General features: G+C 43.6%; 3 protein-coding genes and 1 non-coding gene across 14 annotated transcripts in view; 2 read left to right on the forward strand and 2 right to left on the reverse strand.

Annotated features, from left to right (window-relative positions):
* Window positions 1–10,804: 10,804 nt before the first annotated feature.
* On the reverse strand, window positions 10,805–77,984 carry NPHP1 (nephrocystin 1). 9 transcript variants are annotated; one of them, XM_081484806.1, is made up of 20 exons: window positions 77,900–77,984; window positions 74,872–74,945; window positions 71,023–71,083; window positions 69,883–70,007; window positions 62,606–62,834; window positions 62,187–62,288; window positions 59,043–59,140; window positions 57,493–57,535; window positions 56,316–56,400; window positions 54,410–54,504; window positions 54,242–54,313; window positions 38,323–38,397; window positions 35,466–35,576; window positions 33,853–33,935; window positions 31,472–31,548; window positions 27,446–27,545; window positions 16,659–16,771; window positions 14,597–14,670; window positions 13,281–13,325; window positions 10,805–11,257 (listed from the first exon to the last, which is right to left on the reverse strand). In XM_081484806.1, the coding sequence occupies exons 1-20, from the start codon at window positions 77,966–77,968 to the stop codon at window positions 10,985–10,987; spliced, it is 2,004 nt and encodes a 667-aa protein (XP_081340932.1). In that variant the 5' UTR covers window positions 77,969–77,984; the 3' UTR covers window positions 10,805–10,984. The 9 variants fall into 9 exon arrangements, with proteins under 9 accessions (XP_081340932.1, XP_081340929.1, XP_081340928.1 ...); XM_081484803.1 differs by having other exon boundaries at window positions 54,185–54,313; XM_081484802.1 differs by having other exon boundaries at window positions 54,185–54,313; window positions 56,313–56,400.
* On the forward strand, window positions 58,340–58,446 carry LOC145504000 (U6 spliceosomal RNA). The gene has a single exon (XR_014051994.1). It is a non-coding gene; the product is annotated as a U6 spliceosomal RNA (small nuclear RNA).
* Window positions 77,985–82,371: 4,387 nt separating the features above from the next.
* MTLN (mitoregulin) lies at window positions 82,372–83,372 on the reverse strand. The gene is made up of 2 exons (XM_081484820.1): window positions 83,046–83,372; window positions 82,372–82,465 (listed from the first exon to the last, which is right to left on the reverse strand). Exon 1 carries the CDS (start codon window positions 83,352–83,354, stop codon window positions 83,184–83,186), a length of 171 nt encoding a protein of 56 aa, XP_081340946.1. The 5' UTR covers window positions 83,355–83,372; the 3' UTR covers window positions 82,372–82,465; window positions 83,046–83,183.
* A 16,405-nt stretch (window positions 83,373–99,777) lies between these two features.
* Window positions 99,778–144,179, forward strand: part of LOC145503968 (two pore channel protein 2-like) — a 55,383-nt gene continuing 10,981 nt past the window's right edge. The window contains exons 1-16 of one of the 3 annotated variants that reach the window (XM_081484830.1): window positions 99,778–100,223; window positions 108,214–108,302; window positions 109,296–109,410; window positions 111,974–112,102; window positions 119,301–119,417; window positions 119,972–120,090; window positions 120,296–120,397; window positions 122,321–122,447; window positions 127,228–127,429; window positions 134,105–134,249; window positions 136,393–136,578; window positions 137,904–137,965; window positions 139,416–139,503; window positions 140,921–140,990; window positions 142,221–142,440; window positions 142,648–142,738. In XM_081484830.1, coding sequence (XP_081340956.1) covers window positions 100,149–100,223; window positions 108,214–108,302; window positions 109,296–109,410; window positions 111,974–112,102; window positions 119,301–119,417; window positions 119,972–120,090; window positions 120,296–120,397; window positions 122,321–122,447; window positions 127,228–127,429; window positions 134,105–134,249; window positions 136,393–136,578; window positions 137,904–137,965; window positions 139,416–139,503; window positions 140,921–140,990; window positions 142,221–142,440; window positions 142,648–142,738 — 1,937 coding nt within the window. In that variant the 5' untranslated portion in view covers window positions 99,778–100,148. Of the gene's footprint in view, window positions 100,224–108,213; window positions 108,303–109,295; window positions 109,411–111,973; window positions 112,103–119,300; window positions 119,418–119,971; window positions 120,091–120,295; window positions 120,398–122,320; window positions 122,448–127,227; window positions 127,430–134,104; window positions 134,250–136,392; window positions 136,579–137,903; window positions 137,966–139,415; window positions 139,504–140,920; window positions 140,991–142,220; window positions 142,441–142,639; window positions 142,739–144,179 lie in introns of all 3 variants that reach the window. The other 2 variants (XM_081484829.1, XM_081484831.1) reach the window with 2 other exon arrangements.

The following is a 144,179-nucleotide window of genomic DNA, read 5'->3' on the forward strand; positions in this document are numbered from 1 at the left end:
GACTCTGCCCAGTCAAGTCAAGGTCACAGCTTGCCCTGCTTGCCCCTCCTGCATCAGTGAGGACCCCACGCCGGTCCGGCTCCTGCCCGGCCGTGGTGATGTGGCGCTTCCTGCTCTGCCCGCGCTCTTGTCACCGTCCTTCTCCCCTAGTTTTCTCACCCACAGATGGAGGCCTCCGTCTTTGGTATGAATCGACCCCAGTGGGCACCACAGCCCTCCTCCACTCCCTGCCCTGGCCCCCCTCCCCACTGAGCCAGTGCCTGGGAGCCGGGCTTGGAGCCAGGCCAGTTCCTGTCTCCTGCCCTCCTGCCTGCCTCCAGGGCGTGACCCAGCGGCCAAGAGGCTCCTTTCCTGCTAAAGACAGGGCCTGGAGATGTGGGCCCTTTGCCTGTCTGCCTTGGACTCGGCCACCCTGGAGAATGGCCTAGCTCCCCAGAGTCTGATGGGGATGCTCAGGGTCGGGGTGGGGGGTTCCTTCTCACTGGAGGGGAGGGGATGTGAGAGGACCGCCCTGTGTGCTAGGGTCAGGAGATGTCCACCATGAAAGGACAGTTCCTGAGCAAGGACAGTGCCTTCCAGGGTCTGCCTCCCCCCACCTCCCCGGGTTGGGGGAGAGCTGGGAAGGAGCCAGGGAACAGGGGAGATTGGACAAATGAGCCTGCAGCAAAGGCACTGCAAAGAGAGGCAAAGTGTTCACGGAGCAAACGTCAAACCAGTCTGGCTGTGCCCTCCTCCAGGCCGTGGGGATCTAATGAAGGCAGTGAGGCCCTGATCCCACTCGCCTTCCAGCCCCAGCTCATCTGCAGGATGAATGCAGCATGCAGGTGCTGCCTAGGACTCCCACCTCTTGCCACCTCTCCTGACCGTTGTAACTCACCCCTGGCCACTGTCTTGGGCTGTAGGATACCTTGTATTTGGCCACCGACAATGTGGCATTCATGGGAACAGCTCAGAGAAGGCAAGAAGGATATGAATCTTTCTCCGGCTCATTTCTTGTCTACAAAGTGAAGCTAATACCTGAGGCCGGAGCTCCTGAGAGGTTGACAGAGCCTGAGCCGCTTCTACCTTCTGAGACAATTCGTATGTTAAGAAGTGAAGATGTGACAGTGCAAAGTTGTAAAAAAAATTGGCGTATTTTAAATATTGTATAGGGCTTTCCTGGTGGCTCAATGGTAAAGAATCTGCCTGCCAATGTGGCAGACACAGGTTAGATCCTGGGGTCGTGAAGATCCCCTGGAGAAGGAAATGGCAACCCACTCCAGTATTCTTGCCTGGAGAATCCCATGGACAGAGGAACCTGGCAGGCTACAGTCCATGGGGTTGCAAAGAGTCAGACATGACTTAGCGACTAAACCACCACCCACAAACATTTTATATTTAGCCAAGTAATGTTTTATTGTATGCAACAAAGTATGGCATACTCACTGGGATTATATGTATTATAGATGCATATGTTGAAAATCACATCAGATAATGTTATGATTTTTGCTTTCAACCATCATATATGTTTTAAGAGAAAAAAATTAATGTCTTTACCTAGATATTTACCATTTCTGCTGCTGTTCCTTCATTCCAGATGTCCCAGACTTTCCTCTGGTATCTTTTCCTTTCTGCCCAAAGAACTTTATTTATTAATAGCATTTCTTTCAGAGCAAGTCTGTTGACAATAAATTCCCTTAGTTTTCCTTCATCTGAAAATGCCTTTATTCCATCTTTGTTTCCAAACAGTATTATTGTAGAATATAGAATTCTGAGGTGTCAGTTTTATGTTTTCTTTCAGCACTTAAAAAATGTTCTACTACCTTCTGACTTCTGGTTTCTGATGCAAAATTCTCAGTATTTCAAATTGTTGTTCCCTATATCAAAAGCACTGTTTTTCTTTGGTTGCTTTCAAGACTGTTTTTCCTTTGTCTTTCATTTTATGCTTTGATTCTGTTATGGCTGGGCATGGCTTTCTCTGAGTTTATCTTGTTTTGGTGTTCACTAACCTTTTTTAATCCATAACTTAAGTCTTTCACCAAATTTTAAAAGTTTTCAGCCATTATTTCTTCAAAAAATTTTTTTTTCTGCACCACACTCTTTCTGTCCTTCTACCAAGACTCTGGTGATGAGAATGTTAGACCTTTTGGAATTGTCCCACAGATACTTAAAGATCTGTTTATTTTTTCAATCTATTTCCTTTCTTTTGTTCAACTGGACAATTTGTATTGATCTATCTATATTGATTTATGTTGATCTATTGAACTACAAATTTACTGAATTTTTTTTTTATCATCTCCATTCTGTTGTTGAGCCCATCACAATTAATTTTTTCATTTTGGTTTTATTTTTTATTTCTAAAACTTCAGTTTGGTTCTTTTTGTATCACATGTTTCTCCAATGATACTGTCTATCCATCTATTCATTTTGAGGGGTTTTGCTTTGACTTCTTGTAGCACGGTTGTAAATAGCTACTTCAATGTCTCAATTAGACTGTGTCATCTCAGAGTTGTTGTCTCTTACTTTTTGTCTCTTCCCTTTGAAAGATATTGAGATCTTCCTAGGTCTTCAAATATCAAGTCACTGTGGATTGTATCCTGGAAAATTTGAATATTATGTTATGGGATTATGGGTCTTCTTTAAATCCTGTAGGAAATGTTGGGACTTCCCTGGTGGTCCAGTGCTTAAGAGTCCACCTGCCAATGCAGGGGACATGGATTCGATCCCTGGAATGGGAAGATCCCACATGCCACAGGGTGGCTAAGTTCATGAGCCACAGCTTCTGAGCCTGCGCTCCACGAGAAAAGACACTACAATGAGGAGCTCTCGCACGCAACTGGAGCGTGGCCCCCACCCGCCTCAGCTAGAGAGAGCCCGTGAGCATCGATGAAGACCCAGTGCAGCCAAAAATTAACTAATTTTAAATATATTGTTTTGTTTGTTTTAGAGCCAGCGGGCCTGATTAGATGCAGGCTGCAAGTTCCTGCCTACCTTCTCTGGTATGAAATCTCCTGAACAATGTCAGTTCATCTTTTAAAGTTGTGCAGTGCTTTTCAGATCTGTTTGGTGAGTGTGCCAGTCTTGGACCTGGGATCAGTCTGGGACCGTGCTGCTCAGTTATGAAGTCCTCTGGTGTGTTGTTTAGAGGCAGCTATGCTTCCCTGGTTGCTCAGCTGGTAAAGAATTTGCCTGCAATGCAGGCCAAAAAACAACAAGATATATTTATACAGAGAGAAATCGAGAGTGAGAGAAAGAGGGATTTGCCACCATGCTGTTAGGACCGCAGTCCCTTTGGTCAGAGAGAAGGGCTCTCCTCCTCAAAGTTTAGACACTTGTCTGGCTGCCACTGCCCAGTAGATTGCCTAGGACTCAGGGCAGGAGAGAACGTGAAAAAATACAAATAAACAGAGGTTTCCTATACTCTGACCAGTGGTGGTGGTGGTGGTGGTTTAGTGGCTAAGTCATGTCTGAGTCTTTGTCACCCCATGGCTTCTCTGTCCATGGAATTCTCCAGGCAAGAATACTGGAGTGGGTTACCATTTCCTTCTCCAGGAGATCTTCCTGATTCAGGGATCAAACCTGGCTCTCTTGCATTGCAAGCAGATTCTTCACTCATGAGCCATCAGGGAAGCCCCCATCTGACCAGTACAGGCTCTCTTCCTAGTCCTCAGCCCAGAAATGGAGCACTTTTTTGGAGATGTGTTTTGTGTGTGTCTCACGCACATTCTGGACTTCATGTTGCTCTGAGCCCAGGCCTGGAGATACTGAAGGGGGAAAAAATTGAGAAACTCACCACTAGTTTGGTAGTATTTGGAGTTCTGTTTTCCTTCCCAAGTCTTCCCACTTCTACTTATTTTTCAGAGTCCTCAGAAAGCTGTTCCATGCATTGTGTCTAGGACTTCTGTCACATTCAGTAGGAAGAATATGCTGAAATACCCATCTCTATTTGACCAGAACCCAAACTCCACTAACCTCTTTTGATTCTCTGCATAGCCCTTACTCATAAATTTTTTAAAATTTATGCCTTTATTTATTTGACTGCATCGTTGCAGCAAGGAGAATCTAGTTCCCTGATCAGGGATAGAACCCAAGCCGCCTGCATTGGGAGCTCGGAGTCTCAGCCACTGGAAGACCAGGGAAGTCCCACTCCCTCATATTTTTGTTTATTGATTCATTTGCCTATTGCTTATCTCCCACCTCTGCCCCTTCCTAAGATGTTAGCTTCAGAGAAGCTGTGACTTTACTCATATTGAATATTTCTGGGCACAAAGTAAGCACTCAATAAAGGCTTTCAAATGACTGACTCTACCCTCTTGGTCAGAAAGACTTTGAAGACAACTGCTTCTCTCTCTCTTTTTTTGTCTCTTCTTCCTTAAATTGTCTCCTCGTGAGTAAGTTACCTTATACATTTTTCAGAAAAGATTTATTGGTTGCCCAACAGATAAGGGGCAGGTCAGGAGAAAGCCAGAGATGCTCGAGGAAAGAACAGAAATTGTACCCATTCCTCCTACAAATGTTAGAATAACCCATCCTGATTGGTTTTAACAACCAAGGAGACTTATTACCTTGGGTAGGTGAGAAGTTGAGGAAATTCTGGCTTCAGGTGAGGCTTGATCCAGTGGCTAAAGAATGCTACAAAGGACCTAGATCTTCTCTGTTTGTCAACCTGCCTGTTGCTGTCACTACTGTTGGCTTTTTTCTTAACCTCACTCGGCACACCTCCCATGCACACAGCTCTGGGTTTCTGGAAGTGAAATTGCTGCAGAGACACTCCTGTTCCATAGGCTCTGGCCTGTTCACTCAGACACAGTTGCATTGCAGTTACTCTCTTAACCAGTCAAGGTCACTTCAACCTTCAAATGAGAGAGTTAGAATACACACGCCCAAAGGACCAGGCTTGGGAGGAGGCTGTGGTTAATGCTGTGTCTGGGGCCATCTGGTTCCCAGTGTCCTTTTGGTCTGGGCAGGGACAGAATTCTTCAAGGTCAGAGGGCAGCTGGCAGGAAGAGGGCAGACTCATGGGACAATTTTTGGGTCACCCAGAGAGCCCTACCTGGTGAAGGGCTCAGAAAGCCTTGAGTCCTTTTTGTTATCGCCCCAAGTGGCCTCTTCAAAAGGACCAAGTTCTGTAAAGTTAATCTTCGTTGGCAAAGTCAGACGCAAACGAGATCAAAGTTCAGTCTGTCTCCAGAGCATGAGAAATGGGCTGCACATTAGCCATGGTTCCAGCGTCTCCCAGCCGTGATTTCTGATTGCCGCTTCATGCACTGCCTGTGCCCCATGTGCTCTCATTGTCAGCTGCTGAGGCGTAAAATCCAAGGTGTCCATGTTCCTACCTGACCCAGCACAGCCCTTCACTCACCATTCATTTATCGCTTCTCCCACTCCTCCCTGTCCAAATCTGAATGATTACTCAATTATTGCCTTCAAATATCAGAATTTCAGAGGATGAGATGTCTGGATGGCATCACCAATTCAACAGACATGAGTCTAAGCAAACTCAGGGAGAGAGTGAAGGACTGGGAAGCCTGGTGTGCTGCTGTAGTCCATGGGGTCGCAGTCAGATACGACTTAGTGACTGAACAACAACAATCAGAATTTCAGCCAGCAAGTCTGGCTCCTGAGGGAGCCACATGTTATTTAATCCACGTATTCCTGAATTTCAGACAGCGAATGGTGGGAGTTCAGAGAGCAAGGGTTTCATTCAAACTGAGCAGATGGTGGTCCCCAACATGGGATGGTGGTGTTTGGAGAGCGAGACTGCAGTTTAGAAGGATCACATATGCTGACCCTTACTTAGTGCCTGTTGCAGGGCTCTTAATACCACAGCTACAGGATTGTTGGAATTTAAATATGTCAGCAAGAACAGAAAGACAGAGCAGGAGGCCCTTCTGGCAGTCTGTACCCTTCTTCACAGTTCTCATGCATGATTACTTCCACATTGTGCACTGTTAAGTCAGGACAGGGATCCCAGTGGGGGCTGCTCCCACCAGGTCCTCAAAGCCAAATGCTGTGCCTGGAGGGTAGTGTGTGCTTAGTCATTTCAGTCATGTCCAACTCTCTGCAACCCATGCACTGTAGACCCCCCAGGCTCCTCTGTCCATGGGATTCTCCCAGCAAGAATACTGGAGTGGGTTGCCATTCTCTTCTCCAGGGGATCTTCCAGACCCAGAGATCGAACCCAGGTCTCCTGCATTGCAGGCAGCTAGTAGTTGCTCAGCAAACACGGAGTGAATGAATGAATGAACAAATGAACAAATGGGTGATTGTAAACCTCAGACACGAGGTGTCTTGAGTCAGTAGGGTTCTGCCTCAGATTCTCTGCTTTGACGAAACAGAACACAAAGCAGCTAGGTAACAGCCAGCTCTAGTCACCTCCATGCCCCGAATAAACCTCCCCACCTGGAATGCTTCATACCAGAGGAAGTGAGAGAGTCCACAGTGAAGGATGTCCTGTAGCACTGTGAACTGACAAAGCCCTGGGCTGGCAGGTGACACCTCCAGCATCAACCCGTTCCCTCAGGGTTACCCAGATGCTGACTGCACTGGCAAGTCAAACCTGCTCCGTTTGTATGTGGTGTCACGCATTTCAACCAGCCCTTTGTGAGTTGTCCTGGCCTCAATCTTAGACCATAAAACCCACTGGGACTCAGGTGGCACCTGTTCCGAGGTGCCCGACCCATCACTGTGCAGCCCACGCCAGGGAATTGCAGTATTTCCCACCTCCAGCAGATCCGTTGGATGTGACGCTCCATCTATTGTATGAGGCTGGAGGTGGGGGTGGTGGGTCGCATCGTTTACAGCTTAGAACCCTGCTCCCCCACCGCGGTTCTGATGTGGGGACTCCCCTCACAGGGGCACCCTGCACTGGGTGTCTGCCCCCCACTCCCTGACCTGGGTTCACTGTTCAGTCGCTGTGTTGCCAAGTCACACTCCTGGGCACAACCCCCTGCCCCAGGACTCGCTTCCAGGATGTTTTTGGCTCCTTGACAACCTCTTCCTGTTTTGGAAGCTAAAAAGTGGCACTGAAAAGCCAGAGAGGTTTCACTGTTTTGTTTTCTTTTTAAAAATCCTCCACTGACTGAAGCGAGAACTTCAGTCTCTCGCTGGCACAGCCGCCCTCACCCCTGCAGAACCGGCACCTCCGTGCGGGCTGACCACCTGAGTCTCGCTTCTGGGACCAAGCCTCACTGAAACTGTTTGCTCTCTTCTGTTTTTCTTATGTGTTAGAAACACTAAAGTTGGCTACATTCGTCAGTCATGACACATTTCAAATGAACACAGAAGACAGTCTGTGAAAACACTCTCTAGAGAAAGCTCCCTCTCTCTACACTGTGCATTCATTGAAAGGAATTTGCCGGCCATCATTCTTTCATAAAACACCCCACCTTTGACTGGATGCTAAGAATAACCTAAATGATTAGAAAAATGAAAAGGTGGCCATTAGGAATGAAAGATTCTACAGAAAAATGACCTTCAGGTGGGGAGTGACGTGGTTTCATGTTCTCGCATATAATAAAATGGGGGCCTAAGCTGAGACGACTCTGACAGAATGGGAAAACTCTGTACACCACCTCCATTTGCAAAGGTGGGAGCCCCTTCTTGTCACAGGAGCTGGGGAGGGTCATGGTCTCAGAGGGAGGCAGGCATAGCCTAGGGAACTGGAGAGGCAGTTCATTATGTTAGACAAATGAATGGTGCCTGGACACACTCCTTCCCATACATCACTGAGGGTGGGGTTGGGGGATGGAGACATAGTGAAATCTCTTTTCCAAGGCCACATTCTCGTGACATCTGTGCCCCTTTCATATGTGAATGTCTGAGATGAAGGCCCAAATTGTTTCCCTTAAGGGTTTAGCAGAAGCTAACTGAGATGTTAGTTTCCGAAATCACTACAGATGGTGAGTGCAGCCATGAAATTCAAAGACCCTTGCTCCCGGAAGAAAAGCTATGACCAATCTAGACAGCATATTAAAAAGCAGAGGCATTACTTTGCCGACAAAGGTCCATCTAGTCAAAGCTAGTCGTGTATGGATGTGAGAGTTGGACCATAAAGAAAGTTGAGTGCCGAAGAATTGATGCTTTTGAATTGTGGTGTTGGAGAAGACTCTTGAAAGTCCCTTGGACTGCAAGGAGACCAAACCAGTCAACTGTAAAGGAAATCAACCCTGAATATTCATTGGAAGGACTGATGCTGAAGCTGAAGCTCCAGTACTTTGGCCACCTGATGCAAAGTATTGACTCATTGGAAAAGACCCTGAGAAAGACTGGGAAAGACTGAAGGCAGAAGAAGGGGATGACAGAGGATGAGATGGTTGGATGGCCTCACTGACTCGATGGACATGAGTTTGAGCAAGTTCTGGGAGTTGGTGATGGACAGGGAGGCCTGGCGTGCTGCAGTCCATGGGGTCGCAAAGAGTCGAACATGACTGAGCAACTGAACTGAAGTGAGATGCAGCCCAGGAATTTCGTAATACAATGGAGCTCTAAAAGTAACCCCCTCCTAGGACACTTCCCTGGTGGTTCAGTGGTTAAGACTCTGCATTTCCAATGCAGGGGACCTGAATTTGATCCTTGGCCAGGGAACTAAAGTCTCACATGCTGCGTGGTGCAGCCAAATAAAATAAAAAAGTAAATGCCTCCTTTAAGGCTGTACGTTTCAAGACAAGTTCCTCAGTCAGCACTCTGATAATTTAGATTAAACTCTAATTTGATTGTATTTTTCTTCCAACAGACTTCTCATGTTATATTTTCATGTGCAATTTTTAAACGTCTCCACTGAGAAAGGGAATGTCTTCAGTTGTAGAAAGTTATACTTGAAATCTCTATGCAGTGTATTAGCTGTGCCACTTAGGCAAATTACCTCTGACCTTCGGCAAATTACCAAATTTGCTTTGCCTGTTTCTTCAGCAGCAGTATTGATAACGCTGGAAAAACCCAGTGCTGGCCTCCTATAGTACTTGTGAGCGGTAACCTCGTAAATGAGAACGTACACAGCAGGACCCAACAAATGCCAGCTGTACTGTTATCATTAACAGTGAAGGCTTGGGACGATTTACCAGCAGTCACAGGATTATTTGAAAGGCAACAAAATCTTTGTTCTTTGACACAGAGGTAGGTCAACACACTCTCCAAAGCCTGTAAGTTTTTTTTGTTTGTCTGTTCTTTAATGAGCACTTATCATACAGACTTGAAAAAGGAAAACTGGATTTTGTTTTTATATCTAATTAGAATAAACCTGGGTTTCCCAGGTGGCTCAGGGGTAAAGAATCCGCCTGCCAATGCAGGAGATTCGGGTTTGATCCCTGGGTGGAGAAGATCCCCTGAAGGAGGAAATGGCAACCCACTCCAGTATTCTTGACTGAAAAATCTCGTGAACAGAGGTGCCTGGTGGGTTACAGACCAGAGGGTCGCAAAAGAGTGAGCGACTGAGCAAGAGAGACAGCACGTTCAAATATTAGACTGAAGTGAGTGATCAATAACACAGCTTTCTCAAATAGATTTCCTGATTTCCCCTTCATTTCACAACATAAATTTTACTAGCAGAAATCATGCGCGCGTGCTCAGTCACTTCTGTTGTGTCCAACTCTTTGCAACTCCATGGACTGCAGCCTTCCAGGCTCCTCCGTCCATGGGATTTTTCAAGCAAGAATACTGGAGTGAGTTGCCATGCCCTCTTCCGGGGGATCCTCCCAATCCAGGGATCAAACCCGCATCTCCTGCATTGCAGGTGGATTCTTTACCACTGGGCCACTGGGGAATCCCCATTCTGGATCCTAGACACTTATCAGATATATTATTTGTAAATATCTTCTCCTATTCTGTGGATTATATTTTCACTTTCTTGAATAATCATAAATTTGGCTTTTGATAAAATCTTGCTTTTATACAAATGTATAGATATCGTCAACTTAAATGTTAGTTGGTATTACATACAGAAGGGCTTCCCTGCTGGCTCAGTGCTAAAGAATCTGCCTGCCAATGCATGAGATGCAGGTTCAATCCCTGGGTCAGGAAGATCCGCTGGAGAAGGAAATGGCAACCCACTCCAGTTTTCTTGCCTGGGAAATGCCATGGACAGAGGAGCCTGGTGGGTTACAGTCTGTGGGGTCGAAAAAAGTCAAACATGACTTAGTGACTAAATAACAACAAATTACATATAGCATGGATGGACAACAGGTCCTACAGTACAGCACAAGGAACTATATCCAATATCCTATGATAAACTGTAAGGGGAAAGAATATTAAAAAAGAATGTATATATGTATGTGTAACTGAGTCACTTTGCTCTACAGGAGAAATTAGCACAACATTGAAATCAATTATACTTCCATTAAAAAAAAAAGAGGCAGACACAGAGACCAAACTAATGGTTAGCAGTGGGGAGAGGAGAGTGGGGATGGAGAGATAGGGTAGGGACTAAGAGGTAAAACTATGAAGTATAAAATAGATATCGTACAAGGATGTATTGTACAACACAGGGAATATAGCCAGCATTTTATAATAGCTTTAAATAGAACATAATTTTAAAAAATTGTTAATCACTGTGTTGTACACCTGAAACTTTCATATTTCACACCAACCATGTTGCTGTTGTTCAGCCACTAAGTCGTGTTCAACACTTTATGACCCCATGGATGGCAGCACGCCAGGCTTCCCTGTCCTTCACCATCTCCCAGAGTGTGTTCACACTCATGTCCATTCAGTCAGTGATGCTATCTTAACCATCTCATTCTCAATATACTATACTCAACTGTACTCAATTTTTAAAAAGATGTAGCAGTTGTTTATGAAAAAAACAATTTCTCTTTAAACTTATACAATATTACTTATAAAAATGTGTTTTACTGTATTGACACATTCAAATTATCAGATAAATCATTCTTATAGGATGTGGCCTGTACAAAATGATGGGACCATTGGTTCTGGTTCTGCCACGTGATGCAGGCCGTCGTGGAGGGTCTGTCAGACTCAGCGGGAAGCTGAGGGTCAAAGGCCACTGCTGTCAAGCCACGTTCTTCCTTCTCTCATCCAAGAAGTCATAGGTCTGCTCGGAAATGTGGAAAGGCTCATGGACCGCCTCTGGCGACAGCAGAGCCTGGAGGGAGCCCTCATTTTCCTGGTTTTGTTTGAGGAAGTCGGCGATGACCTTCCACCGTGCAGCCTCAGTCTCCTCCTCTGCCCATCTAAACGGGGGCAGGAGTGCAGAGTGCAGCAGGGGGAGCACGCAGTCGTGGTAAACCAGCAGGAACACCGCCTTCAGGAGCTCCTTGTCTCTCTGGGGAAACACCGGCAACAGCAATCACTGTAGTGGACCCATGCTGCTACTTCTCAGGTGTTACCTTCTAGGAACTCTGCTGACTAGAAGCCGTCAAGGGAAGGGGTGGGATGGAGGTGCCAGGAACCAGCCCTTCGGTCAGGACATGGACACAGCAGAGTCACCTCGGGGAGAAACGAGAGGTTCTCTCTGAGGGTCTGAGAGGGACTCCTTGAAGCCAGGGTGCCCACTGAGCTCCACTGAGGGTCTCGCACATTCCATCAAGGAGACTGGTGCGCTGGAGTCTAATTCTGGGGACAAGGGTGTGGTTCCAGGTAAATGGAACTAAGAAGACACAGTGGGAAGCCAGCTGGATCACTGAATTAGCTCAAGGTGTTACAGGAGAAGGGTAGCAAGGGCCCGGCCTGAAATCCAGAGAAAGGAGCCGGAGGAGTAAGGATGTGTTGTCAACCCCGCCTCCCCCAGAACAGGAGCCGAGTGACATCTGCAAGGGCAGGCAGCCCAGCTCCACACCTCAGGTGGGCACTGCAGGGGTGCAGGTGGTTTGCACTGAGATACGACCCCTCCAGGGCGAGCTGGAGAGGCCGCTTCTACAGGCCTGAGGCCCAGCACCGGTCCACTACTGAGCAAGAACAGCATTAAACCTGCCAATTTGGGTTGAACGGAAGCTCAAATAAGGATACAATATATACACTTTTTTTTTCCTTTCAATGTTTAGTGTCTTTCTTTGTTCTCCCATGTTCCTTGAGGATAATGAAAAGTTCAGATTAAAAGTCCAGAAACCATGGACCGTGGGCCCCATGCAGCCCACTACCATCTCTTTTTATAAATAGTCTTATAGTACCAGCCCTACTCAGGTGTTTAATACTGCCTGTAGCTGCCGTGCATTACAAAGGCAGAGCTGGGTATTTGAGACAGAGAGCATGTGGCCCGCAAAGCCAAAAATATTTACTCTTTGGCCCTTTACCAAAAAAGTTTGTCAATCTTGGACTAGAGTAGTCAAGCCACTGCACACTGCTTGCTGCAAGTTCTGTTTGGCAATGACATGCTCTGGGCCATGGATGCACAGTCACGCGTGCTTTCAGTGTAAGGTACAGCTTATGCCAACTTTCTTCTTACTTCTCTGTACTTGATATGGACTTTGAGAGCTAGAGAATTTTTTTTTTTTAATGAGAGAAATTTGATAGGCAGCTGGAACATTTTGGCTTAGAAACGTTCCCTCAATTCAATAAAACTCAGTGGTCTGACTCTCTTGGTAAATGTCACACTGCATTTGAAAATATGTGGGTTATTTTCAAAGATTTTTGATATTGATTTCTAACATAATTCCACAGTTAGAAACACAAGAGAACAGACTCTGTATGATTTTGATACCTTTAGACCATCAAATTTTTGTACTTGTTTTATGTCTCTGGATATGTTCCAGTGTCTCCTATAGTCTATAGGAAGCTGAATAGAATTTGTAGCCTACTGTTTTGTGAAAACTGTATACATCTTAATTATGTTGAATTGGTTCATGGTGTTTTTCAGGTCTACTATATCCTTCTACTTTCCTGCATATTCATCTATTAATTTTTGAGAGCTTGATATTGAAACACCAACTAAAAATCTTAATTTATCTACTTAAAAAAATAACTGTAATATACAGTGGAATTGTATGTAACTTTGCTCTATATTTCCAAGTTTCCTAAAATGTGTTATCATACTTTCATAATTCAAAATATAAAAAAGAAACAGAAAAAAAAATCTCCCCAAGGAACATGGGAGAAAATAAAGACACTAAAAATTGAAAGGAAAAAAAAAGTGTGTCTGAAATGACTGTCTTGATCAAGTGTTTTTTTAAATGCTTAGAATCGATCACCCATACTCTTCTTTGAAGGTGTCTTTGGAACCATAATAACATAGTTGAACTGTCAACAGGGATTATGAGTATGGCTACTTCAGCTAAAGAAGACATGTGATTAGAATGTGTAGCAAACACTGACCACAGAACTGTGGAGTCTGGGGTGGACCGTCACATTACCTTCTCTGATCTTTTTAATGTACTCTCTTTCTCAGCCCAGGAACTCTAAAAAGCAAATAGAAATACTAGATTAATCTGAGTATTTGCAAGTCTTTGCCACATCTCTGCAACTTCACTCTGTAAGTAAACTTATAGACAGGGTTAAAAACCATGTATAGAACTGGCACATGTAAGAAGTGGATCTCTAGTTAGGCATCAAGTTCTAAGGACCCAGAACCAGATGGAGTGGGCAGAATGTATCAGCAAGCAATTCTTTACAAGCTTGATTTTACAAGTCAGAACTAATTTAACAGGTTTCCCTGGTGGCTCAGTGATAAAGAATACGCCTGCCAATACAGGAGTGCAGGAGACATGGGTTCAATCCCTGATCCGGGAAGATCCCATATGCCATGGAGCGACTAAGCCTGTGCTCCACAACTCCTGAGTCTGTGCTCCAGAGCCTGGGAGCCGCAGGTACTGAACCCATGCCCTCTAGAGCCTGTGCACTGCAACAAGAGACGCCCCTGCAATGAGAAGCACAGGTATTAGCTGCTGCTGAGCCTATGCTCCAGAGCCCAGGAGCTGCAACTACTGAGACCCATGCACTCTAGGGCCCGGGAGCAGCAACAAGAGAAGCCACTGCAACGAGAAGCGTAGGTATTAGAGAATACTGCAATTAGAGAATAGCCCCTGCTCACTGTAACTAGAGAAAAGCCCATGCAAGCACCCAGCCCAACCAAAAATAAATAAATACATAAAATAAAAAAAAAAACTAATTTAAGAACAGAATCAGTGAAACACTAACATATCCATACAAAGTGCACCAACATAGCACTTGAACAATAAGATATCATTAAGCTTTTAAGGTAAGACAGTCATGAAAACAGAAAACCCTGCCAAATACCATACTTCTGTACAACTGTATCTGCTGAGGTGAGGACAATGGTCAGGGAGAGACAGAATCAAGTGCAGGCTTCCCTGGTGGCTCAGACAGTAAAGAATCCCCCTGCAATGCAGGAGACTGGGGTTCGATCCCTGGGTCGGGAAGATCCCCTGGAGAAGGGAATGGCTACCCACTCTAGTATTCTTGCCTGGAGAATTCCACGGACAGAGGAGCCTGGCGGGCTACAGTCCATGGGGTCTCAAAGAGTTGGACACGGCTGAGCAACTAACACTTTCACTTTTACTTGCAAGTAAATGTTTCTAATCTGTGCACAAGGTTTCAGAAAAGCTTCTTTAAAGAAATAAAACACCCAGAGTTCAATTAGCCCCACAAAAGTATGAACTGAAGACCTTCTGGGGCCCAGCAGGTCTCTGTCATGACACATACTACCCACCCTGAGTGCATCCATTATGTCCGACTCCTCTAAGAGCTTGGGGAAGGTGGCCAGCATTGGATTACTAATTAAATCTGAAAAAAAAAGAACAGGAAGGATTTTATGTAAGCTTCATCCAACGCAATTTATGGCAATAGACATACAAATATTCATTCAGATTGAAACTACTGTGCCACACAATTTGCTGATTATACACCCTGCCCACTTCAACCTCTTGGAGGGCCTGGAAGCTGTCCCCCTCCCCATCCCCGCCTGTCTCCACATCCACACCCAGGGGGTTCCAAAATGAGTCTGGTATCAAGTAGAGCTTTCAGGATGGGAGTAAGCTGGCTCTGAACAGAGTAAGACTGGAAAATCCTGTTTTTCTTTCTGTGTTTTGTTTCTACCTCCCTTTCCTCCTCATGACTGATGTGTGGTGTGGTAAGAGGAATCTTCTAATTACAAGGCCCCCATGCTCTTGGAAGGCTGAGCAGGAACTGGGAGGCACCAAGGGAAAGGAGGCAGAGGGCGGGCAGGTCAGGCCTGACTCCAGTTCCCCGTTGCTTGGGAAGGACCTCAGCCTGGGGCCAACAGATGGTGGTGGTGATGCTGAAAGGAATCAGGAGATGGCCATGTGCCTACATACTATGTAGGAGAATACTGATATTTCACAATCAATAAGGGCACGTGCAAAGACGCACACCAGGAAGGACACTCCACAAATGGCAAGGGTAGTGACTTCTACAATCTTGTGTTCTCAGTTGAGAAAAATCCTTCCTCTAGGTCTTACTAGGTTTATTCGGATGCTCAGATCCCAATAAAGTCAACAATTTTGAGTAGCCTTCTTACCTATAAAAAAACCTAATAAGCCTTATCCTCTTTAAGGCGTCATGTCTTCATGAAGTTTTTCTAGAGTCACTGAAACAAATTCAAAGGCATGTGATGACTGAAAGGCTTACACTGTGCTTCCTTTAGAGTTATAACTATCCCTTGAGGAATGTTGGTGCTTCTCTGAGTTCCATTTCTAGTTGCCTACCCAGGTAGTGCGTCTCTGGGAGAGAACTCGTGTCTAACCATGAACTCCGCTTGTCCACGAGTGCTGAGCCATCCTGGGGTTCTCTCACTGTACTCTATTCCAGCCACACTGGCCTGCTTTCAATTTCAATTCCTCCAGTGCACTCAGCACTTTCTTGCCTTGGGTCTTCAGACATGCTGGTCCTTCTAGCCAGAAAGGATCCAATCCCATCTATCTCCCCTGTATGTCTCACTCCTGTCTCAGGTCTTGTCTTACATATTTCTTGCTTGGAAAAGCCTTCCTTCATCCTACACATTAATTCAGGTCTTCCTAGTGTACGCTCTTGTTGTGTATTTCCCTTCAGAACATTTAAGGTTAAAAAAAGGATTATTCACATAATTTTGTGTTTGCAGTTTGTGGCTCCACCAGGACAAGGATGACAGTGGCTGTCTCATTCATGACAGGGCACTGGTGTATAGTACCCACTCAATAAAGAATATCCAATAAAACGAAACTTTTTTAGAGGCAATTCTTACAACACATGCCAATCTCTGGCCAAGTTCAATCATGTGTGACAACTCACTGATTTCCTTAAAGTTACTTTTTAACATTTTACTGGGGAAAAGTTTCAAGCTGACAAAAAAGCTGCAATATAGAACCCCTGAATACCTCTCACTTGGTCTCACCAATTTTATTGATGTTTAAACTTCTTGCATTAAAACTAGCTATCTGGGGGTAATTTGTTCTCTTCCCCAAAAGAGGATATGTATACCAAACACCCAGTAAAAACATTATTAAAGAAATTAAGGGAAAATATGACTATATATGAAATTTGGATCTCAGGTCTCCAGAATTTAAGATGTGAACAGTGTACATGGTGAAGAGCAGAACGCACACTAGACTCACAGAGGATGCACACTGAGTGTAAGGCTGTGTGTGTGAAGTCGCTGACGGTCACTGATGCTCTTCTAAATACTTTACTCCAACTGCTACCTTCAGAAGCAGAGGCTGCATTTACTCAGAGCATGGGGCACTGTTACAAGTAACAAAACTACAAAGATGTCTCACCTGTACTGTGCAGGCTCATCCTGTCTTTCAGGAGAACATCTCCAAGAATCTGGCGATAAAATATCAACAAATGAACGCAGCACATGCTTCCGATTAATGTTTCTGGTAGTAGACTATTAAAGAAGAAAGAATACATTGTTTAATATATTCATTAAACAATCCCCTATGATCCAACCTATGATGCTGAAGCTGAAGCTCCAATACTTTGGCCACCTGATGCAAAGAACTGACTCACTGGAAAAGACCCTGATGCTGGGGAAGATTGAAGGCAGGAGGAGAAGGGGATGACAGAGGATGAGACGGTTGGATGGCATCACCAGCTCAATGGACATGAATTTGAGCAGGCTCTCAGAGTTGGTGATGGACAGGGAAGCCTGGTGTGCTGCAGTCCGTGGGGTCACAAAGAGTCAGACATGACTGAGCAACTGAACATGACTAAACTGAACTGATGGTGCTTTTTAAATGTATACTGATCACTCTAATGAAGAGTTCTGAGTTTTGCTTAATTATTGAAAAGAATGTTAAGGAAAATTTCCTTAATGTTAAGTATAAGTCAATGTTACATAAGTTAACTATAACGTTAACTGTAAGTTGGCCATGTTAAACTTCAAAAAACTTTTATTTTTATGTGTATACTTTCAAGTCACAATTTTGAGTTACAATTCCTGTTCCACATTTGCATACACATCCATGTCAAATGTCAAATAAAAAACAGAAGTCATCAATTAGAAAGAATGAACTAGTCAGCAGCAAGTTTTAACAAAGCCATGTTGCCACCCCCACCCGATGTGATGAATGCAGAGGAACCACGAGTTCAAGCTTTTCACAGTGCTGGGTGGAACACGGAGGGTGTGACAGATCAGACTGAATTCTGACTTTGCTACTTCCAAGCTATGTGCTTTGGAGTTAATTTTATCCTTGAGTTTTGGTTTCTTCATTTGTAGAACACAGATAGTCATACGTGCATTTCAGGTTACTAAAAGATTAAAATGAGGTAAATGTGGAAAGCTTAAGGCAATGCCTAGTACATAATAAGTGTTCAAGAATAAAAAAATTTCAATATTGAAGGTAAGTTGATATCAGTTTAAAATAGACAGTAAGAACTTTAGGATATTGTATGTAATTTTCATGGTAACCACAAAGAAAAAAAGCTATACACAAAACGTAATGAAAAGGGAATCAAAATGGATCACTGGGAAAAAGTCAGTTAAAAACAAAAGATGGCAGTAAGGGAGGAAATGACGGACAAGAAAAAAAACTTAAGATGTACAGAAAATGGATAACAAAATATGATTGAGTCCTTCCCCATTAGCAATTACTTTAAATGTAAACGGATTAAACTCCTCAGTCCAAAGACACAGATTGGCAGAATAGATTTTTTAAAAACAGGATCCAACTGTATTCTATCTACAAGAGACCCACTTTAGATGTAAGGACATTCATAGGCTGAAAATAAAAGGATAGTTAAAGATACTCCATGCAAATAGTAAACAAAGAAAGAAGATATACTGCTCAGATGTACTGATAGCAGACAAAACAGACTTTAAAGCCAAAAAGCTGTTACAAGAGACAATGAAAGATGTTATATAATGATAAGAGGGCCAATTCATTAAGAAAACATAACAATTATAAACATATATAATAAACATCATAGCTCCTAGATATATGAAGTGAACACTGACAGAAGTGAAGAGAGAAAAAGATCTACAATCACAGGAGGAGACTTCAGTACTCCACTTTCAATAGGGATAGAACAAGCAGCATGCATGCATGCCACGTTGCTTCAGCCATATCTGACTCTGTGAGACCTTATGGACTGCAGCCTGCCAGGCTTCTCTTGCCTGGAGGACAACCAGACAGATCAGTAAGGAAGGAGAACCTGAACTACACTGCAGACCGACTGTAACTGACAGACACGTACAGAACACTGCCCAGTAGCAGAATGTACATTTTTCTCAAGTGACCAAGGAACGTTCTCCAAGATAGCCATATGCTGGGCACAAAATAAGTCCTAACAATTTAAAAGACGAATTATATAAAGTACGCTTTCTTTTTTTTCCTCCCAAGGTATCTTTTCTGATGACAATGGAATGAAACTAGAAATGAACAGCAGAAGGAAAACTGGAAAATTCACAGCTATGTGGATATTAAACCTGAAACCTGGGACTTCTCTGGTCGTCCAGTGATTGAGAGTCTGTCTTGCAATGTAGGGAATGTGGGTTCAATCCCTGGTCGGAGAACTAAGACCCCACATGCCAAGGAGCAACTCAGCCCATGTGCCACAACTAGAGAGTCCACAAAGATCCCGAGTGACAATGAAGATGCTGCATGCTGCAACCAAGACACGACACAGCCAAAGAAATAATTTAAAAAGCCAGACACCATGTGCACACTAAGCGTTTAGCGGAATCCTGAGCACTGGAGTTAACCTCAGCAGATACTCAAGAAAATGTCCGGATCATGCTAAACATACATTTTCTGAGTGTTATTTTTAGAAACACATGAACTCTGTCACTAAGCATGAAGAATGACCACAGAAGGAATCTCAAAAACCTGGCAAACAATGTACTCTTATCAAAAGGGAAGATGTCTTTGGGCTAAGAAAAACCACCTAATGTTACAAAGGAGATTTTAATTTCAGATATTAATCCTTTATTCTAATTTCTAGGATGAGAATTTTAGAAGGGAAAGTTAATCACCCAGGTAACATCCAGGCTTCCAGCCAGTTGGAGGAGAACAGAATGAATGTGACCCCCACGGGTAGTTTCACATAATATAGATAAGAAACCTTGACCACTCCATAACCCTTGCATTTCTAGAAATGTCAAAAATGCAGGATAGATTCTCTTACCACACTTAAATTCATACCCCACATTTGGCACACAGAGTCGGAAATCATCTTTTTCCAACTCTGCTAAAATTCTGATCTTGTATATACCTGACCTAGATTTCAAGGACTGGCTTCAGAGGAACATGGAAGCTGCCTTGATGCCACAGCATGCCTTCTTGTTTTCACGCTGTGATTCCCAAGGCTTGTCCTACCTCTCACCCTCTGCTCTGTGGCTCACGTGGGCAGTGTTTCAGATGCATGCCCAAACTCATCTCGTGCTGAAAAACAGCCATTAATTCTGCAAGGGGAAGGGGTGGACCCTTCCTTCCATTCTCCCCTCCCCTTCTCTCCCAGACCAGCCTGCTCCATCTGGCAGGCATCGCAGCCAGCCTGTGGGAGAGGCCTTCAGCGCCCACTGTGTGGGCACTCCTTTTCTTTTGGTATCTCACCATAACACAAAGCAATGCTGCTGGCTCTTTATCAGAGTTTCCTTTAGGGAAATTCTTTGATTTTCCCAAACCCAAGATGGCCAGAAAGCTCTAAGCTGAAGAAGTAAAGATATACCTTTCTGACCTCACAGACAGACCAGCAGAAGCACAATAAACATGATAACAGGCCCTGGGCAAGTGACTTCCCGGTGCTTCCCTGATGGCTCAGATGGTAAAGAATCTGCCTGCAATGCAGGAGACCTGGGTTCATCCCTGGGTCAGGAAGATCCCCTGAAAGAGGAAATTGCAATCCACTCCAGTATTCTTGCCTGGAGAATCCCATGGAGAGAGGAGCCTGGCGGGCCACAGTCCCTGGGGTTGCAAAGAATCGGACACGACTGAGCAACTAACAAACACAAGTAAACTACTACTTCCTTTATTTTTAGCAACAATACAATGGAAGTAAAAGAGAAAAAGAGATGAGATACATCAAAAAGGCAAAGGAAAACAAATTCATAGCCAATTTATACCCAGGCATATAGCCTTCTCCCATAGACCAGGGTTTCTCAGGATTCAGAACCCATGCACTGCGAGCCTGGGTCTAAATTTAGGGCTTTCCCTTATCAGGAGTTTAAAAACATGCCTTTGGTTTAGGATTTGGCATGTACACATGGCTATGTTTAAAATGGATAACCAACAAGGACTTACTGTAAAAAAAATAAAATTAAAAAATAATAAAAAAAATTAAAAGTCATAAAGCAGAGAGAGAGAGAAAAAGCATGCATTTGGTCAAATTACATCAAGTTACATCCCATCAAAAAACAGCTCCAAAATCAGAAAGCCAAGTCTTGGTGAAAGGTAAGGATCTATTTGCTCCCTGTTTTGTCTCAACTGAGGGTACACACAATCACAGTTGTCTCTATAAAAGGAGATCCAGGCACAGGATTCCAGTGCTGCTTCTCTGGTCAAGAAGATGAGTCCACTTCTCCGGTGGCTCAGTGGTGAAGAATCCGCCTGCCAATGCAGGTGACATGGGTTCCGGGAGGATCCCACGTGCAGCGGGGCAACTAAGCCTGTACGCCACTACTGAGCCTGTGCTGTAGAGCCCAGGAAGCACATCTGTTGAGCCCATGCCCCAGAGCCCTTGCTCTGCAACAAGAAAAGCCATAGTAATGAGAAGCCCAAGCACTGCAACTAGAGAGTAGCCCCCACTTGCTGCAACTAGAGAAGAGACAGCCCGTGTGCAGCAGCGAAGAGCCAGTGCAGCCAAAAATAAATGCATAAAAAGAAGATGCATCCATGTTGAGTCACCTGCTCCTGACAGCCCAGGAGATACACAGGGAAGACTGCTGGCTTGTGAGAGGGCAGGATGAAGCTGGCCAGCAAGGATACTGGGGAAACTGGGCACTGATGCATATTATAACTGGGCTTCCTGCCCTTGGCTCTACCCACATTGGTGTACGGCCCTTGGCGCAACAAAAAAGAGCCCCTGTCCTTGCTGTTTCAGGCAGAGAAATTTGGCTGAACAAAGATGAAGTTGTTTTTGTTTTTTTGCAGCATGTGGGGCTAGTTTCCTGACCAAAGATCAAACCTGTGCCTCCTGCAGTGGAAGTGTGGTGTCTTAACCACAGGACTGCCAGGGAAGTCTCAAAAGATGAAGTTCTTAAGCACTGGGGAGTGGGGACAGAGGTGGGGTAGACTTTTGGAGCAGAGAAGCAGGAAGGCTATTGGTAGCGTTGTGTGTGTGTGTGTGTGTGCGCGCGCTCAGTCATGTTCGACTCTTTGCAAACCCATGGACTCCGTCAGGCTCCTCTGTTCATGGAATTTTCCAGGCAAGAATACTGGAGTGGGTTGCCAATGCCCTCCTCCAGGGGATCTGCCCGACCCGGGGACAGAATCCGAATCTCCTGCATCTCCCGCATGGCAGGCGGATTCTTTACTGCTGAGCCACTGGGCAAGCCCCATTGGTAGCATTAATGCCTTCCTTTTCCACCCACTATGAGAGGCAGGTCAGGGAGAGGAGACTGAGCAGGGTTACCCTGAAGAGGGAATTCACAGGACCTGGACTCCATCTTAGGCCTGTTTATGCTGATCATGCTCGGCCACCTCTCTAATGGACTCTAAACTCTGTGCTTAGTGCCTATGGAAACGACAATAAAAGGATAAGACCCCCGCCGGACAGGGGAACCTTGAAGATCATATCCAGGTTACTCATTGCCTAAGAGAAAACATACACTTATCACCCCTGTCTTGGGACAGGCCATAAATTTTTCTGTACCTATCGGAGTGTAACCTCGGGCTTATTGATTATTGGCCAATTGTTTAACTGTCTGAACACAAAACACATAAATGATGAGATTATTGTGATTGTATTTACCCTTCCTTTATTTATGTAAGTCTTAAGGAATTTGGGGTGGTGAGTTCGGACATGTACACATGGGGTATAAAAGATTTTCACAAATGCTGGTCGGGGTCCTTGGCTAAGAGAAGACTCTGACTTGGGCCCGCCGGTGTAATAAACTGCAGCCCACTACCTGCATTATCCTTCTGAGTGAGTTTGTTTCCCAAAACGCATGGCTACAACAACCCCACCTCAAGATCTACCTCTAGGGCGCACCTGAACCCAGCCTCTCACCTTGAACCCACAGCACAGCCCTTGCACCATAGCCCATGGCTCTGCAGCAAGGCTCGGGCCTCTGGCTTCTCTGTGCCCACGGTCAGTCTCTGGGACAGCCTGCCTGAGGCCACAGCCCTATTGGCAGGTCCCAAGGCCCACACTGGTCACTACAAGGAGTGCACATTTCTGGATCCTGCAAGTCAGTCAGTCAGTCAGTTGGTTCAGTCGCTCAGTCGTGTCCGACTCTTTGCGACCTCATGGCCTGCAGCACGCCAGGCCTCCCTGTCCTTCACTAACTCCTGGAGTTTACTCAAATTCATGTCCATCGAGTCAGACATGCCATCCAATCATCTCATCCTCTGTCATCCCCTTCTCCTCCTGCCCCAATCCTTCCCAGCATCAGGGTCTTTTCCAATGAGTCAGCTCTTCGAACCAGGTGGCCAAAGTATTGGAGTTTCAGCTTCAACATCAGTCCTTCCAATGAACATTCAGGACTGATTTCCTTTAGGATGGACTGGTTGGATCTCCTTGCAGTCCAAGGGACTCTCAAGAGTCTTCTCCAAAACCACAGTTCAAAAGCAACAATTCTTCGGCACTCAGCTTTCTTTATAGTCTAAGTCTCACATCCATATATGACTACTGGAAAAACCATAGCCTTGACTAGACAGGCCTTTGTTGGCAAAGTAATGTCTCTGCTTTTTAATATGCTGCCTAGGTTTGTCATAACTTTTCTTCCAAGGAGTACGTGTCTTTTCATTTCATGGCTGCAGTCACCATCTGCAGTGATTTTGGAGCCCCCCAAAAGTAAAGTCTGCCACTGTTTCCACTGGTTCTCCATCTATTTGCCTTGAAGTGACGGGACCGGATGCTATTATCTTTGTTTTCTGAATGTTGAGCTTTAAGCCAACTTTTTCACTCTCCTCTTTCACCTTTATCAAGAGGCTCTTTAGTTCTTCTTTGCTTTCTGCCATAAGGGTGGTGTCATCTGCATATCTGAGGTTATTGATATTTCTCCCAGCAATCTTGATTCCAGCTTGTGCTTCCTCCAGCCCAGCCTTTCTCATGATGTACTCTGCATATAAGTTAAATCAGCAGGGTGACAATATACAGCCTTGACATACTCCTTTTCCTATTTGGAACCAGTCTGTTGTTCCATGTCCAGTTCTAACTCTTGCTTTCTGACCCACATACAGGTTTCTCAAGAGACAGGTCAGGTGGTCTGGTATGCCCATCTCTTTCAGAATTTGCCACAGTTTATTGTTGATCCACACAGTCAAAGGCTTTGGCATAGTCAATAAAGCAGAAATGGATGTTATTCTGGAATTCTCTTGCTTTTTCGATGATCCAATGGATGTTGGCAATTTGATCTCTGGTTCCTCTGCGTTTTCTAAAACCAGCTTGAACATCTGGAATTTCACAGTTCACATCCTGTTGAAGCCTGGCTTGGAGAATTTTGAGCATTACTTTACTAGTGTGTGAGATGAGTGCAATTGTGCGGTAGTTTGAGCATTCTTTGGCATTGCCTTTCTTTCGGATTGGGATGAAAACTGACCTTTTTCAGTCCTGTGGCCACTGCTGAGTTTTCCAATTTTGCTGGCATATCGAGTGCAGCACTTTCACAGCATCATCTTTCAGGATTTGAAATAGCTCAACTGGAATTCCATCACCTCCACTAGCTTTGTTCGTAGTGATGCTTCCTAAGGCCCACTTGACTTCACATTCCAGGATGTCTGGCTCTAGGTGAGTGATCACACCATCGTGATTATCTGGGTCATGAAGATCTTTTTTGTACAGTTCTGTGTATTCTTGCCACCTCTTATTGATGTCTTTTTCCTCTGTTAGGCCCATACCGTTTCTGTCCTCTATTGAGCCCATCTTTTCATGAAATGTTCCCTTGGTATCTCTGATCCCTTGGTAACCTTTGGATCCTCACAGTGGAGCACAATTTCACGACGGCCCTCAGGGCTCTCTCTGGGCTCTGGTGGGAGAGTCGCGTGCACACAGAGAGGTGAGGGAGGCCAGGACCACAGGCGGCAGGGCAGAGCTTTACACCAGCAGGAAGATCTCTACCTTGAAATCACTTCACAAACATTTTTCGGGTGCCTACTATGTGCTGTAACCAACAAGGGCCTCTATTTCTGAGGTCGGGGCTGAGGGCTGGGGGCCCTTCTTTGAGAACCCAGTACATAGAAGAACATTCACGACTTTGGGAGAATGGGCCCGTCGATCTGACCACTGCTCACCTAGTCAGATTGATCTCTAGATTGTAAAGCATATCTCCAAGCCAGTATCTGAAGCCAAAGAAACACTATTAAAAGCTGTACTTGAAAGATAATGCTTGGAAGTGGTTTAGACTATGGAAAGCTTATCAACCAGAGAAGCAACAGGTGGTTGAAGAAGTAGGAAGAATGAGGCTGAACAGGATTCTAGCTTTCCTTTTACAGAGACTGCTACTGTGCTTCTTTTTTTTATCTTGAAAAATAAAAATTGTCCAAGAAAAGATTGGCCAAAAGGGGGGAGTTTATAGGCTCTGTGGACATCCAGGGTGGTGGGCAGGGGCCAGGGAGCCAAGAGTGAATACAACCCATGAGTACAAAATTAATGGTTTTTGAAAGATTTAACTGTTAACACTATCATTATAAAACACATTTCAGTACTAGTGATAAGAACAACGGATGTTTAAACTGGGAGCATGATCTCAAATGAGAAAAGCAACCACTCAGAGAGTTCCAAGTCTCCCTGACTGCTGATCATCTGCCAGCAGAAAGCAGGTCTCGGCGGGGCTGGTCCGCTGCCTCCGTGTCTGTTTGCAAGCCACCCCCTCCATCCAGTCTGCTGTGTGCCATGTGTTCTCCACAGCCCCACATCGTCCCATGGCACCTCTTTTTGAATTTCCCTGATCTTACCAGCTACATAGCACATCCTCATTTGAACAAATTTTATGACAGCACTGTTATCTGCTATTATATTTACACTTACCCACACATATGATATTTACATTTATTTACACATATGACAATACTAGGGCTTCCCTGGTGGCTCACACAGTAAAGCAATGCAGGAGACCTGGGTTTGATTCCTGGGTCAGGAAGATCCCCTGGAGAAGGAAATGGCAATCCACTCCAGTATTCTTGCCTGGAGAATCCCATGGACAGAGGAGCCTGACTGGCTATACAGTTCACAGAGTCACAAAGAGTTGGACACGACTGATCCACTGAGTACACATGCACACATATGATAATAATAGTAATAATTGTTGTGATACTTACTGTGTATTACTGTGAGGCATGCACCATAAATACTAGGCAAATGCTTTATATATTTTCATTTCCTTAAACTTCATTAGAGCTTGATGGGGTTGATATTATTATTATGTCCATTTTAAAGACATAGGCCTTGAGACCCTGAGAAAGATGGTAAATGGCCTGTCCAAGAGATTGCTGACTTGGGAATGGATAGACCTGGGAGGCTACCAGTGTAAAAACTCCCTAAAGAAGATGCAAACTAGAACCACCATGAGATACCACTAATCACTTATTAAAATGGGCAAGACAGAAAAAAATCGATCATATCAAATGCTGTCAAGAATACTGGAGTAACTGAACTCTCACTTGTTGCTGGAGAGAGTATAGAACAGCCTGGTCATATTGTAAAACAGTTTGGCAATTTCTTATAAAGCTAAGCAAAGGCCAGATAATCCAGTAATCACACAAGAAAGGAAGACATAAGTCCACACACACACACAAACTCTTACGCAAATATTTAGAGTAGCTTTATTCATGATTGCCCTAACCTAGAAACAACCCAAATATCTCTGAACTGGTGAATAAACACATTGTGTACATCCACCAAACAGAATACTAGTCAGAACAAAAAGGAACAGACCACTAACACACGGGGCTTCCCAGGTGGCTCAGTGGTAAAGAACCCGCCTGTCAATGCAGGAGACACAGGAGACTTGGGTTCGATCCCTGGGTCGTGAAGATCTCCTGGAGAAGGAAATGGCTACCCACTCCAGTATTCTTGCCTGGAGAATCCCATGGACAGAGGAGCCTGGTGGGCTACAGTCCATGGGGTCGCAAAGAGTCGGACACAGCTGAGCGACTGAGCACGCATGCAGGCATACGCTAACACATGCAACTGCATGGATACGTCTCAGTTATGTTATGCTAAACGAAAGAAGCCAGACTCAAAAGGCTACACATGGTGTGATTCCATTTGTAGACCATTCTGGAAAAGGTAGAACTGGGAAAAGAAAACTGATCAACTGTTGCCCGAGACCAGAGCCCGAGATTTGATTACAAAGGGGCACGAGATCACTCTTCAGAGTGACAGAAATATTCTTTATCTTGACTGTGTGGTAGCTACATGACTGTATACATTTGTCAAAACTCAAAGAACTTAAAGTAAAAGGGGTTAATTTTACTTGCGTGTAAATTATACCTCAATAAACCTGACATTTTAAAAAGTTCCCCAGGGAATTTCCTGGCAATCCAGAGGTTAGGACTCTGAGCTCTCACTGCTGAGGTCATGAGTTCAATCCCTGGTCTGGGAACTAAGATCCCACAAGCCATGTGGTGTGGCTAAAAAAAATATTCAGGATGATTTTTAAAAAAAGTTCCCCACAGTTCCCTAAGGGAAGGACCATGAATGGTAAGCCCTGCTTAGTCAAGAGCTTCTATACTACTTTTGACCACATCTATCATTTGTACTAACTGGTAAATTGAAGAGTAAGTTAATCTGAAATGTATTATTATTCCATTTCCCTATAGATCCTTGGCTGAAGAATCAGTGAGGGAAAAAAAAAAACTAACAAATGGTGACTGAGCAGGAAGAGAAACTGGAAGCAGAGAAGGTCCATAAATGCTGAATGAGCCCCAGTTCACCATACAGGTTAACAGCGGGTACTAACCTTAGTGTGTTCCTTGATCTTCTGTTCAAAGATCTCAGTTTTACTAGAAGTTGAGGCTGCCTCCTCATCGTCATCAACTGATGGAAAACACTACCATGTGCTTTTAAAAAAGAAAAAATAAATATCAAAACTCAGTGCTGAGGTAGTGAATGTGATAAAACAGTATTTTACATAAAATTTTATAACAAAAATTAGACACAGTTTTTCAGCACCAGGAGTGCTGAATTGTATGAAAGGCAGCAGCTGCCTCAGTTCAGTTCAGTTCAGTTCAGTCATTCAGTCGTGTCCGACTCTTTGCGACCCCACGAATCGCAGCACGCCAGGCCTCCCTGTCCATCACCAACTCCCGGAGTTTACCCAAACACATGTCCATCGAGTCGGTGATGCCATCCAACCATCTCATCCTTTGTCGTCCCCTTCTCCTCCCGCCCCCAATCCTTCCCAGCATTAGGGTCTTTTCCAATGAGTCAACTCTTCGCATGGGGTGGCCAAAGTATTGGAGTTTCAGCTTCAACATCCGTCCTTCCAATGAACACCCAGGACTGATCTCCTTTAGGATGGACTGGTTGGATCTTCTTTCAGTCCAAGGGACTCTCAAGATTCTTCTCCAACACCACAGTTCAAAAGCATCAATTCCTCGGCGCTCAGCTTTCTTCACCGTCCAACTCTCACATCCATACATGACCACTGGAAAAACGATAGCCTTGACTAGATGGACCTTTGTTAGCAAAGTAATATCTGTGCTTTTAAATATGCTATCTAGGTTGGTCATAACCTTCCTTCCAAGGAGTAGGCGTCTTTTCATTTCATGGCTGCAATCACCATCTGCACTGATTTTGGAGCCCCCAAAAATAAAGTCTGACACTGTTTCCACTGTTTCCCCATCTATTTCCCATGAAGTGATGGGACCAGATGCCATGATCTTAGTTTTCTGAACGTTGAGCTTTAAGCCAACTTCTTCACTCTCCTCTTTCACTTTCATCAAGAGGCTCTTTAGTTCTTCTTCACTTTCTGCCATAAGGGTGGTGTCATCTGCATATCTGAGGTTGTTATATTTCTCCTGGCAATCTTGATTCCAGCTTGTGTTTCTTCCAGCCCAGCGTTTCTCATGATGTACTCTGCATATAAGTTAAATAAGTAGGGTGACAATATACAGCCTTGACGTACTCCTTTTCCTATTTGGAACCAGTCTGTTGTTCCATGTCCAGTTCTAACTGTTGCTTCCTGACCTGCATACAGGTTTCTCAAGAGACAGGTCAGATGGTCTGGTATTACCATCTCTTTCAGAATTTTCCACAGTTTGTTGTGATCCACACAGTCAAAAGCTTTGGCATAGTCAATAACGCAGAAATAGATGTTTTTCTGGAACTCTCTTGCTTTTTCGATGATCCAACAGATGTTGGCAATTTGATCTCTGGTTCCTCTGCCTTTTCTAAAACCAGCTTGAACATCTGGAAGTTCACGGTTCACGTATTGCTGAAGCCTGGCTTGGAGAATTTTGAGCATTACTTTACTAGTGTGTGAGATGAGTGCAATTGTGCAGTAGTTTGAGCATTCTTTGGCATTGTCTTTCTTTGGGATTGGAATGAAAACTGACCTTTTTCAGTCCTGTGGCCACTGCTGAGTTTTCCAATTTTGCTGGCATATCGAGTGCAGCACTTTCACAGCATCATCTTTCAGGATTTGAAATAGCTCAACTGGAATTCCATCACCTCCACTAGCTTTGTTCATAGTGCTGCTTTCTAAGGCCCACTTGACTTCACATTCCAGGATGTCTGGCTCTAGGTGAGTGATCACACCATCGTGATTATCTGGGTCATGAAGATCTTTTTTGTACAGTTCTTCTGTGTATTCTTGCCACCTCTTCTTAATATCTTCTGCTTCTGTTAGGTCCATACCGTTTCTGTCCTTTATTGAGCCCATCTTTGTATGAAATGTTCCCTTGGTATCTCTAATTTTCTTGAAGAGATCTCTAGTCTTTTCCATTCTGTTGTTTTCCTCTATTTCTTTGCATTGATCGCTGAGGAAGGCTTTCTTATCTCTCTTTGCTATTCTTTGGAACTCTGCATTCAGATGGAAATATCTTTCCTTTTCTCCTTTGCTTTTTGCTCCTCTTCTTTTCCCAGCTATTTGTAAAGCCTCCTCAGACAGCCATTTTGCTTTTTTGCATTTCTTTTCCATAGGGATGGTCTTGATCCCTGTCTCCCATAAAACGTCACAAACCTCTGTCCATAGTTCATCAGGCACTCTGTCTATCAGATCTAGTCCCTTAAATCTATTTGTCACTTCCACTGTATAATCATAAGGGATTTGATTTAAGTCATACCTGAATGGTCTAGTGGTTTCCCCTACTTTCTTCAATTTTAGTCTGAATTTGGCAATAAGGAGTTCATGATCTGAGCCACAGCCTGCTCCCAGTCTTGTTTTTGCTGACTGTATTAGAGCTTCTCCATCTTTGGCTGCAAAGAATATAATCAATCTGATTTCGGTGTTGACCATCTGGTGATGTCCATGTGCAGAGTCTTCTCTTGTGTTGTTGGAAGAGGGTGTTTGCTATGACCAATGCGTTCTCTTGGCAAAACTCTATTAGCCTTTGCCCTGCTTCATTCTGTACTCCAAGGCCAAATTTGCCTGTTACTCCAGGTGTTTCCTGACTTCCTACTTTTGCATTCCAGTCCCCTGTAATGAAAAGGACACCTTTTTTGGGTGTTAGTTCTAAAAGGTCTTGTAGGTCTTCATAGAACTGTTCAAGTTCAGCTTCTTCAGTGATACTGATCGGGGCATAGACTTGGATTACCGTGATATTGAATGGTTTGCCTTGCAAATGAACAGAGATCATTCTGTCGTTTTTGAGACTGCATCCAAGTACTGCATTTCGGACTCTTTTGTTGACCATGATGGCTACTCCATTTCTTCTAAGGGATTCCTGCCACAGTAGTAGATATAATGCCTATACACCCTAAATGAATGGATGAAGTATGATATGCCCTAAAGACCTTCAGAGGTCTTCCCTGATAGCTCAATTGGTAAAGAATCCTCCTGCAATGCAGGAGATCCCGGTTCGATTCCTGGGTCAGGAAGATCCCCTGGAGAAGAGATAGGCTACTTACTCCAGTATTCTTGGGTTTCCCTTGTGGCTCAGCTGGTAAAGAATCCGCCTGCAATGCAGGAGACCTGGGTTTGATCCCTGGGTTGGGAAGATCCCCTGGTGAAGGGAAAGGCTACCCACTCCAGTATCTGGCCTGGAGAATTCCATGGACTGTATAGTCCATGGGGTTGCAAAGAGTGGGAAATGACTGAGCAACTTTCACTTTCATTTTCAAAGACCCTCAGAAGGTTCCCAACTGGCCCACCCCTGTAGCTGCCACTACAGCAGATTCTTAGACAGCATCACTGCTGCTAGATTACAGAGGAAAGGCGAGTTTAAAAAGCATCTCTGACTTCAAGTGGCACTAACTGTATCCCAGACCCCAGGTCCTTCCTGGTCCAAGATGGTGGGGCTGGCACTGCTGCGTGTCCTAAATCATGAAACAAGGAAAGGGCTGTCTGAGGAGCCAGAGGGGAATTTCAAATCTGTCAGGCTCTGAGAGCTGAGAGACAAGTACTATAAATATTTGCCTGACTCTCCATGTTCCCATTATCTAGCACAGTGCCTGGCCAATGGACACATCAAAAGCTGCTCATTGTTTCTAGAGCGCAACATGGCATGTATCCTAGTGACCAAGCAATAGGAAATCACTGAATTGGCCTGTTCTATCAGTTCCGGGGCCCTGTGCTCAATGAAAAGGAGCCAATACAGAGTCCTTATGCTTCATAATTTCCTATGTTAAAGTCTCATATGTGCCACCAAGGAAATATTCACTTTGATGAAAATGATTGATTTTAATATCAAATGACACACTTGTAAAAATGTGAATTCAGGTGAAAAGTGTTAGGCTTTTTAGACTATAGGTGTCTTCTTTGATGCATCTTCTGCTTGTTTAATTTTTAAGGAAATAGAAGAAAGCAACAGAAAGAAAGTGGTACCTCTTCTGGATATTGAAGGGTCCACTTCAACACCTTTTTCATATGGGGTGCCTCCATTCAAGAAGAGCTTGTAAGTCCTACAAAAGAAAAGTACAGTGTGACACTGTAACAGTGGAGTAGGCAGTGGAACATTTTTTTAGCACAAGCACATTCACAGACATTATTTATGTCTCATTCATTAGTAAATGAGAATGAAAGTTGTTATCCTTCCCTAGGGTTATCCTCTTAGTAAATTGAGTCTCCTTAACTATGAACTATAGAAAATACATTAACTATGAACTATAGAAAATACATTTTCCACATTAAAGTGAGAAAGATTAACTGATGTTAATATTTTTGTATTTTGAGACTTTAATGACTTGTGCCATTTAAATGTCTTTTTCTCAAGTTTTGAATCATCATTGGAAATAAAGGTGTTATGAATTTATACTACTTTTAAAATGCAAAAGTAACAAGTAGATTGTTGTAAAAACTTCAAATGACATAGAAATGATCAATAAAAACCCGAAAACTCCCTCCCTGTCCTTTCCCCCCAGGTTTGGTAAGCTCCTTGTCCTATCTTTTTCTGTACAATTATTTTGAAACAAATTCATACACACAATAAATCTCAAACTGACACACATTTCCTTTTAAAGCTGTCTCTTTAATCCTGCGGCACTGCCTCCCCAATTCTGCTCCCCAGAGACAACCTCCAGGAAGTTTACACAGGCACACAAGCACAGTCCTCGGTGAAAGAAGGGGAGTCAGCACACACACGATTCTGCAACTTGCTGGTTTCATCTAATAACACACATTGGAGATGTTTTGGTATCAATACACAGGCCTCCATCTCATTTTAAAAAATAGTTTAAGACTTTAAGTAAGATTGGATAGACACACTTTTCCCTCCCAGTAAGCACAGCTAAAAACCCTGAACATTATTAAAAACAAAAAATAAAAACAGAAAAACAAAAACCCACAAGAAGCCTGGGCTTCTACATCTACAGGCAGCATTGAGATGAGGGGGTTAGGGGTGATAAGTGCCCCGTCCCCTCCCACCAGAGTGCCATCAGGAGGACTTTTACCTCTGTTCTGTGGTAAGGTCACGCCCACCCCTGTGGTGTCAGTAGGGGTGGAAGGGGGCAGCATTATCTGAATTAAACCTTTGGGATAGGAACTATTACCATCCCATTTTAAAGATGGGGGAAATTGAGGCTTGGAGACATTAGAGAACCCGTTGACAGTTACACAGACAGAGTCCAGGCTATGGCCCTGAATTCTATCATTCCAAATCTAGAGTCTGCATCATTATCCTACTGACTGCCCATTTGCATCCCTTCTGTGAGCTTCTTGTTTATATCCTAGACTTAGATTTGTGTGTGTGTATCCACTTTCAAATTTGGATTGTCTTCTTCTTAGTTTTTGAGAGCTCTTTTTATATTAAAGATAATAATCTTGTGACTGTTAAGATACTGTATATATTGGAGATACATTACAAACATTTGCTTTTGGTCTTAAGTTTTAAATTTGTTTACAGTGGCTGCCACTATAATTTCCATGCACCACCTATAGAAGAAAGGTGGAGTCACAGAGGACCCTTGGCCTAGCTTTCCCACTCTTCGGTGAGAATTAGGCTCTATTTTGGGCTTCCCTGGTGGCTCAGTGGTAAAGAATTCACCTGCAATGAAGGAGACTTTGGTTCAAACCCTCGCTCGGGAAGAGGCTCTGGAGGAGGGCATGAGTGGGCGACCCACTCCAGTACTCTTGCCTGGAGATTCCATGGACAGAGGAGCCTGGTGGGCCACAGTCCATGCGATTGCATAAAGTTGAACACGACTGAGGTGGACTAAGCACATGCACACACAGGCTCTATTTCAGCCTGAAATGTGCTAATACCACAGGAGATTACTGAAAGAATATCCTTAGCAGATACCTGCTGCAAACATCTTTTAAAATACCTTTGCTATTTGTGTCATTTCTCCCCTGCTAGGATGAGATCATGTATGCTGTTTTCATATACTACCTTAAAAGAGTATTAAAGTGAAACTGAAAGTGCTAGTCGCTCAGTCTTGTCTGACTCTTTTGCAACACCATGGACTATAGCCGGCCAGGCTCCTCTGTCCAGGACACTCAGGCAAGAATCCTGGAGTGGATAGCCATGCCCTCCTCCAGGGGATCTGCCCGACCCAGGGATTGAATCCGGGTCTCCTGCATTGCAGGTAGATTCTTTACCATTTGAGCCACCAGGGAAGCCCCCAAAGAACATTAAAATCAACATTAAAAAGCCCTCTTCCCTCAAGTTACTGAAATGTGAAACCTCTGCAAACCTGAGGTGTCTAGATTCTAAAAAATTAATTTCCACAAAATTACCCACTTGGAAGGAATATATAAACCCAACTTACTTTGCTGGAATAGGAATTCCAGTGGCGTCAAAAAGTTTCAGAAACCCCCAGCCACAGCTCAATTCTCCTCTTTCACCAGTGGACTGGAAAATAAATCTGGGTATGAAAACTTCATGTCTGAATCAGTCAAATCTATAAGCACATACAAAGTTCTTCTAAAAGGAATAAAACTAGTATTTGCCTTTAGAAGTAAAAAGTTCTTCACAAGAAAACAAAGTGAAAGCCAGGGGAGGCGCACTGGACTTGCAGGGCAGATGGTAAACGCAGGATGTCAAGTGAAAATCTTATCTTGTTAAGTCGCTCCTGAAAAACCCTAAGCCTGATGCTATGACAACTGTTGCTGTTGCTTCTTGAGTGATATAAATTTGCTGGGAAATGATCCCAGATCACATCAACACTACACGTGAGCAGGCGGCTTTGGGTCTCAGTGAGAAATGGAATGGGTCAGTTAAGTCATTCGAGGGGCTCCCTGCTCAGAACCTCACGCCCTGCCCCCGTCAACTGTCAGAGGCTAGTGGGCTCACCCAGGGGACCTGCTCCTCTCTCCTGTCCCACACAACAACACACACGGACGGATGTGCCTTAAAGAAATGCAAGGACGGGACTTCCCTGGTGGCACAGTGAGTGAGAACCCGTCTGCCAACGTGGGGACGTGGATCTGATCCCTGCTCTGGGAAGATTCCACATGCCATGGAGCAACGGAGCCCGTGCGCCCCACTGCTGAGCCCATGCGCTACAGCTACTGAGCCCGTGCTCCGCACCAAGAGGAGCCGCTGCACCGCAAAGAAGAGTGGTCCCCGCCTGCCACAACTGCAGAAAGCCCGCCCGCGGCACTAAAGATCCGGCGCGCCCAAAAATAAATAATAGATAAACGATTTTTAAAAAAGAAATGAAAGGACAGTATAATACCATTAATGGAATTTAGCAATCAGCTCTCTGGGTTACCAGGAAGCCAAGCACACACACCACAGCTGTGAAGCTATTATTAAAATATGGAAACATATATTACCGCAGACCCACATCCACTGATTCAAGAGGTTATAGTGAAGTTGCTCAGTCATGTCCGACTCTTTGCGACCCCAGGGACTGTAGCCTAGCAGGCTCCTCAGTCCATGGAATTTTCCAGGCAAGAGTACTGGAGTGGATCGCCATTTCCTTCTCCAAGAGTTTATATGATGTAAGTTAATCCAAGTTTCTGATGTTCCCTTTATAAAAATGACCACTCTGCCAGGTCTCTTCATTAGAACCCCTGTTTACAAGGTTAAGGGCACTCTGACCCTCAAGGACAGAGGTACAGCTCTGTGCTGGAAAGCCACTGAACATCTTCTATCACTTCCTGTAAAGTCCCATCTTTTTCAAATCTTCATTCTTATAAAGCACTGGAGTTCGCTCCAGCTATAAATACAAAGAAAAAGACTTGCTTTAAACGCTGCTGAAAAAGAAGCATCAAAAAAAAAAAAAAAATTAGAATTGCTGCCATTCCCATTCCTCAAGAGGTTAATATTCTATTACACAGAAAAAAATCTGAATTATTGTTACTAAGAACAAACATTTAGAAAAAAACTTCCCTTTCAACTGATACATCAGAAAGCTTTATCTTTCAACTGACATACATTGCGAATATAAGAAATTCCAAGTTCAAATAATATTCCAAGATCTGGAGATGAAGAATTGGATCTGATGAAACAGTCGCCATCAAGCAAGCAGGGCAAGATGCCAGTGACCTGAAACACAGAAAACGAAAGTTACCTGGAAACATGAAGAGCGGAGGGAGGAGAGACAAGGAGGTCCTGCTGCGAGCAAGGGGCCGGAGCCAGCACCCTGCGCTAACCTGCAGTGGGGACGGAGGTAGAGAGACTGAAGACGCACACATAACCTAACCGTTGTGCTGCACAGCAGCAACTGGTACACACTGTAAACCAACACTTCAATAAAATAAACTTTTAAAATGGCAGGACAGTTCAGCTCTATCATCTGCATCATAATAAAGGTCTTTTTAAAGATTTTTTAAAAATGTAGACCACTTTTAAAGTCTTTATTGAATTTGTGACAATATACCTTCTGTTTTATGTTTTGGTTTTCTGGTTGTGAAGTCTGTGGGATCCTAGCTCCCTGACCAGGGATTGAACCCACAGCCCCCAAATTGCAAGGCCAAATCTCAACCACTGGACCATCAGCAAAGTCCTCAAGGTCTTTTACAGGAAACAAAAAGCAGATGGATTGGACTCATCTATACCAATGATTTGAAATTTTAAAATGTAATTTTTGTGCTAAAGAAAACGACCTTTATGTTCACTTACTCTTTGCTCAGAGAAGAAGCTAATTTAAACCAAGCACTGTATTGAGGTCTTCAGAGGTATTACAAACATAGTTTGATATATGATAAGATTTTTTGGAGGGGAGGGGGCATGCTGCATGGTACATGGGGTCTTAGATCCCGACCAGGGATCAAACCTGTGCCACCTTGCAGTGGAAGCTTGGAGTTCTAACCACTGGACCACCAGGCAAGTCCCTGATAAGATATTTACATTAACCACTGTCCTTTGCAGACAGGACTAAAATTATAACCTGCATACACACTTGCCCAGCTTCCCTGAGGCAGGCCTTGGAAATTTTCCTTTCCTTTCACTCTCCCTGGACCACAACGTCCCTCTTCCTTGCCTATAAAATCCCACACATCCTTCAAGACCAGTTTCTCTTCTGTAAAACCTGCTTCTCTATGGTTCCACAGGACCAAGAACCCCACAACCATTATACTCTACCTGTGTCATGGCTGTCAATAGCTCCCACTCCACAGAGTGACTCCAGGGATTCAATGAGAAGATGCCCCTAACGGCCTACCTCAGCGCCCAGCACGTGGTCAGAGCTCCATAAACAGAGCATATTGGTGCTATATATGTATATGTTTCTTCTCTACCAACACACAAGTTCCCACAGTGTCCAGGAAGCATGCCTCATGCCTAATGGATGGAGGTTTAATTTCATTCACCAAGTAACCTATACGTACTAGTTACCCCTCCATCAGTTTATCTTTACATCCAGGAAAACATTGGGAAAGTTGTTGGGCCAAAATGAAAGCAGAAGGATGCTTGAAAGACCGAACTGGAGGACTTCTCTGGTGGTCCAGAGGGCTAAGACTTCACCTTCCAGTGCAGGGGGTGTGGGTTTGATCCTTGGTCGAGGAGCTCAGATCCATGTGCTTCTCGATGAGAAACCAAAACATAAAACAGAAGCAATGTTGTAACAAATTCAATAAAGACTTTGAAAATGGTTCACATAAAAAAAAATGTTAAAAAAAAAAAGATCACAGTGGACTTAGAGGAGTGGTGCTATGGACAAGTGTGCGCATGTGCAGCTCACAGGCGAGGTAGCCGGGCCTCCTCCTCGTGCTGTGCCCGCTGGGTGAGCCTCTATCTTACTGTGAGATCTCCTGATGCAACAGGAGAAGTTTAATGAAGGGTTCTTGGGGGCAGTGACACAAGGGAGTGAACCGTGGGAAGGAAGCAATGAAATTGGAGGTAGAAAAAAGTAAACAGAACTATAGACAACTAACATTATTAAGAGAACATAAAGACATCCTCATCTCCCCTGGCATCTATGTGACACTGACTCAGTGGTTTGAAGCCACTTAACCTCATTCCTGTCTTTGTCTCAATCTTGAAGTCCCTGGATGTCCCTAGGATGTCCCTAGGCGTCACCCATGAGTTTATCTGAAGAAAGCACAGCTCTCCTGAGCACAGCTGGAGACCGCCTTTTTTAGAAAAACAGTTCTTAAGAAATGTTAAGATTCTCTTTTTGTTTTCATTTCCCATCAGACAGAATTTTCTAAAATTGAACCTTGTGACTCATTGAAGGAGATGATTCATAGGCATGGTAACTTTGGTGAGGCAAAAACATGAGTGATTTTTATCAAAGTCCTCAGAGAACATTAAATAATCTAAAGGTTCAAACCTGGCCCCATATATTCTGTGTTAGATAGAAATATGTTATTTCAGGAATTTGTTGTTCTTGTTCAGGCACTCAGTTGTGTCCTACTCTTTGCAACCCCATGAACAGCAGCACACCAGGTTTCCCTGTTTTTCACTATCTCCCAGAGTTTGCTCAAACTCATGTCCATTGAGTCAATGATGCCATACAACCATCTTATCCTCTGTCAACTCCTTCTCCTGCCCTCAGCATCAGGGTCTTTTCCAAAGAGTCAGCTCTTCACATTAGGTGACCAAAGTACTAGAGCTTCAATTTCAGCATCAGTCCTTCCAATGAATATTCAGGGTTGATTTCTTTTAGGATGGACTAGTTTGATCTCCTTGCAGTCCAAGGGACTCTCAAGAGTCTTCTCCAGCAACATCAAATACAACAAAGTGTATTACCAAATACATTTTGATAATCTTAGCTTAGAAACTAATCACATAATACTTAACGGGCAAAAGAAACTCATGTTTCACTCAATTCACTCAGCAGATTCCTTACCTGGGGAGAAAAGGTCCATGTTTTCGGCTTCTTAGGTTGCCACGTGGCCCTGACTGTATGAATGTTGCTCAGAATCTGAAATGAGATTTTCCCATTTGGAATCATACTGTTGAAAGCTCTTTGGAACATCACCACCTCCATGCTCGAAACAGTGAACAGCAGAGCAGAGGAAGAAGGGGGTATCTTTCTTCTTTGGGCAATTCTGTATTTCTTTTTTTTTCTTTTTACATCGACTACCTATATAACTTTTAAAATGATTAACAAAAGGGAACATGTGAATGTTCATGGAATGGGATGGGGTGTGGGTGAGTCCATGGGGCCTTGGGTAACTGGCAAGCTGAAGTGTGGCCCTACTGGCTGTGCCTGAAGTGTCCCATTACTGAGAACATCCCACATCGTCAGGAAAAGGAATATGCTGAGCTAAAGAGCTGGATGAGTGGGCGGGGCAGGGGCCCAATGGAGGGAAACAGGGGAGAAGGATGAGAGACGGTGAGCCTGGCAGGGCTTCCTTGAGGAACAAACTAGTATTAGTCACTCAGTCATGTCTGACTCTTTGCAACCCCATGGACTGTAGCCCAGGAGGCTCCTCTATCTGTGGGATTCTTCAGGCAAGAACACTGGAGTGGGTTGCCATTTCCTTCTCCAGGGCATCTTCCCAACCCAGGGATCGAACCCAGGGCTCCCGCACTGCAGGCGGATTCTTTACCAGCTTACCCACCAGGGAGATCCAAGAATACTGGAGTGGGTAGCCTATCCCTTCTCCAGTGGATCCTCCCAACCCAGGAATCGAACCGGGGTCTCCTGCATTGCAGGCAGATTCTTTACCAGCTGAATGAACTAAGCCAACAGTAGATCATACTCATCCTCCGCACTGATCCTCCTCGTTACGTTAATAGTGCTATTTCAAACGTATCCTTATACATAAACATATATAACAGCCTCGAGAGCGGTCCCCTGTCTGTTCCAAGCTTCACTATAATCCTCAGGCACTTCATTATCCCTTTGAAATACCCATTTGTTTGTTCATGTAACATATAATTGAGATATTTTTGTAAACCAGTACTGTTCTAGGCACTGGAAATATACAGCAGTGAACACAACAGACAAATATCCCTTGTTCATGAAACTGGCAATGAGAAATAACCAAACAGACTCATGAATAAGTGAACAAATGTGTCTGGTGCTGATGAGCACTGTGAAGTAAAAGCTGAGCAGGAGGATAAAAAGTGTGTTCGGGGGTAGGGGAACAATGCTTAACAAAACCAAGTGTTACAGCACTTATAAAACAACAAAAGAACTGGTAAATTAATTCAGACTCAGATCTCCGCACTAATAATAAACTGTACTAAGGGAAACACTTAATATCTGAGAGAGATTAACCAGAAAATTAGGAAAAATTTTAGGTATAACTGACCTTTTAAGAAATATGGCCCACAGGAGCATTTTATGTGCAATGATAACAAGGTGGGGCAGTAGGGAGTTAAAGCGTGTGAGTATCTTGGTGTGTTAAGGCGGAAGATAGAAATATAGAGTGACTTTAGATTTATGAGAATAATCTACAGCTAAGTAGGAAGCCTAGAAATTTACATACTGCAAACTGAGAGGCTTCAAAAGAACTAGGTGACAAGGCCATGGATAGCTATTATTTTTTTTTTCTGCATGTTTCTATGTATTTGAAATAGTTCCTAATTTAACAAATATTGCTAATTTCAATAAAAGTCAGATTGTGGTGTAAAACACATGTAAAAGGAAAAAGAATAAGCAAATTGGAAGATTATAATGTTCAAAGATAAGAGTCTAAATGTGAGATTTAGATTTGTTTTCTATTTCTCTTTTTATTGGCAAAATAGGTATATAGTTTTTTGATGTATTATTTCTCACTGAGTTCTTAAGGCTTTTCAATACTATTTAAGGATGAAACATACAATGATGGTTGATTATAAAATGTGTCAAATATACCAGACAAGTTAAAATAAACTTACAGTACACCCTAAGCTTATCACCTAGACTCTGTCATCAACATTTTACTGTACTTGCTTTATCACATATAGCATCTAGCCATCCATCAATTCATCTTATTTTTTGATACACTACAAACTTGCAGACATAAGTAAACTTTTCTCTAAATACATTAACATGCATAGCATAGAGTTCATTATTTGTTCACAGTTCTTTTTTGATGGAAAATTTAATACAATGAAATTCAGAAACCTTATTTTTATCCTCTTGTAATATCCAGAGTGGGGAAAGGAAAATGGGCTGGCTAGGGATCATAGGTCCTAAGCAATGACACGGCAAGTGCTGTCACCGGAGGCCTAGAGAGGAGCCTGAATCTCATCAGGGTCCCAAAGTAAGGAGACACACCTTTCCCCAGAGGTGTGGGCAGAGGCCAAGTGGGAAAGCGGGACCTCTGTTCTCACCTGGCAGTAACGGCATCAATATGTATGCTACAATAGAAGCAACACTTACTAAGATTCAGACTCCCAACTCTCAAAATGTCTAGGATACAATTAAAAAAAAAAATCATTCATTATACCAAATACCAGGAAAATCTCAACTTAAGTGAGAAAAGACAATCAAAAGATAACAACACTAACTCTGCTCAATACTATGTGGCAGCCTGCAGGGGAGGGGAGTTTGGGGAAGAATGGATACATGTATATGTATGGCTGCATCCCTTTGCTATCCACCTGAAACTATCACAACATTGTTACTCAGCTATATTCCAATATACAGTTAAAAGTTAAAAAAAAAGATACCAACACTAAGATGACAGATGTTGGAATTATTTGAAAAGCATTTTAAAGCAGTCATCTAAAAATGCTCCAATAAACAACTATGGAGATGCTTAAAATAAATTTAAAATATAGAAAGAAATATGGAGTCTCAAGAAAGAAATAAGGAAATTTTAACCAATAAAAGAAAAAGAAAGAGGACCCTAATGGAAATTCTAGAACTGAAAAATATAATGAAAGTGAAAGTGTTAGTCACTCAGTCGTGTTCAACTCTTTGTGACTCCATGGACTATTGCCAGCCAGACTCCTCTGTCCATGGGATTTCCCAGGCAAGAATACTGGAGTGGGTTGCCATTTCCTTTTCCAGGGGATCTTCCTGACCCAGGGATTGAACCTGGGTCTCCTGTATTGCAGGTAGATTCTTTACCGTCTGAGCCACCAGAGAACCCCACGTTTGAAAATAGACACATACACACCCCTACACAAGTCACTGAATAGACTCAACCACAGAATAGAAAAGAAAGAAAAGAATCAGTGAGCTTGAAGACAGGCAAATGGAAATTACACAGTCTGAACAACTGAATAGAATAGATGGAAAGAAAATGGTCACAGCCTCAGGAACCTATGAGATTATAACAAAAGATTTAATGTTCATGCTGAGTCCCAGAAGGGAAGGGAGTTTAGAGTTGGAAAAATATTTGAGAAAATAATGGCTGAAAAATCCCCAAATCTGGCAAAAGATAGAAGCCTACAGTTTAAGAAGCTGAGAAAACCCTAAACAGCATAAACCCAAGAAATCCATGACAAAGTATATAAACTTCTAAAAACTAAACGCAATATCCTGAGAGCAATGAGAGAGAAACACCGCCTAGATTCACCCATAGGGTAAAAGCAATTCCAATGAAGCAGAACAATATTTTTTGAGTGCTTAAACAAAGAACTGCCAACCTAGAGTTCTATATCTAGTGAAAATATCCACCATGAATAAAGGGAAAGCAGGTATTCTCAGATAAAGAAAAACTAAGGGAATCTAAAGCCAGCAGACCTACCCTAAAAGAATGGTTAAAGGAAGTTCTCTAAATAGAAAAGAACATGATAAAAGAAGAAATCTCTGAATATCAGGAAGGAAGGAAGAAAGAACAATGGAAAGAGTAAAAACAATGGTAGGGCTTCCCTTGTGGCTCAGTAGTAAAGAATCCTCCTGCCAATGCAGGAGACATGGGTTCAGTCCCCGATCCTGGAAGATCCCACGTGCCCTGGAGCAGCTAAGCCGTGTGCCCCAACTATCCAGCCTGAGCTTTGGAGGCCAGGGGCCGAGACTGCTGAACCCGTGTGCTGAAAGTGCTGCAGCCCCACGCCCTAGAGTCTGCACTCTGCAGCCAGAGAGGCCGCCGTGGTGAGGGGCCCACACACCGTGGCTAGAGAGTAGCCCCTGCTCGCTGCAACTGGAGAAAGGCTTAATGGCTGAAGCGAAATTATAATACTGTGTGATGTGGTTCTCAATGTATGTAGAGGGAATCCTTAAGATAATTATAAAGCAGTGAGAGGATTAAAGTTTCTACTTGAACTATATACAGGTATAAAATAGTACCTACTTACTTTAGTTCAACTACTAAAAAAGCTGTATGAAGAGAGCCACTCGATAACATGGCAGGAACTTCAGAATGGAGTTCTAAAAAATTGTTCATGTAACACACAGGAAGACAGAAACAAGAAAACAGAGGAATGAAACAGAGGGGGAAGGAAAAGAAAAAATAAAACAGCAGACTCAAGAGTTAAGATTCCCCTCCAGGATCCACCTGCTTTGGGATGCTTGTCAGAGACTTGAGGGAGTGGCTTTTTGTATATTACCCAAAATTTACAGTTGTTATCACTGGGTCAGTTATTTGGACAGGAGCTTATTCAGTCATTATTGGAAGCAGTGTCTTATTAATTAGTTTCAGTAATAATGCTTTCTATTTGTGACTTGGCTTAAATTTACTAAAGAAGTATTAAGTAAATAGACTCTCCAGGCAAGAATACTGAAGTCGGTAGCCATTCCCTTCCCCAGGGGATCTTCCCAACCCAGGGATCAAACTTGGGTCTCCCACACTGGGGGCAAATTCTTTACTGTCTGAGCCGCCAGGGAAGCCCAAATAAATAGAATGAGCATGTAACTATTAAATACGTTCTATAACTCCATGATTTAGAAAATTTGACATAAATTTTCTTCACAAACTAACTTCTATTATTTTTATATAAAATAACTTCTATGATTTCGATATATTATTCAAAATAAAATTCCAATCTTTATTTTATGTTGTCATGTATAAGTATAGCGAGAGATAGAGCAAAAAGTATGGAACCAGATCTTAGGAAGAGGGCAGTTCCTCTCTTCTTGAGCGCTGATGACACCTAGTGGCTCATTCATGGCAGTGGTTTTGTGCGGTTCAGATGAGACAAAGGCACTTTGCTCGTGCTGTGAGTGAGAAGGATTCTCTTAGCCTAGGAGTGTGTGCTCAACCGTGTCTGACTCTTCACAGCCCCTTGGACTGGGGCCCATCAGGCTCCTCTGTCTATGGGATTTCCCAGGTAAGAATACTGGAGTGTGTTGCCATGCCCTACTCCAGGGGATTTTCCACACCGAGGGATCCAACCCACGTCTCGTCTCCCGCATTGACAGGTGGATTTTTTACCACTGCGCTGCCTAGGAAGCCCAATAAATGCTGGAGAGGTGTGGAGAGAAGGGAGCCCTCCTACACAGTTGGTGGGAATGTAAATTGGCACAGCCACTATGGAGAACAGTATAGAGGTTCCTCAAAACTAAAAGCAGAGTTACCATATGACCCTGCAATCCCACCCCTGGGATGTATCCAGAGACAAACATGATCTGAAAACGTACGTGCACCCCACTGTTCACTGCAGCACTGTTTACAATAGCCAGGACGTGGAAGAACCTAAATGTCCATGACACTGCTCAATCTCTAAGTTAGGTCCTACTGTTTGTAACCCCATGGATTGTAGCCCACCAGGCTCCTCTGTCCATAAGATTTTCCTGGGAAGAATACTAGAGTGGGTGGCCATGCCTTCCTCCAGGGGATCTTCCCAGCCCAGGGGTTGAACCCAGTCCTCCTGCATTTCCTGTATTGCAGGCAGATTGTTTACCGCTGAGCCACAGGGAAAGCCCCACCAACAGAGGAATGGATAAAGAAGATGTGATACATATATACAACGGAATATTACTCAACCATCAAAAAGAATGAAATAATGCCATTTGCAGCAACATGGATGGACCTGAGAGTGTTATACTGAGTGAAGTAAGTCAGACAGAGAAGGAGAAATGTTGTATGACATCCATCCTATGTGGAATCTGAAAAGAAATCACACAAATGAACTTACAAAACAGAAACAGGCTCACAGACTTTGAGAACGAGCTATGGTTGCTGGGGGAAGGATGGGGGAGGGGATAGTTAGGGAGTTTGGGATGGACACGTGCACACTGCTGTATTTAAAATGGATAACCAACAAGGACCTACTGTATAGTGCAGGGAACTCCGCTCAATGTTATGTGGCAGCCTGGATGCGAGAGGCATTTGGGGGAGAATGGACACATGTCTATGTATGGCTGAGTCCTTTTGCTGTTCACCTAAAAGTATCACAGCATTGTGTGTTAATTGGCTATATCCCAATACAAAATAAAAAAGTTTTTTTAAAAAAAAAGTATACTCAGCAGGGACAAAGATAAACCCAAGAACTCCTCCACACCTGACCTGCTATCAGTGCTCTCTACCTTATGGCAGATCACCGCCATCCACCCAGATGTGGAAGTCAGAGACCTGGCTTCATGTCTGATGCCCCATGCTCCCACGCTCCCCACATTCAACCCATCACCAACCAAGCCTCCTAACACCCCTCCAGCCACAGCTCTCATCTCCGCTTCTCTCATCTAAGTCGCCATCATCACCTCTCCTCTGGCAATCTCACGATGTTCCGTGGATTGGTGTAAGTGCTTGCTTGTGTTTCGTGTCTGACTCTTTGCGACCCCATGGACTGCAGCACGCCAGGCTTCCCTGTCCTTCACTGTCGCCCAGAGTTTGCTCAGCTTCATGTCCATTGAGTCAGTGATGTTATCTAACCATCTCACCCTCTGCCGTCCCCTTCTTTTGCCTTCAATCTTTCCCAGCATCAGGGTCTTTTCCAATGAGTCAGCTCTTCGCATCAGGTGGCCAAAGTATTGGAGCTTCAGCATCAGTCCTTCCAATGAATATTCAGGGTTGGTTTCCTTTAGGATAGACTGGTTGGATCTCCTTGCAGTCCAAGGGACTCTCAAGAGTCTTCTCCAACACCACACTTCAAAAGCATCAGTTCTTCAGCGCTCAGCTTTCTTTACAGTCCAACTCTCACATCCATACACGACTACTAGAAAAACCCTATCTTTGACTAAACAGACCTTTGTCAGCAAAGTGATGCCTCTGTTTTTCAATATGCTGTCTAGGTTTGTCATAGGTTTTCTTCCAAGGAGCAAGCATCTTAATTTCATGACTGCAGTCACTGTTTCAGTGATTTTGGAGCCCAAGAAAATGAGATCCGCCACTGCTTCCACTTTTTCTCCTTCTATTTGCCATGAAGTGATGGGACCAGATGCCATGATCTTAGTTTTTTAAATGTTGAGTTTTAAGCCAGCTTTTTCATTCTCCTCTTTCACCTCCATCAAGAGCTCTTTATTTCTTCTTCACTTTCTGCCTTTAGAGTGGTATCATGTGTATATCTGAGGTTGTTGATATTTCTCCTGGCAATCTTGATTCTAACCTGTGAGTCAACCAGCCCAGCATTTCACATGATGTACTCTGCATATAAGTTAAATAAGCAAGGTGACAATATACAGCCTTGACATACTCCTTTCCCAATTTGGAACCAGTCCGCTGTTCCATGTCTGGTTCTAACTTTGCTTCTTGACCCGCACACAGGTTTCTCAGGAGAGGTAAGGTGGTCTGGTACTCCCATCTCTTTAAGAATTTTCCACAGTTTGCTGTGATCCACACAATCAAAGGCTTTAGCATAGTCAATGAAGCAGATGTTTTTCTGGAATTCCCTTATTTTCTTTATGATCCAACGAATGTTGGCAATTTGATCTCTGGTTCCTCTGCCTTTTCTAAATCCAGCTTGTACATTTGGAAGTTCTTGATTCATGTACTGCTGAAGCCTACCTTGAAGGACTTTTGAGCATAACCTTGCTAGCACATGAAATGAGTACGATTCTGCAGTAGTTTGAACATTCTTCAGCATTGCCCTTCTTTGGGAATGGAATGAAAGCTGACCTTTTCCAGTTCTGTGGCCACTGCTGAGTTTTCCAAGTGTGCTGACATATTGAGTGCAGTACTTTAAAGGCATCATGTTTTAGGATTTGAAATAGCTCAGCTGGAATTTCATCACCTCTACTAGCTTAGCACTTCACACTCCAGGATGTTGGATGTCTAGCTGTAAGTGCTTTACTTACATTATCTTATCTAGTCTTCACATTGACCCTAAGGAGTGTACATCAGAGAGAGCAAGGTAGAGTCATTTGGTCGGCATCCCATATTCAGCTGGTAGAGCCTGGGTTTAATTCCAGGCAAAATGGCTTCAGATTTCAGATTTCATTTTCTTGGAGGCGTGGATGCTTGCTGCCTTTTGACCACCACATGGTGACACAGCTTCCAAATGGTCTACTTGGGTCCCTCTGGCCACCCCTCTAATCCATCTCCAGGGAACAGCCAGAAATCATCCTCAGATGTACATCTAAGTCACATCACTTTTTTCCAACAGCTTTCCTGTTTTCAGGACAAAGACAAAACCTTACGGCTCACAAGGTCTTACACGGTGTCCCCCACCTCACCCTATCCTGCACTTCCTCTCGCTCCCTCCACTCAGCCACAACAGCTCCCCTTCCCACATCTTTTCCTCTCAAGGCCCTTGCCTGTGCTCCTCAGTCAGTCAGGTACATACTCCCCATCTCCTTATGGACTATTCACCCCTCAGATCTCAAAGCAAGCATCACCCCTTCAAGAGTTTAGATTATGTAAGTGAGAATTCTTTTCTAGTGTGACAAACTTCCCTCTAAGCAATGCTTTTCTTAACTCATTGATTATTTAGAAATATGTTGCATAATTTCCAAGGATTTTTTCTGTTCTCTGTTTCTGGTTTCTAATCCAACTGCATGTGATCAAAACCCTACACTGCCGTGATTTCAAAATCTGTTCAGGACCAGCTATTTTGGTGAATGTTCCATATTCACTAAAAAGAATGCAATTGGGGGCTGAAGTGTTTTACAAATGTTAATTAGATCCAGTTTGTTCATGGTGTTATTCTGTTCTTTTATAATCTTACTAATTTTCTATTTGTTCTACAGTATTGTAGAGAGAAGTATTAAAGTCTGTAATTCTAAGTGTGGCTGTCCCCATTTCTCCCTTCAGTTCTATCCATTTTTACTGCATGTATTTTGAAGCTCTGATGTTGGGTGTATATACATTGAGGACTGTTACATCTTCTTGCTGAGTGGTCCATCCTATCGTGTAATGTTCCACTTTACTCCCAAAAATGTTCCTTGTTCTGAAGTGTACTTTGGCTGATATTAATATCTGTTGAATGGTGTATCTTTCTCCACTCTTCAACTTTTAATCTGCCTGTATTATTATGTTTAAGGTGGTTTCTTAGTCTATAGTTGGATCTCTTTCACTCTGGTTTTCATTTGCATTTCACAAATGACTTATTATGTGCTCAGTATCTTTTTATGTGGCTGTTGGTCTGTCATATTTTCTTTTTTTAAGTGCCTCCTCAAGTCTTTTGTCAATTAAAAAAAACCTAAGCTATCTTCTTATTTCTTGGGTATCTTTGAATCACTACTGACCGTAGCGGATAGTGTTCAGTATTTTACATTAAGTACGATGATACTAGCTTTGCTTTAGTTTTCTCTTGTTGCCCTACAACTCAGATGACCATTATATCTAGGACTGTGGGCAAGAATCCCTTAGAAGAAATGGAGTAGCCCTCATAGTCAAGAAAAGTGTTCAAAATGCAGTACTTGGGAGCTCTCAAAAATGACAGAATGATCTGTGTTCATTTCCAAGGCAAACCATTCAATATCAGAGTAATCCAAGTCTATGCCCCGACTAATAATGCTGAAGAAGCTGAAGTTGAATGGTTCTATGAAGACCTACAAGACCTTCTAGAACTATCACCCCAAAAAGATGTCCTTTTCATTATAGAGGACTGGAATGCAAAAGTAGGAAGTCAAGAAACACCTGGTATAACAGGCAAATTTGGCCTTTGAGTACAGAATGAAGCAGGGCAATGGCTAATAGAGTTTTGCCAAGAGAATGCACTGGTCATAGCAAACACCCTCTTCCAACATCACAAGAGAATACTCTACACATGGACATCACCAGATGGTCAACACCGAAATCAGATTGATTATATTCTTTGCAGCTGAAGATGGAGAAGCTCTATACTGTCAGCAAAAACAAGACCAGGAGCTGACTGTGGCTCAAGATCATGAACTCCTTATTGCCAAGTTCAGACTTAAATTGAAGTAGGGAAAACCACTAGACCATTCAGGTATGACCTAAATCAAATCCCTTATGATTATACAGTAGAAGTGACAAATAGATTCAAGGGATTAGATCTGATAGACAGAGTGCCTGAAGAACTATGGACGGAGGTTCGTGACATTGTACAGGAGGCAGGGATAAAGACCATTCCCAAGAAAAAGAAATGCAAAAAGGCAAAATGGCTGTCTGAGGAGGCCTTACAAATAGCTGAGAAAAGAAAAGAAGTGAAATGCAAAGGAGAAAAGGAAAGATATACCTATTTGAATGCAGAGTTCCAAAGAATAGCAAAGAGATAAGAAAGCCTTCCTCAGTGATCAATGCAAAGAAACAGAGGAAAACAATAGAATGGGGAAGACTAGAGATCTCTTCAAGAAAATTAGATCTCTTCATGAAATACTAAGGGAACATTTCATGCAAAGATGGTCACAATAAAGGACAGAAATGGTATGGACCTAACAGAAGCAGAAGATGTTAAGAAGAGGTGGCAAGAATACACAGAAGAACTGTACAAAAAAAGAACTTCATGACCCAGATAACCATGATGGTGTGATCACTCAACTAGAACCAGACATCCTGGAATGCAGTGTCAAGTGGGCCTTAGGAAGCATCACTACGAACAAAGCTAGTGGAGGTGATGGAATTCCAGCTGAGCTATTTCAAATCCTAAAACATGATGCTGTGAAAGTGCTGCACTCAATATGTCAGCAAATTTGGAAAACTCAGCAGTGGTCACAGGACTGGAAAAGGTCAGTTTTCATCCTAATCCCAAAGAAAGGCAATGCCAAAGGATTTCCAAACTATGCACAACTGCACTCATCTCACATGCTAGCAAAGTAATGCTCAAAATTCTCCAAGCCAGGCTTCAACAGGACATGAACCATGAACTTCCAGACGTTCAAGCTGGATTTAGAAAACGCAGAGGAACCAGAGATCAAATTGCCAATATCCACTGGATCATCAAAAAAGCAAGAGGGTTCCAGAAAAACATCTACTTCTGCTTTACTGACTACGTCAAAGCCTTTGACTGTGTGGATCACAACAAACTGTGGAAAATTCTTAAAGAGATGGGAGTACGAAGCCACTTTACCTGTCTCCTGAAAAATCTGTATGCAGGTCAGGAAGCAATAGTTAAAACTGGACATGGAACAACAGATTGGTTCCAAATATGTATTTGGAAAGGCTGTATATTGTTACCCTGCTTATTTAACCTATATGCAGAGTACATCATAAGAAATGCTGGCCTGGAGGAAGCACAAGCTAGAATCAAGATTGCTGGGAGATGGAGAAGGAAATGGCAACCCACTCCAGTGTTCTTTCCTGGAGAATCTCAGGGACGGAGGAGCCTGGTGGGCTGCCGTCTATGGGGTCGCACAGAGTCGGACACGACTGAAGCAATTTAGCAGCAGCAGCAGCAGAAATAACTAAAAAAGCCAGATAGTTCTTTATGAAGCAAAGAATTCCCTATTATTTACCAAAAAATCTAATACTAATTTTCATATGTATCTTTGGATGTCTCAGTGTCCTAGGTTGAGCCTTTAGAGACTAGATGCAGTGAGCTTCAGTATACAAGTAGAAAGGTTGACCTTGAAACAGTATAAATGGTATGACTGTTAAAACAGGAGAGAACATAGCCAAATGTTCTAGTGGATTTGATAATTTGGGAATGTTTTGAATCAAGAATAAACAGTAACCGCAAAAAAAAAAAAGATTGCCAGGAGAAATATCAATAACCTTAGATATGCAGATGTCACCACTCTTATGGTAGAAAGCAAAGAACAAAAGAGCATCTTGATGAAAGTTAAAGAGGAGAGTGAAAAAGTTGGCTAAAAACTCAACATTCAGAAAACTAAGATATGGCATCCGGTCCCATCACTTCATGGCAAATAGATAGGGAAACAATGGAAACAGTGAGACACTTTGCTTTTTTGGGCTCCAAAATCACTGCAGATGGTGACTGTGGCCATGAAATTAAAAGACCTTTGCTCCTTGGAAGAAAAGCTATGACCAATCTTGACAGCATATTAAAAAGCAGAGACATTACTTTGCCAACAAAGGTCCGTCTAGTCAAGGCTATGGTTTTTCCAGTAGTCATGTGTGGATGTGAGAGTTGAACTACAAAGAAAGCTTAGTGCTGAACAATCGATGCTTTTGAACTGTGGTGTTGGAGAAGACTCTTGAGAGTCCCTTGGACTGCAAGGAGATCCAACCAGTCCATCCTATAGGAAATCAGTCCTGAATATTCATTGACAGGACTGATGCTGAAGCTGAAATTCCAATACTTTGGCCACCTGATGCGAAGAACTGACTCATTTGAAAAGACCCTGAGGCTGGGAAAGATTGAAGGTGGGAGGAGAAGGGGACGACAGAAGATGAGATGGTTGGATGGCATGACTGACTCGATGGACATGAGTTTGAGTAAGCTCTGGGAATTGGTGATGAACAGGGAGGCCTGGTGTGCTGCAGTCCATGGGGTCGCAAAGAGTCAGACACGACTGAGCGACTGAACCCAACTGTTGCCCTTTACCAACCTGAAGTTCCCTTTTGTTCTTAATTTGATGAGAACTTTTTAAAGAATCGTAAACGGGTGTTAATGTTTGTCAAATGCTTTCTCCACGTCTACTGAATGATCACGTGGTTTTTTTCTTCTTTAGTTATGTTAATATGGCAGATTACAGTGATCTATTCTCAAATGTTAAATACTGGCTATACAGGAGGGTACCTTTGATCTCCTGGAATAATACCAATTAATCATGATATCTTGTCCTTTTTTATCTTCCCAGGTGGACAGTGGTTAAGAATCCTCCTGACAATGCAGGAGGTGCAAGAGACGAACGTTCAATCCCTGGGCTGGGAAGATCCCCTGGAGAAAGAAATGGCAACCCATTCCAGTATTCTTGCCTGGAAAATCCCATGGACAGAAAAGCCTGGCAGGCTACAGTCCTTGGGGTTGCTAAGAGTCTCACAAGACTGAGCACGCACGTGCGCCTGTACTTCAAGGGAGAGCTGCATGCTAACAGTGCTAACTAATGTCAACAGAGGAGCAGATAAGTTAAGCGTAGTACAGATTTGAGCTGGATAATAATCAATCAGGTTCAATTCACTCATATTTTGTTTAGGAATTTAGTTCATTATGTTCATGAGAAGTACTGGTCTTGTAATTTTTCTTTTTTGTAATGTCTTGTCTTATTTTGGTAGCATGTTTTTCCTGGCGTCATGAAACGAGATGGGAAGCATTCCCTCTTCATCTGTTCTCTGGAAGGGTTTGTGTACTAGTGGTATTATTTCTTCCTTAAATGTTCGGCAGAAACCACCAGTGAAACCATCTGAGGTCTGGAGTTTTTTCAACTGGAAGAGTTTTAATTTCAGTTTCAATATCTTTAACAGGGGTTACTCAAATTGTTCCAGTTCTTCTCAGGTCAGTTTCATTAAATTATGGTTTTTGAAGAATTTATCTGTTTATCGATGTTATCAAATTTATTGCCATAAAGTTATTTATAATCCCCCTCTCTTCTTTCGGGCTTCCCAGGTGGCACTAGTGGTAAAGAACCCACCTGCCAATGCAGGAGACACAAGAGACATGGGTTCGATCCCTGGGTGGGTAAGATCCCCTGGAAGAGGGCATGACAACCTGCTTCAGTATTCTTGCCTGGAGAATCCCATAGACAGAAGAGTCTGGCGGGCTACAGTCCACGAGCTGGCCACAGCGTGCTCCTTTAACACTATAAGACTTCTCACTACCCCCTCTTCACTACCTCACCTCCAGGGTGGGACACACACTTTTGAGGGCCTTAGCCAGCTGTGGAGCCCTTTACCTGGCAAAGCAATAAAAGCTACTCTTTTCTATGTCACCCAAAACTCTGTCTCTGTGTTTCTGTTCGGCACCAGTGAACTGAGGCTGAGTTTTGGCAACAACCATTTGTTTTCTTTCTTTCTCTCTTTTTAAAGTTAATTTTTTAAATTTATTTATTTATTTATTTATTTTTGGTCCCTCTAGGGCATATGGGATCCTGGTTCCCCAGCTAGGGATCAAACCTGTGCCCCCTACATTGGAAGGCAAAGCCTTAACCAGTGGACCACCAGGGAAGTCTCTCTTTTTAAAATTTCTTGATCAGTCTCACTAGGCATCTCTCAATTCTATTAATCTTTTTAAAGAATAAACTTTGCCTTTTCTGACTTTCTCTTTTGCTTTCTATTTCATTAGTTTCTACTCTTTATTAGTTCCTCCATTCTACTTTCTCTAGGTTTGACTCACTCTTCCTTTTCTAGACTCTTGAGTTCAAGCTTAGATCACTGATTTAAAATCTTTCTTCTTGACTAGTATATTCAATTAAAGTCATAAATTTCCATCTCAGCACTGTTTTAGCTGTATCTCCTAAACATATCAATTAACCAAGAGTCATTCAAATTCTTTGATTGGTAGTGGGTGGGAGATATTCTCTTAGGAATTAGAGAGGGAGGGGATGGAAAAGGACACAAGGAAACTTTGTCAGGTGATGGTAATGCTCCATGGGTTGACTGGAATGTTGGTTACATAGGTGTGTACACCTGTCAAAAATGCAATACTCAGACTTCCCTGGTGGTCCAGTGGTTAAGAATCCACCTGCCACTACAGGGGACACAAATTTGATCCCTGCTCCAGGAAGACTGCATATGCTGCAGAGCAGCTAAGCCCGAGGGCCACAACTACTGAAGCCCTTGGGCTCTAGAGCCCATGCTCTGCAACAAGAGAAGCCACTGCACGGAGGAGCCTGCTCACTACAACTAGAGAGTAGCCCCCACTGGCCGCAACTAGAGAAAGCCCACATTCAGCGACAAAAATCCAGCACAGCCATAAATAAATAAATAAATATTTTTAAATGCAATACTCTATACTTAAAACCCGAACTGTATATAGTACTAGGAGGTAGGCATCAGTACCTTTTTGTAAGTGAAAAATCTACAGTTCACGGGAGCTAACTGTAATATATAAACGTCATACATTTAGCCAGCAAAAGAGTCTGGAGTTAATAAACCTGTGTCATCAAAACCCTTGCTGTTTGCATGCTACCATACATTATTTGGGGCTTCCCCGGTAGCTCAGATGGTAAAGAATCCACCTACAGTGCAGGAGACCTGGATCTGATTCCTGGGTCAGGAAGATCCCCTTTAGAAAGCAATGGCAACACACTCTAATATTCTTGCCTGGGAAATCCCATGGACAGAGGAGCCCGGCAGGCTACAGTCCATGAGGTCGCAAAGAGTCGGACACAACTGAGCGACTAACACTATACATTATTTTGTCTAGATACTTATACACACAGAGAGAGATTGTGAGAGAGAGAAAGAGACAGACAGATCCTATGCAGCATGTGTTTAATATGTGGTTGGTGGGGACGGGGTTTTGGAGGAGAATGGATACATGTATATGTATGGCTGAGTCCCTTCACTGTTCATCTGAAACTATCACAACATTGTTAATCAGCTATATCCTACTACTGAATGTTTTTGGTGTTAAAAAAAAATAAAAATTAACTTTAAAAAATGTATGTGGCAGGAACTAGTTGGACTCCCCAGTAAGCTCACCTCACTGCCGTCAAACAGACAGAGGCGTATGTGTCTGCTCAGAACTTGGATGCTCACCCCTGGAAGAGGAATCACCTTGCAGCTCCAGAGAGTCAGAATCAAGGAGACACGGCTCGGTTTTGACCTGATCTGCAAGAACAATCAGTTATGAGGAAGGTCTTCTTTTATGACTTATGAGACAAATTCACTTTCTGAGCACCTTTTGTCAAGAGTAACCATACTTACAGAGCCGGTTTTCGCATCCCACATTAGATCTCTGAAGGCCAGTTGGGAAGGTGTGAGCTCTGGCTGTAAGAAGTAACTTGCTCGAAATTGATTCCCTGCAAAAATAATTTTTCCTTTATAGTCTTACAAAGAATGAATGAAATGCAAAACCCCAAATCCATGATGTTACGGTATAAACTTAGGAAACAGACGTCGAAAATACCATGCACGCTGTTTGCTAGAAACTTGCTTCCTAAGACAGACATACCAATAGAGATAAGAATAACAGGAGGAAACGTAAACATGGAAGCACATAAGAGCTGATCTTAACGCAGCTTTAGGAAAGAGCTTAAAGACTGTCAGGCCGGTAACATGCCCTGTGATGAAGATGACCCATTCAAACATTTTTGTAAAATGCAGAAAATCTGTAACCACTTTTTGGACATTCTAGAAAAAGTGTATCATCATTAATTTTACTTCTTTACATAAAAGTATTTTAATGCTGTTTTTCCATAATTTAGTCATGAATACTTCTTACAAAATCTATTCCTCAGGGAGTCCCTTAATGGCAAGGAGATCAAACCAGTCCATCCTAAAGGAAATCAACGCTGAATATTCATTGGAAGAACTGATGCTGAAGCTGAAGCCCCAATACATTGGCCAACTGACACGAACAGCTGATTCACTGAAAAGACCCTGATGCTGGGAAAGATTGAAGGCAAGAGAAGGGAGTGACAGAGGATGAGATGGTTGGATAGCATTACCCACCAACTCAATGGACATGAATCTGAACGAATTCCAGGAGATAGTGAAGGGCAGGAGAGCCTTGGCATGCTGTAGTCCAGGGGCTCACAAAGAGTCAGACATGACTTAGTAACCAAACAACAACAACAAATCTGCTATGCTAGGAACTGGAAACACAAACGTGAATCAGAGAAATACATCCCCTGCCCCCATGACCTTACAGCTCAGTGGGCGAAAATAATTAAGAAAAATAAGTAGACGAAAGACTAAATAAAATAATTATAAGCTGATTTAGACCTATAAAGGGTACTCACATGGATGAAAGTAGGAGAACCTACAAGGAAGGTGTCTCTGGGAAGGTGGTATTTTATCGTGAGACAGAAGCATGGGAAGGAGGAGGGTATTTAGGGGGCACTGAGAAGAGCCTCCCAACAGAGGAGCCTCAAAGCAGTCCCTACATAGATAACAACTCAGAGAATACAGGTGAGCCTCTCCCCAAAATCACTGCTCTTTAAAATGAGCTAAGACTCCAAATTCCCAACACAGGGAGCCTGTGTTCAATACCTGGTCAGGGAACTAAATCCTGCATGCTGCTACTGAATGTCTCACGTGTCAAAACTAAAAAGAATCTTGCATGTTGTAATGAAGATCAAAGATCCTGTATGCTGCAACTAAGACCTAGTACAGCCAAATAAATAAATAACTATTTAAAAATAAAATAAAATGAGCTTATGAACAAATGGTGCCAAGTACAGGGCAATCCAAGAATGAATAGAAAAATAGAAAGAGTGAAGAGAGAGAACTCTTGGGAAAAGTCTTGATGTGAAGAAAAGCAGAGAAAGGGAGGCTTCAGCTAGAATAGGATAAGGCTGAGGGGGGCTGGTTCATAAAGGTGGTGCTAGGACTACTGATGAGGCAATGAGCCGGTGGGGGAGGGGAGAGCAGGCAGTAGATACAGGAAAGAGTCCTGCTTCTGAAATAAATGAAAGGGGCTTGGCTTCTGATAGGATCAGGGCTCCCTCCTCCTGTCACAGGCAAGATGAGGGGCAAGATGAACATCCAAGAGCTGTGAGATCCAACATCTTTCCAACATCAACAACCTCCTCTGGCTGTGCCAGAAAAGTTAGATGTAAACCGTGACGGCTTCACTAAAAGTTTGTGCTGGCTGATGGACACCTGCTACCTTCCTCCAGGAGCTGGAAGAGGGTGGAAGGCCTGAACCCGGCAGGAATAGCTCCCATCGTGGTCAACACGTCGACGGTGTTTATCTGCTGAAGAGAGTAAAACAAAATTGACTTGCTCGGTTTCATTCAGGTTTTCTCACCTCTAGAATACTCTCTTTATCACTATATCAACTAAAACTCCGAAAACAAAAATACAAATGTCCAGACTTTAGTGGAAGAATACAGCAGTTTAACCCCCAATTATGAGAAGATGCCATCGCTGAAACCTGGCCTAAGCCCCATGCAGTGCTCCTGGTGCTGAGCTCTGCACTTTAGACCAGCTGCTTCTGCGTGGTCCCTGTCAAAATGGCCTGTCCTGCCCCACAGGGAGTGTGCCATGTCACAGATGAGCTGATACCATAAACTGATGTGCACTGAAGAATGAATGGCTTTGTGTGTGTGTGTGTGTATAACAGACATACACGTGCACGTGCACCCATGTCCATAAATAATAAATAAAGTAAAAATCCCAGAAAGGATATATTTACTAAACGGTTAGTTGGTGATTACTTATGGAAGCAGTGGAGTTTCATTTCATTATGTAACTTTTAAAATGATAGGATTATGGGTAGCTTCTTACTTTTTTGAGCTTTTTGGAATTTTTAAATGTTATAAAACTAAAATTTAACAATTGTCTTTACCCAAAATGATAGAAAATTCAAGCAGAATCAAAGTGAGACATTTCCAAGCCCTCAAATCTACTCTTCTGAACAGAAAAGATCTAATGGGAAATGTCACTCCAAGTACAGACTTACTAAACCAGAGGTATGTTTTAATGTTCTGTGCATTCCAGGGCCTGTACCTGCTTAAGATCCAACGCTTTCATTTAAAGTTGTTTTGAATCTGAACTCTTATCAGAACTATTAGGTAACAAAATGAGACGTTATTAATAAGATGAAGTGAACAGTGCAAGTGTTAGTCGCTCAGTCATGTCCGACTCTTTGTGACCCTATAGACTATAGTCCGCCAGGCTCCTCTGTCCATGGGATTCTCCAGGCAAGAATACTGGAGTGGGTTGCCATGCCCCCATCCAGAGGATCATCCTAACCCAGAGATAGAACACACATCTCCTGCATTGCAGGCAGATTACCACTGAGCCACCAGGGAAGCCCCATTAATAGGACAGGAGATACCAACCTCTGAGATGGCTTTCTGGACAGCACTCCAGTGAGAATCGGTTCTAAGGAGACAGAGTAGCTAGGTGAGTGCATGGAAAGTTTATGCCTGTTCACTCAATCAGAGAACTTCATTAATCAAAGAACAAAGTTTATCATTGTATCTTCTGACAATCTAACACTGCCTACATGAAACTAAGAATAATATCATGTGCTAAAAGCAACCACAAAGTTAAAGTTGTGATGACCTTTAAGCAAATGGTAATGTGAAAAGCTCCCAAACTATAAGTTGTTTCCATTTCAAGAAATTCTTCCATTATTTATAATAGTAAAGATAAACAAATAAAACATTTCGTGAACCTACTTTTCTTAAAGAGATGGGAATACCAGACCATCTGACCCGCCTCTTGAGAAACCAGTATGCAGGTCAGGAAGCAACAGTTAGAACTGGACATGGAACAACAGACTGGTTCCAAGTAGGAAAAGGAGTATGTCAAGGCTGTATATTGTCACCCTACTTATTAAACTTATATGCAGAGTACATCATGACAAACGCTGGGCTGGAGGAAGCACAAGCTGGAATCAAGATTGCTGGGAGAAATATCAATAAACTCAGATATGCAGATGACACCACCCTTATGGCAGAAAGTGAAGAAGAACTAAAGAGCCTCTTGATGAAGGTGAAAGAGGAGAGTGAAAAAGTTGGCTTAAAGCTCAACATTCAGAAAACTATGATCATGGCATCTGGTCCCATCACTTCATGGCAAATAGATGGGGAAACAGTGGAAACAGTGGCTGACTTTATTTTTCTGGGCTCCAAAATCACTTCAGATGGTGATTGCAGCCATGAAATTAAAAGACACTTACTCGTGCTTGCTTCGGCAGCACATATACTAAAATTGGAACGATACAGAGAAGATTAGCATGGCCCCTGCGCAAGGATGACACGCAAATTCGTGAAGCGTTCCATATTTAAAAAAAAAAATAAATAAAAATAAAAGACACTTACTCCTTGGAAGGAAAGTTATGACCAACCTAGACGACATATTAAAAAGTAGAAACATTACTTTTCCAACAAAGGTCCGTCTAGTCAAGGCTATGGTTTTTGCAGTGGTCATGTATGGATGTGAGACTTGGACTATAAAGAAAGCTGAGTGCAGAAGAATTGATGTTTTTGAACTATGGTGTTGGAGAAGACTCTTGAGAGTCCCTTGGACTGCAAGGAGATCCAACCAGTCCATCCTAAAGGAGATCAGTCCTGGGTGTTCATTGGAAGGACTGATGTTGAAGCTGAAACTCCAATACTTTGGCCACCTCATGCAAAGAGTTGATTCACTGGAAAAGACCCTGATGCTGGGAAAGATTGAGGGCAGGAGGAGAAGGGGACGACAGAGGATGAGATGGTTGGATGGCATCACCGACTCGATGGACACAGGTTTGGGTGGACTCCGGGAGTTGGTGATGGACAGGGAGGCCTGGTGTGCTGTGGTTCACGGGGTCACAACGAGTCAGACACGACTGAGCGACTGAACTGAACTGAACCTACTTTTATGTCCCCTCACACCTTTTTACCTTTGCTTGATTTCTGCTCCTTCTGCTGTTTCATCCCCTACCTCTGTATCTTCTTCACTGCCTTCTTCACTTGATTCTTGGCCTTCTTTATTATAGGGCTGAAAAATAACATGAAATATGAAGTGCCTTTTACCTAATAGGAAAAGCAACCAATAAACCTACTTTCAGAAAGATTTGAGCATAGGTAGGGATTTAGTATATGACAGACATATCAAAAATCAGTGGATAAAAGCTCAAATAATGATGTCATTATTTGAAAAAAGTACAAGGATAAAGGTAGAGAACAAGTTTAGTCAAAATAAATGCCAGATGGAACTGATTCAAATGTAAAAAAAGAAGAAAAGATATAAATAAAAGAACTACAAAGTGTTAGAAGAAAATAATCTTGAGATGGGGGAATCCCTTCCACTCATGATAGGAAAACCAAAAATCATAAATGGAACACTGACAGATTTAACTACCTACAAGTAAATCTGGTTGAAAGTCAACAAAGACGATATCTGCCTCAAGGGTCCAAGGCTTAATATTCTTATTATTAAGATAATACAAAAACTCTTCCATAGCAATAGAATTTTCAAAAATCCCTTTGAAAAAATGAATTAAAAAGGCAATTTTCAAAGAATAAATAGAAATGGTCATAAAGCAAATTAAATGACACTCAACCTTACTAGCAATACAATAAATGCAAGTAAAAAACAATAATGAGCCCATTTTTTTGTTTGGTCATCACTTTGGCAAAAAGACTGATGACAACCATCACTGGCAAGTGTGCAGACAAACAAATATTCTCAGCTGCTGGGGATTGGAATCCAAATAAGAATAACTTTCCTAATTTGCAAAATGGCAAATTCGATCAAAATACCAAGATGTAAACCCTTTGCACCAGCAATGAGCATCTAGGAATTTATTTAAGGGGAATAATGGGACAAGGTTATGTGCAGATGGATCATAACGCAGGTTCTTCTTTTCCAAGAGTCCCTGATTATAGCAATGAAGCAAGCTAAAAGGGGCTTCCCAGGTGCCTCAGTGGTAAAGAATCCTCCTGCCAATGCAGGAGAGACATGGGTTCGATCCCTGGGTCGGAAAGATCCCCTGGAGAAGGAAATGGCAACCCATTCCAGTATCCTTGCCTGGGAAATCCCACAGATGGGGAGCTTGATAGGTTACAGTCCATGGAGTTGTAAAGATTCAGACACAACTGAGCACGCACGCAACCTAAGAAAACTACATTTTCCAAGCCCTCCTCACAGCTAGGTGTTGTCAAGAAACTAAATTCTGGTCCAGGAGATATAACTGGAAGCTTTCTGTGTAACTTCCAGGAAACCTATAAAAGACTGCAGCTCTTGCCTTTTGACTTCTTCCTTACTTCTCCTCTCTCTCTGCTTGGAATTGCTAAAAGATATAGCTGCCAACCTAAACAGATAACAACCCTAGGGAGAGCTGATGGCACCTAACCACAGAGTAAAATATTGCTTTCCTTGTTTAATCGCTGTCATGTCAGACTCTTTTGCAACGCTATGGACTGTAGCCCACCAGGCTCCTCTGTCCATGGGATTTTCCAGGTAAGAAAATCCCATGGACAGAGTGAGTGGCCATTTCCTTCTCCAGGGAATCTTCCCGACCCAGGGATCGAACCTGTGTCTCCTGCATTAGCAGGTGGATTCTTTACCACTGAGCCCCCTGGGAAGCCCCAAGTAAAATATGAGGTAGGGCCTTGCCATCCCTTGACTGCCCATCTGCACACTTCCTCCACATACAAGGGAAGCATGCTTCTAGCTTATTCGGGCCACAGTTCTGGAGATCTCTAGCTCATAACGGAAGTTAACCCTGGCTTCTGTGCACTGCCATCTCTAGTTATAGACTGCTGCTGCTGTGCCCGGCTGTCTCTAACTCTTTGGACCTCATGAACTGGAGCCTGCCAGGCTCCTTGGTCCAAGCAATTTTTAAAATATTTTACTTATTGATTGATTCATTGATTGACTGAATTTTGACTGTGCTGAATCTTCATTGTGAGCGGGGCTAATCTCTAGTTGCAGTGTGTGGGCTTCTCACTGTGGTGGGTTCTGTTGCTGCAGAGCACGGGCACTCAGTAGATTCGGTTTGCAGGTTTATGAGTGTGGGATAAGTAGTTGTAGTATACTTTATATATAAGTTATATACAACTTAAATATAAGTTGAGGCTTAGCCTGAACCCGCATCTCCTGCATTGGTAGGCACTCTTAACCACTGGGCCACCAGGGAAGTCCTCAAAGTGGGGTAGTCTTGCAGGACTGAGCCCTTATCTTGTGGGGTCTATGCTAAGTCCAGGAGTTAGTGCCAGAACTGAACTGAATTGTTGGACACCTGGTTGGTTTCAAAGAAATAGTGTGAAAAACAACATGCATTTGGTGTCAAAAAAAACCCCCACACAGCTAGTGTCAGAAGTGGTATGAGGAAAAACAAGACGTCTCAGTGTGGTTACTAGAAAATTTTAAATTACATTTGTGGTTTGCATTATACTTCTACTGAACAGCACTGATCTATATATATTGGACAGCAAATAACCATGCCATATTATGAAATATGAAAGAATTAGGTAATCAACATGCATATATACTATGTTCACATCTTAGTAAAGGATCATGTATTTGTAGAAGTTAAGACAAAGTTAACTGCAGTTTTCTTTCACAACAAAAAATAAATGTCTATTCATTTTTATGATCAACACGAATCCACAGAGCATCTTCATTGTGCGACAATATTCTAGAGCTCAAATGCATAAGAGCAGATCACTATAATTATTGTTTAGTCACTAAGTTGTGTCCGACTCTTTTGTGACCCCATAGACTAGCCCGCCAGGCTCCTCTGTCCATGGAATTTCCCAGGCAAGAACACTGGAGTGGGTTGCCATTTCCTTCTTCAGGGAATCTTCCCAACCCAAGGATCAAACCTGTGTCTTATGCATTGGCAGGCAGATTCTTTTACCACTAAGCTACCAGGGAAGCCCCCAATTTTTCCCATGCTCCGATCCTCTAAAATTGAAGCAAATTCTATATCTTAAGTCATTCACTAGCCAATTGATCAAAGAATACAACTTAGTGTTTTATTATAAATGAAAAAAAGTCTTAAAGGAGAAAAAGGAAAGAATAAACAAAAAAGACTAACCTCCAAGTAGGTTTTAGGAATAAGACCTTTGTTTCCTTTGGTGTTCTTAGCCATCCACCAACCATCAGAGTTTTTTTCAATTATACAGAGAATTTCCCCTTTCTTAAGGCAAAATAAAAGCAAAATGTTTTAATTAGAATTTACCCCTAAGCTCAGAATTATCAACATTAAAACTATTGTGTTTCAAAACCAGAGGAGCATTTACTCTTTTTTTCTTACCATTTTACTACCAGGTAACTTTGATAACAGAATTTTACAACTACTGCTTGTGAATCATAATTATCACTTATTTTATTTAAACAGACTGAGTCTTTAAAAAGTTAATATCAGGAATCTCTAATCCAGATATATAGGTAGAGTTTTTTTACTCTGTTAGGTATGCAAATTTATCCTTAGGTTTGCTTCCAGTTTCTACTTACTTTAAATGTAAGGTCTCCCACTTGCTGAGCCATAAAATCTCCAAGAGCAATGTATTCTCCACTTGTGGCCTCTGGGTGAGATTCATCTTCCTGTTTCTCTTCCTCTTCCTCTTCTGTTTCTTCATCCTCGCCTCCACTTTCTTTGCTTTCTTCTTCGTCTTCCTCTTCTTCTTTCTCACCTTCTTCAGCAGAATTCTCCTCTTCCTCTCTTTCAGTAAGTGTCCCAGTTCTGCAAAAAATAATTGATGAGGATCACTAGAAATAACGCAGAAGAACAGATCAAGTATAACTTCTATATACAGAAGAACTGGCCCATATTTATAACAGGCAAATTAAAAAAAAAAATAAAGGGAACAGTTTTTACCATCTAGCAAAGACTATGTGACCTGAGAGTAATGAAGGCGTTAAAATATCTGAGGAATGTATTGACATGGTGGAGCAAGTGCTGGTCTTGAGGCCAGGAGACTTGAATTTAAGTCCTGGATTCATTCATTCAGCAAATGCTGCTTGAGCATTATTGCACTGTGGTTAGAGCATGGATTCTGAGTTTAAATTCTGGTTCTATCTCCTCTTCGTTGATTGGTCTTGGGTACATTTCTTTTAGACTCTTCATTTCTCATTGGTAAAGTAGAGATAATAACAGAACCTGCTTCATAAGGTCCTCATGAAGATTAGAGGAGTTACAAACTTGCAAAGTGTTTACAACAGTGTCTAACCATACCAAGTTCTCAATAAAAGTTGGCAATGACGATGATCATGATGTTACCTGTCAATTTCCATGTCAGACACAGTAGAAACAAAGGTAAATCAGACAAGTCTCTGTCCTCCAGGAGAACAATGAGGCAATCCGGCAGACAGATACTTACAATATAGTTCAACAGATACTGCAGTAGAGGTAAACACAGGATACTAAGGAAACACACAAAATGGCACCTAACCTAGACTGCACAGGTGGGGATCAGGAAAGGCTTAGAATTAGGACTTGATGGATGAGTTGAAATTAACCAGGTAAAGGTTGGGGGGGGTAAAAAGGTAGGGAAAAGAGTGGAGGAAGACAGCTAGAAAAGAAGGAACCTCAAGTAGCTCATGAATGGTAGGAAGAAGTCTGGGAGAAATGAGCAAGAGATGAGGTGGAAAAGAGATGAGCAAAATGCAACCCGTGTTAGCTTTATCTTTAAGATGTTCCCTAAAAATCAAGGCAGGGAAGGGTGTGATCTGACCTGCTTTGAGAAAGATGATCACACTTCATGGAGACTGGAAGAAAGGCTAAACACAAAGATGGTTATTAAAAGTGAGGCATGAAATAGTATAAACCAAGGAAGACTGAAGCTCAGCTTCTCTGTATAACAGTGCTGAATGGAATCCTGGAGACAGAGTTTTGGGAGAAGTAGAAAAGCATAGGGCTTCCCAGGTGGCGCTAGTGGTAAAGAACCCGCTTGCCAATGCAGGAGACATAAGAGACTTGGGTTCGATCCCTGGGTCGGGAAGATCCCTTGGAGGAGGGTATGGCAACCACTCCAGTATTCTTGCCTGGGGAATCCTATGGACAGAGAAGCCTGGTGGGCTACAGTTCATGGGGTCTCAAAGAGTCTGGACAAGACAGATAAAGTGGACAGGACAGAGCAACTAACAATACTTTGATGCAAATAGACATTGCTAACTGTAAAACTAGCCAAATGACTCTTCTTTATTATACTAATACAGTAAATTTCAATTATTGATTTTTTGAATGTTAAACTAATCTTGCAGGGACTTCCCTGGTGGTCCACTGGGGTGTTCCCAATGCAGGGTGAGGAGGTTTGATCCCATTTGGGGGAACTATTAATAGATATCACAAGCTGCAACTAAGAGCACACCACAAGGAAGATCACAGCTCCCCGAGTGCTGTAACTAAGACCTGGCACAGCCAAGTAAGTAAAAATAAATATTAAATTAATCATGCTTTCTAGAATAAATCCCACTTAGTCATGATGTATTGTCATTTTAATGTGCCCTGGATTTTATTTGCTAACATTTTCTATTGAGTTTGTGCATTTGTTCATTATGGCTTTCTATTTATAATATTTTTATCATGTCTTGATATTGAGCTTCCCCAGTGGCTCAGATGGTAAAGAATCTGCCTGTGAGAGCCAGGCAGATCTGCGGGAGACCCAGATTCGATCCCCAGGTCAGGAAAAGCTCCTGGAGAAGGGAATAGCTACCCACTCCACTATTTTTGCCTGGGAAATCCCATGGACAGAGAAGCCTAACGGGCTACTGTCCAAGGGGTCGCAAAGAGTTGGACAGAACTGAGCGACTAACACTTTCACTTTTCATAATGCTCATAAAATGATTTGGAAATGTTTCTTTTTCTATTCTCTGGAAAGATTTCATAATACTGGTACTATTTCTTACTCAAGTGTTGCAGAAATTTGTGTCAGTGAAGCAACCTGAGGATTTATTCTGTGGAAAGGGTTTTAATTATACATTCAACTTCTTTAGCAGATATTTTGGTAGGATTATTAAGATTTTCTACTCATCTTGTGTGAATTTGAGTACATTCTATTTTTCAAGGAACTTATTTCATCTGTATTTGCAAATTTATTGGCATAAAGTTTTTCATAGCATCTTCACAGTATCTTTTAAATTTCTGTAGGCTCTGAGTGGTTAGTTTTCATCCCTGTTTTTTGCTAGTGTTTTCCCTCTTTCTCTTTTCTTGATCAGTCTTGCTAGGAATTTACTCATTTAATTACTTTTTCTAAAGAACTAACCTTTGGCTTATTGATTTTATCACTATGTCAGTTTATTATTCAGTTTTCTCTTTTATTTTTATTATTTCCTTATTCCTATTTTCCTTGGGTTTAATTTGCTGTTCTTTTTCTGGCTTCTTCAGCTGGAAACTTTAGTAGACGACTTTCAACTATTCTTCTTTTCTAAACGTTGCACTTAAAGCCATAATTTCCCTCTAAGCACTGCTTTAGCTGCAGCCCACAACTGCATTTTTATTATCATACAAAATATTTAGTTTTCCAGTGTAATATTTTCTTTGATCTTTGGGTTATATAGAAGTATGTGATTCTTTTTTATTTATTCGGCTGCATTGGGTCTTAGTTTAGGCACATGGGATGCTTTGTCATGCTATCCAGGACCTTTTGAGGCAGGTGGGCTCTGGAGCACATGGGCTCAGTAGTTACTTATGAAATCTCAGTTCCCTGACCAGGAATTAATCCCACATCCCCTGTGTTGCACGGCAGATTCTTAACCACTGAGCTACCAGGGAAGTCCCAGAAGTATGAGATTTAATTTGCAAACATTTGGAGATTTTTATTTATTTCTCTGTCATCTGAGTTTTTTTTTTCTTTAACTGAGATATAATTGACATTTACCATTGTATTACTTTTGGATTGTCATTGAGTTTTCATGTAATTCCAAGTCACCAAAATTGCTGCATGATTTCAATCCTCTGACATTTGTTGACAATTGCTTTATGGTCCATTATGATTCATTTTGGTTAATGTTACATATGCACTTGGAAGAGATGTGTATTACCTAGTGGGATACAGTGTTCTACAAATACATTTTTAATTAGGTGGTTAAGGTTTGTGGATTATATGGCTTCCCTGTAGTGCTGACAATTTTTGCCTTATATATCGTAAAGCAGCTATTAGGTGCCTACACATTAAGGATAATTTCTTCCTATTGAATTGGCCCTTTTATTATTATAAAATGTCTTAATCTATTAAATTAGTTTTGACCTTAAAGTCTATTTCACCTGATATTACTGTAACTGCATCACCTTTGTTTTGGATAGGGTAAACATGGAATATCTTTTTCTAATCTTTTACTTGCAACCCATCTATGCTATCTTAAATGGCCCTCAAACACAGTGCTGAAATGCCATGTAGAGATCCCACGCAGAAGAAAGCTGTGATGTGCCTAATGGAGAAAATTAGTGTGTTATTACTAGATTTCTTCAGGCATAAATCACAGGGCTGTTGGCTGAGTTCAATATTAATGAATCAGTAATATACATTAAATAAGGTAACTTTACACAGAAACACACAAAAAACAAGGATGTATATTACTCAGTTGACATTTTGTTCACTGCTTCATAGGAACCTAGCTTCTCCTAGAAGCTACAGTGTAGTAGTCACTTATCAGGGTCTGCAGCAATTTTGTGAGGTATAACTACTGCAAATAATGAAAATTGACTGTATATTATAAATTCTCAAATTTATATTTTGCTTTACACAATCAAGTGTTTTTTTAAAAGACATTTAGAGAAGAAAAAACAGTCTCTTCTGTTTACCCACACACCAGGGCTTTTCATTCCTTTTTGCAGATCCAAGTTTTCACATGGGATTATTTCCTTCTAGCCTGAAGGACTTCCTATAGCAAATTCCTCAGTTCTTGTCTGACTGATTTCCTCAGCTTTTGTTTGTCTGAAAATGTCTTCATTCCACTTTAATTTCTAAAAGATACTTTTGGTCTATATAGAATTCTGGGTTGACAGATTTTTTTTTTTTTTCCTTTCAATTCTTTTATGATGTCACTGCATTATCCTCTGACCTGTATTTCTTTCTAAGAAGATGTCAACTTTAATTTGAATTGTTTGCCTGTACATGTTTATTTTGGAAAATCCCATGGACAGAGGAGCCTGGTAGGCTGCAGTCCATGGGGTCGCTAGGAGTCGGAGACGACTGAGCGACTTCACTTTCACTTTTCACTTTCATGCATTGGAGAAGGAAATGGCAACCCCCTCCAGTGTTCTTGCCTGGAGAATCCCAGGGACGGCGGAGCCTGGTGGGCTGCCGTCTATGGGGTCGCACAGAGTCGGACACGACTGAAGCGACTTAGCAGCAGCAGAAGCAGCACATGTTTATTTCCCCGGCTGCTTTTATGATTTTCCACTATGTTTAATTTTCAGCAGTTTAACTGATGCACCTATGTGTAGTTTCTATATATTTATTGTTTGGGGTTGTGTGAAGTTCTTGGATCACTGAATCAATAACTTTTTAAAATCTCAATTAAATTTTTATTTAAATATTTCCTGTGCTCCATTCTCTCTCTCCTCCCCTTCTGGGACTTCAGTTACACATGGGTTATAACTTTTGACCATATCCTAAACCTTTCTTATGTTCTGTTCTTTTCATTCTTTTTTTCTTTTTGTGCACGAGTTTGAAAGCTTTTCACTGCTCAGTCTTTGGGTTCACTAATCTTTTCCTCTACTGTATCTAGTTATCTGTCAAACCACCAATTTAAAAAAAATTTTTATATACTGTGTTTTTTAGGTTCAGAGTTTCCATTTTGGTCTGTATTAGTTTTCATTTCTCTGCTTAAGATTCCTCTCTAATCAACCTATCTGCCTATCTCTCCAACACATTCTTTAACACATTGAAAATAGTTCTTCAATAGTTCTGGTGTGCTAATTTTCACATCTGGGTCACCTAGGCTTCCACTGATTATTTTTTCTCTTTATTATAAGACATTTTCCACCTTTTTTAAGCTATATATTGAATCAGACTTGGAAAGCTCTCAGCCATTATTCTATCAGGTATTATATGTTGCACTTGTAATTGTTGATTATTTTCTACATTTGAATTCTTTTAAAACATTCTTTTTTTTCCATTTCATCCATCTTTTCTTCTATTTTCTTTAACATATTAATCATATTGTTTAGAAATCCCAGTCAGATTACTCCACTCTCTAGTTCAGATCTGGGTCTGTTTTCATTGACTGTCACTGCTTAATTATCTATTATTTATTTTCCCCTACTTTTTTTGCATTTCTAGTCATTATTTTTAATAATTACTTTACATTGTGGATGATATATTTAGAGACTCTGGATTATGTTGTCATCCTTTAATGAGTAGTGAATTTTGTCCTGTTATCTTTTTCCTGTTAAGGGTTGGTTTTAGGTTTTGTTGGGAAAGATTTCCTTCAGTTTTGTCTGTATTCCAAGATCACAGTTTTGAGTATTAGGGTGTATTCCTTACTCCTAGACATAGGTCTTATGTGCTCTCTACCCAGACGCATGAAGCATTCACCAAGGTCTCTCTACTCTAGCTGGGAATAAACCCCAACATTTTTCCAGGATTCTGTGACCTCCAGAATCGTTTAAGCTCTCAGTCTCCCAGCAGGTGCTTTCTGCTAGGCCTTCTGGAATCAAGCTCTGTGTAGCCCAGGAGTCCCCTCGGATTTCTGGAGACTCTGCACGTCTTTTCCGTCTCCCCACATGTTCCAGTAGCTTCAGCAACTCCAGAACTTTTAAGACCTTTTCTTTTTCTATGTGGGTCATTTTTAAAGTCTTTATTGAAACTGTTACAATACTGTTTATGTTTTATGTTTGGGGTTTTTGGCCCCAAGGCATGTGGGATCTCAGCTCCCTGCGTTGGAAGGTAAAGTCTTAACCACTGGGCCGCTAGGTCCCAGCAACTCCAGAATTTGATCTCTGGAGCCCAGAGAGACTGCTGCTCCCTGTCTGTGACCTACCTTCCCGCATCACAGCCCATAGACCATTGCCAGCAAGAGGGTCTGGGTAAATACAGGAGTCACCTCTTGTGTCTCTCTGTATTAGGGACATCAGCCCTGCTCAGTTGATGTTCAGTGAGTTCAGACAGCCATTTTGTATATTTTGTCCAGATTCTACAGTGTTTTTTTGGTAGGAAAGTTAAGTCCAATACTAGCCACTTTGTCATTCTCAGTACTGGAAATCAATGGAAATTCTAGAAACCTTCTAATAATATATTCTTTAGTGTTTTTCTCCCCAGAATAGTGTAAAAGTATGGGAACAGCATTTGAAGAGTCTAAATAGTTGACTTTTCCCTTTTTACCTCCCTATGAATTGGGTTTGTTTACACCGTCAAGTTTTCTTTCCATTTTACAAAGCCTGTTACTAACATCCACTCCATCAGGAAAAGAATGCATGTTTCTGCTTCCATTTTTTAAAGAATATCTATAAAAGGAGGAAATATGCAAATAGATAATTCGGATAATTTTGTTTTTACACATCAACACTGACATTAAAGGCATGACCCTTAGTTTCTAACATCTGTTTATTGAGCTTTTCACATCTTTGTTTTGTTCCCCCAACTAACTTATGAATTACCCGAGAGATTATGGCTTCTACTTCTTTACATCTCTCCTGGAAGCTCACACTTTCTACTATATACAATAAGTAACTGTTGACAGATTATACTGTTACAGTTTTTATCTATATACGACTTTATTCTGAATAAAACATTTAAACTGTTGGTGATGTAATATTTGAGAGGAGGAAAGAAAGTAAGGGTGCATACTCAGTGACATTTTCTCTGCTTACAGACACAGCAAGCTCCTGCAGCTGGTGGGTTAGCTTATCCAAAAGATCGTGCTCTTCTTCTTTCTTCTGATAATAATTTCCCACAGGTGCAGGTTCATCAGCCTATGAGAGAATATAAGTCTACTTCACTAAAAAAAAAAAATTCAGTTTTTATTACATTTATTGTAATAGAAAAAAAACTCCAATAAGTGATACAAGACAAAGCAAATATCAATATGACACTATGCCTATCTTAGATAAATAAGTTTAAAAGAAATGTAGATTATGCTGGAACATGAATCAAATGGCAAAATCAAGTTATACCTCTTACTTTTTTTGTTTTTTTTTGTTGCTAGGTGTTGCAGACCCTCTATAGTCAGTAAGGGACAGGTTCCAGACAGAGGACTGGCTTTGGAGTTAAAAAAAGACAGGTGCCAAGTCCAAGTTCTGCCACTTACTGGCAGTGAGACACTAGGAAAACTGCTCCACCTTTGCAAGCCCCAGTAGTTAGGTTTTCCAATTTAGGGTCAGTCAGTCTCCTGAATTACAGTTTTTCATCACTGGAGAAATTCAGAAGAGATACTTAGAAACCACTTGTCTCAAATGCAGGAAGGGAGATTCACACACAGGCAGGGAGATGACTTTTACACGCCTTCTACCCCAAGTGCTCTCTGAGTCTCTGGCCCTGAACACTTTGCTGAAGTTCAGGCTCATATTAAAAAAGGAAATCCTAATGGAATTGCCAAGAGAAAATTCTAGTTCCCCCCATTTCTGCAGTCACCGATCTCAGATCTGCTGTGTGATTCAGGAAGCTTCTCTACCTTGTACCCTCTGGGCCAGATTATGTACTTCCCCACAGTGTGATTAAAATGAAAACAATTCTAAACTGTAAAACATAAAACTTACACAACGCAATAATAAAAATAGCTTCTTCCAAGTTCTTCCGAGTCCTCAGTACTGGATGAGTTCATCATAGCTGAACTTACTTATCAGTATTTGGAGCCTTGGTTCACACTTCAACACTTATATGAGCCCAGGAACCTACCCACTCTAGGGGGTAGGAACTCCCACTTAATAAAATATTTGGGTAAAAACAGATTTTTTTCAAAAAAATAATGTGATCAACTGTAATACTTACTTTTTTTAATTTTTGAAGAGCATTTTTATTTTCATCTATTGCCTGTTTTAATTGGATACATCTAAATTTTCAAAAAGAAAGAAAAATATTGATTTTTTAATTGTCATAACCAAAACAGCTATTTTATAAAATCATATGTTCAGTCTTTAAGCAGGCAAGGCAATTTCTATTGTACGAATGATGTTTAAAAATTCATATGTAAGTGTCTTTCCACTCATTAGCTTGGGTGATCCTCATAGCAAGATCTAAGGTACGAGGTATGATAACCAAAACTCAGAAGACTTAAGTGACTCTGGGCTTCAGTTCCCTAATTCTAAAATAAGGAAAGCACTGGACTTTTAAATGCTTCCATAGCTCTAAATTCCATAAACCCAAGATTCAGCCCAGAGGACAATATGATACGCCACATCAAAAAAAGAAAAGACAAAAACCACATGATCATCTCAACAAATGCAGAAAAAGCATTTGATAAAATTCAATATCCATTCATTATAAAAACTCTTACCAAAGTGGGTGTAGAGGGAATATATCTCAACACAATAAAAGCTACTTATGACAAACCCATAGCCAATATAATACTCAATGCTGAAAAGCTGAAAGCCATCCTGCTAAAATCTGGAACAAGACAAGGATGCCCACTCTCACCACTCTAATATAGTACTGGAAGTCCTAGTCATAGCAATCAGGTAATAAAAAGAAATAAAAGGTATCCAACTTGGAAGAGAAGAGTATGCAAATTACATGATACTACATATAGAAAACCATAAAGACTCCACACAAAAACTACTACAACTGATAAATTCCACAAGGTAATAGGATACAACATTCACATGCAGAAATTGGTTGCATTTCTTTATCCTAAAAATGAAATATCAGAAAGAGAAAGTAAAAATAATTCCTTTTAAAATTGCATCAAAAAATAAAATAAAATACTCTACGTGGAATCTAAAATACAATACAAACCAACATATCTGTGATACAGAAACAGACTTACAGATATAGAAAATAGATTTGTGGTTGACAAGGGATGAGGGAGGGAAGGACTGGGGGTTTGGGATTAGCAGAGGCAAACTATTATACAGAGGATGGATAAACAATAAGGTCCTACTGAATAGCACAGAGAACTATAGTCAAAATCCTGTGACAAACCGTAACAGAAAAGAATATGAAAAAGAATGTGTGTGTGTGTGTGTGTGTGTGTGTGTGTGTGTGTGTAACTGAGTCACTTTGCTGTAGAGAAGAAATTAACACAACAGTGTAAAGCAACTATACTTCAACAAAATTAAAAAAATAAAATACTTAGGAATAAATGACCAAGGAGGTGAAAGCTATATGCTGAGAACTATAAAACAATGATAAAGGAAACTAAAGATAATTCAAAGAAATGGGAAGATGATCCATGTTCTTGGACTGTGTGCACGCTTGGCTGCTCAGTTATGTCCAACTCTTTGCAACCCCATGGACTGTAGCCCGCCAGGACCCATGAGATTTTCCCAGCAAAAACACTGGAGTGGGTTGCCATTTCTTCCTCCAGGGGATCTTCCTGACCCAAGGATGGAATCTGCGTCTCCTGTGACTCCTGCATTGGCAGGTGGATTCTTTACCATTGTGCCACCTGGAAATTCCAGGTTCTTGGATTGGAAGGATTATTGTTATTAAAATGGCCATATTATCCAAAGCAATTACAGATTTCATGCAATCCTTATCAAATTACCTATGATATTTTCACAGAACTAGAACCAATAATCTTACAATTTATACAGAACCAGAATTGCCAAAGCAACCCTGAGGAAAAAGAACAAAGCTAGAGGCATAACCCTCCCAGATTTCAGACAATGGTACAAAGCTACAATAATCAAAACAGCACGGTACTGGCACAAAAACAGACACAGATCAATGGAACAGAATAGAGAACCTAGAAATAAACCCACACACCTAAAGTCAATTAATCTTTGACAAAGGAGGCAAAAATATACAATGAAGAAAAGACAGTCTCTTCAGCAAGTGGTGTTGGGAAAGCTGGACAGCACATGTAAATCAGTGAAGTTGGAACACACCCTCACGTCAAACACAAAAATAAACTCAAAATGGCTTAAAGAGTTAAATATAAGACACGATACCATAAAACTCCCAGAAAAGAATATAGGCAAAACATTCTCTGACATAAACCATACCAATGTTTTCTTAGGTCAGTCTAGTAACACCAAGGCAATAGAAAATAAAAGCAAAAATAAAACAAATGGAACCTAATCAAACTTATAAGCTTTTGCACAGCAAAGGAAACCATAAACAAAATGAAAAGATAACATATGAACTGGGAGAAAGTATTTGCAAACACTGTGACCAAAAGGGCTTAATTTCCAAAATATACACGCAGCTCATACAACTCAACAACAGCAACAAAACAACAACCACTCAGTCAAAAAATGGGCAGAAGACCTAAGCAGACATTCCTCCAGAAACGACACACAGATCGCCAACAGGCACATGAAGAGATGCTCAACATGGCTAATTACTAGAGAAATGCAAATCAAAAATACAATGCGGTATCACCTCACATGGGTCAGAATGGCCATCATTAAAAAGTCTGTAAGAAAACAAATGTTGGAGAGGGTGTGGAGAAAACAGGGGACCCTCCTACACTGTTGGCAGGAATATAAACTGGTGAAGCCACTGAGGAAAACAATATGGAGGTTCGTCAAAAAAACTAACATTAGAGCTGGCCTGTGAATCCAGCAATCCTACTCGAACTTGGAAAGATACACCTTATGCTCATAGCAGCACTATTTGCAATAGCCAAGACATGGAAACAACCTAAACATCCATTAAAAGGTGAATGGATAAACAAGATGTGGCACAAACATGTTAATATAATGAAATACTACTCATCCATTAAAGAGAATAAAATAATGCCATTTGTAGCAACATGTATGGCCCTAGAATTATCATACTAACTGAAGTAAGTCAGAAAGAGAAAGACAAACACTGTATGATATCACTTACGTGTAAAATCTAAAATATGACTCAAATATACCTCTCTAGGAAACAGAAACAGAATCACAAATGAAGACAACAGACTGGTGGTTGCCATGGGGGAGGAGGGGAGGAGAAGGTGGGATTGGGGGTGGGGTTAGCAGGTGAAGACTGTTACACAGAGAATGGATAAACAGCAAGGCCCTACTGTACAGCACAGGGAACAATATTCAGTATCTTGTGATAAACTATAACGGAAAAGAATCTGAAAAAGAATATATATATATATTTATAGCTGAATCACTTTGCCTTATGCCAGAAACTAACACACCGTATTAATAAATCAACTGTACTGAAATAAATAAATAAATTCTGCATTTCTTGTTGGTTTTAAAACATTTTCATTTCCTTCCCACTTTGATGTTTTATAGTTGAGTAACATTAGACATATTAATTAACCACTGTAAACCTTAATTTTCTCATCTATATTAATGAGTAGCTCACTAACTTTCAGTAACTTTCAGATGTTATTATGAAGGTTAATTAAAAAATTCTTAGAGCGTGGACCACACTGTATGGTATATACAAAAGTACAAAATAAATGTAAGCTACTTCTTTTTAACATTTGTCATCCTCTATTTAACCTTATTCCAATATTTAGACTTGGTAGACATAGACAACTATAAGAAATATTTCAAAATACTTTTGGAAAATTTAATTCATTTTTACCTCAATATTATTTCCTATTATTACTTTGTCTTTTCAGAAATTGTATTAATTTAAAAAATATAATGCCTCAATTTCTATGCTGTAAATACTGCTGATTGAAATCTAAGTACAGTCTCTACAAAGCTTACATAACTTAGTATACTTTACCTTTGATAAATATCTCTCCTTTTACTTGCTTCTAAAGCTCCTTTCAGTCGACTCTCAGAAAGCAACCCATCAACCTACAATAAATGGAGACTGTCTAAAATATCACATTGTTAAATACCATATAACCTTAGGAAATAAAATTTTAATTTTTTTCCCAATATTTTATAATGAACAATTTGAAACACACAATAAAGTTGAAAGAATTTTATAGTGAACATCCATATACCCACCACCTGGATTCATCAACCCATCTGATTTTTTATGTATTACAAAGAAAATTATAACTATCAGTATATTTTCCCTTAAATAATACATCATGGGTATCACTAATTAGAGTTCAGTATTTGGAGTGAATTTTACATACAATGAAATACACATTTCATCTTAAGACTGTATTTGCTAAGTTCTGGCAAGTGCCATGTAATACAAACCCTTATCAACCTATAGAAAATTACCATTACTCCAGAAAGTTCCCAGAATGTACTCTTTTGTGTAATCATTTCACACAGCATGTTTCTGAGATACTTCCATATTGGAAGGATACTTCCATATACACTGCTGTGTGTATCATTAGTTTATTCTTTCTTATTGCTGAGTAATACTCCCTGTATGAATAAACCACAAGTTTTTTTCTTTCTTATCCTCATTCTTATATCTTATACTGTGACTTAGCAATTTCCAAATACTACCTGTAACTTTGCCAACATATCCACAAAAGAGGCACATACATCTTCTGGGTTCTATAGGTGTGGAAAAGATAAAGTGGTTGAAAAAAAAGAAATAAAAATTCTCTACTCTTGCCATTTTGCATCTGTTATTTACAGACATGGTGACAGAGTCAGTCATCACAGGCATAACCCAGATGGGTCCCTCATAACTTGTCCCATGGATAACAGGATGCAAGTCTGTGCCATTTTTTGCTTCAGGTGTCTTCCGTGGAGGCTTCCCTGGTGGCTCAGACAGTCAAGAATCTGCCTGCCAATGTAGGAGATGAGGGTTCGATCCCTGGGTTGGGAAGATCCTCTGGAGAAGGAAATGGCAAAATACTCTAGTATTCTTGCCTGGAGAATTCCATGGACAGAGGAGCCTGGTGGGCTACACTCCATGGGATCCTGAAAAGTCGGATGCAACTGAGCATGAGCAGAAGCACATCCTTTATGGGGCCAGGGAAGAAGGACCCACAACATCACAGAGCCCTTCCCAGACACACAGGGTATCAAAAGGCTCAGGAGACAACTGGGTTCCAGCTTGAATAACCCTGGTGATCGTTTTGTTTCATCTTTGTATCAGTAACAATTGTTGTGGCTTACTTCTACAACTTTTCCTGGTTCTGTCAATGTCCCACTAAATTTAAAATTTAATACAATATAAAGCATCTGACCAAGGCTCAGCTTAAGTCAGTGTCTCATCAACTTTTGTTTTTATTTCTACCAGAAGAGTATCCTACTTTGTTGTACCACTATAATTCCAATAGAGTTCTTTAACAAATATTTATCCACCCAATCTTTTGTACTTTTTAAATGAAAGTCCAAAACTGGATAAAATATGAGCATTCAGTACATCTTTCGTCTGCTAAAGATTATAAAATCATTTTATTTAGTGGAAATAATACTTGGTAATATTAACAGATCAAATGAGAAATAAAAAGTAAAATTTGCAAAGTGAAACAGGAATTTCACAAAATAACGCATTCATCACTACTAACCTTTTTCTTAATTTTTAAAGTAGTATACAGTGTTCAAAATTATCAAAATATAAAAAACTATGAAGCAGAACAATAGTCAACTAGCACTCTACCACACAGAGTCACCATCTTGGCATGTTTCTTTCCATATTTTTTCTAGGTATATTGCATATTACTGTTGTTCTTTAGTCGATAAGTCGTGTCTGACTTTTTTGCAACCCCATGGGATGTAGCTTGCCAGGCTCCTCTGTCCATGAGATTTCCCAGACAAGAATAATGGAGTGGGTGGCCATTTCCTCCTCCAAGAGATCTTCCTGACTCAGGGATGGAACCCGCGGGCTCCTACCATGTCTCCTGCTTTGCAGGTGGATTCTTTACCACTGAGCCATATAAAATTCTTCAACTTCAATATTGCATATTCAATTTTATATTTGTTCTAACTTGACATTTTATCACAAATATTTCCCCTAGCATATTAAAATCTCCATAACAAAATTTAATCACTGTTATTATATCCCAATATAAGTTACTTAAACATTCTCCTATTACTGATTATTTAAGTTGTATCCAGCCTTTTCTAAGTATACTGTGATGAATACCTCCATCCCTCAACCTCTGTCTCAATTTTTTAAAGTATGGTAAGTTCCTGGAAATGCAATTACACAGCCTAGGAGCATAAATATCTTCTTCATCTTGTTAAGGTGCTTTCCAGAAACGCTGTGCCTTATACCCTGGGGCAGTAAAAGTCCCTGTTTCATCACAGCCTCCCCAGTGCTGAGCATCAGATTTTTAAGTGTTTGTGGTATCTTATTTCCTTTGCAAATGCTTATCTTAGAAGTCAACTTTTCTCATGTTTATGTGACCATTATTTCCTTTTTAGTTCATGTCCTTGGCTCATTTGTCAGGTCTTAATATTTTTCCTTGATGCATATTTGGCTTGGGTTCATGTGAAGCAAAAACACTCAAGAGCCTCCACTGGATGAGAGATAAAGGAAAGGAAACATGGAGAATGGAAGAAAGTGATGTTGAGTGCAGAGATGGTTGGAATGTTATTATTAGTTTAGATTTGGAGGTGAGATGGGATAGAAGAGTTGTTAGGTTGCAGGTGGAGCTGTTAGGTGGGGTGGAGGGAGAGGAGGACAGCACTTAGCCGAGGATCCCATTTTCTAGCCTCCCCGGGGTTGGGTTGGGAGCGTGAGGGGTTAGAATCAGGGTTTGGTCCTGGGACGTTGCGGGTGGGGGAGGTTACCACTTGGAAAGGTTGGGTTGGGGTTGACTCTCAGAGTTAGGGTGCGCCCCAGAGCCCGCCCGCCGCCAGAGCCCAGGTCTCTCACCAGACGGTACCTGCTGCTTCAGCTCCTGACTGCGGCGCTGCAAGGACTGGAGTGGATCGCGCTGCCGCCTCGCTAGCATCGGAGAGCTCGGAGGCGCGGAGAGCACGCCGGTCGCCAGGGAAACCATGGCGGCACCGGGAGGTGACGCCATCACTACCCGTCCGCCTCGGCGCTCTGCAGCCCGCCGGGAAGCTGATTCTGGAAGAGTGTGGGGTTGATCCTCTCTTGAGGAAGCGGCTCCTTCAACTCGCAGGTCCGGAGCTCGCTGCTCAGGTTCACTGCCTAGCAAGTCACTTTTTCCTCGCCAATCCCCAAGGATTGGGGTGGAGGTGGGGGAGAATGTGCCGCTGCGTCCTAAACTACAAGTCCCATAATACCCAGTACTACCACATTCCTGCAGGGTTACTCGGAGTCCGCAGTGGCTCAGCGGTAAAGAACCCGCCGGCAATGCAGAAGCCAGCAGGGTGGGGCAGATCTCCTGGAGGAGGGTATGGCAACCTATTCCAGTATTCTTTCCTAGAGAATCCCATAGACAGAGGAGCCTGGCAGGCTACAGTTCATAGGATCGGAAAGAGGCGGACACGACTGAAGCGACTGAGCCTGCACGCACCAATTTTGCTAAACTAATCTTATGTTAGTCGCTCAGTCAGTCGCGTCGGACTCTTGCGATCCCATTGCTCCTCTCTGTTCATGGAATTCTCCAAGCAAGAATACTGGAGTGAGTTGCCATTCCCTTCTCCAGATCTTCCCCACCCAGGGATCAAACCCAGGTCTCCTGCATTGCAGGCGGACTCTGCCGTCTGAGCCACCAGGGTACTTGAAGCCTCTTAATGTCTTAAATGAACTGTACAGATAGTTTTCTTACGTGGTTTATACGGGATACGTGGTTCTGCTGCATACTCTCACTTCACAACTGTTACTGCTACTGCTAAGTCGCTTCAGTCGTGTCCGACTCTGTGCGACCCCATAGACGGCAGCCCACCAGGCTCCGCTGTCCCTGGGATTCTCCAGGCAAGAACACTGGAGTGGGTTGCCATTTCCTTCTCCAATGCATGAAAGGGAAAAGTGAAAGTGAAGTCGCTCAGTCGTGTCCGACTCTTAGCGACCCCATGGACTGCAGCCTACCAGGCTCCTCTGTCCATGGGATTTTCCAGGCAAGAGTACTGGAGTGGGGTGCCATTGCCTTCTCCGTTCACTTCACAAAGGCAGTATTTAATTTTTTGCTGTTTGGGATATTGCTGGAGTATCACTTAATTGTAGTTTTTGGATCCTGAGTTCTATGGTCTAGGGATGGTCATTCTGTTCTACAAGAAGTCATAAACCGTGATTATGAGCTGCATTTTACATCTCTCAGGGAGGTTGTAATAGCATTTCCCCAAGTGGGACTCAGTCCTATAAATCCAATTCCCAAACTCTTCCCACTACATGCAAGCTCACTTTTTAAAAGATGAACCACATTGGTACATGTTTACAAGTTAATCCCACAGGCCAAGAGCCATGCTCTTTGGGTTCCTTCTTCAACAGAAATGTGACAAGAACCACCTCACTTAATTTTCACTTTGAACACAGCTCCATGTAACAACTAGATTTGGATACTGATGATATCCAACATCTTAGTAGTCTTCCCTTTTTTCTAGGCCTTGCCCACCTCCACTCCTACACTAAAAGTAAACACTACCCCAGCTTCTAACTGTAAAGATTTGTCTTGCTTCTTTTTGAACTGAATAATGAGTTCACACAGTGTACTGACATCTTGTCAGGCTTGTTTCACTCAATCTGTTTGTACAGTGCATCTATGTCATCGTGTAGGTTGTAGGTTCCCTCTCATAGCTCTGACGTTTCATTGTATGACATATTCTAGTATACTCAACTATTCTACTGTTGCTCTGCTGTATTTATAGCTCCTGTCTTTATTTTGAATTAACTTCTTCATTATGGCTCATGATACTTAAAATTCACTTACATACCCAGTTTTCCCATTAAAAATCCAACAACTGAGGTAGTGCTATAAAGTATTTTCAGATGGACTGACGAGTCAGTACTTCTAATGATCTTGTAAGAGGTAAGAAGAAAGAAAAAAAAACTGCACTAAAGACAATCTGTCATTTAGGAAATCCTTATTTATTTTACACATATGTCTCTAAATAAATTAGGACAACTTTCTACCTGTTTTATAGGGAGCTCCATATTTTAAATGAAAAATTACAGGGTCATGAAGATGGTACACCTCTATGTTGGTAAAAATAAATAAACCTTACATATGTGTACATGTATGAGGAATGAAGGATGAAAAACTGTTTATTACTCTTGTTTACCTCCAGTGGAAAGATGACTGATTTTATATATTTTTGTATCCAATTCAGAGTGACAAGCATTTCCTATGAGTCTTGAATTGGCATCGTCATCACCTGGAAGTCTGTTAGAAACGCCTATTCTCAGGCCTCACCTCAGAACTACAGGATCAGAATCTGTACTGTACTAATACTCCATGGCTTTATGCACCTATTCAAGTTTGAGAAATACCACTTCAGTATTCACTATGCTGTAAGGAATGTGATTACTCAGCTGTGTTTTTTTAACTTACATTTCTTTCTACTTGTAACCCTCAGCATAGTCACTTGAACACTAGTCATTGCTTCTCCATTGTCATCCCTTAATACCATTATGAAAATCAAGAGTAACGTAAAACAAGATGGTTTTGAAGTGAGGCAGCCAAAACCAAAGCAAACCACAGCCATTGTTGCTCCTGAGAACAATCTATTTCATAAAACTCATTATGATTTACTTCCATCAGTGCGTTACAATGCATATCAACCTTGTATGGCTTCCTCATAGGAGATACTGAAAAAGAATTTAACTGCTTTTGAGAGGCTCATAGTGGAGAACTAGTCCACTATGAGTCTCTGAAGCTATTAAAATTTTACATCTCTCAGGGAGGTTTGTAATAACATTTCCCAACGTGGGGGTCATTCCTATAAATCCAATTCCCAAACTCTTCCCCCTACACCAATGATCTGAGCTCACTTTTAAAAAGATGAAAAAGAATTTAACAGCTTCAGAGAGACTCATAAGTGAAGAACTAGTGGCTAACAGGGAAAAAGTAACATCTCCAAGTAAGGTAGTATTTTCAAGGAAAAAAAAACCAAACACATTTAAGTAGGGCAAGGGGTAGAGATAGGTGAGAAACAGTGAGAGGCAATGTCAGAGGTGGCTGTCCACCACTGCGATGGGCACACAGGGGCACAGGGTAAAGATGCAGTAGGCAGAAAACGAGGGGCAGATGAGGAGTGCTGTGGGGTGGCTAAAAAACCACGTAAGGACTAGATGAAACTTGGGGGGTGAAAACACAGGCATTGAGGGTCAGGGATGATGAACACTGAGGGTCAGGGATGACGAACACTGAGGGTCAGGGATGATGAACACTGAGGTGAGACAGGAGAGGGAGACGAGTGTGTCCAGGTGCTACACGTAAGTACTAGAAAAGGAGTCAACATTGGAAAGACCAGGTGCACCAGGAACCTGGCCCAAGAACAGGCCCAGAGAGAACTGGTCATAACCCAGATGCTTCACTGGGCACATACTAATAGTCTGGAGACACCACCAGCTTCCTAGGTGGTGCTAATGGTGAAGAACCCGCCTGTCAATGCAGGAGACCTAAGAGAGCTGGGTTTGATCCCTGGGTCGGGAAGATCCCCTGGAGGAGGGCACAGCAACCCACTCCAGTGTTCTTGCCTGGAGAATCCCATGGACAGAGGACCCTGGTGGGCTACAGTCCATAGGGTTGCAAAGAGTTAGACACGACCGAAGCAACTTAGCACATAGGGACTTGGTCACTCACTCTTGATTTTTAGACACAGTCGTCCCTTGGTACCATTGAAGGACTGGTTCCAGGAGCTGCCATGGATACCAAAATCTAAGGATGCTCAAGTGCCATAGTTGATCGTTCCTGTCCATGTTTCCACATGCATGGACTCAACCAACATGGATAGTAAGTGGATAGTGGTTCACTTACATGTAGATTTATTGAAAAAAAATCTACACGTAAGTGGATCTGTGCAATTCAAACCCATGTTGTTCAAGGGTCAACTGTATTTGGGATTTATCACTAAGCTCTATTCAATGAGTTTTCTCCTTTACATGTATATTCTGTTAACGATACAAAAGAAATTTCTGTCAATAAAAACTTATACTTTGTGCTTGGACTATGTTGTCACCCTCAGAAGTGTAAAGGTCTTACATATATTCCCTTACCTCAGATATTTTTACACAGTTGTTTGGTTTCCAGAATAGCTCCAGCAAATTTGCTGAGCAAAGGGACTGGTAATGGTTCCTAGACCAACTTTGCTTTGCCAATTGTACCAACGAACTAGCACAGATTCCTTAGAAAACAAGGTATGTGATCAAAAACAGTAATTATCAGTTTTGAGGCACCATCTCTCTTAATACAATGATACTCCTTTCCCTTTTAATAAAAGGTTCAAATACATTTACATTTTTTTATTTTAAAAATAAAATTGATTCATAAAGTGCAAGGAGGTATTATTTCTGTCCAGGTCTCCATACCATCTTCAATGAGCTGTTGGAAACAGAAAAGAAAAATCAAATTAGAAATACGTAATGGATAACTTCAAATTATTTTTACTGTTTAGTTAAACCATGAACAATAAGATCTGGTGTTACAGATAAGAAAACTGAGACCCTGGAAGTTTGCAGAGCTCTAATGGCAAAGCTCCTGATTTCCAAGCCACTGTTCTTTCCACTTTCCCAGCCTGCCAAAATGCTAAGAATTTAGACTGGAGATGACAAAGCATGAACGCAAAGATGTACTGTGGTGCTATCAAAGATATTTTTAAGTATAAATTGATCAGGGAGAGAAAAGGGTGGTAGGAACACCTCCACGGTCCGTCTTTTTTCTTTCTATTCTTTTGAGTGTTTTTCATTTTGAAACTTAACGTTGTCAAGGTGCAATGACTTTGCACGTGGTTAAGGCAGTCCCGTTAAACACGCGCAGGGAACTGAACTATGGCACTGAAGTGTGCGTTACCACGGAAAACATAACTTTCTCCTCTTTCTGGGGCCCTTGAAACCCTCCTGCCGCAAGATATTAGTCTATACCCAAAATCTCCCCTTAAAGCGTTGCTATAAATAATGCTCACCAACTCCAAGACAAGCCTGGCACTGCGGGCGGAGGGCGTGAGACGGGCCTAGCCCAGGGCCGAGGCCCCGCACGGGACAGGCTAGATGGTCTCGAGGTGGTCGCGCGGGAGTTGGCGGGGACCAACAGGGCGGGGGTCTCAGGCCAGATCCAGCTTCTTCTGCGTCGCTGCCAGCTTGTCTTGCAGCCTCTTCTTCCTCCAGTCCAGGTAGCGCCGCCGTAGCCGGTTTGCCTGCCAGCCTACGAGCACTCCGGAGGCGAAAGCCACCAGTACGGACAACTGCAGCGTCCTCTCAGACACGTCCGCCATCGCGAACCCGAGTCGTGCAGCGCGGCTACGGCGGGGAGGCGGGCTCAAAAGACCCAGAGCGTTCAGGGGCGGGGCGCATCCTGCGGCGCATCTCTTGAATTTCGCGGGTGGGTAGAGAATACGCCTGCAATGAGAGAGACCCGAGTTCGATCCCAGGGTCGGCAAGATCCCCTGGAGAAGGAAATGGCAACCCACTCCAGTACTCTTGCCTGGGAAATCCCATGGACAGAGGAGCCTGTCAGGCTACAGTCCATTGAGTCGCAAGAGTCAGACAGAGACTGAGCGACTGAACCACCACCACCTGTTGAAGACTTGCTTGTCTCTTCTACATCCCCATCTTTCCCTCCTCAGAGCCCTTACCGCACATGTTGTTTGGCGTTCATCAGATATTTCCTTTCATTGTTACCTAACTTCAGTGGTGCCTCTTTCTAACCCCATGGGCAGTTCAACCTCTTTATATTTTCTCAAAGCAGTAGAATGTGAACCAAGTATGTGACTTTAAATTTTCTGGAAAAAAAAAATAATTTTCTGGTAACTTATTAAAAATGCAAACAGATGAAATTGTTGTTAATAATGTATTTTACTTAGTTTACATAGAGGAAGTTATTATGAGGTGTTTTATTCTTTTTTTATATTAAAAGTCTATGAAATCTGGTGTAGATGTTATAATTAACCAAACATCTCAATTTGAACAGCAAATTTTTAGTGCAAATATTTGGTCAGTTTCTAGAATTTGTGAAAGTTAGATGAAAAGTTAGATTCATATACTCATATCGTTCCAAATACGTGTAAAAATTTCTCCAATGACTGAGTTGAATATTGGTTTTTATATTAAAATTCATTAAATTGTTTTTATAGATTTATTTTATTTTATTTGGCTGCAGCCGGTCTTGGTTGCAGGATACAAGATCTTTTCAGATGTGGCATGGGAGCTTTTGGCCTTTCCTGGTAGCTCAGCTGGTAAAGAATCGGCCTGCAATGCAGGAGACCCTGCTGGAGAAGGGATAGGCTACTACCCCCTCCAGTATTCTGGCCCGGAGAATTCCATGGACTGTGTAGTCCATGGCGTTTGCAAAGAGTCAGACACGACTGAGTGTCTTTCACTTTCACTTGTGAGCTTTTGGGTGTGGCATTTGAGCTCTTAATTGCAGCATATGGGATCTAGTTCCCTGACCAGGTATCAAACTTGGGTTCCCTACATTGGGAGTTTGGAGTCTTAGCCACTGGACCACCAGGGAAGTCTCTAAATTGTTTTAAAAAATTCAAAACTTGGTTCTTCAGTCACGCTAATCACATAGGCAGCTTTGTTGCTCAGTCGCTAGTCGTGTCTGACTCTTTGCGACCCCATGAACTGCAGCATACCAGGCTCCTGTGTCCTTCACTGTTTCCCAGAGTTTGCTCAAATTCATGTCCATTGAGTCAGTGATGTTATCTAACCATCTCATCTGCCGTCCTCTTCTTTTGCCCTCAATCTTTTCTAGCATCAGGGTCTTTTCCAATGAGTTGGCTCTTGACATCAGGTGGCCAAAGTATTGGAACTTCAGCATCAGTCCTTCTAATAGATATTCAGGGTTGATTTCCTTTCTGATTGACTGGTTTGATCTCCTTGCAGTGCAAGGGACTGAGAAAACCATAATTCAAAAGGACATATGCTTATTGTTTATTGAGCTCACTAGGCAGGGTGCTACCTAAGAACATTTCCAGGTGTAGTCTTCCTGCTTCGTATACTTTCCCCTGAGATACCTTCAGGACTAACTCCTTCACCTCCTTTAGGTTTTTGTCAACTGTCACTTTCTCAATGGGACCTATTTAAAAGTCACAAGCCCAACAAATGCCTGCTCTCTGGCACTACTGCTCTCTGTTTTCCTGCTTTGTTCTCCTGCTTCATCCTTACTGCCCTCCACGTGCTGTAGAATTTATTGGGTTGGCCAAAAAATTCATTCAGGGTTTCCATAATATGTTACCAAAAATCCAAACAAACTTTTTGGCCAACCCAATACTTACTTAATACAAAAACTGTTTGTCTCCAGCTCCCCTGCTACTATGTAAGCTACTTGAGGGTGCATTTTTTTTGGGTTTTTTGGTCTCAATTGTATACTGGTGAATCCCAAGTGCCTACAATAGTGGCTGGCCCATAGTGTTAGTTACTCAGTCATGTCTGACTCTTTGTGACTCCATGGACTATAGCCCGCCAGGCTCCTCCATCCATGGGATTCTCCAGGCAAGTATACTGGCGTGGGTAGTCATTCCCTTCTACAGGAGATCTTCCTGACTCAGGGATCAAACCTGGGTCTCCTTCATTGCCAGCAGGTTTTTTACTGTCTGAGTTTTGCATGTACCAGACACTCAGTAAACATTTGGTGTTGAGTGACAGGCAGGGAGTGGTTACAAGAGGCTTATTTGTGGGTGACTGAACTAAATCTTAAGTAGGATGGATAAGTAGGATAATCCAAAGAAAAAACTTAATTTCCCTGAATCTTCATTTTCTCAGTTGTATAAATGAGGAGTTTGGTATGATTCAATAGCTCTGAGGCATATTTAAAAGCCAGTTTTGGCAGCCTGACATTGTGTACTTGGGCCACTGCTGATATTGCAATTTGAGCTTCACTTGGAATCCATGCCTCATCCCTAAGTGGCCATTGGGTTAAAAATAAGCCAGATCATGTACAGGGGGGGGGCTTGACTATGGGAGAACCTCAGACACATAGACCTGGCAGAGACCATAGAAAATGCCCTTGTTTTATTTTCATTTTAAAAAATATTAATTTTTTTATTTGGCCGTGCAGGGTTTTAGTGTGGCATGTGGGATCCTTGAACTTCAATGAGGCATGCAGAATCTTAGTTACAGCATGTGGGATTTACTTCCCTGACCAGGCTCCCTGCATTGGGAATGCAGAGTCTTAGCCACTGGACCACTAGGGAAGTCCCCAAATCCTCTTGTTTTAGCAGGAGGTAACTCGGGCCAGAAGGATGAATAGAGCTGATGGGAAGGAGTTCAGCTGCTACTGCTAAGTTGCTTCAGTCATGTCCGACTCTGTGCGACCCCATAGACGGCAGCCCACCAGGCCCTTCTGAGTGATGTTGAATATCTTTTCATGTGTTTACTGGTCCCTAGTATATCTTCTCTGGAGAAATGTCATTTCCCCACTTTAAAAACTGGATTGCTTTGTGCCCTGGTTACTTTTATTTAAATTCTGTGTATATATTTTAATCCTACAAACAGTTATTATTGTTGTTTTACACAGCCAATGCTCATTCAGATTCACCCACATTTTTATTGGGGTGAATAAATTGCTTTTTATTGCTCTTCATACCTCCTTGTGTCTCTGTGCTTCCATCTAGAATTATTTTCCTTCTACCTAAAAACTCCACTTAATATCAATATATTCTCTAGCAAATCTGCTGCTAAAGAAATTTCTCAATTGTAATTTGCCTAATTATCCTTATTTCACTTTTGCTTTGGAAGGATAATTTTCGGGGCACAGAATTCTAGGTTATCGGTTATTTTTCTTCGTTGCTTTGAAGGTATCATTACCTTTTCTTCGGGCTGAGAAGTCAACCATAAGTTTTTCTTTTGTGTCTTTCATGATAGCATGAAGTTTTACCTTTCTTCTGGCCAACTTTAGTATTTTCTCCTTTAATTTTTAGTAATTTGATATGCTGTTCTTAAGTGAGTTTTTGTTTGTGTTGATCCTCCTTGTGTTCATAGTCTCTTGGATCTGTGACTTGTGGTTGTTGTTTGTCTTGTTTTGGCAGTACCACAAAGCTTACAGGGACATAGTTCCCTACTGGGGATTGAACCAGTACTCTTGGCAGTGAAAGCACAGAGTCCTAACCGCTGGACCACCAGGGAATTCCCTAAAAAAAATTCTTGATAATTTGAATCTTTGGACAATATCGTAATCCAGAGAGAATTTATCTTGCTTCCAGGGCAGAACTTACTATTCCCTTTTCCATCTTTATTAGTTCATTAATTATGCATTCTTCTACTTTTGATATTTTCCCTAGACATTACAACATACATCTTTGACTTACTAAAGACTAACATAACTGTGTCCCATTAGGGACTGAGTGAATTAGCAGGTAGGCTTCAGTCCTTATAAAGGTGGATCTATTTCTACTTCATACTTCGTTATAGACTGTATACCTTTAGGGTCCATCCTGAAAGCCTGAGGTGTTCTTCGTTTGGCAGGTCCTGAACCCGAGTGTTTGTTGGTACACGTGTTCTTAGTCACCTCAGTCATGTCTGACTCTGTGCGACCCCATGGACTGTAGTCCACCAGGCCCTTCTGTCCATGGGATTCTCCAGGCAAGAAGACTGGAGTGCGTTGCCACGCCCTGCTCTAGGTGATCTTCCCGACCCAGGGATCAAACCCTTGTCTCTTCTGTCTCCTGCATTGGCAGGGGGTTCTTTGACACTAGCGCCACCTGGGGAGTCCTCGAATGTTTGTTCTCCCAGCTCTGACACATCACCAGCTCTGCCTTCAGCATCTCAGCACCTCACCTGCTGCTCTTGGCTCAGCCTGTCAGTCCCCACTTGCCAATTGGCAAATGCCTTGAAGGGAGAAGTCAAGCCAAGTTCAAGCTCACTCTCTAGGTTCCTTTTTTCTAGGATGCTGGCTCCCTGAGGTTCCCTGCAGCTCCTTGCTGCCTTAGATTTAAAAAAAAACTTTTTTTGTCAGGATTTTCTAGTTATTCTCAGTGGGGAGTCTGCCTGAAGCAAGCCATTGCCAGAAGCAGAGTTACGTATTACAATCTGACACATTACAGTCAAATTACCATACCAATGCCTCTTCCAGAGGGATTCTTTGGAGTTCAAATACTACCATCTATTGTCTGTTCAGAAACCATGTGAACAAGCCTTTCCATAACAGTGCCTGCTCAGATTTTATCTTATTTCAATATGTATTTTTTTTTTTATAAATTTATTTATTTTAGTTGGGGGCTAATTACTTTACAATATTGTAATAGTTTTTGCCATACATTGACATGAATCAGCCATGGGTTTACATGTGTTCCCCTTCCTGGACCCCCCACCCACCTCCCTCCCCATCCCATCCCTCTGGGTCATCCCATTGCCCCGGCCCTGAGCCCTTGTCTCATGCATCGAACATGGAATGGTGTTCTGTTTCACATATGATAATATACATGTTTCAAGAACGTCCCACCCTCACCTTCTCCCTCAGAGTCCATAAAATTGTTCTATGCATCTGTGTCTCTTATTCTGTCTCGCATATAGGGTTATGTATTTTTATGCTTATAAGTAATTTGTTCCTATATCCCCCGTACATGGGGCTTCCCTGGTGACCCTGCAGCCTGCCTGCCACTGCAGGACACACGGGTTCAATCCCTGGATTGAGAAGACCCCCTGGAGAAGGGAATGGCAACCCACTCCAGTATTCTTACCTAGAGAATCCCATGGACAGAGGAGCCTGGCGAACTACAGTCTATGGGGTCGCAAAGAGTCAGATACAGCTTAGGGAATGAACAGCAGCTGTGATAAGTGAATACATTTAATTTCCTATAAGCAATGTATTCTAACAAATAAAATTTTCAAAAATTTTCAGTATATTCCGTATTTCCAAATATAATTTCCAAACTCACTTCCAAAATGAGTTATATTTACTCATTCTGTAAATTATATTTGTTAGCATAGAACAAATAATATATGTATTATATTGTGTATATATATATATATATATATATATATATATATATACATATAATATTTTGCTCAGTCACCCACCAGACTCCCCTGTCCATGGAATTTTTCAGGCAAGAATACTGGAGTGGGTTGGTATTCTCTTCTCCAGGGGATCTTCCTGACCCAGGGATTGAACTTGCGTCTACTGCATTGGCAGGCAGATTCTTTACCAGCGAGCCACCTGGGAAGCCTAGCATACACCTACTTGCTTGCCATCAGCCTACATCAGTTTAATGCAATCTCAGGCCTCCTGTTATTTTATCCATCAACATTTTGGTATAAGGACTCTGAAAAATAATCTAAACACCATTGTCACATCTAAAAATTTAATAATGCCTTTATGCCAAAGCATGCTCAAACTACCGCACAATTGCACTCATCTCACATGCTAGTAAAGTAATGCTCAAAATTCTCCAAGCCAGGCTTCAGCAATACGTGAACCGTGAACTTCCACATGTTCAAGCTGGTTTTAGAAAAGACAGAGGAACCAGAGATCAAATTGCCAATATCCGCTGGATCATCGAAAAAGCAAGAGAGTTCCAGAAAAACATCTATTTCTGCTTTATTGACTATGCCAAAGCCTTTGACTGTGTGGATCACAATAAACTGTGGAAAATTCTGAAAGAGATGGGAATACCAGACCACTTGACCTGTCTCTTGAGAAACCTGTATGCAGATCAGGAAGCAAGAGTTAGAACTGGACATGGAACAACAGACTGGTTCCAAATAGGAAAAGGAGTACGTCAAGGCTGTATATTGTCACCCTGCTTATTTAACTTATATGCAGAGTACATCATGAGAAACGCTGGGCTGGAGGAAGCACAAGCTGGAAACAAGATGCTGGGAGAAATATCAATAACCTCAGATATGCAGATAACACCACCCTTATGGCAGAAAGTGAAGAAGAACTAAAGAGCCTCTTGATGAAAGTGAAAGAGGAGAGTGAAAAAGTTGGCTTAAAGCTCAACATTCAGAAAACTAAGATCATGGCATCTGGTCCCACCACTTCATGGCAAATAGATGGGGAAACAATGGAAACAGTGGCTGACTTTATTTTTCTTGGCTCCAAAATCACTGCAGATGGTGATTGCAGCCATGAAATTAAAAGACACTCCTTGGAAGGAAAGTTATGACCAACCTAGACAGCATATTGAAAAACAGAGACATTACTTTGCCAACAAAGGTCCGTCTAGTCAAGGCTATGGTTTTTCCAGTAGTCATGTATGGATGTGAGATTTGGGCTATAAAGAAAGCTGAGCGCAGAAGAACTGATGCTTTTGAAGTGTGGTGTAGGAGAAGACTCTTGAGAGTCCCTTGGACTGCAAGGAGATCCAACCAGTCCATCCTAAAGGAGATCAGTCCTGAGTGTTCATTGGAAGGACTGATGTTGAAGCTGAAACTCCAATACTTTGGCCACCTGATGCGAAGAGTTGACTCATTGGAAAAGACCCTGATGCTGGGAAAGATTGAGGGCAGGAGGAGAAGGGGACGACAGAGAATGAGATGGTTGGATGGCATCACCGACTCAATGGATATGGGTTTGGGTGGACTCCGAGAGTTGGTGATGGACAGGGAGGCCTGGCGTGCTGCGGTTCATGGGGTCTCAAAGAGTCAGGTACGACTGAGCGACTGAACTGAACTGAACTGATGCCATAGGCTGTGATGTGTTCTCCTGTAAGGATGCAAAAGACATCTCTTCTCTCTCTTTACATTAGAAGTCATGGTTAATCATTTCCTGAATTCATTAACTCATCATGGATTGCAAATCGTCATATTTTAATTCTGCAGTTCATTATTCAGCTGGAATACTTCAATAAAGGAAAACTTCCTATCAGCTACTCTTTAATTAAAAAATTTTTATTTATTTTTGGTTGTGCTGGGTCTTTGTCGCTGCACGTGGACTTTCTCTAGTTGTGGTGCGAGGGCTTCTCACTGTGGTGGCTTCTCTTGCTGTGGAGCAGGGCTTCTAGGGCCGCGAACCTCAGTAGTTGTGGTGCAAAGGCTTAGTTGTTCCACGGCGTGTGGAATCTTCCTGGGCCAGGGATTGAAACTACATCCCCTGCATCGGCAGGCAGATTCTTAACCACTAGACCACCAGGGACGTCCCCCGTCATTCACTCTTAATTACTCGAGTGTCATCTGACTAAAAAAGCTGAGACAGGTGCTTGCATCTTCCCCTCTGTTTACCAGTTTTCCAAATAATGATTTAGTTTCCTAGCATTCTGTAGCTATCTTTTAAAAGCATCATTAGAAACGCACAGATTTTAACACACATAATACATTTCTATCTATTGCCATCGTATTCCTTACTAGTGTTCAGATCATTTCATTGTCGGCCAGTGGGAACTCTTCAGTCATCTGTGCTCATTGTCACATGTCACAGCCGGGAGGCCACGGTCCAGGGCTCCACCAGAGCCGATGACTGGCCGCTGTGAGTCACAGAGCACTCTGTTCCATGGACTCTGTCCTATGCACTCTGCCATTGGCTAGTTTTCATCTGTATCCTTCCTCGTAATAAACCATGACTATGAGCATAACAGCTTTCAATGAGTTCTATGAGTCTTCATAGCAAATTATTGGTGGCCTTGGGAACACCCCAAATTTGTGATTGACGTCAGAAGTGATGGCAGTCTTGTGGGGACTGTTTCCTAGACTTGGCAATTTGGCTCACTTCTCATACCAAGAAACTAAGGAGAGAACTCCTTTTTTTAATATAAAGAAGTTATTCTTTATTATTTTTCTTTTTTACAATTTATTTATTTATTGTGCCCATGCGGCATGTGGGATCATAGTTCCCTGGCCAGAGATTGAACCCGCGCCCCACCAGCAGTGGAAGCTCAGAGTCTTAACTGCTGGACCACCAGGGAAGGCCTTAGAGAACTGCTTTTTTCAAAAGCAGAGACTTCACAAAAGAAATGACTCCAACAAAATAGAACTATAAACAGCTTTTATGTGAAATCATCCACAGTGATGCTTCATTTCATCCATTGCTTTAATAACACAGTTTTGTTTACAAAATTCTCAACTTGGAACAGATCAGCAATTTAGGCTGAGAACTATTTTTGGACACTCATGTGGCTTCAAAGGATACCTACGTAGTTCAGATTGGAGTTCTGGCACTAACCCTTCAGCCAGGGGAGGGGGAAGGCGGAAACAAGCCATCATCTCCCAGTGAGGACACAGGTAAGATGCAAAACGGAGCTGTGGGCTTCCCACAGGGCACAGGGGAGGGGGCCAGGGAGCCCTGAGAAAATTGTGTCCTCTGGGAACCAAAAGCACAGAATAACCTCCTACATCCTCTTTTCTGTGGTTAATTGCAAGGTCTTCAAGGAAGCCATTCCACACTACTTCCAGAAATTTCCATTCAACACACACTTATTGAAAACCTTTTATTTTCCAGATACTGTATCAGGTGCTTTGAGAATTGTCTGTGGACAAGATCAAGATTTCTACCCTTGTGGACATTACATTACAGCATAGATAATAAACAATAAACGTGAGAGATGAGAAGTTGTGTCCTAAGGTTGAAGGTGATAAGGGCAATGCAAGAAAGTAAAAGATGAGGAAGAGGGGTCAGAAGGACAGGAGTGGATAGAAGAATTAAGTGGGATAGTCAGGGTCCCTGAGAAGGTGGGAGCTGAGCAAACACTTGAAGGGATAGGGAGCTGGGCAGGTGGGTGTGGGGGAATGAGGCATCTGGGCTGAAGGAATGGGTGGAGCAAAGACCCTGAGGAATGTTTGAGAAACAGAATGGAAGCCAGTGAGGCTGGAGCAGAGCACGTGAGAAGGAGGAGATGGGTGGAGTCAAAGACAGCAGAGATGGCAGTTGGGTTGTGCTGCCAGAGAAATACGTTTGAGAAGGGTTTTTTTTTGTTGTTGTTGTTGTTCTTTTACAATTTATTTATTTACTTTGGCTGCGTAGCATGTGGAATATTAGTTCCCAGGACCAGGGATCGAACACCCAGCCCCTGCATTGGAAGTGCAGAGTCTTAGCCACTGGACCACCAGGGGAGTCCCTGTTTGAGGTTTGCCCCCTACTGTCCCTGGTGGCTCAGTCAGTAAAGAATCCACCTGCCAATGCAGGAGACGTGGGTTGGATCCCTGGTTGGGAAGATCCCCTGGAGAAGGAAATGGCAATCCACTCCAGTATTCTTGCCTGGAAATCCCATGGACAGAGGAGCCTGGTGGGGCTACAGTCCCTGGGGTTGCAAAGAGTTGGATACGACTGAGCAACTAAACCACTACCACCCGCCTGTCAACCATGACCATCTGTCAACCACATGTCCTAACTAGCTGCCTTGCAGTGTTCAAAATACTTCTACAAATCTCATGGGATTCTAGGGGATAATTGGCAGATTCTTTGGTTAGGCAGAATTTGGCAGATTCTTTGGTTAGGCAGAATTAGGCAGACTTCTTTGGTAAAATGTGAACTTTTTTTCATTTTCTCAACTGAAATTCCCCAGGAGCTATTTCTGGACAGAGCAGAGTGAATGGAGTGGAAATTCCACAATGCCAATTCCACCAGGTTTGTGATCTTGGTGCTACACTTTCAAGCTGTGTGACCTAGGACAGCTTGATTCTCCTCTCTGAGCTTCTGTTTTCTTAATTCTAAAGTGGGGTGCCGGCATGTTTGGTTGCTTGGTTGTGTCCAACTCTCTGTGATCCCATGGACTGCAGCTCACCGGGCTCCTCTCTCCATGGAATTCTCCAGGTAAGAATATGGGAGTGAGTTGGTATTCTCTTCTCCAGGGGGTCTTCCTGTTCCAGGGATCGAACTCATGTCTTGTGCATTGGCAGGCGAATTCTTTACCACTGAGCCACCAGGGAAGTGTAACCAATACCTGTTATGGGCCTAATTATGTCTCCCGCCACTCCAAATTCATATGCTGAAGAGCTAACCCCCGTAGCACCTCAAAATGTGAAGTTTATTTTTCTGCTGCATGATCTTTCGCAGCATATGAGCTTCTCTCTAGGTGAGGCACACAGGCTTAGTTGCCCTGCAGTATATGAGATCTTAGTTCTCTAACCTGGGGTGGAACTCACATCCCCTGCATTTGGAGGCAGATCTTAACCACTAGATAACCAGGGAAGTTCCAGAGTTAAGGTTTTGTGTTTTTTTTACAAAGGTAATTAAGTTAAAATGAAATCATTTTGAGTGGATATTTGCCAAACTTCTCATACAATGTCTGAAAAATAAAAGGTTTTCAGTAAGTATTTGTTGAATGGAAATTTCTGGAAGTGTGGTGGGATGGTTTCCATCAATAGCTTGCAAGTAATCATTGTGTTCTTATAAGAGACGGAAATTTGGACATGAACGGGCAGAGAGGGAAACCTCTGTCAAGACACAAGGAGAAGACGGTCATCTACAAGCCAAAGGTAGAAGCCTCAGAAGAGACCAACCTGCCAACACCTTGAACTTGAAGTTCTAGCCTCTAGGACAGTGGGAAAACAAATTTCTATTGTTGAAGTCCCCCACCTCCACAGTCTGTGGCACTTCTATGGTCACTCTGGTAAACCAATGCAGTACTCCAAAAGGCTGTAACAGGGTGTGCTTTGTTTCAGCTCGCCTCTAAAAGCAATGTTTTCTAAACTGAATTCCTTCTTACCCTGCAAAGGTATATTCTCCCTACTAGCAGAGATGCTGCCAGGAACAGGCATTTTCAGACATAATCATCAGTTTCAATCTTTTCCACTACAGAAAATATTTTTTCATTAAACAGCCAAAATTGCTACTTAAGTTCCATCCCTCATCCTTGTGAATTTTATGATGTGCAAACACATGATAGTAATATAGTGAAAATGAAACCTTATTGAAAAGTATAAAATGAGAGGAAAAAAAGTTCCTCTCACTTCATGTTTCTATTCCCTGTTTCAGTTTTGTGCTCAAAGTTAAACCCTAATTACAGTTTCCTGATGTATCCTTTTGGGAAAATACTTTATGCATTTATCAGAAAATAGAGGTATATGCATCCTTTAAAAATTATATACAAAAGAGATCAAACTCCTTGCAGGGTACTACCACCCTTAACTCTCTTGCGATTCCCCCCCCCCCCCATCAGCCAAAGAGGTCTACCACATTTTGTCTCCTGGGTCCTATGATACAGCTCACATAATTCTCAGGGCCTGGACATCCCTGGTGGCCCAGTTGGTAAAGAATCTGCCTGCAATGCAGGAGAAAGACCCACGTTTGCTCTCTGGGTCAGGAAGATCCCCTAGAGAAGGGAATGACAACCCACGCCAGTATTCTTGCCTGGAGAACTCCATGGACAGAGGAGCCTGGCAGGTTATAGTCCATGGGGTCACAAAGAGTCGGACATGACCAAGCGACTAATACACACACACAATTCTCAGGGCATAGGTTATGTTAGGGGAAGCACACTGAGTGAAACCGCCCACCCTGGCCAGGCACCATAGTAACCATTTGCGTGAGTTTTATGACAGGAGGTCCTGGTAAGGACCATGGAACTAATAAGCCACCACCAACCAGAAGAGTTCAGGAAAGGTCAAAAGGAGACACCACATGTCAGACCACCTCCCAGAATCCTTCTCTCTGGTATCCATCTTGGCTGAGCAATGTGTGCACCACCAGGAAGGACTCTGAGTCAGATGATTGGCTAGAGACAACGGGGAAATGAATCCCATCACCATAAAACCCGAGACTACGAGCCACGTGGCAGAGCTGTTCTCCTGGGTTCCCTTACCCTACTGCTCTCTGCCCGGGCACCCTTTCCCAATAAAATCTCTTGCTTTGTCAGCACAAGCGTCTCCTCAGACAATTCATTTCTGAGTGTTAGACACAAGCCCAGTTTCGGGCCCTGGACGGGATCCCCCTTCCTGCAACAGTTAGACAGTTGTAAGGAGGGAGGTACCAAAAAGCAGTCTCTCCACAAGGTCCTCAGAGACCTGGATGCTTGTATGTATCTCTCTGCTCTACCATCCATAGCATCATCCTTACCCAAGGCTGGCTGGAAGATGGTTGTCAGTGGCCATTAGGAAAACGTGTTTCTCGAGTTTTAAAAATTTCCATGTATAGAAAGGGAGGGAAGAGAGAGAAAAAGTCTTTGCTCTTAAGCCAATAGCTTTTTAAAAAAGTATTTTTAGGCTGTATGTGGGGTTCTTCGTTGCTGAGAGTGGGCTTTCTCTAGGTGTGGTGAGCAGAGGCTTCTCTAGTTTTGGTACTTCTCTTGCGGCAGAGCATGGGCTCTAGGGTGGGCAGGCTTCAGAAGCTGTGACTCCTGAGCTCCGGAGCACAGGCTAAGCAGTTGTGGTGCGTGGCACACGGGCTTAGTTGCTCGGCAGCATGTGAGCTTTTCCCAGACCAGTGTCCCCTGCATTGCGAGGTGGATTCTTAACCACCAGGGAAGCCCAGTCCATGACTTTCTTAAAATGGGTTGAGCTACCTTAAGTTACATTCTTCCCTTGGTAACTGGTGGCAGGAAAACACCTTGTATAGATTAGCCTGTATAGATTCTCTTAGTGAGAATCCTCATTAAGGATTCTCCTCTAGTTGTGAGAATACCCCAAGTTGGACTCAGAAGGAAGATTTATCACAACTTTGAAGTGGAATCAGGTGAGTTGGTAGATTAGTCACAAAGGATCATTGAACTCAGAGTTTCTTCTTAGAAAACCTGCCACTTAGAGCAAAATTTTGATTTAGTAAACGTGGATTCTATATTTTTCCTCACTGGTTTTTCCTCCTTTGTTGTTCTACTGCTGAGAGGCAGAAACGCGGAAGACAGGAGACTCTTGTGCAGTTCTTAGTCACTGATTTCTGAATTGAGCATTTTCATCATTATAGAGTAAATTATTTTTCTGGCAACTTAGTAATATTTTTGTTACATGTCTATTTTCATTCCATCAGCATTTCAGAACATCTATGTGTTTCTTAAAATTTGATGGGAGGTTGTACCCTAACCTATGTTCTAAATAAGAATCACGTAACCCTGATGCATTAGTGTATAATTTGGAACACCAAGCTTATCCTGAAAAATTGAGAGATGGCTGGATGATCTGTTGGATTGACATTTGCCATTGATTCAGAGTGATTGCATTTGATTACTGCTAGGCTTCCCTGGTGGCTCAGAGGGTAAAGCGTCTGCCCGCAATGCAGGAAACCCGGGTTCGATGCCTGGGTCAGGGAGAGCCCCTGGAGAAGGAAATGGCAACCCACTCTGGTACTCTTGCCTGGAAAATCCATGGACGGAGAAGCTTGGTAGGCTTCATGGGGTCGCAAAGAGTCAGACACGACTGAACAACTTCACTTTCTTTCAGGTAGAGACCCAGGGCTTCCTTGGTAACCCACTCCAGTATTCTTGCTAGGAGGATCCCATGGACAGAGAAGCCTGGTGGGCTACAGTCCATGGGGTTGCAAAGAGTTGGACATGACTGAGTGACTTCACTTACTTCACTTCCTCTAGTGAGGGTGGAAGACTGGCCTGATTCTGAGTTCCTGGGTAGGAAGGATGTAGATAGAAGATCCACAGCATCTGTAGCGTAGATATAATCTCATGTGCACAGAGCTGCATACATGTGTGTTTGTGGGCACAGGTAGACGTGGAGAAGGCTGCTCGTCTAAATGCACTAACCATGGCTGTCTTTGATGAGTTGTTTCTACTTTACAGTTCACACATTTACACTGTACCGATGAAAAGCCATTTTAAAAGACCCCACCATAAAACAACCATTCCATATGTCACGATTTTGGATAGAAATAGAATCATTGTCTTTTCTCAGAGCATGGAGAGCGTTTTAGGGTAATCCACACAATAAACAGTGACAAGAACTAATTATTGCGGACACCGTGTAGACAAGAACCACTGGCTGCAAGCCGGTATGAATTCTGTTTTTGCACTTCACTTTCCTGCCACATGCCTGCTCTGTGCCAGGAACTGAGGATTCAGGCATCATGGTTTCCATCCCTCCTCTGCCAGGTGCCAGTGGCCTAGTGGTGTGTGACGACACACACAAATAGAAGAACTAGGGTACCATATGGTTGTTTTCATGAAGAGCATGGGACCACAGAGAGGAAGTGATCCACTGGCTGGCAGAAGTTGAGGAAGGGCCTCCCAGAAGGTGTAATGCTTGAATTGAGGGGGAACAACCAGAGAGGCGGATGGTGGCAGTGCCTGGCATGCCTACTAAGGTCCTGGGGCCACCTGCCCTTCTCATTGTAGGCCAGCCTCACTGCAAGAACTTGACTCTAGCATTGAAAAGCAGTCTAGGGTCCTGTATTCATTTTCTCTTGCATGTAACCAAGTGCCACAAACTTAGGGGCTTAAATGAACATCCATTTATTAGCTCACAGTCTGTAGTCAGAAGTCCAGGAAGGCATGGCTGTATTCTATGCTCTGAGTCTCAAACCACTGAAATAAAGTTGCTGTATTCTTTCCTGGAGATTCTGGGGAGAATTCCCATTCAGGCTCATTCAAGTTGATGGCAGATTCGGTTCCTTGTAGTTCCCCTTCATCTTCAAGACAGCAGCATTCCCACCAGGCACACTGAGTCCTTCTAGCTAGGACCATCATCTCTCACCTCTCCTGCTTTCCTCTTCTGCTTCTAAGGGCTCATATGATTGCACTAGGTCAATTTAGATAACTTAGGACAATCTGTATTTTAAGATCAACTGATCAGTAACAGTACTGTGAAGTCTTTTTAGAGCAGTTGTCCTCAAACTTTTTGGCACCAGGGACCAATTTCATGGAAGACAACTTTTCCACAGATGGGGTGGGGAGATGGTTTTGGGATACATTTATTGAGACTTTATTTCTATTATTATTACATCAACTCCATTTCAGATCATCAGGCATGAGATCTGGAAGGTTGGGGACTCCTGCTTTAGAGGAGTAAAGTAACAGATTCACAGTCCTAGGGATTAGGATCTGGAATCTTGGGGTGGGTGGGTGATAATTCTGCCCACCACAGTACCCAACCTGGACCTTGGCATCCATCAGTACCAGGCACAAAGTAGTCCTGATGAGCCCAGAGGAACACCATGCCTCATGCTAGGTGACCAGGGTCGGTCCCTGCCCTGCCAGGCTTCTTCCTCCTTTGGGAAGTGTTAGTGAATTTCATGGGCTTTCCTGGTGGCTCAGCGGTAAAGAATCCACCTGCCAACACAGGAGACAGGGATTTGATCACTGGATTTAATCACTCCAGGGAAGAGTCGCCTGGAGGAGGTAATGTCAACTCACTTCAGTATTCTTGCCTGGAGAACCCCATAGATAGAGGAGCCTGGCAGGCTACAGTCCATGGGGTCACAAAGAGTCAGACAGGACTGAGCAACTAACACTTTCACTTTTCAGTGAAGTTCATTGGTGCAGAACCCCAGCACAACCTGCCCTACAAGCAAAAAAAAACCCATGTAAAGAATTATTATTATTATTTTAAAATTCATTCCAATATTAAAAAAATCAGGAATAGTCTCATGAAAATCTAATCTGCTGTCTTTCCAAATTCAGGGCTCTGGTAACCCCAAGTTCCTGGCCAGGCTGAGACTGGGGTGCACCAGGGAAGGGAGGAGGGTTCGCACACCCCTTCTCAGAGGTATCTGCCCCAGGAGGCCCTTCTCTGGGTCCACACCCAGCTCTCCAGGGGGTTCCACTCGCACTGGGAAGGAAACATAATTTACTGGGCACCTGCCAGTGCCAGCAACTGAATACAGTAACTCCTTTAATTTTCGCAACAACCCTGGGAGGAAGGTCTTGTTCCTATTTTATTGATACAGAAAGCTAGGCGCAGTCACGCGCCCAGGGCGCACGGCTGGGACCCTTCGCCAGCTTGGCCTTAAATTCCTGCACCGCGGGCCCCTCGGATCCGCTCAGCCGCTAGCGTCCCGCCCCCCACCGCCCCCGCCCCGGGGGAGACCGCGTCCCCGCCCCTGGCTCCAGCACTGCTGCGGAGGCAGGGCGGGAAGGGGCCAGAGCCGGGGACCTGCCGCGCTCGCCGCCAATCCTCCGCCCGCGGGGCCCCGCCGCAATCACGGGAAGGGCCGTGCGGAGCGCCCCAAGCCCGGGCCTCCAGCAGCCTGAGGGCTGAGTCCGCTGCCCGGGTCCCCGGTCTGCCCCATCCCCGCCCCGCGCGTCGCCGCCGTGATGCCCGGGGACAGCCGAGCCGCGGGGACGCATCGCTCGCGCCTGTCGTCCTCCGAGGAGCTGCCCGACCTGGAGGTAAGGGCGCCCCGGGTGGCTGCGCGCGGACGGCAGCGCCCCCAGGCCCGCATCCGCGGTCCTCGGGACTCCTGATGGAGAGCAACGCCGAGCCCAGCCAGTACGGGCCGCTGGGAACGAGGGCCCCGGGGTGGAGTTGCGGCTGCGGAGCCCCTCAGCCCCCGGGCTTCTTCGGTCCTCTGGGCCCTCCGGATGCTCGGGTGCGGGAGGCACACCGCCGCTGGAGCGCAGAGGCGCCGGGCCCCTGGCCGCAGCCCCGCGCGTTCGGGTCGTTACTGGAGCTGTCAAGCCCGTACCCGGAGGCCGGCCCGCAGCCGCCTTCCCCGGATGGGGGCCAAGCTGGGATCGGCGCCCCGGCTGCGTGTTGGGGGTCCTGTCCCCGTGTGGCGCGCCCCCGGGCCTGGGTGGCCCGTGCCCGCCGCACGGCGCTCCATGGCGGCAGGAAACCAAGCGAGGGTCCCGCCGCAAGGGAAACGCCCGGGAAGGCTGGAGGATGTGGGGCGGGGAGTGCTGATGCCGCGCTGGCTCTTCGGATCCCTGCGGGCCGGAGAGACGCGCTGCACAGTCGCTCAGCTCTGCTTTCATCCAGACCGCCTGAGCCTGGGAAGACTGGGAACTTGAAAGAGGTCTTCTCGGGCTGTTTCCTTTCCCTGGACAAGAACTCAGTGGAGAGGCAGGCAGGGAGCCAATGGAAGGAGCCTCGGCTCTGATTCAGGAAATTTTAGCTGTGAATGACAAGACCCTGGAATTCTCTGGTTTCCCACTTTGTAAGGGTGGCGGTGATAAATCACACCCGTCTCGAGAAGACGGTGTCGGTGAGGCCCAGGGCACAATGCTTGGCACACGGAGGCGTTTCCTTTAGTCCTGCAAGTGTGTGGGAGGTGATAGGTGTTTTAGTCCTTTGTCTCCTTGAGTGTATGGAGAAGTCTTCTCCTTCCTACCCCTTCAGCCATATGGCCCCTGCAACCTGCTCAGGATGGTCCAAGGGGCAGGCTTCTGGGTGGGGTTAAATGCCCTGTTCCCCCAGTGCTCCCAGGCCTACTAGCCTCCCAAAGGGGCTTGGCCGCCTCCAACAGGCAGATTCTACCATGTCCCCTGTCCCTTAAAAGATTAAGCAGAGAAAAGCAGGTCAAGGAGGAAGAGAAAGAAAAGGATTCTTGATCCTTGGCTCTGACCCAACCCAGGTCTTGCTCCCCTCATTCTGCAAAATGATGAAGCTGACGGTGAGCACCAGTCTTCTGTGGCAAAAAAATCCTTTGAGATTGTCAGGTCTCTCACTGTGTGTTTAATGCTTCTTTGTCAAAATTAAAGAATGTAAAAAAGTAATTGGAGGCCTCTAGAAATGCCAGGAGGGCTGAAAACAGCCCAGAGTCCCGGCTGAGTCCTGAGTGAGACAAAAGCTTAATGCATGCCTGCAGGGGTCCAGGAGCAGGCAGAGCAGATGAAGAGCCTGGTACTAACAGGTCACTGTCAGCAGAACCCTAGTTTCTGAGATAACGGTGTTAACAGTAAGCCATTAAACTGCAGCTCAGACCTCAGACACTTGACCTGGTTAACCTTTTTAAAAGTTAGTTTGGGGTCACTTAATAAGAAACTGCCTAGTCACCTGAAATGCATTTCTGCCCTCTCCTTTCAGCAGTTTTTTAGAACCCTTTTCTGCCTGGTGTTGCTTTTGGCTGCTGCTGAGATGGCAAGCCATTCTGGTGCTTTGACCAATACTTTCTATTTTGAAATAGAAATAATCTGATGCTAGTGATTCTCAGCCTTACTGTTGGGCAGAATTACCTGGGGAGTTTTTAGAAATGTATCTCGGTTTGGTTGGAGGTGGGAGGGAGGTTCAAGGGGTAGGAGACATACATATACCTATGGCTGATTCATGTGGATAGATGACAGAAACCGATACAATATTGTAAAGCAATCACCCTCCAATTAAAAAATAAATAAATTAATTAAAAAAAGAAATGTATCTGGGTTTAGACTCTACCTTGAGATTCTGATTTAATTGACCTGGATGTGGCCTGGGCAATAGTAGTTTTTCCTCCTGATTTTGGCTGCACCTTGCAGAATGCACGATCTTCCCAACCAGAGATCAAACCCACACCCTGTGTACTGGAAGTGTGGAGTCTTAACCACTGGACCATCAGAGAAGTCCCAGCAACAGTAATTTTAAAGCTACTAAGTATTGAAAGGGCAGCCAAGGCTGAGAGCCCATGTCCTAGGCTGTTTCCTTGTGACTCTATGTGATCACCTCTTGATACTTTGTGTGCTTATTTTTTTATGTTCTTGTTAAACCTGTTCATCCAACTCTTAGATCACCCTGTCTGGGGGCTCTTGGTTCACTGGTGTTCCCTTATAGCAGTTTTCAGAGAGGTTCCTTGCAGGAGGAAAGGGCAGTGACCAGGAGGGCTTGGGAGAGTGTTAATTAAATCAGGTAGAAATCAACTCATGCATGTGTCTACAGTCGTGTCTCATTCTGCACGACCCCATGGACTGTTGCCCACCAGGCTCCTCTGTTCGTGGGATTCTCCAGGCAAGAAGACTGGAGTGGGTTGCCATTTCCTCCTCCAGGGGATCTTCCCCACCCAGGGACTGAATGTGCATCTCTTGGGTCTCCTGAACTGGCAGGCAGATTCTTTACCACTGCATCACCTGGGAAACCCTAAATCAGGAGTGGTCACAAGCTGAAATGTCCACAGGGGCCAGGGAGCAACATAAAAGTAGTGACCTGGATGGGAACAATTCAGTTGGGGAGGGGACTGGGGCTTGTGGTGACTCAGAGGGCATGCCCTCTGGACAAAGAAGACCACAGCTACCCACCTCCGTTGGCTGTGCCACATGGGCTATCAATTGCAAAAATGGCCACAAACTCCATCTTGGATCTATTCCTGCTCTGCAGTGGGCCTTTGCCACCCCTTACATCAGGAGGTGGAGTCCATTTCTCCAACCCTTGAGACCACTGGCCATAAAACTTGCTCTGGCCAGTGGGAGATTGGCAGATGTAATGCAAGCAGAGTTATGAAAATTACTTCAGCGTTAGTGTGTGTTCTCCAGATGCTCTTGAGGACCCAGTGACCATGTACGAAAGGGCCCTGGCCAGCCTGCTGCATGGTGCACACGGCCGAGATGTGTGAGTGCAGCTGGTTCCAGACCATCTAGCCCCAGATGACCACAGAGACCAGCTAAGTTGGCCCTGACTGGAAGGACTGCCTGGCTAACCCATAAAATTGGGGAAAATACCAAGCGTTCCTTCAGGTGACCGAGTATGAGGGCGGGTTGCAAAAACTTACTGCAGTACAACCCAACATGGCCAGATGTTATGATCTTTTGAAGAGAAACCAGAAGTTCACATTTTTGTGTTGGCTCCAGTTTTGTAAAAAATTTTAATCAGTAGCCAACATCCAGAAAGCACTCTCTAGGCCAAACAAAACATATCTTAAGGCTGCCCTTGGCCTTTAGGCTGTTGCTTTCTGCACGGAGGCCCACTATTTGTTTATACCCACACCAAGTGGTCACTGATATTCTCACCCCTCCTGCCCAGGCTGCCGTGCCCAGGTTACCCTTAGAAGCCATTTCTTTGTATGGATCACTCACCGTACACTTCGAAAGCATCCCTTGGCTGTCTTCCCACATGGAAATGGAAGCTGCTGGCATTGGCAGTCCTCATGGAGAAAATGAAATTTGAGATGGGTCCCCATGGAGGGGGGTGGAAAGGATATTCCTGGCTTTAGGCATGCAAGGGATCAGGCATGGGCCTGGAGCTGGGAGTGGGACAGTCAGTCCATCAATTTGGGCCAGAGAAGGGGATTCCTGTAGGGAAAGTGAGGGAGCCAAGACAGAAGGGAGAGGCCCTAAGGGCTAAGCCAGGGAGTTGACCTTTGATGCTGTGGGCACACCAGGCAAAGTGTTGTTGACTGAAGGTTTGAGTGAGGTGCATGGGATGCAGTGATCTGCTGTATTCTGGACATTAGAGTGCCCTATGGGCGGCGAGAAGGGAGGCAGACAGAGAGAGACAGAGAGAGGGTACAGTGTTTCTAATGACACAGGTTTAGAGGAAAAACTGACAAGGGGAAGCACTTTACTTGAAATTTATGGTAACTTCTCTTTACCTTAAGTTTTATAAATTTTCTTCTATATCTAAATAAGACATATTGGCTTTTTTCTCTTTGAATTTTTTTTTTTTTTGATGTGGACCATTTTTAAAGTCTTTATTGAACTTGTTGGGGCTTCCCTGGTGGCTCAGTGGTAAACCACCCACCTGCCATTGCCGGAGACTCGGGTTCGATCTCGTCAGGAAGATCCCTTGGAGAAGGAAATGGCAACCTGCTCCATTATTCATGCCTGGGAAATCCCATGGACAGGGAAGTCTGGTGGACTACAGTCCTTGGGGTCACAAAAGAGTCAGACACCTCACTTAGATTTAGCAACTAAACAACAACATTTAACTTGTTACAATATTGTTTCTGTTTTTATGTTTTGTGTTTTTTTTTGGCTGTGAGACATGTGGGATCCTCGCTCTCCAAGAAGGAATCAAACCTGCAACCCCTGCATTGGAAGGTGAAGTCTTAACCACTAGACTGCCAGGGAAATCCCTTGGCGTTTTTCAAAGCACTTTTATTAACAGCTTCAGTTTTATCAGGGTTTCTGAACTGAAAGGTTGGAGAAGGCAGTGGCACCCCACTCCAGTACTCTTGCCTGGAAAAATCCCATGGATAGAGGATTTTTCTCTGTAGGCTACAGTCCATGGGGTTGCACAGTCGGACACGACTGAAGCGACTTAGCAGCAGCAGCGGCAGAACTGAAAGGTATCTGGAGCTTCCAGTTGTTTGTTCCACCAGAACTTCTGGACTCCATCTCTCCCTCCCTCCTGTACACCCTCCTCCCTCTTGCCCTGAGGGATTTAAATTATTCACCTTCCTAAGAATGAAGGCTTACAAAGTAGGGAGGGTAGGAGGAGAAAACACAAAACTCTTACATATGTTTTTAAGTCTTGGGGAGTGGAAAGGAAATGTCATGGCTTTGAGAAAAGGGAAGAAAAAAAAATCAGGAGAAGTCAATTATTGTCCAAGTGCCATGGAAATACAAAACCTATGAGAAACAGTAGTAAAATGGCCATATTTAGACCAGTGATGTTTTGATCTTGACTGCACATTGGAATCACCTGGCAGCTTTAAAAGTTCAGTGCCGGGTCCCACCTCCCAGAGAAGGATGTAATTGGTCAGGGCTACAAGATCTTTACAAGCAAAAGCTCTGAAGGTGATTGTGCCTGGGAGGTGAGATCTATTGTCCGGACAGTCAGCAGTGTCTCCCCTAGACTGGAGCTGCTGTTTTGAGATATGAAGCCACTTTTCGGCTGTGTCTGGAGGAATGCCTGATATCCAGGCTTCGCCATTTTCACAGTATACATGGGCGTGCATGAGTGCTAGGTTGGCTCAATTGTTTCCAACTCTTTGCAACCCTATGGACTCTAGCCCACCAGGCTCCTCTGTCCATGAATGGGATTCTCCAGGCAAGAAAACTGAAGTGGGTTGCCATGCCCTCCTCCAGGAGATCTTCCCGACCCAGGGGTTGAACCCACATCTCTTATGTCTCCTGCATTGGCAGGCGGGTCCTTTACCATGAATGCCACCTGGGTAGTGATTCCCATGTAAACTTGAAAAGTATATGCAGTTTTAGAATGGCATATCTAACATAAGCCACATTCTTGGGTTGGATGAAAAGTCATTCATTTTACAAGGAAGATACAAGTGGGCTTAATACAAGTGAGAATGCTCATGTACCATAACTCTGCTTGTTGAGAGTACTTCTTCCCAAGCACAAATGGGCAGGAAATTTAGAAGTCGTACACACATGGGATGGAGGGAAGGAAGACAAGAAGAACCAGAGGACAGAGCAGATGGAATCCTAAGAAGAGATAGATGTCGGAAACTAAATAGCCGTTAAGAATGGGAAAGCTTTGAAACATTAATGTAAGTTAGCTCTTATGAAAGTGTAAGCGTATTTAAAAATGACAGGCATGAGTTTGGCTGGCAAGGGGGCAATTGGGTTGGGTGCCATGATGCTTACGTATTCAATACAGGGAGTCTGGTTGGGTCCAAGGGAGGTAGCCCCAGGGGCCAGCTGCCTGAGGAATTACTTTGGCCACCTGATATGAAGAGCCAACTTATTAGAAAAGACCGTGATGCTGGGAAGGATTGAGGGCAGGAGAAGGGCACGTCAGAGGACAAGATGGTTGGATGGCATCACTGACTCAATGGATATGAGTTTGAGCAAACTCCAGGAGATGGTAAGGACAGGGAAGCCTGGCGTGCTGCAGTCCCTGGGGTCGCAAAGAATCAGACACAACTGAGCGACTGAACAGCAACAATGTTTTTTTTCCATTTTCCACCTGGAGGCTGTGTGGATGATTGCCCTCAAATTCATAGTTGTCAAACTGTTTATATTTGTGGACAAACGGTTTCCCTGGGACTGGAAAGATTTTTTTGTATGTGTGTGTGTGGCCGGGTTGTGTGGCATGTGGGATCTCATTCACCTGACCAGTGGTCACTAGAGATCTACCCCGAACAGTGAGAGTGAAGACTCTCAACACTGGGCCACCAAGGAGCTCCTGCATCTTTTTAAAAATATTAATTAATTAACTAATTTGCACTGGGTCTTAGTTGTGGCAGGCAGGATCTTTAGTTGTGGCGTGCAAACTCTTAGTTGCTGCCTATAGAATCTAGTTCCCTAACCAGTGATCAACCCCAGTCTCCTGCATTGGGAGCACAGAATCTTAGCCACTGGTCCATCAGGGAAGTCCCTCCCTCATCATCTTTAAAAATTGGAAATAGTAATGCCTTTAAGAGATTTTGCTTTAAATATTTTCTTTAAAAAACTTCGGTATCAGAATTCTTTGCTGTCCCAGTGTGATCTTTTAGGAACTTAATGGAATTCTCTTAAAATTAATGTGTGTTCATTAAAAAAAATCAACTTTTGCTGATGCTAAGTGTTTTATAACTAAAGTATCATAGTTGTCTAAGCGTGTCCTGGGGAACTCTAGTGTTCCTGAAGGTTCAAGATATTCCATAGAACAATAATTGATATTAGGTTTTCTACTAAAATGATTTTTAACTGCATAAAAGAAAATATGTAATAATTGTTTAACACATTTATATGATGTTTCTTAGACTTTAATGACCTGTCTTTAAGAATTGCCATATCAGCCCTGAGAATGCATGTGAATCAGTAGATGATACATTCTTATAGCAGTTAGTTCACCTGTGAGATTATTGTTCCACATCAAATTTTAATCCAAATGTTTTTTTGGGGGGAGGGCAATTTTTAATGACTTCATTGAATTATAATTAATATGCACCAAACCATAGTTATTTAAAGTCTATAGTTTGAGTCTTGTTGTATGAATGTGCTCAGACGCTCAGTCATGTCCAACTCTTTGTGAACCCATATTCCGTAGCTGGCCAGAGTCCTCTGTCCATGGGATTCTCCAGACAAGAATACTGGAGTGCATTGCCATCCTCCTCCAGGGGATCTTCCTGACCCAGGGATCGAACCTGCATCTCTTAGGTCTCCTGCATTGGCAGGTGGGTTCTTTATTACTAGGGCCACCTGGAAAGCCCATATGAATGTAGAAATATACTATTTAAGTACATTTATTAATGTATCTATGGGGCTTCCCTGGTGGCTCAGAGAGTAAAGAATCTGCTATATTATCCAAGTGGTTTTCATTTCCTCCTCTGAGAGCCTACATTTGAATTCCAGAAAGTTAAGCATGCCTGTGTCCTCACCCATTGCAGAATTCTCATTGCCCAGAAAACACCTAGAGGTGAATATGCGGCAGCGTTAATGCTGGTTCCTTCCTGCAAGAGTGGGGGCAGCATGGGGAGGTGGGGGAGAGAAAAGAATACTCTCCGTTTATACTGAATCCTTATAAACAAAAAAGCAAAGTGTCCTTGCTGGCTCTGACTGTTTTCTCCCCTTTCTTTCTCCCAATGAGGACCAGGATCTTCTCCTGGCAGCTGCTTATGTTTCTGACGCTCAGTACAACAGAAACGTTCCCTTTGAGACGTCTCCTCAGACCGTCAGGTAATTCAAGTGTTAAACTGTCACCTAGAGTCGCCTGTCCTTTAGCACTTTATATTCTTGAAGCTGAACCCAAACTAAAGTCACTGTATCAACTAATATTTTGAGGAGTATTTAGGGTATGGCACATAGAGTCGGGCAAAATCCAGTGGTGGTGTTTTTTCAAGTTTTAAGAGCATGGTGCCTCACAAGTAGGGACGCTTTCAGCAGATATACTAAGGTCAGATAACTGAGTGAGTAACACCCAGGACAGGAGAGAAGACGTCCAAGTTGGAAACATGTCATCTTTTTCTCCTAGTTATCCTCTTAGAGCTTCCCAAGTGAAAAGAAGACTTGTTCTTTTACTTTCTATTGCCTTTTGATGGGCCTCATATGTTTGTTCTTTTCATGACAATTCAGCTTCTTCTCCCTAACCCCCTACAGGTTGAACTAAAACCAAAGATTCAGCTCAGAATAAGAAAAAAAAATTCTTACCATCAGGACTGAGGTGTCAGTACCTCCAAAGGCAGCAGCGGATGCCTCATGCCTGGATGTTTGGGGAATACCCCCTACAGGAAGAGAACCATGTGACCCCGAGATATCTCTGGGTCCACCATGCCAAGATGGGCTGATACACATTATAAATCAGTTAGGCTCCTGCACCATGTAATATTAATAACAGGTCACTCTGACTGAGGATTTGCTCTGTGTCAGCCCTCCAAAAGTATACCTCAGGGTCACTAGCACCCCCCCCCCAGGAAGTTAATCATCCTAGCTTCAGACTGTTAAGAGAGTGCGCTTTGAGAGCTGGTAATATCCCTGAGTTTTTTCCCTGTGAACATTTTGTAGTGTGCGCTCAGTCAAATGCTACCCCTCACTCTCTAGGACTGAAAGGAGAGGCAGTCACAGCCTGGACTTGGTAGGTTACCTCTCATTCGTCTTCTTCTGATGGGGCTTGGGGTCTCTGGTTCACTCCTGCTCCTCGTTTGTAACTTCCTCTATTCTTCTCCGCTCCAGACTCTACCATCTCTATAACCACTGGACGATGAGGGCAGCCACCTACTTCTTCATTTGGGTCGACCTTGCTCTTGCCCTCTTTGAGGAACCAGCCGTGTTCCCGCTCCCTTTCTTGGTAAGCTCTCAGCACAGAGTGGCTAATCAGACTTTGTCATAGATGAATTCTGTCGCATTTTCCCCCTCAGATTTTCAATACGTATGAATTTGGTTTCATTTTTCTTTCCGGGGGAGGGGTTGGAAGAATTCTGCCTACTGGCTGAGCTGATGCTTTTCCTCAGTAGACATTGGAAACAAAGTGGCAGTTTTGGGTCTTCTGTGCATACAAGCACACATTGGACAGACAAGTGATGTTTGAAAGCATGTTTATTTAATGTTGAGTAGACCATGTGAGCATATAGTGTAATATGTGTCTTGTACTTGCCACACTTCCAGCTTTTTTCATAGTCATAAGTCATTGTTTATAGGTGCTTTGAAGTAAAGCATCAGATTACCCAGCTACTGCAGATGGGTTCCAAGTAATAAATTGATGACCTGCTCACGTTAATTCCCGACTCAACACTGCTCTCGCCTCTCAGTGTAGGTGTGACAGAGACTGTGTGCCTTGCAAAGCCTAAAATATTTACTGTCTGCTCCTTTGACAGATAAAGTTCATTTGACCCTTGCCTTAAAGAACAAGGTTCTCCTGCCTCCCGTGAGTCTGCGGCTGACTGACTCAACTGGGCAGATTTTTCTCTTGGCTGGGGTGGTGGATCTCTGGCGGGAAGCTGGGGGCTCACGTGGCTGGATCTACGGACCAGAGTGGCCCCTGCTCTCTTCTCTGCTCTCTCTTTGGCCACTCCCCAGGGCTCAGGCTTCTCCCTATGGATGGAGTTCTGAGAAGGAGCTGCATCTTAACATGCAAGTACCATCAACTTCCGCTCACACCATCCTTGCCAATGCCCAGTTGCCCAAAGCCCATCACATGCCCAAGCCCTGAGTCAACAGGGGAGGACCCTGCACAAGGAGGTAAAAAAGCAGAGTTGTGTTTGTTGGGGCCATCAAAGTTGGCAGTCTTCCGTGGGTGCTTCCAAGGTTGGTGGTACCCGTTTGATGAAGATGTCACAATTAATGACATCTCTGGGCAGAAGACTTTTAGCCCAGTGTCTGTCAAAACAAACACCAAGTCTGAAGAAGCAGAGCTGTGCATGCACAGACCCAAACAGAGTTGGTCCCCCTGCACCTGCCCCCCAGCACTGGACGAGGTGCGCTTCCATGGTCTCTTAGCCCCTCACCTCTCTTCTGTGTGCTCAACCTTCTGTTTATTATTGGTTACATACAGCTTGGGCTTGGCTGTATGTTCAGCCGGTGTTTGTACTTCATGTCTCTAAAATCAAATAATGGGGGATGGGTGGGGAGGAGGGGACGACAGAGGATGAGATGGCTGGATGGCATCACTGATTCAATGGACAGGAGTTAGAGCAAACTCTGGGAGATAGTGAAGGACAAGGAAGCCTGGCATGCTGCAGTCTGTGGGGTCACGACTTAGTGACTGAACAACAACAACAGCATTACCAAGAAAATCTCATCTTGAGCCAGGCTGTCCTGGAATGCCCCAGGCCCTTTTGTAAGCCTGGTCTTGACAATAAGTCTCTATAGCCCCTCAAGGATGAACAGGCTGAGAGCTAGAAAGTTTGAAGGGGCTGCAGCCCATATCTGAGCCCAGGGCTCGTGAGGGTTGGTGTCGGGGGTGGAGAAATTGTGCCACCTGCTGCTTTTAGGGCCCAGAGCCAGCCCTTTCCTCTTCCCTTGAGAAGTTCATTCCCTCCACCCTCACTGAGCTCTTCTCTCCCCACTGATGGAGAAAAGTACTCTTGTTAGGGAGGATTTACTGTCTCCTGGCAACCACAGGTGAAGTGTTAATATGAGTTGCACTCACAGACTGCAAAGCTAGCTGCCTGTGGGAGTTTGGAGTTGATGCCCATAGCTCAAGGAGGAGATGGTCAGGACATCGAGATGGGTCTGGTAGCATCCAGCCAAATACAGGCAGCAGGGAGGGAGGGCAATGATCTAAGGAATGATGCGGCATTTCAAAACACATCTTTGGAGCTTTATTATTAGAGACGCTGAACTTCTAGATGTCTATTCTGAGTATGAACATGGGGAATTTGAGAGCATAGCAGATGCCCATTTCTGCCAATCCCTGAGCCCCACTTTTCTGGGGAAATGCCTTCTGAGGGTCCTCTGCCTGCTGATTTACCGCCACCGCCCTCCCCCGCCCCGTCCCTTCCAGGAAACCCTGTCAGTTGGGTCATGGGATTTGTGGTTGAGAGGCACGTTTCCTTTTAAGAGAAAGAAAACATTCCAACCAGCTAAGAATTTTGCTGTAACTTTCAGTAATGTTAAGCTAAGTGTTAGTTGCTCAGTTGTGTCCAGCTCTTTGTGATCCCATGAACTGTGCCCTCCAGGTTCCTTGTCCATGGAATTCTTCAGGCAAGAATACTAGAGTGGGTTGCCATTGCCTCCTCCAGGGGCCCTTCCCAACCCAGGGATTGAACCTGCATCTTCTGCATTGCAGGCGGATTCTTTACCATCTGAGCCATCAGGGAAGCCCAAGTAAAATTGAGGGACATTGCTAATTCTCACAGGGTGGTGTCAGGGAGTAAGAGAGAATTAAGCCATAGCTCTGTTTTTTGCCACAGGCTACCTCGATAGCAGAAGTGCTCTGTCTGACTGCCTTCTTTGGGAGACTTGTTCACTTTGCAAAAGTCACTCCTCAGAAGGTCTTCTGGAAGGATACGAAAAACATCTGCGTCATGGTAACCATAGTGGTGAGTGCTCATTAAGTGCCTTCGAGGGTCTGTGGGCAGACGCAGAAAGTGTGAAAAGACTCCGTAGGTTTGAGTGGGTTCGAGAAACATGACAGATGTTGATAGAGCAAGTGCCAGCAGCACAACTGCCAGAAAACCACAAGGGAGTGCAGATCAGGCAAAATGTGACAGTGTGAATGTTTCAGTGTTTCAAGAGCACTTCCAAACCAAAGGGAAAAGAAACGGAAACTACATATATTATTTGACTGTTTCTTAGCTTTTTCATAGTTCAGTGTAGCATAAAGACCAAATAGATGTTTTGAACACTTTCTAATACCATACACAAAAATAAAATCAAAATGGACTATAAGCAAGGTGAAAAGACAGCCTTCAGAGTGGGAGAAAATAATAGCAAACAAAGCAACAGACAAAGAATTAATCTCAAAAATATACAGGCAACTCCTGCAGCTCAATTCCAGAAAAATAAACGACCCAATCAAAAAGTGGGCCAAAGAACTAAACAGACATTTCTCCAAAGAAGACATATAGATGGCTAACAAACATGAAAAGATGCTCAACATCACTCATTATCAGAGAAATTCAAATCAAAACCACAATGAGGTACCATTTCACGCCAGTCAGAATGGCTGCTATCCAAAAGTCTACAAGCAATAAATGCTGGAGAGGGTGTGGAGAAAAGGGAACCCTCTTATACTGTTGGTGGGAATGCAAACTAGTACAGCCACTATGGAGAACAGTGTGGAGACTCCTTAAAAAACTGGAAATAGAACTGCTATACAACCTAGCAATCCCACTGCTGGGCATACACACTGAGGAAACCAGAACTGAAAGAGACACGTGTACCCCAGTGTTCATCACAGCACTGTTTATAATAGCCAGGACATGGAAGCAGCCTAGATGCCCATCAGCAGACGAATGGATAAGGAAGCTGTGGTACATATACACAATGGAATATTACTCAGCCATTAAAAAGAATACATTTGAATCAGTTCTAATGAGGTGGATGAAACTGGAGCCTATTATACAGAGTGAAGTAAGCCAGAAAGAAAAACACCAATACAGTATACTAACACATATATATGGAATTTAGTAAATCGGTAAAGATAACCCTGTCTGCGAGACAGCAAAAGAGACACAGATAAATAGACCAGTATTATGGACTCTATGGGAGAGGGTGAGGGTGGGATGATGTGGGAGAATGGCATTGAAGCATGTAAATGATCATATGTGAAACGAATCGCCAGTCCAGGTTCGATGCATGATACAGGGTGCTCGGGGCTGGTGCACCGGGATGACCCGGAGGGATGGGATGGGGAGGGATGTGGGAGGGGGGTTCTGGAAGGGGAACACATGTACACCCATGGTGGATTCATGTCAATGTATGGCAAAACAAATACAATATTGTAAAGTTAAAAAATAGATAAATAAACTAATTTAAAAATAAATTAATAAATAAAACTCAGAAACTAACAAAACTAAAAAAAAAAATGTTCAACTTTTCTATGAAAAATATGTGCTGAAAATTGGTGATGGCATCTCCTAAAAGAGGAAGTAAATACTAGCAGATATGAAAAAAATGTTTAACTTGACTAATTAAGAACTATATATGGGAGGGCACATTTCCTGAGGTGCTAGCTTACTGTGTTCCTTTTCTGGAAAAGAAATAAAGCCACTCTTTATACCCCCCATAAAGAACTATACATGAAAGCAACAATAAAAGACCATGTGCTTGCCTGTAAAACAATGTTAGCAAGACTGAAAACATTTCAATCCTTTCATCCCTTCAATCTTGTCATCCTTTACTCGAGAGAGGAATCAGTTGTTTTTTCTGGAAGGCTGGTTGGCAATTCCTTTCGAAAAGCCTTTTGTGTGCAAGTGCTTGCTCCCAGATTTCCATTCCTGGGACTTGATCTTTAGGGAAGAAGGATCTGTTCAAAGATTTATCCACAAGATTGGTCATGGCTGAGCTGTTCTTAGTATTGAAAAATTGGAAACTGGATTTCCTGACAATCGGTTCAGTTCAGTTCACTCAGTTGTGTCCGATTCTTTTTGACCCCATGGACTGCCGCCAGGCTTCCCTGTCCATCACCAACTCCCTGAGCTTACTCAAACTCATGTCCATCGAGTCAGTGATGCCATCCAACCATCTCATCCTCTGTTGTTCTCTTCTCTTCCTGCCTTCAATCTTTCCCAGCAACAGGGTCTTTTCCAATGAGTCAGTTCTTTGCATCAGGTGGCCAAAGTACTGGAGCTTCAGCTTCAGCATCAGCCCTTTCAATGGATATTCAGGGTTGATTTCCTTTAAGATTGAGTGGTTTGATTTCCTTGCAGTCCAAGGGACTTTCAAGAATCTTCTCCAACACCACAGTTCAAAAGCATTAATTCTTCAGCACTCATCTTTCTTTATGGTCCAATTCTTACATCCGTACGTGACTACTGGAAAGATCATAGCTTTGACTCAATGGACCTTTGTTGGTAAAGTAATGTTTCTGCTTTTTAATATGCTGTCTAGGTTGGTCATAGCTTTTCTTCCCAGGAGCAAGCATCTTTTAATTTCATGGCTGCAGTCACCACCTGCAGTGATTTTAGAGCCTAAGAAAATAAAGTCTGTCACTGTTTCCATTGTTTCCCCATCTATTTGCCATGAAGTGATGGGACCAGATGCCATGATCTTAGTTTTCTGAACGTTGAGTTTTAAGCCAACTTTTTCACTTTCTTCCTTCACTTTTATCAAGAGGCTCTTCAGTTCCTCTTCACTTTCTGCCATAAGGATGGTGTCATCTGCATATCTGAGGTTATTGATATTTCTCCTTGCAGTCTTGGTTCCAACTTGTGCTTCATCCAGCCCGGCATTTCACATGATGTACTCTACATATATGTTAAATAAGCAGGGTGACAATATACAGCCTTGACGTACTCCTTTCCCTATTTGGAACCAGTCCATTGTTCCATGTCCAGTTCTAACTGTTGCTTCTTGACCTGCATACAGATTTTTCAGAAGGCAGGTAAGGTGGTCTGGTATGAAGCAGAAGTAGGTGTTTTTCTGGAACTCTCTTGCTTTTTCGATGATCCAACAGATGTTGGCTATTTGATCTCTGGTTTCTCTGACTTTTCTAAATCTAGCTTGAACATCTGGAAGTTCCCGGTTCATGTTCTGTTGGAGCCTGGCTTGGAGAATTTTCAGCATTACTTTACTAGCGTGTGAGATGGGGCAATTGTGCCGTAGTTTGAGCATTCTTTGACATTACCTTTCTTTGGGATTGGAATGAAAACTGACTTTTTCCAGTCCTGTGGCCACTGCTGAGTTTTCCAAACATCCTGGCATATTGAGTGCAGCACTTTAACAGCATCATCTTTTAGGATTTGAAACAGTCAACTGGAATTCTATCACCTCCACTAGCTTTGTTCATAGTGGTACTTCTTAAGGCCCACTTAACTTTGCAGTTCAGTCTGGCTTCTAGGTGAGTGATCACACCGTCATTGTTATCTGGGTCATTAAGATCTTTTTTGTATAGTTCTTCTGTGTATTCTTGCCACCTCTTCTTAATATCTTCTGCTTCTGTTAGGTCCATACTGTTTCTGACCTTTATTGTGCCCATCTTTGCATGAAATGTTCCCTTGGTATCCCTACTTTTCTTGAAGAGATCTCTAGTCTTTCCCATTCTATTGTTTTCCTTTATTTCTTTGCATTGATCACTGAGGAAGGCTTTATCTCTCCTTGCTATTCTTTGGAACTCTGCATTCAAGTGGATATATCTTTCCTTTTCTCCTTTGCCTTTCGCTTCTCTTCTTTTCCTGACAATAGGAGATAAATAAAACATGGTACATCCACATCTGTTAAAATGGCGTTATATGCACTTGTGTGTCTATGATCAAGGAGAGGTTGCTTCTTGTTTTTTAGGTCAAAAGAGCAGGTTACAGTATAGTTGGAGAAAAGAAAAGAAGAAAGAGTAATAGAGCTTCACAGAATGATCTGGAAGGACACTAGCTAAGAGGTTATGCCCAGTGAGGCAGGGTGATGTATTCTGAAGTGCTGCTGTGGTGAGAGTGGTCCTGGGCAGTGAGTAGCGGAGGGCACTTTATCATCAGCATCTCAGCGCAGCAGCCAGCCTGCCCCGACCTAGAATGTCCGCTGTCTTTTCTCACCCTTTCTCAATTTGTTTTGACTTCTTTCATACATCTGCTGAACCCTGAAATATGCAGTTATCTCTCTGGTCTCATTTTTTTAGAAATATCTTCACTTCCTATTACTAAAAAATGAATACTGTAAGTCCCCTACATACAAACCTGCAACTTGCAAACTTTCAAAGACGTGAGCCTGTGTTCACATGCCTGATCGTGTACGTTAGTCCATGTGCCTGGTGTATATTGTCATGTGCGTGCATCCTCTACGAGTCGCTGTGCTTTTGTGTACTTTACTGTACAGGACTGTATAGAGTGCATTCGTACAGTGTCTTTAGCTCAATTCCAAGATGTCGATGAGCAATTGTAAAGGCAGCAGTGATGTAACTGGTACTATTGTATTTTTCAAGGTACTGTACTCTAAGATTAAAAAAATTTTTTTTTAATTTTTTGTGTTTGTTTTATGTAAAATGTATTTTATGTGAAAAGTATTATAAACCTTTACAACAGTAAAGCTGTTGTTATTGTTTAGTCACTAAGTCGTGTCTGACTCTTTTTCGACCCCATGGGCTATAGCCTGCCAGGCTCCTCTGTCCATGGAATTCTCCAGGCAAGAATACTGGAGTGGGTTGCCATTTCCTTCTCCAGGGCATCTTCCCAACCCAGGGATCAAACCTGCATCTCCTGCACTGCAGGCAGATTCTTTACCTCTGAGCCACCAGGGAAGCCCCATTACAGTAAAATACTATAAAGTAAAATACTATATAGTAAAGTACTATGTATAATTGGGTACCAAGGCTAACTTTGTTGGACTTACAAACACGCTCTTGGAACATAACATGTTCATATATGAGCGTCTTACTGTATAAGAAACCTCGATCTGAGATGGGACTTATGACGACATCTTCAGTTCAGTCCATAACACAGTATTGCCTGACACAGGAAGGTGGAGGATGAGATGGATGGGGAAAACTTGGAAAAAGAGAAAAGAAAAAAATTAGAAGAGCATGTACTTCTTTCATGGCCCTGTTTACTGCATGACCCCCTCCTGGGACAGGGTTGGAAGTCCATCCTCATCTCCTAAGACTTTCAGCACGGAGCCTTGACTATGATAGACACATGAGCACTTTTCAAGCCTAAGTCCTACCCGGTCACCATGCTCCCTTCTTTAGAGCATCCCGAATCCCACCAGAGAAAAGCCAAAGTCCGTGTTGGAGGCTCTGTGTCCCTCCCGCTGGAGGTCCTCCCCTCCTAGACCTGCAGGGCTATGCCCCCCGTGCCACCTCCTCAGAGCCCCTCCCCGCACACCCACAGCCCCTGGTCTCATCCAGGTTTCCTCCAGAGAGTTCTGAGTGCTTTCTCTCTCTAGAGTTAGAACGCCTTGAATGGAAGAGGTGCTCCACAGAGGTGCATGAAGTGAACTGGATGAGGGTACAGGGTGCCCCGTCCAGGTCTGTCCTGCATCTATAACCGAAAGAGTCTCACTCCTTCAACTGCATCACCCTTATTTGAAAGACTTTCTGGACTCCCCAGGCTCTGGGAATCAGACTTATCTTTTTTAGCCTGATCCTCAAATCCACCTGCCCTCGGTCTGAGGTCTTGCCACTTCCTGCTCCCCTCTGCCCCCACTGCCAGGAATGCCTGCTTCCTGAGCATCCCTTTGCTGTGTCTGCCTGCCATGGCTCTTGACTTCTCAGAGTTGTGTGCTTTTAAAGCTTTTATTTGCTTTAAGATTACATCAGAGGGGACTTCCCTGATGGTCCAGTGGTTAAGAATCTGCCTGCCAATGCAGGGGACACAGGTTCGATCACTGGTCTGGGAAGATTCCACATGCGTGGGGCAACTAAACCCACGTGCTGCAACTACTGAAGGCTGCACGCCCTAGAGCCTGTGCTCTGCAACGAGAGAAGCCACTGCAATGAGAAGACCATGCACCACGATTAGAGAGTAGCCCCTGATTACTGCAACTAGAGAAAGCCTGAGCACAGCAAGGAAGACCCTGTGCAGCCAAAAATTTTAAAATTAATTAACAACAACAACAAAAGATTACATCAGGGAGTGCTTCCCAGGAAGCCTCCCCAGATACTGTGACCCTTGGTGAGCTGTCTGGCCATCCCTGCTGCCCTGGAATAATCCCTCTGATTCCCTCCAGGTGGCGCCCGTGCAGCAGCCAGCACCAGCCTCTTCCTGAGTCTGTGTATTTTCTCTCCCACTGTGATTGAGCTTTCTCAGTCCTCTGTGCCTTGCCTCCAAAGGCACAGATCTAACATTTTTGATGATGGTAGATTATTCTTTTTTAACTTATATTTTTCTAAACTGCGCTGGGTCCTTTTTCCTTTGTCCACCCTCAGCATCACAGACTGACCTGAATAAGGATTGATAAGAATTTTCTGTAATCTGGATATTTTATCCTATTGTGTGTGTGCATGCTTAGTCTTGTCCAGTTCTTTGTGACCCCATGGACTGTAGACCACCAGGCTGCTCTGTCCATGGGATTCTCCAGGCAAAGTTACTGGAGTGGGTTGTCATTTCTTACTCCAGGGGATCTTCCCAACCCAGGGATCGAACCTGTGTCTCTTGCATCTCCTGCACTGGCAGACAGATTCTTTACCACTGGTTCCACCTGGGGACTAGGCTAGAAAACCTACTTCATATGTGGAACTGAAGAAAAGTACCACATGGTGTGGACACATGTAGTAGTGCTGGTAACTGCCGAGGCGCTGTTACCAAACCTACTGGGGTCCAGTCCCAGGTCTGCCCCTCTTGTTGGCTGTGTGACTGGGGCCTCCTCATCTCCCTCTCTGTATGTCAAGCATTTCCATCCAGGAGTGGTACCCTCTGGAGGGGGCGTGGAATAGTCTATGGAAAGCTTATCAGAGGCCATGTCACATGGTAAACTTTCAAATGACAGCTGCTGTTAATGTTCTATCATGAAACTGTATTATGCTGTTTATGAAATGTGATTTTTTTCCCACATATATTGTGACCTTCCTTCTGGGTCAGTGAACATGCATCTATATGGCCACGTCCTCAGTCCTCTAGCAGTCCTGACATCTCTGCCCCATGTCTTTCACAGCTGACCTTGACTGATCTGGTCATCTATGGGTCCCTGCAAGCTGTTAACATCCGCGGAGTTCGATGGTCAAGGGCCTTGAGGCCAGTCTTCCTCATTAACTTCTCTGAAAGTCGTCAGGTAAGGATATGATTTAGGATACACAAGAGGGTATTTTTTTTTTTTTTTAACTGAAGTGTAGTTGAATTACAGTGTTGTGTAAACTGTTGCTGTACAGTAAAGTGACTCAGTTATACATTTATATGTGCATTCTTTTTCGTATTCTTTTCCATTATGGGTAGGGTGTGAGTACAGTTATCACGGGATATTGAGTATAGTTCCCTATACAGTAGGACCTTGTTGTTTCTCCATTCTCTGCATACCAGTTTGGCTCCCTGGGCGGCTCAGTGGTAAAGAATCCCCCTGCCAATACAGGAGACGTGGGTTAGATCCCTGGTTCGGGAAGATCCCCTGGAAAAGGAAATGGCAACCCATTCCAATATTCTTGCCTGGGAAATCCCTTGAACAGGGGAGCCTGGCGGGCTACCGTCCATGGGGTTGCAAAAGAGTCAGATAGGACTTAGCGACTAAAACAACAACATATCCCAGTCTGTATCTGCTAAGGGAGTGGGGTTTTTGTTTTAGCAGAAAATTAGCTGATTGTGTGTAAATGAAATGAAATTCTGTTTTCACAGATCCGAAGGGCTTTCCGAAGCATCCGGAACACTCTGCCCGACATCCTCTACGTCTTCCTCCTGTTCCTCTTCAGTATGATGATTTTCTCCCTCATGGCCTGGAAGCTTTTCGGGGACAGGTGAGCAGGCTGCTCTGGACGTTTCTGCTGGAGAACTCTCCCATGTTTGTGTTCAGCCTGCCAGTGGGAGAATTGGTCACCAGTGGCTGTCTTCCCTGTTCAGACACTCCGGAGGGCTCCAGGAAGGGGAAAAGGGTGTCGGAAATCACAGCTTCATTAATGTCTGTGGTTTTTTTTTCACTCTGTGTTGTTGATTCCTCTTTAGGGATCTCAAAACAGTGGAAGGATCGCCGTACTTCACCAACATCCTGGACATAGCGTTTGAGCTCTACGTGCTGGTCACCACTGCAAACAGCCCTGATGTCATGTACGTGAGTCACCGGTTCACATTCACTGACATCTGTTATATAACAGAATTCACTTTCTTAAAAGCAACTGTAAGAAAAAAATGGTGATTTTCTGTTTATTCATATTTGTTGTAAAATTTTTATACCGTATTTTTTTTTTTTTGGCTACACCATGAGGCATGCAGGATCTTAGTTCTCCCACCAGGGCTCCCTTACCCTCAGGAATAGAAGCGCAGAGTCTTAACCACTGGACTGCAGGGGAAGTCCCTATGTAAATTTAGATTTAAATAGAGAGGGTAGGCTAGTGCCAACACTTTGCACTCTTCAAAAATTTTATGAGGGAGTTCCCCTGCAGTCCAGTGGTTCAGACTCTGAGCTTCCATTGCAGGGGGCACTGGTTTGATCCCTGGTTGGGGAACTAAGCTCCTGTATGCTGAACAATGTGGCCCCCCCCAAAAAAAAATAGGTTAAATTAAAACTAAATTTAGATGACCTTTTTAAAAAAAAAACAAAAGCAACAGGAGACATCTCTGGAGACACAACTTAAGTATTTGAACTCAATTCTGTTCTGGAATGTTCTTTGAGTCTTGAGTTGAAACACCTAAGCCATTTTTGTAAAGGAATCACAGCTTTTCCCCTAAGCACTGATGTGGTTTTCTGGCTAAATGAAACAGGAAAGAAATGTCAAGATTAGGAGTTGTCCCCCCTCCCCCCCGTCCCCAGGGCCAGTTCTCCACACATGTGGATATTATTTAGGAGAAAAACATCAGGGTTTTTTTCCCCCCAATATCCTGTTTATTATGGATTTGCCTTGTTTGTGGAGGTAAGATTATTCAACAGTGCTCCTTGAGTAGATGACTCCCGGGTTCCAGAGTGTGGCTGGGGCTCTAACTGCGAATGTCCACCCCACTGCCTCCCACAATGCGCTGTGGGGGAAGGGCGGGTTTCCTGGTGTCTAGTTGTGTGTAGGACCATCATATCAACCTGTCTCTAGCAAAAAATGAGCAAGGTGAAGTTCCTGGCCCTCCTGTTTTTTCTTGGCTCTTTCCCTGGGCTGCCTCCCTCAGTGTCCCCTCCTGTACAAAACCCAGTTTCCATGAAAGGTGGTGTGAGCATGCGTCCTGATTTATGCCTTTTGTCCTGGCACCATTATTTTTTGAAATTATTTTTCATTTATTTTTGGTCTTTGTTGCTTCACTGGGGCTTTCTCTAGTTGTGGTGAGTGGGACCTACTCTTCATTGTGGTGCACGGGCTTCTTGTTGTGTGGTCTCTCTTGTTGCGGAGCACTGGCTGTAGGCTCCCAGGCTTCAGTAGCTGCAGCACATGGGCCCAGTTGTCCTCCACGGGTTTCGTTGCTCTGTGGCATATGGAATCTTCCTGGGCCAGGGATCGGACCCGTGTCCCCTGCATTGCCAGGCGGATTCCTATCCATTGTACTACCAGGGAAGGCCCCAGTGCCATTATTAATGGTACTTCTTTCATTTTCATAGTCCAAATGTGGGTAGAAAATTATCTGCCTTCCCCGCATCCCAGCAAGGCATTCTGTTGTCCCTGAAAAGCCTTGAGTGTAAACCCAGGTCACAGTTCAGGTTCTTTCTGTAATTCTGGGCAAGTGGATCTCCTTTCTGGGCTTTGATTTTCTCATTGGGAAGGGAGGGAGTGAGATGGGGGCATTGCCCAGATCTTGCCTGCCCTGAAAATTGGCACCTCTCTAAGGCACTAAGAACTTCAGAAGGTAGGTCTGGAGTGAGCCATTTAGCATGAAGCATGATGATTGCTTTGAGGCCCCATCGCACTGTCTGGGGGAGACTTAGAGTGAAACAAGGTTTTCCTGTGCCCCATGCACGTGGATTGTCCACGTGGGATGTCACCTATGGTCAGCCTTCTATGCACTGTGGACCTAGGGCACGGAAAACCATGAAAGATAATTATTTCCTTCTAGGATGCCTGCCTATGAGCTCAACTGGTGGTATTCTCTGTACTTTATAACCTACATCATCATCAACACCTACATCTTCATGTCCGTCTTTCTGGCTGTTGTCTACAACAACTACAGGAAGCACTTAAAGGTAACATGCCTGATCTGGGGGTCCAGCTGGGGGTCAGGCACCTGGCTGGGTGTACTAGCAGGGAGGCCAGCCTGTGCATTTGCTAAACATTTGAACATACTCATTTTCCTTTTGCTTTGATGAATCTGAAGATTCATTTGCCTTGCTAAACTCTGCTGGGCCTGGTGGTTCTTTGTCAGTCTGGCATGGGTCTGACGGTGTGTCCCAGCTTCAGGGCAGATCCTGGATTTGCTCCTCACTCTTTTTTCTTTTCCTCTTTTTGACTGGGTCACTTGGCATGGGAGAGCCTTGTTCCCTGACCAGGGTTTGAACCCTATAGAGGAAGTGCAGAGTCTTAACCACTGGACCACCAGGGAGGTCCCTTGTTCCTCACTTTTAATGCATCTATTGTTCATGGCTCCTTGAAATCTTTTCTTCTTTTTTTTAGTGTTTTTATTTATTTATTTTTAAATTTTTATTGGAGTATTAAAATATTTTAGTGTTTTTATTTTTAAATTTTTAGTTGATTTACAATGTTGTGTTAGTTTCAGGTGTACACCAAAGTGATTCAGTTGTACATATACATATATCCATTCTGTTTTAGATTCTTTTCCCATATAGGCCATTACAGAGTATTGAGTAGAGTTCCCCGTGCTATATAGTAGGTCTATTTCATTATCTATTTTATATATAGTAGTGGGTATATGACAATCTCAATCTTTCAATTCATCCCTCCCTGGCTTTCCTCCTTGGTAACCGTAAGATTGTCTTCTATATCTGTGACTCTATTTCTGGTTTGTAAATAAGTTCATTTTTACTATTGTTTTTTAGATTCCACATATAAGCAATATCATATGATATTTGTCTTTTTCTGTCTGACTTACTTCATACAAAGTATGAAGGAGCCAAAGCTGATGAAGACATAGCTGCACTCATTAAGAATTTAAGGTCTTTAAATAATAAATGCTAGAGACGGTGTGGAGAAAAGGGAACCCTGCTACATGCTGATGGGAATGTAAACCGGTGTAGCCACTACGGAAAACAGTGTGGAGGTTCCCTAAAAAACTAAAAATAGAGTTACCTTATGATCCAGCAATCCCCCTCCTAGGTGTATATTCAGAAAGAACTCTAATTGAAAAACATAGCTGTACTCCCATGTTCATTGTAGCACTCTTCACAATAGCCAAGGCATGGAAGCAACCTAAATGTCCATTGACAGATGAGTGAATAAAGAAAAGTGGTACATATTTACAATGGAATATAAAGAAGAATGAAATAAGCCATTTGCAGCCATAAAAAAGAATGAAATAATGCCATTCTCAGCAACACGGATGGAACTAGAGATGATCATACTAAGTAAAGTAAGCCAGAGAGAGAAAGACAAACATCATATGATATCACAGATATGTGTAATCTAAATTATTATACCAATTAACTCATTTACAAAAAAGAAATAGACTCACAGACATAGAAAACAGACTTGTGATTACTAAAAGGGAAAAGCAGGGAGGGATCTATTCAGTTCAGTTCAGTTCAGTCGCTTAGTTGTGTCCGACTCTTTGCGACCCCATGGACTGCAGCACGCCAGGCCTCCCTGTCCATCACCAACTCCTGGAACTTCCTCAAACTCATGTCCATTGAGTCGGTGATGTCATCCAACCATCTCATCTTCTGTCGTCCCCTTCTCCTCCTGCTCTCAATCCTTCCCAGCATCAGGGTCTTTTCCAATGAGTCAACGCTTTGCATGAGGTGGCCAAAGTATTGGAGTTTCAGCTTCAACATCAGTCCTTCCAATGAACACCCAGGACTGATCTCCTTTAGGATGAGGTGGCCAAAGACTCTCAAGAGTCTTCTCCAACACCACAGTTCAAAAGCATCAATTCTTCTGCGCTCAGCTTTCTTCACAGTCCAACTGTCACATCCATACGTGACCACTGGAAAAACCATAGCCTTGACTAGATGGATCTTTGTTGGCAAAGTAATGTCTCTGCTTTTTAATAAGCTGTCTAGATTGGTCATAACTTTTCTTCCAAGGAATAAGCTTCTTTTAATTTCACAGCTGCAGTCACCATCTGCAGTGATTTTGGAGCCCCCCAAAATAAAGTCTCTCACTGTTTCCACTATTTCTCCATCTATTTGCCATGAAGTGATGGAACCAGATGCCATGGTCTTAGCTTTTTGAATGTTGAATTTTAAGCCTACATTTTCACTTTCTTCTTTCACTTTCTTTTTTTTTTTTTTTTTCTTCTTTCACTTTCATCAAGAGACTTAGTTCGTCTTCGCTTTCTGCCATAAGGGCGGTGTCATCTGCATATCTGAGGTTATTGATATTTCTCCCAGCAATCTTGATTCCAGCTTGTGCTTCCTCCAGCCCAGCATTTCTCATGATGTGCTCTGCATATAAGTTAAATAAGCAGGGTGACAATATACAGCCTTGACGTACTCCTTTCCCTATTTGGAAACAGTCTGTTGTTCCAAGTCCAGTTCTAACTGTTGCTTCCTGACCTGCATACAGGTTTCTCAGGAGGCAGGTCAAGTGGTCTGGTATTCCCATCTCTTTCAGAATTTTCCACAGTTTGTGGTGATCCACACAGTCAAAGGCTTTGGCGTAGTCAATAAAGCAGAAGTAGATGTTTTTCTGGAACTCTCTTGCTTTTTCGATGACCCAGCGGATGTTGGCAATTTGATCTCTGGTTCCTCCGCCTTTTCTAAAACCAGCTTGAGCATCTGGAAGTTCACGGTTCACATCCTGTTGAAGCCTGGCTTGGAGAATTTTGAGCATTACTTTGCTAGCATGTGAGATGAGTGCAATTGTGTGAGTGTTCTTTGGCTTTGCGTTTCTTTGGATTGGGATGAAAACTGACCTTTTCCAGTCCTGTGGCCACTGCTGAGTTTTCCAAATGTGCTGGCATATTGAGTGTAGCACTTTCACAGCATCATCTTTCAGGATTTGAAATAACTCAACTAGAATTCCATCACCTCCACTAGCTTTGTCCGTAGTGATGCTTCCTAAGGCCCACTTGACTTCACATTCCAGGATGTCTAGCTCTAGGTGAGTGATCACACTATTGTGATTATCTGGGTCATGAAGATCTCTTTTGTATAGTTCTTCTGTGTATTCTTGCCACCTCTTCTTAATATCTTCTGCTTTTGTTAGGTCCATACCATTTCTGTCCTTTATTGTGCCCATCTTTGCTTGAAATGTTCCCTTGGTATGTCTAATTTTCTTGAAGAGATCTCTAGTCTTTCCCATTCTATTGTTTTCCTCTATTTCTTTGCACTGATCACTGAGGAAGGCTTTCTTATTTCCTCTTGCTATTCTTGGAACTCTGCATTCAAATGGGTATATCTTTCCTTTTCTCCTTTGCCTTTTGCTTCTCTTCTTTTCATAGCTGTTTGTAAGGCCTCCTCAGACAACCGTTTTGCCTTTTTGCATTTCTTTTTCTTGGGGATGGTCTTGGTCACTGCCTCCTGTAGTGTCATGAACCTCCTTCCATAGTTCTCAGGCACTCTGTATATAAGATCTAACCCCTTGAATCTGTTTGTCACTTCTGCTGTATAGTCATAAGGGATTTGATTTAGGTCATACCTGAATGGTCTAGTGTTTTTCCCTACTTTGTTCAATTTAGATCTGAATTTCACAATAAGGAGTTCATGATCTGAGCCATACACACACACACACACACACACACACACACACACACACGCATCTGTGTGTGTTGAGTTGCTTCAGATTAACTCTGTGTGACCCTATGGATTGTAGCCCCCCAGGCTTCTGTGTTCATGGGGATTCTCCAGTCAAGAACACTGGAGTGGCTTCCCATGCCCTCCTTCAGGAGATCTTCCCGACCCAGGGATCAAACCTGCATCTCTTGTCTCCTGTATTAGCAGGCAGATTCTTTACCACTAGTGCCACCTGGGAGCCCTATCTATCTACCCTATCTATCTATATATAATTAAATTGCTTTGCTGTACACCTGAAACGAACACGGCATTGTAAATCAACTCTGCTCAATTTTAAAAAAAGAATTTACAGTCTAGCTATGTGATCAGGTTACAGGGAGCAGTAGGGATGGGCATCCACATGGCCCATTATAACATAAGAGGGGTTCTCCTCTTCTGGAAGATTCTCTGTGCACAGTCAGGCTTAATGGCAGCCCTGGACCCCTTCCTTCCAGACCACTTCTAGCCTCGTTTCACTCCCCTGCTTTCCTCCCTCTCTCCTTCTCTGTCTTCATTGACTTAATGGCAAATCTATCCTCTCCCTCTCCCACGTCTCCCTCTCTTTCAGCAGCAAAGCTCATCTCCTTCCTTTCTGGAATCTCCCTTGCTCCTGGGCAGAGCGGGGTGTGGACCTGTCTGCCTCCTGCTGCTTTGTCTTCTCAGCGCTCTGATCTTCCTTCTGGGGCTCACTCACTTGCACGTGGTAAGCGGAGTTCTGTTTCTTCAGACACTGGATGGTGACCCATCTCTGGAGGAAGGGAGGGATTTTGTACGTTGCGAATGAACAGACTCATCAGTGACTTCTCTCTGCAATTCCTCCTGTGGCGTGAGTTCCTGGGTTGCTATTACAAGATGAGATCTTGTAAACCCAGGAGCAGGAGATATTAGGGATCTTCGTTAGGCGTGGTGAGCCCTGTACACTTGGGTATCTCCTGCTCATCCAGAAACGACACACAGGGTCCTCAGGACGCACTCATCTCAACTCTTCCATTACCTTGAAATGTTTAAGGCTGAGAAATGCGGCTTCCTTGAAATTTCCTCTTAAAAAACACACACACACTTCTGTGTTTTTTTCAAGAATGAGATTCACAGACTGGCATACCTGAAGCGTCACAAAATGACGGAAGCTTTCAACATTCTGAAAGTCAAGGTGGGCCCAGAGTTTGTGGTGAAGGAGGCCCAGTGGAGGCAGCTGGTCAAGGTCGTGGCACCAAACATCAGCAGTTCCCACCTGGAGCTCCTTTTGAGGATCTCCGACGAGGGACAGACGGGGCATGTGGGTAAGAAGCCTCAATGAAAAGTGAGCGGATGGAATATTTTTTTTCATTTTCTTTTTTAAAAAGATATGTGTTTATTTGACTGAGTCCCATCTTAGTTGGGACACAGGGTTTCTCTCTAGCTGTGGCATGTGGGCTTAGTCGCCTGGGGGATCTTATTTCCCTGATTGGGGATCGAACCCTCAACCCCTGCAATGGAAGGCAAGCTCCTAACCAGTGGGCCACCAGAGAAGTCCCTTATTTTCTCATGTTTGCAAATAAAGATGTGTAGTGGCATTCCTGGCTGACAGTGTTACAGTGGAATTAGGGTCCTGAGCTGTGTTCTGACTAGGGTGCATATTGTCAGCATGTGGTGAGCCTTCCGGACGCCCTTTACCTTGTAACACGGTCATTCCCTGTCCGAGATTCTGCTTTAAGGAGCACATCTAAAACGTGGAAAATGGCTATATAAATAAATACCTGAAGTGCATTTAGCATTTACAAGTGAGAAGTTGAAAGTAATCTACATATTCATGTATAAGTAGTTGATAGCGATTATCAATAATGCTTAATATTGGTAGCATGCTTGCCATATGTATGCCACTGTTGTGACTGATGTATGTGATCTTCCCCAAACTCACTGAGGTGGGGGTCTTGTTATCCTCTTTTGTCAGTATGGGAACTGAGACTCAGAGAGGTCAGGGCCAGTTCCCACCTGGAGCTACACAGGGCCACACAGCTGCAGTGTGGTACAGGCCATCTAGACCCCAAGGCCCCTGCCTTTTATCATTATTCTAAACTGCCCCAAATTCTAAGGGTTGCTTAACAGGAAATGTTGGTGACATCAAAAATGATCATGCAGGGACTTCCATGGTGGTCCAGTGGTTATGACTCCACACTTCCAAGGCAAGGGCCATGGGTTTGTTGCCTGGTGGGGAACTAACATACCACATGCCATGCAGTGTGGTCAAATAAATAAATACATTTAAAAACATACTTTAAAAAATGACCATAAAGATGAGGTAGCAATGGGGAAAGATATGCGATGCCTGCAATACACCCTGAACTGTAGGACACCCTCAGTTCACCAGTTTCAAGAAGAGTCTAGAGGGAGACCATCCGAATGGAGTGGCAAGTCTGAGAGGATGTAAATTTACATGAGATAAGGAGTCTCAAAGCAGTCCAGCAGAGCCAGGGCTTTATTAGGACTCATTGCCTGTGTGAGAAGAAGGAAACAGTGACAGTGATCCTCTGGAACTTATGAGTGTCTAGGGAAAAGAGGGAACTGTGTGGCAAGACGCTGCTAAACGGGGAATGCCAGCATCCTCCAGTGAGGGTTTTGGATCCAGGAGGCAAGGTCAGCAGGGTCTGACAGGCGGCTGCGCTGAGCCTTGGGTATGTGCCTTCAGCCACCCAACTCAATGGCTCAAGCCAGGCTTCTCAGACCCTGAAGAGTCGGCTTTGGTGGCCCAGTTAGGGATTGGCAGTGATACACTGTGGGTCCTCATGTCAGACTTAGGGTTCTGCTAATGATGGGGGAAGAGTGGCTGGGCAACCCTTGAGCACCAAACTTTCCAAATTCTTTGAAAAGTGCATGAAGCTTTTAAATTTCCAGCCCGCCATGGATCTGTATACTTGGGTAAAATATAGCAAAGATGAATGACTAGAAAGGTGGAATTTAAAAAAACATATAAAGTTCAAGTCTCCATTTTTCGTTATTAACTTTTCCCTCCTGGGTGGATTTTTTTTTTTTAAGTTTTTTTGTATACACTGTGATGCATATGGAATCTTAGTTCCTCAACCTGGGATCGAACCTGCATCTCCTGCATCGTAAGGTAGAGTCTTAACCACTGGACTGCCAGGGAAGTCCCTTCTCTTCTTATTAAGGACACCAGTCATATGAGATCAGGGCCCACCCTAATGACCTCCTTTCTGCCTAATTACCTCGTCAGAGGCTCCAACTCCAAAATACAGGCACACTTGCAGGTGCTGGGAGCTAAGCCTTCAGCATATTAAATCTCAGGGGACACAAATCAGCCTATAACTCCTGTTTGGCTGGTTCCAGCCTTAGACTGTTGCCTTCTCTAGAACTTTCTTCAGTCTCTGGTTTACCATCCCCCACTCCCTACCACTGCTAATCTTCGAAATCTTGTGTCGGATTTATAGCCTTAGTTTATCAAAACCTCAAACTTGAACATTTACTCAAAGCACAGCACTGCCATGGTTCTGCTTCATCTGTGGCTTTTCCCCCTCACATGATGTGAGTCCACCTGGTCTGAGGCTGCAAAGCTGCAGCATGACAACAGTGCCAAACCTCACCCAGGCAGTGCCCTGACGTCCTGATGCCCTGGGGACATTCAGCAAAGGACATTACACGGCCTTCTGAGTAGGTGAGAGGGGGCAAAAGAGGTTGGCAGATGCCCTTGAGACATACATACCCATGATCTTGGCTGCCATTGGTTGGCTCATGACTGGAGTCAGCAGGCCTCGGTCCTCAGCTCTGAGCCCTGCTCAATTTTTTGTTTTTAAACTTTTTATTTTGTATTGGGGTATAGCTGATTAACCATGTTGTGACAGTTTCAAGTGGACAGCAGAGGGACTCAGCCATCCATATACATGTATCCATTCTCCTCCAAGCTCCCCTCACATCCAGGCTGCCATATGACATCAAGCAGAGTTCCTGTCCTCATTGGCTATGCATTTTAATTATAGCAATGTGTACATGTCTATCCCAAACTCCCTAACTATCCCTCCTCCAGCAACGTTTGTTCTGTAAGTCTGTGAATCTCTTCCTGTTTTATAAGTTGATTTGTATCATTTCTTTTTAGATTCCACAGATAAGGGATGCTGTATAATATTTCTCCCTCTCTGTCTGACTTACTTCACTCAGTTTGACAATCTCTAGGTCCACCCATGTTGCTGCAAATGGCATTATTTCATTCTTCTTAATGGCTAAGTAATATTACATTGTATACACGTACCACATCTTCTTTATAGATTTTTCTGTCAATGAACATTTAGGTTGTTTGCACGTCTTAGCTGTTGTAAACAATGCTGCAATGAGCACTGGGATGCAGGTATCCTTTTGTATCACGTTTTTCTCCAGATACATGCCCAGGAAGCCCTGCTCAATTTTGCCACCTGAGTCATGATCCTACTTGTAAATTAAATGAGACCAGGACTCATCTAGTTTGAAAAAAGGAGTCCATCTGAGTCACAGATTTTATTAGCACTCCATGGAAGTGGCAAAGAATGTGCCCATGAACTCATGGCTTAGCAGACTTCCCCAGTATTTTGCCTTTCACAAAACAGGGATGTCAATTTAAATACTGTTACCAGGGCAAACATGTCCTTAAGGAAGACAGCCAATTAGATTTGTTAACTTCTAGGGATTGTAGGTTATCTTTTAGGGGAGATAGCAGTTATTTCTGAAGTCTGGGTGTACAAAGACTCCTGTGGTTAACCAACACTTTCTTTTTTAAAATTTTTTTAAAGGTTTTGTTTGATGTGGATCATTTTCCTAAGTCTTTATAGAATTTGTTACAATATTGCTTCTGTTTTATATTTTGGCCTCAAGGCATGTGGGATCTTGGCCCCCCGCCAGGGATCGAACCCCAACTCCCTGCATTAAAAGGTGAAGTCTTAACCACTGGACCACCAGGGAAGTCCCTAACCAACACTTTCAAAGATAGTTTTAATAACAGAGAGACAAACAGAATTTCACACTTTTCTCCTTTGCTTTTCACTTCTCTTCTTTTCATAGCTATTTGTAAGGCCTCCTCAGACAGCCATTTTGCTTTTTTGCATTTCTTTTCCATGGGGATGGTCTTGATCCCTGTCTCCTGTACAATGTCACAAACTCTGTCCATAGTTCATCAGGCACTCTATCAGATCTAGTCCCTTAAATCTATTTGTCACTTCCACTGTATAATCATAAGGGATTTGATTTAGGTCATACCTGAATGGTCTAGTGGTTTTCCCTACTTTCTTCAATTTAAGTCTGAATTTGGCAATAAGGAGTTCATGATCTGAGCCACAGTCCGCTCCCGGTCTTGTTTTTGCTGACTGTATAGAGCTTCTCCATTTTTGGCTGCAAAGAATATAATCAATCTGATTTCAGTGTTGACCATCTGGTGATGTCCACGTGTAGAGTCTTCTCTTGTGTTGTTGGAAGAGGGTGTTTGCTATGACCAGTGCATTCTCTTGGCAAAACTCTATTAGCCTTTGCCCTGCTTCATTCTGTACTCCGAGGCCAAATTTGCCTGTTAGTCCAGGGGTTTCTCCTACTTTTGCATTTCAGTCCCCTATAATGAAAAGGACATCTTCTTTGAGTGTTACTTCTAAAAGGTCTTGTGGGTCTTCATAGAACCATTCAAGTTCAGCTTCTTCAGCATTACTGGTTGAGGCATAGACTTGGATTACCTCACGGTAATTGAATGGTTTGCCTTGGAAATGAACAGAGATCATTCTGTCGTTTTTGAGATTGCATCCGAGTACAGCATTTCGGACCCTTTTGTTGACCATGATGTCTACTCCATTTCTTCTAAGGGATTCCTGCCCACAGTAGTAGATATAATGGTTATCTGAGTTAAATTCACCCATTCCAGTCCATCTTAGTTCACTGATTCCTAAAATGTCGATGTTCACTCTTGCCATCTCCTGTTTGACCACCTCCAATTTGCCTTGATTCATGGACCTAACATTACAGGTTCCTACGCAATATTGCTCTTTACAGCATCGGACTTTGCTTCTATCACCGGTCACATCCACGGCTGGGTATTGTTTTTGCTTTGGCTCCATCCTATCATTCTTTCTGGAGTTATTTCTCCACTGATCTCTGGTAGCATATTGGGCACCTACCGACCTGGGGAGTTCATCTTTCAGGGTCCTATCTTTTTGCCTTTTCATACTGTTCATGGGGTTCTCAAGGCAAAAATGCTGAAATGGGTTGCCAGTTCCTTCTCCAGGGGATCTTCCCAACCCAAGGATCGAACTTGGGTCTTCCACATGCAGGCAGATTCTTTACTGTGGCACTCCTAGAGAATATAAGCAACATGACTGTTTAGTATCACTCAGTGTTTTGTCTAACTCAGGCTCCTCACTCAGATGAGGCCACATTTTGAACATGGCTGAGGCTTTCTCTTTTCCTGGGCATCTGTTGATAGCAGTTCACTGTCATCTTTCTCAAATTAATCATTATGATGACATCTGTAGAACCATGACTGGTTGTTTACTTCTGAAAACTTGGAGACCTGGCCATCATCTAGGCCTCCTACCGAGAAGCATTCTAGAATTTAAAAACTCTATCCCAGGACTTTGTTGGTGGTCCAGTGGCTAAGACTCCGTGCTCCCAAGGCTGGGGGCCTGGGTTCAATCCCTAGTCAGGCAACTAGATCCCATATGTCGCAACTAAGAGCTTGCATGCCACAACTAAAGGTCCCATATGCCGCAACGAAGATAAAAGATCCCGAGGGCCGCAGTTAAGACCCAGCACAGCCGAATAAATAAATATTTTTTAAAAATAATTCTTTTAAAAAATGTAAAAAAAAAAATCCACCTCACTCTTTAACAACTATCTCAGCTATACCTGAATCTGTACCTGCAACTTACAACTTTCTTTACAGCTTACAAAGCCTTCAACTTGGTTTTCAAAGAAGCAGCAACACTCTGTGTACAGTCTGATTTCATCCATCAATGTGATGTTTCTTTCAGTTGTGTGTAACAGGAAGTTCATACATAAACAGTGGACTCCTGTTCATGCAACCCCGTGGGCTCTTGGTCAGTGTCCCACATGCCTGGTGGGGGAGAGGCACACGGGGTGAATAGCCCGCTTGCCCTGGGCATTCAGCAGGTCCTGCGAGGACTGGCTCAGCAGCTGGGTGGGTCCAGGCTAGTCAAGCAAGTAGTCACTGCGGACCTCCCTGGTGGCCCAGTGGTTAAGAATCCTCCTGACAATGCAGGGGACACAGGTTCTATTCCTGGTCTGGGAAGATCCCACGTGCCAAGGGGCACCTAAACCCAAGGGCCACAGCTACTGAGCTCGCGCTCTGGAGCCCATGCTCGGCAACAAGAGAAGCCACTGCAGTGAGAAGCCCACACACCGCAACTAGAGGGCAGCCCCTGCTGCAGCTAGAGAAATCCTGCACAGCAGTGAAGACCCAGAGTAGCCAACGATGAATTACTTAATTATTTTTAAAAAGAAAGTGATCACTGTACTTTGGCCTGGGATGATATACCAGTGTGTTGTGGAGACTATGGATTTGAGTGAGTCCCTGAGAAAGGGCAGAGAGGAGGGTGGGCCAAGAAAAGGGTAGGGGTTGAAGGGTATGGGTTATACCTACCTTGGAGATTTTGTGGGGAGGGCAGGGACATGGGATTGAGGCTGGAAACGTAGGTCAGGCAGACATGGAAAGCAGTGATTGTCTTCACTGAGGAGGAAAGTGAGATGGGAGGCAGGGAGTGAGGCAGTGGCATCTGTGAGCCAGCAAAGTCACATGCTTGGTTTGGCTGCTTTGGGCTGGCGCAGGGTCTGCGTGAGGACAGGCGGGAGGCTGGGCCACTCGTTGTCCCCTTGGCCTTGGCCTTTGAGGCTTCAGATCTTCATCTGTGAAATGCAGATCCAAGAGTGCTGTCTTGGTGTCACTCTTTGGACCTTAGTGTCACAACAGCCCCATATTTGGGGTCGTCTTTTCATTGCAGACAAAATGAACTTTCTACGCTTGGCTGACCTCCTCAACATCCGGGTGGTCGCCATCAACATCAAGAGACACCCACTGGAAACTTGGATGCCTCGGGTATACCAGTCTTCCACAAGCCTCTTGGTCCAGAAAATGGTTCAACACAGGCAAGTGAGATGGAGCTGGTTTTCTCTCAAGTTGCTTTCAAAGTAATGGAATCAGTTAGTGCTGTCTGGACTGAATACATTTCACCATTGAAGCTATAGATCAGCCCCCTGCTGGCTGCGTTTGGTTTCTCAGGGAGGCATGGGAAAGGGTTTTGGACAAGCTGTGTTTAACCTTAGCCAGAGGCCAGGCTTTTAGATTACGCTTCCTTCTTCAATTTTTTTTTTTTAAATGCTCAAGAGTCACAGACTGGCTGTGCTTTCTGAGTCAGGGAAACTAATTGCTCTCTGATTTCAGAAAGTTCCAGCCCTACCAGGGTCATTAGGAGGTTGATGGCAAGTCTGGTATTCCAACTCTGTAAAGTATATGGTAAGAAGACGTGAGTTAGCATCACTGGAATGACTGTTAAGAATGCCAGTTGAATCTTTTTTCTCAAGTAAGTGGACTTGGTTAAAAGCGACTGATTGGAAAAGACCCTGATGCTGGGAAAGACTGAGGGCAGGAGGAGAATAGGGGCAGACAGATGGTTGGAGAGCATCATCGATGCAATGGACGTGAGTTTGAGTAAACTCCGGGAGATGGTGAAGCACATGGGAGCCTGGAGTGCTGCAGTTCACGGGTCAGACGTGACTGAACAACACAATGGACTCCAGAAAGAGTCCTTTATTCTGGTTGGAGACCTTATTTTTACTATGTGTTGCCTGGAATACTCCTATCAGCAGAGATTCCCCCTCTTGCCTTCTTTGAATTTATTGTCTCATAAAAGTGAATGATGGGACGTTCCTGGTGGTCCAGTGGTTAAGACTCCACACTCACAGTGCAAGGGACCCAAGTTCTGTCCCTGGTGGGAACGAGATCCCACATGCCGTGACTAAAGATCCCGAATGCTGCAACAAAGACCTAAGATCCCATGTGCCACAGCTAAGACCTGTTGCAAATAAATAAATATTTTTTTTAAGAAAGTAAATGGTTCAGAAGTCCTTGGAAGTGCATAAGCGCAGCCTGTGATGTAGGTAAATATCCCTTTCAGTGCCCATATTTTATAATAACCAAAACCTTTTATGTAAAGGGTCCTTTCCATTCATCTCAACATTGAGCTACAGATATGTTTCACATGATGGGTGTTTGTGTGTCCACGTGTGGCATCCAGGGCTGGCCCCTAGAGTCTGAAGCTTCCCCATAACAGTGGGCTGGGACTCTGTCCTCCTGCGGCCACGTCCAGGATTCACCCAGGATTCTCTGGAGCATAGAGCACAGATGCCTGCTTGGGGCAACCTGCTCTGTCATTGAAAAGTGGAGCCTGAGCCCAAATATCACATTGTTTTCATTCCTTTTCACTCCTGACTCAGTGAGAAAATAGGACATGTTGACCCCCTGGAAGTCTCGTGTGTGTATAAAGTGACTATATCCCAGCTTTAAAAAAAGACACACACACATGCTGGATTTCAAAGACTTCATACCAAAAAAGGATGCCAAATATCTCGCTTATAATTTTTATGATCATTACATGTTAAGCAGGTACTATTTTGGATGTATGGTGTTAAATAGAAAATATTGTTAAAATAATCTTAACCTGTTTAGAAAAGTAAAGAAAAATAAAGAGAAAAATAAGAGAATTTGGTTTAAAATAAAAAAAGAAGTTTTCAGGAACTTTCTTAGCAAGGGATTCCAGTTATCCAGGGACAAGCAGTGGAGATGCAGTGGTCCCTAAACCTTCTCCTTGCCCCCGATTCTACCGAACCTTTCCTCTGACCCAGCCGCTGTGCCAGAAAGGCGAACTTGGGGACACTAGGCCTCCTCCTGCTCCCTCACTCTGTCTTCATTTTCTCCTTAGCAGGAAAGCCTGGGAGGCAGGTGAATTTCAGGGCCCTGAAATTCAGGCTCCATGCCGGAGCCTTTCTTTCCATGAGGGGTGAATGTGTGTGTGTGTGTGTGTGTGTGTGTGTGTGTGTGTGTGTGTTTGTGTGTGCGTGTGTGCGTGTGTGTGTGTGTGTGTTGGTGGAATGGGAGGTGGTGAGTACATCACTTTCATCACATTGACAGGAAACACATTTGTCCCTGTAGGGCTCTAAACCTGCTTTTTTCTTTTTTCTTTTTTTAAATTGCAATATATGACAGAATCTCTTCTTTTTTTCCTCCTGCCAGGATTTTTGTCTGGGTTTACGATGTCATCATTCTAATAAACGCCATATTCATTGCTTTGGATGAGAAAGACTCCTTAATTTCCTATGCAGAATGGCTTTTCCTTTCTCTGTATATCATTGAGATTCTCCTGAAATTGTACACATATGAACCCAGTGCTTATTTTGGAAGGAGTCAGTTCTGGAACTGGTGAGTCTGTGTGTTTTTTTTTTGTGGGTGGTGGGGGACCAAGGGTGAAGACAGGGGCTTCCTGTCACACTGTGGGAATACAGTTGTGGAGTGTTTCAAGCTCTATCTGCCTAGTTTTGAGGTTTCTTTTTTGTTGTTTTTTTGTTCATTAGTCTTGTTTTGTTTTTTGGACCATGCTGCAGAGCATGAGGGGTCTTGGTTCTTAGTCCTCCCAGGAATCAAACCTGCGCCCCCTGCAGTGAAAGAGTGGCATCTTAACCCCTGGGCCTCCAGGAATGTCCCCAAGGCTTCTTATCATGAAGTCTTGAGGACATGGGGACATCTGGTTGTCAGAGCTGTTGTTTATGATGTCAGTTCGAATGACTGGCTAAAATTAGAATCACAGATCATGGCATCTTGAATTTGAAAAGGAATCTTAACACACACCCAGTGAGACAGTTCCCTCCGAACTGCTGGGCCCCACACTCTAGTCTTATTATCAGAAACATGGCCTGCATGGCTGGATGACGAGGCCCTTAGCGAGCTCTTTCCTGGGCTGGATGTGTCTCCTGTGACCTTCTCTCCTCCAGGCTGTGTACCTCCTGGCCTCAAACCATCACCTGCATGCTGCACACCATCTCGGGTGCTGCTGAGTGTCAGGCATCACAGAACACCAACTTTAGGAGGACACAGTTTGGAAAGCTGGATCTCTGTGGTCACTGCTTCCAGTGCCAAGAAACTCACTAGAGTTCTTGTGTGGCCCAACAGGAGGGACCTGACCAGTGTTGTCCAGGACCATGGCACCTTCGTCAGAAAGAAAAGTAATGGCATGATGAATTTCATCTTTAATTAGAATGTTGCAGAACCTCCCTGGTGGTCCAGTGGTTAAGACTCCATGCCTCCAATGCAGGGGATGTGGGTTTGATCCCTGGTCAGGGAACTAAGATCCCACACATTGCTCAGTGTGGCCAAAACACAAAAAGAAAAAAAAAAATTTAAGTTGCAATGCATTTAGTAAAATTGATGCCAAGAAAGATTATACTGTGTATTCTGAAAATGTCTCAAAGTGTTCTTGCAAGTATGTAGCTATGTTGGAAGGCAGAGTGATATGAATTAGTTGATTTCTGCAGACTTCCCGGAATGGTTCATTGGAGCAGCGAGTCAGTGATCAAACACGGTGTTTCTTGCTTTGTATCTGCTGCCCTAAAAATCATGGAAATGAGTTTGATGCTGGATCTTGGCTTTCTCTAGGAGATTGGATTCAGCATTTTCTTAGGATTCACTGTATCCTGAGCTTGACAGACCTTTCTCTTGATTCCTTACTGATGTTGCTTCTTCACTGTTAGGTTCGATACGTTGATCATCATCGCAGCCCTGCTGGCCACTGTGGCCAACTCCACCATTCAAGGTCAGTGTCATCACCGACTCCCAGCTTCTCTGCTTCCTGGGTCATATGTTCAATCAGTAATCTTTGTAGAACCTCCATGGTGCACTCTTAGGGTGTTTGGAGCAATGCAGGGGGGATGAAAGAGAATCAGTAAGAATGTTCCATGTTCTGGAGAGGGATGGTAGCTTTGTCTGTGTTTAGCTGTATGGTTGTTGTTGTTCAGTCGCTCATTTGTGTCCGACTCTTTGCAACCCCATGGACCACAGCACACCAGGCTTCCCTGTCCTTCACCACCTCCCAGAGTTTGCTCAGACTCATGTCCATTGAGTCGGTGATGCTATTCAACTGTCTCATCCTCTGTTGTCCCCTTTTCCTCCTGCCTTCAATCTTTCCCAGCGTCAGGATCTTTTCCAATGAGTCAGTTCTTCCCATCAGGTGGCCAAAGTATTGAAGCTTCAGCTTCAGCATCAGTTCTTCTAATGAATACTCAGGGTTGATTTCCTTTAGGATTGGCTGGTTTGATCTCCTTGCTGTCCAAGGGACTCTCAATAGTCTTCTCCAGCACTACAGTTCAAAAGCATCAAGTCTTTGGCGCTCAGCCTTCTTTATGTAGAGATTCATTTGTAGGTGTCATCATACTGAACACTCACCTGGTTATTTCTGCAAAACTGCCCTTGGTCTCAGGGCTTATCCTTGACTTTCTGCCCATGCTGGCCCCTGACCCAGGATCCCTGCCCGCCACGCTCCCAACCCCTTCTTTCTACCCTCCTCCGGCTTCCCACATGTGCCTCACCACCCTGCATGCTCCTTCCTAGAGAAGGCAGAGAGCACTATTTACAGATAAAGCAGGTTCCCTTTTTGTGTTTTCAAATTTCTATTTATTTATATTTTTGGCAGTGCTGGGTCTTCATTGCTGTGTGTGGCCTTTCTCTAGTTGCAGTGCACAGGCCCATGGGTTTCTCATTGCAGTGGCTTTTCTTGTTGCAGAGCACGGGCTCTAGAGCACAGGCTCGGTAGTTGCGGCATGGGCTTAGTCACCCCAAGGCACGTGGGATCTTCCCAGACCAGGGATTGAACCCATGTCCCCTGCATTGGCAGTCGGATTCTTAACCGCTGGACCACCAGGGAATTCCAGACGGAGTAGCTTCTTAACCTGACAATGAAATGAATGCTGGGGAGAAGGGCTTGCTGAAATGTGTTCCGTAGAACGGGATTCACAATCACTTCTTGATGATGGTCTGAAGTCTGGTCCTGCACTCATGACTATGCTCTAGGGCTGGCAAGGATGCTCAGCTCATCTCTGATCAGCTTGGGGAGCCCTCACTTCCTTATTGCTTGGAGCCATCACCCTGTTCTTGAAGTGAAATGCATATTTCCCCAGGACCCACAGAGTCCCAGGCGTCGTTGAATTAAAGGACAAGCTGGAGGTGCTCAGAAAGAACAATGTGAATTGATTGTGTTCTTTTTCCAGCGAGAAAATACAACAGTCAGCAAATACTGGATATTGTCTTGATTTTGAGAATACTCCGACTCTTACGAGTCATCGTCAGCATTCAGAGGTAAAGATGAAACCATGGGGAACCATTGCACCTGGGCGGTTTCTCCTTTCTGGGGCTCTACAGAAGCCATCCTGCCTGGGAGCTTGAAACATGCCCAACTGTGTACCCAGGGTGGAACTTGTATAGAGGACCTGGGTTCTCTGGGGGCAGTGGGCAGGGGCAGGAAGCCTGTGAAAATGGTGAAGGGTACCTACGTGGTAGCTCCCTGAGGGCAGGAATTCAGCCCATCACTTTCATCCCCGTGACCTGGTCCCTTGACTGTGCTAGCATGTCATGATGGCAGCTAATGCTAACAGTGTGATAACCATTGTCTTGTTGTTCAGTCCCTAAGTTGTGTCTGACTCTTTGTGACCCTATGAGCACTCTAGGCTCCCCTGTCCTTCATTCTCATGTCCATTGAGTCAATGCCATCCAGCCATCTCATCTTCTGTCACCCTTTCTCCTCCTGCCCTCAATCTTTCCTAGCATCAGGGTCTTTTCCAATGGGTCAGCTCTTTGCATCAGGTGGCTAAAGTATTGGAGCTTGTTAAATCCTTCCAACAACGCTTGATGTAGGGGTTTTAATGATCCTGAGCTCATGGGTCATGACACTGAAGCTCAGAGAGAGTGAGTAGTTTCCCCAATGATGCACAGCTAGAAAGAAACACAACTGGGACACAAACCTAGGAGTCTGATTCCCAAACCTGGAAAAACCCACTCTGTTTTGGATAGGCTAGGTTCCTTTCTAGGAGTATAGGGGGATGCCTCCATTCGAGGACTGTCCTGCTACCCCACAAAATACTCACTCTTTCAACCTAAGTCTCCAGGTAAGCTTTAACACAGACTGGATTTTTGATGAAGAAAAAGGTGGAGGAAAAAGTCAGATGAGACTGTATGGTTTTTCTTTTTTTAAAGTTTTGTTGTTTTGTTGTTGTTGTTGTGGACCATCTTTAAAGTATTTACTGAATTTATTACAATATTATTTCTGTTTTATGTTTTGTTCTTTTGGCCACAAGGCATGTGGGATCTTAGCTTCCCAACCAGGGATTGAGCCCTCACCTGCCTGCATTGGAAGGGAAATGGTCCACCTTAATCACTGGTCCACCAGGGAAGTCCCAGGCTGGATGGGTTTTCAGCCTTAATACCCACCTCTGTCCTACTGGTGAAACTGATTATCTTTCTCATGTTTTTTTGTTTTGTTTTGTTTTAACTGCCTTGCTTTGCTCTAGGTGAAATACAAGTTAACTACCTGCTGCCCCTCCCACCCAGTTCGGGAGATGGACTGACACTGACAAAATTGTAAAGGCAGATTCCTAACGGCATTTAGAAAACACAGCCAGGACAGGAGGGAGAGGTGTTAAACCAGAGGTGCTAGGATGGTGTCAGTTTTATTCTTCCCTGCCCTTTTCCTTGTGTCAGAAACTTCATTTTATCCCAGGTTCCGGGTGATCGTGACAACCTTAATTAACATCGGCCCCACAATGCTGACGTTTGGCGGCCTGGTCTTGGTGAGTGTTCTTTCTGATCCACGTGAAACAAGTGGGAAGATGTTCATTTTTTGAAATTTACTTATTCATTTTTGGCCACACTGGGTCTTCGTTGCTTTGCATGGGCTTTCTCTAGCTGCGCCGAGCAGCGGCTACTCTCTGTCGCAGTGAGTGGGCTCCTCATTGTGGAGGCTTCTCTTATTGGAAAACGCAGATTCTAGGGCTTAGTACTTACAGCAGCTGGGCTCAGTAGTTGTGGCACACGGGCTTTAGTTGCCCAAGGCATATGGAATCTTCCTGGACCAGGGATCAAACTGTGTCCTCTGCTTTGATGGGCAGATTCTTAACCACTGTACCACCAGGGAAGTCTAAGAGATTCATTCTTAGCAGCTCTCTCTGAGCCTTATTTTAAGTGAGGGAAAGAAAGAGAGATGAAAGCAATGAGTTCAGTGGTTTCTAGGAGCCATTTTTAGAAATATCAAATGTGCATAAGCATCAGGCATGTATCCATGCACACAGTTCAGGTACGCTGGCTGCTGTAATAAATGCCCTAGCCTCAGTGGGTTAATCTCGTCGAAGTTGCTCTCTCACCCACAGTCCAGGGGGTATTCCTAGCCCTAACCACCAGGAGGTTCTCAGGGATTTAAGCTCCTTCCAGTGCATGGCTCTTGTATCTGGATTGTTTTTTAAACTCTACTGGGAAATCGCTATAAAATATGACAAATATGAAATCTAATGATGAGTTGGGCTTTCCTGGTCGCTCAGCAATAAAGAATCCACCTGCCAATTCAGGAGACATGGGTTCGATCCCTGGGTCAGAAAACCCCCCTGGAGAAGGAAATGGCAGCCCACTCCAGTATGCTTGCCTGGAAATCCCATGGACAGAGGAGTCACGCAGGCTGCATTCCATGGGGTCATAAAGAGTCAGACAGGAGTGAACAACAATAGCAAATTTAACCCCTGGAATTGTTAGCAGCATCACTTTGACTCTGTAAATGGAGACTCTGGGAGAGGTCAAGGTGTAGTCCAGGCGGTGTATCTCCTGTCCCTGAACAATCCTGTGGTCGATGGGCAAACCCCACCCACCCTTTTTCCTGATGTTGCTGGAACTCATGGCTAGGGGGCAGCCATTCCTGGAATGAGGGTAGCAACCTTTTCTGCTGGCTATTGTCACTTGGCCCACCCATGCCCATGTCCTCCTGCCTCCCCTCACCCCGCGTGCCACCCCATGACTGCCGCCGCCCACCCTAGGTGGTCTTCTATGCCTTTGCCATCATTGGGATGGAAGTGTTCCACGGCAAAGTCCACTTCTTGGACCCCGGCTCTGGCAGTGCTGACGCCCTGGTGTGTGGGAACTCAGCCCTAAAAGACTCAGCATTTGCCCGAGGCAACTACTGCAGGAACAACTTCAACGATCTGGCGTCCGCGCTTATCCTGCTGACAGAGCTCACCGTGGTCAACCAGTGGCACAATATCCTTTCTGAGAAGGAGGCGTGCTGGGGAATGCCAGAGCAGCTTCGGGGAGGACAAGGAAATGGGAACCCGCTCCCGTACTCTTGCCGGGGAAATCCCGTGGACAGAGGAGCCTGGCGGGCTATAGTTCAGGGGGTCGCAAAGAGTGGGACACAACTGAGCAACTAAACAACAACCTCGAAGGTTTGGTGCCTTAGCTTTGCACTCCTCGCGGAAGGCTTTGCCCTCGTGACGCACCAGGCGGCAAAGCTGTATTTCATCAGCTTCCACATTGTGGTCGTCATTCTCATTGTGAAGTGAGTTTCCTCCTGCCAGTGGGCCTTTCCAGATCTGCCACCACCCTCAGACCTACAGCTGCTTGCACCTCCCTCCTCCCTGGCTCCCTCCTGGAGTTCCCTGTGGATGGGCCACGTCTCCCCTGCTAGATGCCCAGAACACCAGAAGGGAGGCGTCAAACTTCTATTCACACTTGTGTTCTTCGGTGTCAGCCAGCCGTGCATGTCAGTATGTCATATACATCTCATAGCCTCACAAGATGTTTGGGTCAGAAGGGCTCTGGGGTCCTGGCGGGTCTCCCTACCCTTCCCCACTGGGATGACCATCCTTGTGAATTGCATCCACCCTCTGCTGAAATCTGCCCAACTCCTGGGACTCATTAGAACCTAAACGAGTTAGTTTCCTTGTCGTCCAGCTCTGGTCCTCACCTGTCCTTGCACAGGTGGAATGGAAAGGTGCCACTGGTTAATTCTCTGCATTGGTTCCAGTTCTGTCCTGATCTGTCTTCTGGGGAGGGGGGACTCAGCCACTATTTGAAAGCAGTAATGACATCTCAGCACTTCAGAGGGCTTTCCTTCCAGCTTGCCAATCTCTGATTCTAGTTCCCTTGTTCCTTGTGGGAATCTGAGTTCCCTTGATCACAGGTTTTCACTTGTTAAGTCATTTTGGTTATTTATGTATTCATTGGCTGTGCTGGGTCTTCACTGCTGCTCAGGCTTTGCTCTAGTTGCAGCAGGTGGGCACTACTCTCTAGTTGTGGTGTGTGGGCTTCTCATTGAAGTGGCTTCTCTGTTTTCAGTGCACAGGCTCTAGGGTACTCATGGCTCATGGGCTCGAGAGCTCAGGCTCAGCAGTTGTGGTATATGGGCTTAGTTGCTCCGCAGCATGTAGGATCTTCCCAGATCAGGAATCAAACCTGTGTTCTCTGCATTGGCAAATGGATTCTTTACCACTGAGCCACCAGGGAAGCCCTTGATTGCTGAGTTTTTTCCCAGAGATGTTTCTGGCTTTTGTACCCTTCTCAGAGCCCAGGGCACACAATCCTTGGCATGACAGCCCAGCCCCAGGCCTTGTTACATCAAGGCTGCTTTGGCCACCAACCTGCTGATTTTGGCTCGAGAACGTCCCAGTAGAGGGAGGGGAGGGGAGAACCACCCAGTGCTGCTTGTCTGCACAGTCTGGAGAGAATATGCAACAGGAACAAGAGAAAAATGCCCCCGAGTGACTCTAAGAGAGATTGTCAGAATGCTGGGAGGGGCCGAGGCAATGTGAAAAGCTGTAGGGGTTTTTCTGCTCCTCTCCTCCCCGAAGTACCTGGGGGTGGTGACAGCCGGGGCTCCATCAGCATCGCGTTAAGTCAGAGGTGGTGAAGGAGCTGGGATTCCCTACTCACAAACTGACAGGTCATTGCACATGTGTGTCATGTGTATGTAATGACAAAGTGTGACATCTAGGGTCCAA

The sequence above is a fragment of the Giraffa tippelskirchi genome, chromosome 4 (genome assembly GCF_054371585.1).
Source record: "Giraffa tippelskirchi isolate mGirTip1 chromosome 4, T2T-mGirTip1v1.2.pri, whole genome shotgun sequence".
NCBI classification, from domain to species: Eukaryota; Metazoa; Chordata; class Mammalia; order Artiodactyla; family Giraffidae; genus Giraffa; species Giraffa tippelskirchi.

Coding starts and splice junctions, on each gene's coding strand:
- NPHP1 (XM_081484800.1), bottom strand. CDS start 77,968: ATGCTAGCGAGGCGGCAGCGCGATCCACTCCAGTCCTTGCAGCGCCGC. Junction 38,398..54,184: donor GTCTGTTTGACGGCAGTGAG/GTGAGCTTACTG, acceptor ATCTCATTTCAG/ATTCTGAGCAACATTCATAC. Junction 33,936..35,465: donor GAATTTCTTATATTCGCAAT/GTATGTCAGTTG, acceptor TTTATTTTCCAG/TCCACTGGTGAAAGAGGAGA.
- MTLN (XM_081484820.1), bottom strand. CDS start 83,354: ATGGCGGACGTGTCTGAGAGGACGCTGCAGTTGTCCGTACTGGTGGCT.